Genomic DNA, 131,329 nt, shown 5'->3' on the forward strand with positions numbered 1-131,329 from the left:
AGGATTCCAAACGACCAGAATTGGATCTGGGAAAATGGGATTTGGAATAATGGATGTGGGAATGTACCAGAATCTGTTTAAACATCAGGCTGTATCGTCGAATTTTACGTAGGTAGCAGTGTTCAAAAGTTATGATGGGTAGTTGGAATGAGAGAAGGACTGTCCTCGATCATAACAAAACATCAGTTTCAATAAATTCATTTTAATGGATTTGGTTGCTTTTGAAAATTTTGCAATGCCCATGTGTATAATCAAATAATTCAGCACTCGTTTCACATTTTACTGACTTTTACACCATTTAACTTGCTCATAAATTAAACAACAGGTCATCTCGGCACGCATTATTTTTCAATTTTTTGAAAAAAAAAATCACTATAACACATGCCAGAAAACGATTTTTTACATGAAATAAAAAAGAGCTCGAGCGAAAACGTAATCGCAGTAAAAATCATACTTGGACAAGGTGATCATTGTTCGTAGCTCATGTTTGTGAAACACGAATTCGATTTTACGCACCCTACATTGCTCACATTGAAAATGGCGGTGAAAGTTTTTGGTGCAATTCTGATGTTTTCGTATATTCCTCTATGCATAATGTCTGACTGTGGTTACAAGAATATAACTGAAGATGAATTTGATACTTTCAAAGGGTAAGATACCAAAACTAATCACATACTTTTTATCCGGCCCGTGAAGAAATTCTTGACTTGAATTAACAGATTTTTTGTATTGTTTTTCTTTTCCTTTGGAAAATCTAAAATTCAATGAGAAAATTGAAGGAAAAAAAACATTTGAATAGAAATGTAATCACAGACAGGATATGACTAGATCAATACCATGGTGTTGCATTATAAAAAATTCAATCAACCTTCGTGACCTTTTTTTTTTTTTCAGAATAGACATCGAAGCGACTTGCAGAAGTGCTAACTCTATGAAAGAGGTGTGCACCAAGATTGCTAACACGTGCAGTTCATTAAAAAATAAACCACTTGAAAACGGATATCCAACTTGCACTGAGAAAAAGATTCAGTTACAAAAGGGCACTCAAGAACTAGCTTTTAGAAATGTTAAATTGCTCCTTTGTTCCTGGGAAGGAGATACTACTCCAAGCTACTTCGGCAAGGGTCAAGGTCCGAATCATGTGATGAATTACAATTGTGATCCTAGCAGTTGTCTTCCTTACAATGATTTAAAAGTCAAATAATTTTAGTTCATTTGTAAGCATAGTTTCGTATTGTTACTGCATTTAATACATAGTTCATAGCCCACTAATAAAAAAATTGCATGATTTCCGAACGATTTTTGTTAATACTGCAAATTTTCAAGTTACCTATAATTAGAGAACTGGGATGATCACACTGGCATCTACAAAAAAATGTTTCATACATTTTTTTCAAAATACAATTTAGATCTGGTGGCTAAGAAAGAATTTGCAAATTTCACTTAAATTACCAAAATTGATATTGGCACGCCTCAGTGGCTGATTGCTCTCAATTTTTTCGTAAGTTGCCTACCTAGCAAAATTTTAAGGTTCATGTCTCGATAGAAGCACATCTGTTTGGAAATGATTTCAAAAGGAAAAAATAAGGTAAGTTTTGATGTCAGAAATAAGAATATTTTTCTTCAACTTCAAAAGTCCTATTTGATGTCAAAAAAAATTAGAATTTTTTTTCAAGTTCATAAATGCCTAGCACAAGTATTAACTTACCACTTTTTCCATGTATAAAAGAGCCTGACATAAGCTAAGTAGAAGATACCATTAATACATACCTATATCAGAAATTGGTAAAAATCCTTCTGGAATGCAGAATTCAAACTTAATAAAGAGCAGTAGGTAAATCCAATTTTATTATTGGTAGATACGAGGTTAAAGTCTGAATTTATGTAACTAGTGACAAAGAAAAAATTAAAATTATTCGTTAGGTAGGTACAAGAAAAAAATATTTGCACACAATACATTCTTAATTAATTATCTTACTGTTGTTGTATCTAGATATTTACCTATATAGTACATAAATATGATCCAGGGAAAATTTTTTTGCGTGAAATTCTTTCCATAAAATTCCTTTCTATAAAAAATTTTCCCATAGGGAAAGTTTTCGTGAAATTTTTCTCAAATAAAATTCTACTTCAAAGTTTGAATATTGAAAATAAAGCTAAAAATTTTTGAAAATTTGACCATTTATGCAGGAAATTTGTTAGTCGTAGCAACCCAATCATTAGGTATACCTTCACTGTTGGAAAAACATACTACCTTCTTGAATTTTAGCACAAATTATGTTGTAGGTACAGGAATAATTTTATTGGTGAAAAGAATTTCAGGTGGAAATACTTCCCCTGGGAAGAATTTAGAGGTGAAGTTTCATGCTAAAAATTTTCCCCTGACCATAAATCCAACATGTCCACTCAAGCAAGCAGCCTGAGCGCATGGAGCCAGGGTTTGGAGAGAGCTCCCTACTTATACTCAAATTCGGTGAAAGGAAGGCAACTGGCAGGGTTACAATCGCAATTCATCAGACAATTCGCACATCTACCTCTCGTATACAAATATTCAACATATCCATTACATCCTGGCGGACCCCAGGCACAGAGGATGAATTTAACTTTTTCCAAAAGTATTCCTTTGCCATCTTTTTTTTTTACCTGCAAACTTGATTCGTGACATTTTGGATAACCATTTACAAAAGGTACACCGGCTTTTTCGAGGTTTCTTAACGTCCTAAGATGATTGCATACGTCTTCCATAGATGCTTTATCTTTACAAACTGCTGCAATATCTTTCCTGAAAAAGAAAAAAAAACATGAGGGTTGAAGAAATATTTTATTATTTAATATTAGGTAGGTACCTATTGGGATTAGTGGAATGTGTAACCAATATTGATGGTAAAATTTTGAAATTGTTTTGAATTAAAATCTTACCCTTTCATATTAGCAAATTCGTCTTCAGTTACATCAAAGTACTTCTTTGCCGCATTTACACACAGAAAAAGGCACGAAAACGTCAAACATAAACCGACGATTTTCACCACCATTTTAAATGCTTGAAAAGAAAATCGAATTTGAGTTTCACCGAGATGAGCTGCGATTGATCTCACTGTCCTTGCAGGTTACGATTTTTACTACGACAACGGTTTTAATTGAGCTCTGTTTTATCTCATTAGAAAATTGTTTTTCAAGCGTACGACGAGGACATTATAGTCAATTTTTTGAAAAATTGAAACCATTGTGTTCAGCAATAACAATTTATTTTAACATTTGAAAAATCAGTCGTTCAATTTAAGTTCCCTAATGGTACATATAAGATGTAAAGTGCTTAGTGAATTATTTGATTACACAGAGCACAGATGATTATAATTCTTCGTGTTTTTGCTCGCTATACTTGATAATAATTTGCCTCCATCATTAGCGCATTTAAAAGCCAGATTTAGTTTTGACTTTCAGAATTTTTCATAAGGTCGCCGTCGATAACTAGAGCAATTGTTTTGCTGTTTTGTGAGTGGGTAGATATTGACTTCTCATTAAATATTTGCTAAAACGACTGCTTTTTTATTGCTCAATCGAAAACCAATTTCACACTCGGGTATATCGATGTCGACCTCGTGAAAATTGTGGCAAACAAAGTAATGAAGAATTTATTATATCATCGGTGCTCATGTGCAATCAAATAGGTAGGTAATCCAGAATGCGTTTTAAAACAATAAACAATAAACATTTTACACCCTTAAATTGCATTAATTAAGTAAATACTCGTAACAGCTTCATCAGGAATAAAAAGTCATCACTTCACATATTGTTTTAGTTTTTTCAATGAAATAAAACAGAGCTTAGGTACCCAAGTGAAAACATTACCGCAGTATAAATCGTACTTAAGAAGATCGTTTCGTATAGCTTCATCTTTGTAAAACCCGAAATTTACTTTATTACACACGTTCAAAATGGCAGTGAAAGTTTTTGCCACATCTCTGATGTCTTCGTATCTTTTCCTAATATAGGATAACTGGAGATGAATATGATACTTTCAAAAGGTAAGATACTGTATATAACACTATACCTAATTTTTATCTAAACATTTTCTCCTTTTGGTGTCATTCTGTTACCTGCTCACGTTTATTTTGATAAATACATAATTCTTGACTCAATTTAACAGATTTCTTTTCTGTTTTTTTAACGAAAAAATTGACCAAAAAATGACCAAATTACCTGGTGTTAAAAATAAGATATTGAATTAACCTTCGTGATTTTTTTTTTTCAGGGTAGACGTTACAACGACTTGCGGGTGTGCTAAATCTATGCCAGATATGTGCACTTAAGATTGCAATTTCTCGTCATGATTCTCAAACTTAAGAGTCTAATTGCTCAGGATTATTGTAACTTGGTGAACATCTGTCTGCGACTTTTCAAAATAGATTGAGAGTAATTTCATAAATATTTTGTCAAAAGTTCTAAGTTGAGCTCTTTTTGAAAACTCAATTTTCAAAATCTCATCAAATTTTGATGCTATGATTGAAAATTTGAAAAAAAAACGGCAAGTATAGCGGTTTGTGATTGGATTTGCAAAACTTGGGAGGGAGGAGGGAGGTAGAAAGCCTAAAAATTTTGATCAAAATGTAAAAAAATGTCAAATATTGTGTGAAATATTACTTATTTCATAGGCTTTCTAGAGTGCTGAATATAAATCAAATCATATTTTTGATTTGTCTCCTCCAACGCTCTCGTCCAATGGTCCCTCAAATCTCAACATTAAAAAAATTGTGCGAAATATGGCTTATTAGGTTTTGCTTTCCGGAGTTCTGAATACACAAAATATCAGCTTGTTTTCTTGATTTGGACCCTCAAATGTGCTCATTGTGGTCTCAAAAATTTGCTGGAAATTGATAAAGATCATGTGGCATAAGCATACCTATGATTTTAAGTCGTGATAAGAAAATTTTGATCCAAAAAAGGGCCCATTCACAGAACAATTTTTTTCTTTTCAAAATACTTAGTTTTTTATTCATTTATTTTATAACCTAGGCTAAAATATGAAATTTGAGGGATTTCGACTCTTCAGCCCTTCTTCACCTCTCTTCTGCAACAAAAAGTGGTTTTCCACCCATTTTCATACTGCTTTTGATGAAGGCTAGTCTCAACGGAGAAATAGAAATGACTGAAATAAGGGTAAGCTAGAGTGGGGTAATTGCAAAGCAAAATTTGATTAGTGACACGTTGACAGGGCGCTGGGAGAAGATTATTGCACGGATGAAGCTGAAACTTGTACCACTTATACTTCAGGGAGTTCTCTGTCAATGGTAAAATTTTGGTATAATTTGGTCCACGAATTGTGGAGAAAATTGCAACAGACTTTTGCAGTAACCTCATGTTGGGATAAATCCAAAAGTGGGGGTTATTGTTTTTATTTTATTTTTTGCATTTTCAACACACTTATTGTATTCTATGTACGTGTCATTTGCTAACTTTTGATCTATTTGCCCATGCAAGAAAATCATAGATGAGTAGTACTATAGTACTACTTCAGTACTATTTCTGTAAAACTATTGAGTACTAATTCAGTACTGTAGAACTAAGTAGTACTTAGTATTACTTCAGTACTACTTCTGTATAACTATTCAGTAGTACTTCAGTATTGGGATACCAAGTAATGCGATAGTACTATTCCAGTACTACTTTAGGTAAGACTATTCAGTACTACTTCGTTATTGTGGTATCAAGTAGTACTATAGTACCATTCTAAATACTACTTTAGACAAATTTCTCATTTTATGGTCAATGTTCAAGCTTAAACTTATTTGTTAAAAATAGGTATGTGAGTTTGAATATCAATTATACCTGCCCAGCACACGTTTTTTCTGAAATTTAAAAAATTAAGTAGCTAATAAATACGGCAATTATTTCTATATGCTCGAAAAACAGCAAAAAAAAGCGCTCATAATAAGTGGTTACAATCTAAAAAAAAAAAAAAAAAACTCATTTCATTAATATTATTGTGCTAAGAAACCAAAAACAGCAGAAATAAGTGCTATAAAACTGCTCCATCATGGATAGGTATCAAAATGTAGGTATGTATTTTCAATGAGCTATCAAAAAACCTAAAAAAACGTAAATACATTAATTTTTTTTAAAACACAAATGCATCGATCATCGTTTTTAATTTTCATATTATAGGCTATAAAAAAACATTCATTTTTTTGTATTGACAATTTCAAAATTTTTGTTTTTTCCCATTTTTCAAACTGATTTTTGCTGTTTTTCCCCCACAAAAAAGCTGTAACGACCTGAAAAAACCTCAAAATCAACGTTTTTTAAACTAAAATAAGCATTTGCATTTGTTTATTCCAAAAATATGCAAAAATATGCGCTATAAAGTGTCATCATTTGTCTCAAAATTGCATGAAACTGACAAAACGTAAAGAAAATTGCTATCTGCGGTATTTGGTGCAGCAAAAAAAATTATGCGATATCATTAAAACAATTTCCTTATTAATAATGTACTGCAATTTTTTAAAAAATGAAAATATTTCAGAATAACAAGGATAATGTGCTTATATTGTTCAAAATGTGCTATATCCATTGAAGTCCCCGTAGTCTAGTGGTTAAGGTTACGCAGTTAGGAATGTAGGGTCGCAGGTTCGAATCTCAGGTTAGGTAGGAAATTTTCGTTAATGGAATTGGATGGTATATGAATTAATGATTCGATGGATAAAATGTAAAACGATTAGTAATAACATGAATTGTGCCATATGTACTCAATATTTTTAAAAATTAATTTAAAATTTTTTAAATGTAGTACTAGGTACAGTTCTTTTGAGTAGTACTGCAGTAATATGTCCTAGTAGTACTGCAGTAATACTTTTTCAGTAGTACTACAATAATACTTCTTAGTAGTACTGTCAGTAGAACTGAATTGCTCAATTTAGTACTACTGAAAGTAGTACTGCTTTTAGTATTACTTTAGTAGGTAGTACTATTTTTCTGCATGGGTGTGGTCTTGATTCGGTGTGTCGTTCAGCCCATCTGGGAAACTGTAGAAGAATTACTCGCGAACATGTCATCAAGTTTTTTTTGGCATTTCCCTGCTCCTCCTGCCAGTTGGATTCTAATTTGTCTTCGCCATTTCTTTCTGTAATCTTTCACCAGTCCAATGATTGCCTCTGCTCCTAGCTCCTTCAGAATGTCTTCATTGTTCATTCCTTTTCTCATCTCATCTAGTGTATCCTGCCGTGGCTCACGTGAATCTCATTTCTGCAGTGGTTCTCTGCTTTTTATATCCTTTCTCATAGCAGCATTGGTCTTGCCACTTGCTAGCGTATTGTAGATTCTTATTTGAGTGTCAGCGTAAACTTTTCTTGGAGGGATGGCTCGGTTTATCACTTCGCTTACTCTCAGGAATTTGTTGATCTTAAGTTGTGTGTCAATCTCTCCTTCATAAGACAGCTCACACCCAAGATATTCAAAGCTTCTGACTTGTTCTACTGGCAGTCCATTTACAATGATTTTACTGTGTACTGGCTCTTTCCCCTCAAAGACCATCACCTTTGTTTTGGACAAAGAGATTCTCATTCCGTATATATTTATCTGCTACTTTCTAAAGGTTGCACATCGCTCTCAGCGAGTCATCTTCATTGTCAGCAAAGACCACTTGATCATCAGCAAATAGTAGAGTATTGACATGGCTGCCATTGATGTCTAGCCTCTTTGGCTTGATTTTCAGTCATTCTTTAATGATGTCATCAAAGCAGATCCCCCGTGTAGGGAAGGGTTAAGAATATCCTTATGGTACCCTCTGCCTGTCGTAAAAGGCAACTAAAAGAGGACCGGGCAAGCGCGAAGGCCTAGATAGCAGCCCTATCACTGTGATATATCTGGCATGGCTGGTAACCAAGTCAGACGAAAATCAACCTTACTCAAAATACACAAATAACAGGAAACGGATGCAAGTGGTGAATTTAAAAGAAGACTGCTGGAATTCCTAAATAGGATGTACCAAGAAGAAATGAAACCTGAAGAATTCAAAACAGCAATTGTAATACAACTGTTCAAGAAAGGCTGAAAAACTAAGGAGGAATAAGTCTACTCAACACCTGCTACAAGATAAGTACTTATGCGAAAATACTGGCAAAACGACTGGCAGATCATGCAGAAGAAAAGTTGTCAGAAAGTCAAAACGGATTTAGGAAGGGAAGATCATGCACTGATGCAAGTTATACAGTAAAACTACTGATGGAAAAAAGGATTGAATACAACCTAGAAACACACATATGCTTTATAGACCCGAAAAAAACATATGATAGGGTCAGTAGAAAAAAGCTGTTTGAAGTGCTAAAAGATGAAGAGATAACATATAAAATGCGAAAGGTAATAAACAGCATATATAAGAACACTACAATAAGAGTACGAATTGGAAATAACCTATCAGAACAAGCAGAAATAAACAGAGGAGTTTGCCAGGGATGCCCACTGTCATGTGTTTTATTCAACATGTACATGGATCACATAGTAAAAGAATGGCAGAAAATGAAGCCAAAAGGAATCAAAACAGATGGAAGGCAGGAAATATCAACAGTACTATTCGCAGATGATCAAGCAGTACTAGCTGAAACAGAAGATGACCTACAGAGATCAATGTACAATCTAACAAAGACATCAGAAAAGTGTGATAATGAGAATATCATCAGAGAAAACAAAAACAATGGCCTTTAAGGAAATGAACCAGTAAGAAGCAAGATTGCAATTAATGGAAAAATCATTGAACAGGTCAATAATTTCAAATACCTGGGAAACACGATATCATACCAGGGAGAAGTAGATGTTGGTGGAAAGATTGCAAAGTTCCTGAGAGTCACAGGACTGATAAATAGGAGCCTGAGAAGCAGTAAGGTGCAAAAAGAAACAAGATTGAAGGTGTACAATACCCCAGCAGTACCAATGATGACTTTATGGAAGCGAGGTTGGGCACTGAAGAAATCTGATAAAAGAAGAATAACGGCAGCGGAGATGAAGTTCATGAGGAGAATGGCAGGGGTGACTCTCAGAGACAGAGTCCCATTTGAGAAAATATAACAGCAGATCTTGGAGTGAAGCTAGTCATGAAGAAGATAGAACAGTAGGGCTATAGGAAAGATTGGAGAAATCATGTCAAAAGGATGGAGGAAACAAGATCACCAAAACAGGTCCTCCAACATACACCAACAGGGAAGAGAATCAGAGGGAGACCAATGAGGAAACTCACTGATACCTTAGGCTCATCCTCAACAGGTTCCACACAGTAGCAGACAGGCCAACAGGCCTACCGCTTATAAGGAAACGACGACGATGGTGACGATCAAAGCAGATGTTGAACAAGCTACACAACATTGGACATCCTGGTCTTACTCCTATTCCTATTTTCTTTGCTTCCAACATGTTTCCAGATCTTACTCTTATTAAGTTATCCATATAGTCCTACTTGATTTCACCCCACAGGGATCAGGCTGCAGTTGTCATTAGAGGTAGTCTCTAAGTAGTAGTTTGGATCATCAAGAGGAGCTAGTCACCAAGGACAGATGAGAAGGTTAAGACACCAGGGAAATTCCATTTGTCCAAGTCATGCATGATGGTAACATGTTGCTGTTTGATTGATTGGAATCAATAAACATGGCTAAAGCAAAATTTTCCAGTTGGTGGAACAGGATAGAGGAATGGCAAGCTGTGGGTCAAGCCTTTATAAATACCACTCACAATTAATCATACCTACATAAGAACTGTAGAACACCAACAACTCATTCACTCCAGCCCTAGGGAAGCTAATACTTCAGAGTGAGAAAGCAAATATCAGCGCCCAAACTGGCAACTTCAGCTAAGGAAGTAAACCCCTACAGAAAATCATGGTGGGAGGCAACGAGAAATCACCACCATTAGATTCCCTAGAATTACATGTGATGGAAAGTCAATATATCAACCACCCTAAGTCTCCATCAGGCTGATCGTGATCCTGATCTGCCCAGTCAGCCAAATAGGGTGTAAAGAATATGTGAAGTCAAAACTAAGCAGAACAACATCAACATTGCAACCTGAAATGTAAGAATGCTGTATCAGATTGTAAAACTTGAAAATGTTGTTTTAGAAGCCAGGAAACTACAGATCAACATATTGGGAATAATCCAGACTACAAGACCCAATGGACTGGAAATGACAGAATTCGGGTACATGAAGATTACAAAGTGATTTTCACTGGAAAGGACAAACATGAACATGGTGTCAGTATACTGATACACACCAGAATCAGCGATAAAATCAGTGCTATACTTAATTCCGAAATCAGAGAGGATAATATTTGTGAGATTAGAAGTCAAGCCAAAATCAATTATGGTGAATAGACTCATCATTGTGCTTGGAAATCGAACGATGCATCCAAGTCTGAGGAAGAGAATTATGTGATGCTACATATGGACCATTCTGAAGTATTCCTGTGAAACATGGACTATGAGTGTAGAATGTGAAAATAAAATATTCGCTTCTGAGGTGTGGCGCTACTGAAGGCTACTGAAGATCTCATATGTAGATGGACTTCATTAGGTCATCACCAATGCAGAAGTCACAGCAAGAGTAGGGGAAGAACAGAAACTGAAAGTGCTAGCAGAGTATGTCAAGATCAGGAAAATGAAGTACATTTATATTGCACACAAAATATGAGAGAACAGTATTTTCATGCTAGCAGTACAGGAAAAAATTCAAGGGAAAAGGTCCACCGGATACTTATTTGTGAACAAATAATTTAAATCAGAGTTTTTGACGGCTACATTTTGGATGCAGGATCCAAGATATGTTCTGCACATGCATGAGTTTACTAGTGTTGCCCTCACAACAATTGTCGACGTCGACAATTAACATAGACTACGTTTTTTTCCAACATATGATGGAAAAGTGATCAATTAAATTATTTAGTAGGAATCTTCTGTCCTTACAAAAGCCAGGTAAATGAAAAGTTTTGAAATTTTCTCATTAGTTCTGATACCTTGACATGCCATCTTGACATGTAGATGTAAAATTCGATGCTCGAAATTTACATCTACAACTATGTCGACCAATTTTTCAGAATTAAAATTTCTGTTTTAGTGTTTGAAAGTTTAGTGAACATTCAAAAATATAATCTTGTCCAATGAGGAAAACAAATTTTTTAGGGCATTGATAAAATTATTCACTTTTCCACAGTTTGGAGTTGTAGATAATATGACGTTGATATTGTGGATGTATTTGTTGATGTCGAATTTCACATCAAAATTAATGTCGACATGAAAATAGATTAGTTTAGTACTCTTAGATAAAGTATTGCACCATCTTTGATATTAGGAATTTCTGTTCAACTTTTTGATTATACAGACTTTTCGCTTGTGCTTCTAAGTTAGAAGTGGACTTTGCAAAAATTAAACATTTTTAAACTCAAATTTCATATTTTTATAAAGCAGGAGGTCAACATGAATTTCAATGTGAATGTCGATCCATCCACATCTGTCACTTTTGGATGCCCCATGTCAATGTGAATTTCGACCCTGTGTTGAGCCAATTGTTGACACAAATGCAGATCAACATCAGTCGACAATTGCATCGACAATTAGCTCGACACAGGGTCGAAATTCACATCGACAAGGGGCATCCAAAAGTGACGGACGTGGATGGGTCGACATTCACATCAAAATTAGCATCATCATTGTTGTATGAGTGGCAAAGTTGTTGGGTTGTGTTACAAGTGATGTCAACCATGTTGCAACGCTGAACCACCTCTCTCACCATGAGTGTCGGACCCTGATTAATCAGCACACTGTAAACATTGAATTTGGCGCATGCGCACAAAGTTTCCTGGATTTTGCATTCAAAATGTAGCCGTCAACTTGAGGCAATTTTTCAGCGTTGAATTATTTGTCCATATATATACAGTAGTGGTGCAAAGCTACTGATATACAGCAATGTATGTATGTACAGTGGAAATCGCTTACAACGAGATTGAAGGGACCAGACATTTTGCTCGTTGTATCCGGTCTCTCGTTCTAAAAGGTATTACATTTATAACGAGTATCTTGCAATAACTGAGTATAAAGAGCTTCTCGTTATAAATGATACTCGTAACACATGTAGCAAAAAAAAATTGTCAATTTCATTACTATTTTCGACTTGTCAAGTCGATTGTAAACGGTTTCAACTCGTATTGAGCAGTTCTAGAGCCTTCAGCAGCTTTTCAAAAAGTTCTGTGCTTTAAAAAAATGCCACAAAATCTGTCTGAATTTCAAAATTTTATCAAATTAAGTTATAAAGCTGAAATTTGGGATTTAATGAATGTTTTCTGCATGAACACTCGTTATAAGCGGAAGAAAAAACAATAAAATGAACCAAATTTTAAGAATTTCAGCTCGTACTATCCGAATTTCTCGTTATAAATGAGCTCGTTCTAACAGGTACCATTTTGTACATGTTTAAATGGCGTTGTGCTCGGGACCGAGCATTTTGCTCGTTGTATCCGAAATCTCGTAGGTACTAACCGATCTCATTATAAGCGATTTCCACTGTATGTTGATTTAAGAAGATATTGATGTGCATCGATGTAACATTCCGATCATCAATTCATCTGCTCTGTTTTGTCAAGTCTGTGCAGTGTTCAAAATCTGAATGCCCAAATCCTTTGCCGCAAAAAACAGTGCACTTTTGAAACTCGTTTTTATTGTTAAAAACTTGTTGAAAAATTCTGTTTAGAAGCTGATATTTGATGAATACGTGTTAAAGTGTCAGTACCTCTTTTAATTTTGCTTTTATAATTATTTGTTTGGTGGCATTGCATTATTAAACATGTCGATCATTTTTCATGCTGCGGGGTAATTCCGATAGCCCCAGCAAAATTGTCCTGCAATGTTTTTTTCTCTGTTTTGATGTATTATAGTTTTAGGGGGTCGAAATTATCAAAGAAAATCCTCAAAACTGGGCATTTTTCTCTAGTTGGTCTAGTTTTCAAAAATTATGCCTCAAAAATGCATATTTGTAAAAAAAATTAAATTTTTGTTCTAATGATTCAATTTACATGAAATAAAAACCTAAATATGCAATAGATGGTATATTTCAACATTACTGGCTCGGAATTACCCTGGGAGAATTCCTTTCCTTATAAAACTCAGTATCGGAATTACCCCATTTTTAGGGTAATTCTGATAACTCAACCTTCCAAAATGTTTTTTCAATTATATGTATGAAGCCTTCACACAAATCACTCTTCAATATAGTCAATGTGTAGCTGAAGGACGCAGGAATAAAGTTGTTACATCATTTTTGCCCCAAAATGTACAGGAAATCCAAAAAATGAGAAATTGCTAAAATTTTGAATTTTGCCATCGGAATTACCCCACTTTACCTTACATCAATGTGTAAAATCTTCAACATATCGAAAATATTGATATGAAGTTCACATCGATAACTTTGCACCTCTAATATACGGCCGATGAGGAAATTGACAAGATGGAGAAGACGATCAGAGCTGCTGACAACAAACTTGCCAGCTATCTCTCCCTGCAAAACCCTGAAAGGCACTATCAAATACGCTAGAAACTAATTGATATAAACAGATAGAATCAGATGTATGCTATCTCCTGTAAGAAGGAGCTGTGACCATGACGACAGCGACTTGATTACAAGAAATAATCAGAATTTTTTCAAGTTCTTAAAAGCCTAGCAGTTAGTATCCAACCTACTATTTTCCCCATATTTTTAAGTCTGACATAAGCTATGTGGTAGGCCTACCATTAAAATATGTATCAGAAGTAATCGGTACCTAATCCTTCTGGAATAATGCGGAATTCAAACAAAATGCGGTAGGAAATTATGCAATTTTATTATTGTACCTACGATAAGAGGTCAGAGAATGAATTTATGTAAACTAGTGACGAGAATAAACTAAAATATTATTGGTTACAAGAAAAAATATTTGCAAACAATAGATTCTTAATTAATTATCATACTATTAACCTTAATACGATTCAAGGAAAATTTTTCGGGCGAAGTGCTTCCTACGAAATTTCTTTCCACTGAAACTTCTTCCAAAGGGAAAGTTTTCGAGAAATTTCTCTCAGATAAAATTCCCTTTCAAATTTTTAAAAACTTAATCCGGAACAGGTGTAAAAAATTCCGAAATATTGACCTTTTGAGCGGTAAAATTGTTACGAGTAGTTATATATAGTAAGTAACCCAATCAATAATCATTAAAAGAAAAAAAAATGAGCACAAATTATATTGTACAGGAATAATTTAATTGGAAAAAAATTTCACGTGGAAATACTTTCATTGGAAGAACCCTCGCTGGGAAGAATTTCGAGGTGAAGTTTCGTGCAAAGAATTTTCCTCAGAACCATAAATTATTCAACACGTCCACCCAAGCAAGCAGCCTGAGCGCATCGAGCCAGGGTTCGCAGCGAGCTCCCTACTTATACTCAAATTCGAGGTATGGAAGGCAACTGGCAGGGTTACAATCGAAACTCATAAGACAATTTGCACATCTACCCCTTCCGTACCAATATTCAGCACATGGACTCCAGGCGCAGATGAGGAATTTAACCTTTTCCAAAACTATTCCTGTGCCATCTTTTTTTTGTACCTGCATACTCGATTCGTGACATTTTGGATAACCATTTGCAAAAGGTACACCGTCTGCTGCGAGGTTTCTCAATTTCCTAAGATGACAGCATACGTCTTCCATAGATGCTTTATCTTTACAAACTGCTGCAATATCTTTTCTGAAAAAAAAAAAAAAACAAAAGATGAGAGGTTGAAGAAATATTTTACTATTTAATATTGGGTATGTAGGTACCTATGGGGATTAGTGGAATGTATATGTATCAATATTCATTGTGATTTTGTGAAATTCAGAAATTGTTTTGGTACAATATCAAATTGAGAAATTATTAAGTAGTGTGGCTATCTTACCCTTTCATATTATTAAATGCATCTTCAGTTATATCAATGTAAGCCTTCTCCGCCTTCACATCCAGAAAAAGGCACGAAAACATCAAACATAAAGCGATAATTTTTACCACCATTTTAAATGCTTGAAAAAAATCGAATTTGAGTTTCACCGAGATGAGCTGCGATTGATCTCACTGTCCTTGCAGGTTACGATTTTTACTACGACAACGGTTTTAATTGAGCTCTGTTTTATCTCATTAGAAAATTGTTTTTCAAGCGTACGACGAGGACATTATAGTCAATTTTTTGAAAAATTGAAACCATAGTGTTCAGCAATAACAATTTATTTTAACATTTGATAAAGCAGTCGTTCAATTTAAGTTCCCTAATGGTACATATAAGATGTAAAGTGCTTAGTGAATTATTTGATTACACAGAGCACAGATGATTATAATTCTTCGTGTTTTTGCTCGCTATACTTGATAATAATTTGCCTCCATCATTAGCGCATTTAAAAGCCAGATTTAGTTTTGACTTTCAGAATTTTTCATAAGGTCGCCGTCGATAACTAGAGCAATTGTTTTGCTGTTTTGTGAGTGGGTAGATATTGACTTCTCATTAAATATTTGCTAAAACGACTGCTTTTTTATATGTGTGGCAATGATAATTTATTTCAACACCTGATAAAGCAGTCGTTCAATTTACGTAAGTTGCCTAATGGTATAAAATGTAAAATGCGTGGTGAATTATTTGATTACACAGGGCACAGATGATTATAATTCTTCGTGTTTTTGTTCGCTACCTACACTCGGTAATAATTTTTCTCCATCATTAGCGCATTGGAAAGCTAGATTTAGTTTTGACTTTCAGAATTTTTCATAAGGTCGTCATCGATACCCAGAGCTGTTGTTTTCGTTTTTTCATGAGTACCTATAGATAGGTCGTTTTAATGTTCATGAAATGGAAATGTTGCCAAAAATCAAGTTATGCCTTTCAGATTTTCAAAAAAATGAGTTAAAATTTCACGAAAGATTCGAATATTTCAACAAAAATTTCACTTTGAGTAGTTTTCAATGATTTTGAGCTCAAAAGTGGGTCATGGTACTCTCGGGATTTTTCATTTTCGAAAAAGGTGTCAGGGACCTTTCAAAATGGGTTCAAATATTTCGACAGAGATTTTTTTCGAGCTCTTTTAGAGAACTCTGAGCTCAATAAATATTAATCTGCAAATCAAATATTTCGACGTTTCGAAGAATTTCAAGCCCAAAATTGGATTAAAATGGGAAATGTTTGAAAAATAGCATTATTCGATTTATCGAAATGAGTTGAAATTCTACAGGAAATTCGAATGTTTCGACGAGAATATTTTTAAAACATTTTTTGAAGAACTTCAAGCCCGAAATTGGATCATGGTTTTCGAGATTCTTGATGAAATATATCCTGCAATTTACCAAAATGCGTGAAATTAATTTCGCAAAAGATTGGAAGATTTTGAAGAAAATATTTTGCGAGCATTAATATTTTAAAAGCCCATGTTTTTCAAGTATTTTTTATGAACACTGGGCGTTAAACTGGGACATGATTTTCGGGATTTTTGAAAAAAACTCTCATGTGATGTACCAAAATGGATTAAAATTTCGTAACAAATTCGAAATGTTTTCAATTTTTGATTTCATTTCCAGAATTTTAGGTTTCGTCTCAATTTTTTGACTCTAATGAAAATATGAGCCCTGAGAGTAAAAGCAAATAAGGTGGAATTCTCCCTCAATAAGCTAAAAACATTGGAAAATCAATGCAAACAGAAAATCAAATGAGAGTTTTGAAAATGAAGTCAAAAGCTGAAAATAGAAGAAAAAAAAATTAAAATTAAAAACTGGAAAGAAAATCAAAAAATGAAAAATGAAAATAATTAGATCAAAAACTGAAAATAAAACAAACAAGTGAAAAAAAAGTGAACATAAGAACCGAAAAATCAGTAAAAAAAAATTTCAGCTTTGTTGTCTTTGTACGTAATATTGGTCATTGGTTTCTCATAATTGAAACACTAGTATAGGATACCTGCTTACATTTATGTTTATTTTCCACTCTGTTGCATATCAATACCTCCCAAACAATAAGGTTTACACCAAGGAGTTGCAGTATAATTACAAGGAATGTTAACGTTGAACAAAGATGATGGGAATCCGTTGATAATCAACGAGTCTCTTGAAATGATCTCATAATTCACATCGTGTATTCCGGATACATAATCAGAAACACCATTTGCAGAAATCAGTTGATTGAGACACCCTGAAAGATCTCTTTTTCGATGTGTTCTGTGGATATGTCTGGAACAGATAAATAAATACCTAAATACGTAATTTGATCTGTTGTGAAAAAAAAAACAGAAAGCCAACTTGATGATAAAGATCTACTAAAGAGTAAAAAAAATGAAGAATTTAAAGCTGATTTTTTTATAAAATATACCACAAGAGTTATATCTAGATCCCGAATTTCAGATAAGTACATACTTAAATGTATTATTTCGATCTGTGCTAAGATCAGTGGGACGATTCACTCGAATGGAGTTCTTTTTCAAACGAAGGGAAAAATTCTGATCTTCGAAACCCCAGCCCCAAAAATTATTTCCAAACCCATTGACTCGAATAAATTGTTGACTGATGAATATGAAACATTCGAAGAAAACATATTTAAAATTAACAAAATATATTTAATAGGTAAAGTGTTGAATTTTCCACAATTATATAGGTAGATTTACCTACTTTGATATGATTGCGATTCCACCGATATAAAGATCACGCATGTAATATTCTCCTAGAGGATGATAATCAGGATTTGCCACATGAAAAACATCATGTCCTGGGTATCCATATGAGAGATCATGATTCAGAGGCAGTAAATCGATATCGTGTAAAGCTATATAATCACAATCTGCATACTCTTTCGAAATGATTTTAAATCCGGCGTTATATGCGGAGCCTTTATTGAAACGATTTCCATCTGGTACCTTTTTAACAACAATTCAACGCAATAAATTAGTTAATACCTATTTAAAAATTATTTTAAAAAGGTTAGGTACCTACTTAAGATTTTAACTAGGAACCATTAAATTGCGGAAGAAAAAATTCTGAAATAATAATCAGGACTGTAAGTAGCCTTTTCCAGAAAGCCAAGATGGGAGAATATGTGACCCACCTTCACCTTCTATGACTGAGCTCCACATATATTATCAAAATGGAATATAAAATAGATTTACTCACATGATTGATTACCGCGATATGAAAATTAATCGACTGACGGTGTAAAAATGTACTCATATGAGGCACAAATTCAAGTAATTCTTCGAACACATCTCGAAATGGCACCAGAACACATAAAGTGTGATTTGGAGGTGGATTTTCATTGGTCACTTCAAGTTTCGATGCATCTAAATAGAAGTCACAATTTTACATTCACATTTTTAGTTTAAAAAACCGGACTATTCGATAAGAAGCACCGAATTTGTCAAATTGCTTAAAAGCAGCAGAAAAAATATCAAATTAGAAAATTCGATTTAATTTTGCTGAAGCTGGAAACTTTGAGAGGTTTTCCAGTACCTATTCACCTCTTTATACCTATGAGTACCTAACAAACTGAAGAAATAATTGAGTTAACTAACTTACCTAAGTATGCAGAATGCTTACTTTCTTTCGAAGGTAATAAACACAAAAAATAGATAACAAAACATGCTAAACACATACACAATAATAATCCACACGCTACTTTACTTTTCGAACAAATGTTTAATGTCACTTTAGAACGAGTCATTTAATTTAATACCAAGATTATCAAGTAGGCACCTATTTATACCTATTATGTAGGTATGAAAAATTGTATCCTACCTTCGAGCTGTATTATTTTGTACATGGCACTAGAAAATTCCACATACTACAATTTGCCATTTCTTTGCGGAAATTCCAACATTTATCAACATATTTTTAAACGGAATGTCGATTCGTTTGAAGTGTGATAATTCATCTACCCAGGTACCTACCTAATCTACGAAGATATGAATGTTTTTCAAAGAATTTGCGACAGGTGTGGAAAAAACTGTCACGTTATACCATCCTGTCGTCATTTTGCAAGAACTCGTCATAGCTGGCGAAAAATAAGAACAATTACACCGACCTACCCATAAACAAGTGGAAAATTTGCGAAAAATAATCCTTGGACTTAAGGATAATAAGGGCGGAATTTCACTAAATCATAACAGGAAATTTCACATTTTCAGCTAGGTAATGGCATGCCTGGTTCCTCTTTTTGACGCAAAGCCATATTACTGTGTTTTGCCAAGATTTTCACCTAATTAGTGATTTCTTCTCAATTCTGATATTAGTAATGATGGAGGATAGTAACAGTTTGAGTATATCGACTCATTAAAGCGATGGTTTTATAATGAGAGAATTTTTATGAGTTATTCTTCTTGGGTATTGCTACAAAATTCACAACGTTGTAGTTTTCAGGAAATTTTTGCTGATTGCATAATATTTTGTTTATATTTTTCAAATTCAAATCAAAAGCTACCTATTTCTTGTACATACATACTGAGGCATAATGTATTTAGATTAAGTCTGCTGGAACACCAGGTCCTCTCCCACAACTTTGTGATTTCTAATGTGCTTATTGTGACTCATTATAGGGTATTCAATGCAATCTCACCATTATCCAATTTTTGCAACATTGTTTGGGTGAAATTAAACGTCATCTATAAGTAGGTAATCATTTTATTGAATTCTTGCATTATCATTAGTTTGCATGGGTGAAAATTCAAGTCTACTACTAATATTTTTCAAACTAACTCCCTTTTAAATTCTATCGAAGCAGCATACCATCTTGCTGACAACATGGACTGATTTGAATAATTGCATTATGAATTCTCTCAATATTATTTCAGATCTACACATTGACTTTTGTGAGCTGAGACACTTCCCCATAACAATGGTTGATGTTGACATTTGCACCAGTTCATGTTGACAATTGCGTAGGTAGGTCGATGATGACACTTGTACTGGTTAATGTCGACATTTGCACTAGTCGATGTGAACGTTTGCACCAGTAGATGTCGTAATTTATGTTGGAGGATGTCGACATTTACGTCGGTTGATGTTGACATTTACATCGGTCGATGTTGACATTTACATCGGTCAATGTTGCATGCCACCTGATTCACGTAAGTGGCAATTCATTTTGCCACAACAAAAGGTGAACAAATGGCAAAAAAACTAGTGAAATGCAAAGTTCAGCCAATGAGCAAACAGCATTTGAATTTTGCCTGTTGAATTGCCACAATGGCAGCACAATGGCAAAAATTCCAGCCAATGAGTGAAGAGACCTGACAAGATGTCCAAAACTGAGAAAAAGTGAACAAATGGCAAAAAACTGGTATTTTTCTGACACTACGCAAATAAGGTTACATTGGTTGATGTCAACATTTACGTTGGTCGATGTCGATATTTACATCAGCAAATGTCGACATTTACATCGGCCAATGTTGAAAATTATGTCAGTTGATGTCAACTTTTACATCGGTGGTCGGTCAATGTCGACATTTACAGCGGGCAATGTCGACATTTACGTCGGGTGATGTCGACATTTACGTCGGGCGATGTCGACATTTACGTCGGGCGATGTCGACATTTACGTCGGGCAATGTCGACATTTTACGTCGGGCAATGTCGACATTTACGTCGGGCGTTCTTTCCCTCACAATAATGGCGGGAAAATGATCAATATTATTTAGGTATTTAGTAGGAATCTTCTGTATTGTTTCTGATAGGTGTCTCAACATGCCAACTCAACAAGTTGATGTATTAATTTAATGTTCGAAATTTACATCTATGTATGTACAATGTACAACTATGTCAGCCAATTTTTCAGAATCAAAATTTCTGTTTTGTTTAAAAGTTCAGTGCTTGAACATTTAAAAAATAAATATGATCTCGTTTGAAGAAGAAAATAAATTTTGTATGGCACTGATAAAATTATTAATTTTTCCATAGTTACAGTAGCAGTTGTTGATGATAATGTCTATGTAAAAGTTGATTGTCCTCAAATAGGTACATCAACACCAACCTCGACCAAATTTTTGTAGATTTACCAAATTTAGAAAACGACGTTGATATTGTGGAAGTACAGCAGGCTTCAGATTATCTGAACTAATTGGGGAATTTGGTTGTTCAGATAAAACAGATCACATATTTTTTTTTTTTTGTTGAAGTCTTGGTAGAAAATAATTTTCACACAGGAAGTGTTTTCCAAGGTGAAGAGTTTCGCGTGAAGAATTTCTCGGTTAACAAAAGTGCTACATATGCCCACCTAAGCGAGCAGAATGATCGGAACTTCCTAATATGCTTGTTCCATGACAGGCAGACAACTGGCAGGGTTGCAATCGACATTCATCCAATAATTTTTTGTTATGCTCTGCGCATAGTAATAGCCACAGCCAGGGCTTAAGAAAGACCACGCGCAGTTGAGGTATTTAAATTTCTTCAAAAGTGCTCCTGTGCCATCTCTTTTTTTTTATCTGAAGACTTGACGTATGGCATTTTGGATAACCTGCTTGGTAAGGTTTAGTTCCATCTGTGTGTCCACTCAGCTTACCAATATGATCGCACATGTCTTTCATAGCTTGTAGATTTCCGCAGCAAGCTGTAACATCGTAAGTACCTGAAAAAAAATCAAACTGGTTGATTACATAAATTTTTCATTTATTTTTTGCGTGATGTGTACACAAAATGCACCTGTTTTGCCATGCCATTTTGCTCTCACGCTCAATAAATTATCAAGATCAGAGAGGTCACAAATTTCAACATGCTGAGCACTGTGGTCGAGAGCCAAATGAGCCAATATGGGCCAGGGGGGAAATTATATGGTGGGTTTTTAAGAGGAAGAGGGAGAAGGTGGTTCCACTGAAAATTTGCCAACTGAAGTAGGGGGAAAATATCAATTTCGCGGATTGATTTGTTCACATGACTTACAAAACTTTTTCATTTTCTGTTTTGGATTTCTGGAGGCTCAAATGTGATTTTTTTTAAATTTTAACACAAGAAACAAATTGGCCCCAGCGAAGCAAGGGCAAAAGTTGTTGAAAATTTTATTTTGAGAGAACCAAAAACGATATTTTTTTATGCAAAAAGTTTATTTTTTGACTTTTAACATTGTAGAATTTGAAATATTTTTTAATGTTTATTTTTAAAAAAGTCAAGAGATGCAGGCTCAAGTGAGAGCGAAATCTCTTGAAAATTTGTATTTTGAGAAATGAAAAAACAGAAAATAGTAGGTAGATATATACTGAGACCAACTTACCCTTTCATACCCTTGGCATAATCGTCATCATAAATATCAAAGTACTCCAGTGACGATACGCATACAAAAAGGAACAAAAACATGAAAAATACGCTGATTACTTTCACCGTCATCTTGAACGTGTGTGAGAAAATCAAATTTGGATTTAACAGAAATTTGCTAGGAATGATCACCCTGACGAAGTGGGGGTTATGCCTTTTACTGTAATAATATTTTCAGTCAATCCTTTTTATTTCATTTAAAAAATTGTTTTTCTAGCATAGGTACATATTACAGTAATTTTTTTTTTAATTGAAAAACGACGTTTGTGACAATGGCTTTTTATTTTAACATCTGGTAAAGCTGTTGTTTGATTTTCCAATGTGAATGGTGTAAAATGTAAAATATACCTATTATGGTGAATTATTTGATTGCACAGAGCGCCAAATCCCACCACGTTGTTATATTATTTTGTCATGTTGGAATGCTGAATTTAGCTTCGATTATCAATATTTTACGAGTACCTATAATCATAAATTTATTGGTGGAATTTTCACGAATAAAATTTTCAAAACAATTCACAGAAAGAAACTAACGTTTCAAATGACGGCAAAAAAAAGTGGGCAGGTGGTGTTTTCGCTCCTCAGTTAGGAAAAGTATTTGATGGCAGTTCTGGAACAGCTCATGCAAAGCTCAAAATAATTTTGACCTCACTGATGAAGCCCATTTGAGACAGAGTGTATTTTACTTATCCACCGGATGTTTTAAAAACAGTAAAAATTCGTCTAATATGGAATAGAAACTCTCTCCCTTTCCACACTCCTTCTTCGGTATTTTCAAATTGCAAACATGACTTAAGGTAAATAGGCCTATTCGAAATCATAAGCAGAAAAAAAGGCAAATTTTCAAAAATGTGCCCAAAAATATTTTTTTGAGATTTTTGTCGAGAAAGCGAAACTTTTTCAGTCAGAAAACAACTTTTTCTGCTAGTTTTTGGCAAGAATCGATGCTTTAGAGTTACTTTTGGATAAACGTGGAGTTTTATTAGTCATTTTTCTGAAAAACGGTCGAAATTTCTTGTCAACTTTTGACAAAAAGCTACGCTTTTTTGCAATTTTTTTTTTTTTTAAATGCCACCCTTTTTCCCAATTTAAATTCAAACTCTTTGGTATTTTTTGCCAAATGAGCCAACATTTTCTTGACAAAAATTTTGGCCTCGTTTACATTTTTGTATTAAAAAATAGGACCTTTTGGAAATTATTGCAAAAAAAATATCGTTTTGTAGGTAATTTTTTTGTTGAGTAAGCGAAACTTTTTTGCAACTTGTTGGTAAAAACAAAACAAGATGTTTTGGTAAAGTTTTGCAAAAAAAAAATCGAGGCATTTGAGTAACTTTTGGAAAAAAAGTGGATTTTTTTTAGTATCTAATGTTGCAACAAAACGAGATTTTCATCAAAAATCAAAATTTCACAGTTTTAGCAAAAAGCATGACCTTTTTGGAAATTAGGGCATTGAGGAAAATACCAACACTTCTTCGCAATATTTTTTGAGAAAGCAACACTCTTTTTGCAAAGCTCCTTTGTTTAAAAAAACAAGCTCTTTTTGGGATTTTTTCCCAACTTTCCCTCAAGAATTTTGGAAATTATCATTTTTCCAGAAAAACGTTTCGCACTAAAATGAACAATTTTTTTCAAAGGTGGCTTTTTTTATTCAAAAAAAAAAGTCTTTTCCAAAAATTGGCACTTTTTTCTGAAAAATTCAAATGGTGTAATTTTTCTTACCTGGGTAAATATTGTAATATGTGATGCGATCTGGGATAGGGTACCCAAAGTCGGAAAAGTAAATTTCGTGCTACAGCAAAAAACAGTTGAGATATTGAGAAATGTCAATTTTCAGGTTACACTGAAAACTTGTTCTAGACACCGTTGGCTATCATCTAGCATAAAAATTACCTCTGAAAGAAATATTTTTCCCTATTAAATACCCAAACGAAGTTAAAAAAGAAAAGGTACCCAAAGTCGGCGTGTTGTTTCCCCCCGCTTGCGCTTCCACTACCATTCCGCTTGCTACTACCCAATCGATGTTCTTCTGTTCTTTCCTGTTAGTTATGTCAAATTCACAATAAAATTAGTTGTATACCATTAGAAAACGCATATTACATATCTTCCATGGTGGCTAGATGCCTGGAGAGCGGACTATCACGCCAGAGGTCGTGGGTTCAAGTCCTTCTCCGCGCAAAAATTTTTTTATAATTTTTTTCACTGATTTCTTTTTAAAGTCGTGAGTTTTTGTAAAATTTTAATTTTTTAAGCATTTTAATGTTTTTTTTTCAAATTTTCTGTACAAAAAATGTGTTTCCCTCAACATGATTCAACAAATAGTCAACAAATGTTGATACAATTTTTAAAATTTGATTGTCTATAATTTTGAAGTATCATATCAAAATTTCAGCCAATTTAGTGCAGTAGAAGTCGAGAAAATAATTTTTTTTCGAAATTTTGAATGAAAAACTTTAAACTTTGATTTTCTCAAAATTTTCTTTTTTTAAGCAGAAACTTCAACTGTTCATTGCTCAGCCGCAAAAAGGGCTAGACTTAATATCTTTTTTTTAAAAAAAAGCTGACATTTTAAGCTTTCAAATGACACAATAAAAACGAAAAAAAATTTTCCGACTTTGGGTACCCTATCCCAGATCGCATCACATATGTATCGCCAAAATTTGACAGAGGGCAGATTGGCCCCACTGCCGAAGGTAGTGCTGACATAACATATCCCTTATAGTAATGTAGGTAACGTGTATAAATATCTTAAAAGAAGTACCTAGGCTAAGTACACTACGTACTCGCGCATACAAGGCGGCACCCTTCTCGAAGAGAAAGGGTTCGCGAGCCACTAGGAAAGGGCTCGCGAGCCGTTGACAGTTATAGGTCGAGATAGGGATTCTTCGTGACATTTATAGTCTGAGATAGGATTTTTGGGCATAAATTAACAAAATCACATAAATTCTTCAAATTTATGTGTACTTAGCAATTACGCTATTGGTACCCCACTAATAAGGGTGGAGACTTGACCATCTCAAGTCTCTTTATAATACCGAACTTCTCGCCGAAATAGTGGAGAATTCAGAGTATTGTCTTCGAGTAATGTAGCCGAACCGCTGTTAAGTAAGACTTCGCGGTTCTTACTCTAAACTCTGAAAAATGTCTTGTTTCTTATTTCGATGTTTCGCGGTTGTCGGTTCGTATTCGAGACGTTGATAAAAATTATTCCATGGGATCTCCTTATTTGAGGAAATCATGGTAAAGTTCTTTTGTTTTCTCCATCTCGTTAGATGGTAAATAACCTGCGTGCGTAAATAGTATACCTTTTTGATATCTTGGGCTGCACCCAGGCACCACCAAGATAGGCAAAGAATTAAAGCGCACCTCTTTTAGTTAAGTTCCATCGAACGCCTTAGTTATTGGTTAGGCACCCGAAAGAGATGGAAAACGAGAACAGTTTGTAGTAAGTGGTGAGATATACTTATTCATTTAATTTAAGTTTAATATTTTTACCTTCGCATGGATTTTGAGCAAGGTGTCGTAAATCCATGAAGATTAATATTTATGTTGTTTTCTTGTGTAAATACTAGCAAAACTACTTATCTTCGCATATCCTATTCTCCACAGGTGTTTAGGGTAAAATCTCTAGTTAGATTGTCATTTTGATTTTTATGATCTACGCCAACACACGCATGGCGAGATCATCTCAAACTAAATTCATTCATTTCATACTTTCTACTAAAACTTAGAGAATATTACGTATGTTGATGAATTTGCGTGTAAAATGTAAATATACCTTGTAAATAGAGCAGACTGAGACTTATTTATTAGGTATTCTTTTTAAATGATGTATAGGACAGAATAGTCATTCTACGCCCTTCTGAGCTATCTAGGTATTGGCAAATATTCCCCGCCTAAGGAATATTTCTAATCTTCTCCCCAACGGGAGGAATTCTTCTCTGAACCACCTTTAGTAGGGAGGCCGTTCCGCCCTATATCAAATTATAGTTTTTTTTTTTGTTGAAAATCTGCATTTTTTTTCAAAATTGTTTCTAAATATAAACATTTTTATTGAAATTGACGTTCTCTCTATCTACATTTTTCCAACAAATTCAAGTTGTTATAACGTTTTTCTAAAATTTGATTTTTTTTACTAAAAAAAAAACTTTTTTTCCCCAAAAATTTACATTTTTCAATTCTAAAAAATTTTAAACGTCATTTTTTAAAAAATGATTTTTTTCACAAATTGAGATTTTTTTTCTAATTGCTTTCCTCAAAACGGTCGCTTTTTTACATTCTGATTCAACTATAGACACAATTTTTTCAAAAACTGTCATTTTCTTAAAAGTTACATGTTAGATAGGTACCTACCTATTCTTGTCAAAAAGTGAAATTTGTCAAAAATTGGCCTTTTTTCCTAAAAATTGTCATTTTCCCAAAAGTTACCTACCATTTCTAACAAATTTGACATTTTCTCTAAAAATTGACAAGTATTTTCTTCAGAAACTAAAATTTTTCAAAAATTTGATTCAGTTCTATTTTTAAAAATCGACAAAATTTTCAATTTGAAGAATGTATCTATTCATTTAATCCCCCCTCCCATCAAGAAAGTTCAGATTTTGAGATAAGTACCTGCTTACTTATTTCGTACAAAAGTTGGTCGAGAAATATCTTTATTGAATTATTTTTCAGGTGAACTTTCGGTATGAGCCACCTTGTTCAGATCATCTCTCATCTAGGTACCATGAAACTACAGCACACTCAATCTCAATCGTGGAAAAAGAACCTGCAGATAAATTCAACTGTGCAAGAAACGACTAGCGATGATAAAACAGCCGATAAGCAAGTTTATGTGTAGAAATTGAAAGGTTCAGTGCAGTGAATTGTGTTGCAGTGAGTTTGTATACCGTGAAGTTCTTTAGATAGACTGGTTCGGTTATCTTTTTTTATCTCGGTTCGTCGCAACACGAAAATATAATCTTTACTAATAATTAATATACGAGTACCTAATAAAGTGAACCAATCAATTAATCGTGATGCTGACTTCGAAACGTAAGCGTTGTATTGACGATTCAGACTCCGAGGATAACGTATCTCCTGCAAAGGTGCAGAAATCACACCATGATAATGATGTAGCTAAAGCCAAGTTAGCATTACGAGACCTAAGACGTATTAGTGTTTTAGAGATGACTAAATTGAACGTCATATGTAATGAATCGTCCGCCAAATTCATCAATGATACTATTCCACGAATGTAAGTTTTTCAGTGCTTTCTTTGTAGATAGGTAGGGACCTGTTTACTGTAGGTATTTGATGCAAATGGACGTAATCACGATGAATATTTCAGGCAAGCGGCCGGACCGGACGAATCGAGGCGTTTAATGAAAATATTAGACGAAGGTTTACTGGAGCTCGAACAAATACGTCAGAGTTCTGTACAAAAAATACTCAAAATTGAATCCGCAGAACGGGAACGATTAATGAAAATAATAGAATCGACACCAGCCATTGACTTCGAGGCCTTATACGAGGAAAAATGTACGTACTTGCGAACATTTCTTCAATCTTTCTATCTACGTACGATAGCATTTGTACAATTTTATGTGTTTTTGTACAGGCAAAGAGCTACTGAAGACGTGGAAATGGCCAGAAGAGGAACTGACGAATATTAAAAACCTGCCTGTTTGGACATCTGAACACGACGTAAAAATCAAGCTTAAATACATTTCAGGGGAGTTTGAAGAAAAAAAATCCCTTATAAGATGTTTCGAGTATAACGATAAAGTTTATTTGGCAAAACTGCCTCCTCAACCTTTCATTTGGAATGAAAAGAAACGCAAACCCAAGCAGCTGGTTCTGGTTGCAGATTACGATAAAGTTACAGGTACCAATCTAGACTGAATCTATGTACCTACCTAATGCTGAAATTTCGTATTACCTATCAAATTGCATAATTAAATTATTACGTTGATTATTTCAACAGAATATCTCGAAGACGTTACCAAAGGAGATAATAAAGTAAAGAAACCAGACCTGAAGATCGGAGATTATTTTACAACTATGGAGAAAGGAATGGAATGGAGATACGTGTGTCGTGTTCCATCTTGTATGCAAAATTACTCATCAGTCAAAGCAAGAGACGATCATGAAGCATTGCTCGATGAAGATGAGAATCCTCATTTCAGCTTTAAAATATGGTTCAACGAGGTGGATACAATTTTTAAGCATTATTTGCCGGTGAAATATGATATCGAAGAACAACAATAAGTTCGAGTAATTATATTAGTTCTTTTTTTGGGTATGTACAATTTCTAATATTTGCGAATTATTTATCGCAGTTAATCATTTTTTGAAAATTAATATTTATGGGAATTTGTTGAAAATTTTGAATGAATTTTGCGATCGTTCTTTTTTCGATACAATGACTATGCTTTTTCCAGTACAGTTGATTCGTAAATTTCGTTAAAATTTAATTTATGTATCGCGATTTATTTATTTATGATTTTTGAATTAATATTTGGGTAAATGTGCAACGATTTATTTGAATTTTGCGATCGTTTGGGTTTGGATGGGTTGTTACAGCTTATTTCTTTGTTACTTATTGTGAGATGTGTTATATGATTATTGATTGTTATACATTTTGAAATTGTTTGGATCGTTACCGTTTATTTTTGTTATACTTGTTTCAATGAAGTTAAATAAATAAAAGTTGAAGAAAAAATTCAAGAATTTTTTATTATATTTTCGATACAATTTTCCGACTCCGTTTCTCCTTTTTTAATACGTTTTATTAAATTATTCCATAACTTATACCGTGCTTCGTAAATTCTCCCTCGAACAATTTGTAGATTTCCATCGATGAATAAATACGAAGGATCTTTGTCGGTAAAAGGAGACCATTGAATATCGCCCAATTCTTTTCCATTAGGATTGCTGCAGACAAATGATAAAAAAATCACTCGTCAGTTAGATATCGATACTCGATAAGTACTTGTGAGAGATTAAGATTAGGTACGAGAGAAGGGGAAAATTGTGGTTTTCCTCCTGCCAATCACAAAACTATTTTTCGAAATGCGATTTCAAAATTCAATAGCGAATCGATAAAGGAACCCGAAATACATCACAAGCCAAAATATCAGGTCTGAAATTCATTTTTCGATTTTTGGCGCATTTTTCAAAAATTCAAATTTGGGCTAAAACTGAAAAAAAATCAAAATTTTACCAAAATGATCTAGGAAGCTGAAATTCAGTTTGTACCCTATTTTAGACCTCCTGAGTCGATTGGTGATGGTTTAAAATCGTTTTGAAGTTTCCAGCGGATTTTCAATTTTTTTTCCAAAATATTTAATTACTGGAGAAAATTTTGAATTTGAACCGGCACAAAAAATTTTGAAAAAAGAGCCCAACCCAACCAAATTGGGTCACAAAGATAACAGCTCCAAGTTAATGGATGCTAAATTTCATTTTCACCGTCGACCGTATATAATGGACGAATAATTCAACGGTGAAAAAAAGACAAAATGTGACGGCTAGATTTTGGATGCAGAATCCAGGAAACCTTCTGCTCATGCGCCAAACATGACGCTTACGGTGCTGGTGGAGAGAGAGACGGTTCACTGGTTCAACCCACGTTCAACCAGTAAACCGTCTCTCACACCACCAGCACCGTAAGCGTCATGTTTGGCGCATGAGCAGAAGGTTTCCTGGATTCTGCATCCAAAATCTAGCCGTCATTTCCTGCGATTTGAATTATTCGTCCATTACATACGGTCGACGATTTTCACCCTTGTTTCGAAACCTGGAAAATCCAAAAATTTTCTGGAGGCTCCAGAACGGTTTGAAACCATCACTAATCGATTCCGGAGGTCGAAAATAGAGTACAAACCAAATTTCAACTTTCTAGGTCAATTTGGTAAAATTTTGACTTTTTTTCATTTTTGACCCAAATTTAAATTTTTAAAAATTCGCAAAAAGTCGAAAAAAATAAAATTTTAATTGGTGATTTATTTTGAGGCCCTCTATCGATTCCCTTCTGTCCAGTTCAAAAGTACATTTGTGACGAACTCAACAGTGTCGAGCTCGAATATCCACTTTTTTTATCAGACCCCCTCCTCCCTCTTCCATCAAACGTGGTCAAAATTACAAAAATGTCAAACTCTGGAGTGGTTTTTAGAGGTGCTGATCATGAGTTCAAATACCCATGTACTAACTTACTTTTTCGATACGACTCCTCTGAGCCCCCCCCTTCCCCCTCCAAACGTGGTCAAAATTATTCAAAATTTAATTACATAGGTATTCGAGAATCGAGGGTGATGATTTCGATATCTGCTAACTTTTTAAATTCTACTTTTCAGGACCCCCCCTCCCCACCTTAAAAAAATGATCAAAATATTTCAAAAAATGCAAAATGATGTGTGATACATTGTTTGTTAATATTTCGACAGTGCTGAATTCGAATATCTATTTGAAGCATACGTTTCCAAAACGCACTAAGTCCAAAAAAATATTGATAGCTGGTTTTTTGATATGTTGTAGACAAGACCTTTGGGCACAACATATCAAAAAATCAGCCATTTTGGGTCACAACTTCATGCTAGATGGCCTTGCAACTTCAGAATCTTTGAAAATGGACTTAGTGCGTTTTGGAAACGTATGCTTCATTTACTTTATCAATTCGACTACTTTGAACCCCCCTCCCCCCATAAGGTCGTCAAATTCAAAATGTGTACCAAAATATTCAAAATCACATGTGACTCATCGTTTGTTAGGTTTTGGAAGGTGCTGAGTTCGAATATCCACATTATTTTTTGATTCGACTCCTCCCAACTCTATCCCTCCCCCTCCCAATCGTAATAAAAAATTCCAATAAAATTCAAAATGACTGAAGACACTTAGTTTGGCAGGTTTGCGAAAATGAGTTCGAATATTTGCTTACTTTTTCGATCCAATTCTTCTGAACGCCCTCCCCCCTTCCCCACCCAAAACGAGGTCAAAATTCAAAAAATTCAAAATGACGTGACACATCGTGTATTGGGTTTTCGAGAGGGCTGAGTTCAAATATCCATTTATTTTTCGAATGTAACCCCTCAGTATCCCCCCTCCTCATCTTATCACACCTTAATGATGAAAACAAAAGTCGTAAAAAATACAAAAATACAGCGTGAAAAGTCGATTCCCACTAATTTGAAGGATCTGATTTCGAAAGATTGTTTTTTTTTTCATACACGCCCCCTCGATGCCTTCCCAAAGGCTGCCCTTCTCAAATTTTGAAAAAAAAAATACTCCAACAATTCGACACGACCAGGCACAAAATCGATTTAATTGCTCAGTTAGAGCCCTCAGACTTAATTTCATCTCAATGGCCCACTCTACCAAGAATCCACATGACAGACCAAATTTTTGAGTTTTTTTTTTCAAAATTACGTCCAGTACAGAGGTACTGAGGGGTGGTATCCAAAAATTGACCAAATATTCGAATTCAGCACCCTCGAAAACCCAACAATCGGCGCGTCACACGATTTTGCCGAATTTTTGAACTTTGATCATATTAAAACTCGGGGGGGGGGAGGCTTCGAACGGTCAGATCGAAAAAATAACTAAATATTTGAACTCAGCACTTCAGAGTCATACGCAATCGATATGTCACTTCAATTTTATATTTTTTCAAATTTCTGTCAAAATGAACTTTTGTAACTCCCTTCGCCCCTCTATGGGTAAAATGTGTCTCTAATTCACGTAAATTGATTTCATAGTACGTATCTAATGAACGAAAAAAGTGATTATTATTAATTTTTCGGCGATTTCAACTCAAAATTAAAGGGTTAAAAGACGGTTCGAGATGTTATTTTGCCACACCGAATGAAAGAGGAGATGTTCAAATACGAGAATACAGAAAAATTTAATTTTTAACCAACGAACTTCGTTTCTACACAGTACTCTATATTTTTAATAAAATAATGATTAACGTACCCATTTTTGGCGAAATTGGTTATCATATGAGTTATGTAATGGATAACTTCTCTATCCGAGTCCGTCACCTTCAAAGGTGGTTTTTCATTTTTTTCGGTCAGGAATAATGAGAAATACGCGCTATCGTCACCGTGAGAGGCTCCTGTAAGTTATACGATATAAGAAAATTGTTCAAGAAATCGATTACTTGGAAAACTCGCAACATTCACTCACTTGTGTTCACTTCACCTCGTTGTTTTCCTAAATATTTAACGAAATAATTGTGTTGTAAATTGAGACTACCTTCGTAAGCGAAATAATACGCGTAGACAGGCGTTTTTGAAGGATTCGACGAGACTGAATTTAACCACTCGTTCCATTCGCAGTACCATAAATCGGTATACAACTGTAAAATATCCGTGAAAACATTATTAACGAGAGTTTTTCATTTTCGTGTAAATAAGGAGCAGATTCTACTTACATCGATAATTTGCCTCAGCATTGTGTAATCTACTCTTTTATTATTGAAATAGAAAGATTTGACTTGTTGACAAATATATTGGACCATTTCATCGTTCATATCGTACATCCACAAATTGCCTCTGATCACTTTGGCCAATTGTGTATTTAGTAACGGTATCAGGTTAACTGAAAATAGAGCAAAACTGTACAGTCATCTCAATAGGTTCATCGATTCCACTCGTAGAGTTTCTTAGATTAAAATTATACTCACTATAAAAAGCCACCAAGCCTTCGTCGGAGGTGACGCTGCAAATTAGTGGTTTCTGTGGCGCGTATTTGATCAGTTCTCTGGGTGATTTACTCATAAAAGCGCCTTGTTCGAAGATTTCGATCGTAGGTTGGAACATGCTTGTTTCAGATCTGCCTGCATTTTCCTGTGGAAAAAAATGATCAATAATCATCGTAATCAGTATTGAGAACTTAAAAGGTAATTTATTAATCACCTTTTGAACTTCTTTTCTTAATTCTATACAAGCTTCGACTAATTTTCTGGGATCTTGTTTCTTTAAGAATCTCAAAAGAGCGGTAGTACTGGAACCTTTGAAGCCTATCATACGAGCTAATCTGAACGATTTATCGATATTACTTTCTTGAAAACTCCAGACTGAATTTAATGCGAATCCGTCTTGCAAAACGACTCTATCAAATAAATCTGTAAAAATAGTAAAAATGTAAAATAATTTTACACGTGTTTATTTGGAAGAATTTAATTTTTTTTAAGTACTCGCCTTTAGACATAGGAGACATCATGTGTAGGTGAGCATCGCTGGCTCCTGAGCTGTTCCCATACAACGTGATGTTATTAGGATCGCCGCCGAAATAACGAATATTTTCTTTGACCCATTTCAAGGCGAGGCTTTGATCTTTCATGCCCATGTTTCCGGGACATTGGGGTAGATTCAAATTCAGATATCCTGTAAAATAAACAAGCTTCGAGGTTAAGGTAGGTGAAATTACACGAAAATAGTCTGATATGTGTTCGCTTGGGTCAAGGGCTTTTTATCGATAAACGCAGCGCAATATCAAGCCTTGAAATTTCCAGGTAGATATTCTATTCTAGGTAATATTTTTACGTGTATAGTAGATAAGTTTAACGAAATCGCAAAATATATCAAACATGTTAAATTTTTGATGCTCGACTTTTTTTATTCGGAGTTTATTTGAATATTTTGTGTTTGAAACCCCTTGAACCGGTTTCAATAATTAATGAACGAATAAAGTCTAAAAAAACTGATTTTTTTTGAAACTCTTGAAAAACTTAAGGTATACGATTCATAAGCTACAGGTTGAGGACTACTGAACCAGTTTCCAAAAAGAGAGCACATAAATCATCAATATTCAACACTTGATAAATGCTTAGCCATCTCATTTTCCCTGTACTTATCATCTCGTTCAAAAAATTGATTGACCCCATTTTGAGAACCACTGAATCAGTTCCCAAAACCCAATGAATACAAAAACGTTCATCGAAGCTTTTTCCACGGATTTTATTTGTGAAAATTTGGGAACCACTGAACCAGTTTCAAAAAACTAATGAGACAAACATTTTTATTCAGCCTATTTTTAAATAATCATTTCTGACAAATTTTGAAACCACTGAACCAGTTTTGAAAAATAAAGATAACAATTTGTGAATCACTGACACAGTTTCAAAAACTAATAAAAATAATAAGTTTCACCCAGCCATTTACTTTTTTTTTCACAGATCTATTTGTTATACAATTTGGATACCACTGAACCAATTTCAAACATTAATAAAAACAAGAATTTTCATTGGAATATTTTTCAAAGCTGAAAAATTGGGAACCACTGAATTAATTTCAAAACTGAAAGCTCACAATTTGAGAACCACTGAACCAGTTTCAAAAAATAACGCTTACATTTTGGGAAATTCTGAACTAGATTTTAAAAATGAAGCTTATAGGTTGGGATCCACTGAACCAGTTTAAAAAAATAAAGCCTGCAATTTGGAAATCACTGAACCAGTTTCAAAAACAAAAAATAACCCTTACAATTTGGGAAACCCTGAACCAGATTTTAAAAACAAAGCTTACAATTTGGAAACAACTGAACCAGTTTCAAAAATTCATTTGATTTTTACTTAAAGCTGAAAAAGTAGAAACCACTGAATTAATTTCAAAACTGAAAGCTCACAATTTGAGAACCACTGAACCAGTTTCAAAAAAATAACGCTTAAAATTTGAGAAATACTGAACCAGATTTTAAAAATGAAGCTTATAATTTGGGAATCACCGAACCAGTTTCAAAAAATAACGCCCGCAATTTGGGAATCACTAAACCAGTTTCAAAAAATCGCTTACAATTTGAGAAGCCCTGAAATAGTTTCAAAAAAAAGTAAGCTTACAATTTGGGAACCACTGAACCAGTTTCAAAAAGTAAAGCCCGCAATTTGGGAACCAGTAACCAGTTTTAAAAACGAATGAAAAGCATTCAGCTTTTTCCACAGATTCATTTGATACAATTTGAGAACATGGTAATTTTTCAAAGATCCATTTCTGACAATTGGAAACCACTGAACCAGTTTTAAAATAGCGAGCATAAAAAATCTCCGTTTGAGAACCACTCAACCAGTTTCAAAATCAAATAAATAGAATTAATCAGCTCTCAGAACCCGAAATTTTCAATTACCTACCTAATATTCATTTTTCTTCCTTCCCTTCTCTTATGTAGAAGTCTCTGACCCTCAGATTAGGAATCATTGAACCGGTTTCGAGATGAATGAACAGTGATCAATTTTCATCACCTTCAAACCGTCAATAAATCAATTTTTTCGTAGAATTTACTGGCAACTGTTTGAAAGTCACTCAAATGATTTTGCAACCAAATGAACAGATTTTTTGTGCATCAATTTTTGAAACTGGTTCAGTGGTTCTTATTTAATTCATTAATATCCAAAAAATGCTCGAAGCATACAGAAATATTTATATTTTTCAGATGTTTGAACAAATTCAAATACATTGTTTTGTTCGGAATAAAATTTTCATTATTTTCCTTCATTTATTTTGGAAACCGGTTCAATGCTTCCCAATTAAATATAAATAAATTCGAAAATACATTTTTGTATGAAGAATTGACGCAAATCAAAAATTTGGGGAACGTTACAAAAAGAATGTAAACGTAAGATTGAGTACTTTTCAAACATGAATGTTGATGATCGGTTCAGTGGTTCCTAACTCGGCCTCACAGTGTTCCAGACGAAAAAAGATCCCTTGGGGGTGTGAACAAATTTCAATCGAAACTAGGCCTACCAGAAAGGACGGAGGGGGGAATTGGAACTCAAAATTTAGAAAAATACAATACGAGTGTTAAAAATCTATCTCCTCTAAGAAGGTCAGTTTTAATTCTAAGATCAAACGGTTTTTAGAATCACAATTTAATATTTTCAAAATCCAGATAACAGATTGAGTGGTTCCCAAACCGGTCCTCACAGAATACCAATTTCAAAAAGGGGACGAGAGGATGGGGGCAGGACGAAGAACCATTCAATCAATCCTTCAATTAAAATACTCGAGTAAAAAAAGAGGGGAAAAAACGAACCTAAAATATGCAAACGATAATTGAACGTCACGTAGATGATATCTTGATCGATGAAGAAATCAGGATTTCCAAAACACTTCTTCGATGAACTACCCCAATAATGACCACCTTGATGGATCTGAACCACGACTGCTTTCGGAGTTGTGACTTTTCGAGGTGCCTGAAATATTCGTAAAGCTTTTTAAATCCAGAACTTGTCTGTATTCTGGCAAAATTACTCATTCCAGGAAAATACAATTAACTTACTTCGAGGGTGAACACATTTAAGTATAAACAATCTTCTGATCCCAACACGTCGTGAGTAAATAACGAGTATTGTACGCAGTCATCTTTTTCGTTCTTTGCGTTCAGTATTCCTGACCATCTGCCAATTGGTTGAGGAGGCTGAAAGCATCATCGAATACAATCAAATTCAAAAAACATACATCAATTAATTTGACCAAGAACTTGGAAAACACGACAGATTTCATTAAAAATCTAAGAATTTTGCGCAATAAAACGTACCTCACCTTGAAACGTAACGCTCCGACAGGTGGTCTCGCGTACGGAATGCCACAAAACTGAAAGTATTCTGTATGCGAATACTCAGACGTTGCTTTTCCGCCCATTAATTTGCCATTCGGTACAGTCACCAAGAAATCTTCGATATCGACCATAATGTAAAATTCAGTAGGAAAAATCACACTTCATTCTGTAAAAAAAAAAATACGAATTACGAACGTGACAATGGCTGCGACTCGGTTTCTTATCAACATTAATGACTTGACCAAGGTTCTCAGCGAGGGTACCAATTTCGCAATAATTTTGACAAAATAACGTTATGACGACCGAATTGTACATGAAGGAAGAGGGGAAATACAGGAAACACTCGTTGCCATCAATCAGCACCATATTACAACACAGAGCAGAGGGGGTGAGGGTGGAACGCTAAAAATTCATAAATGATCATTATTTGAACGACTGGTGGTTTTGTGAGACGTCAAAAGCAACTTCTTCGGACGTAAGTTTTACGAGGAAAAAAACACCGATAGCGGTTATCTAATTTCTACTTCCTTCGTTGAAATATTTACATAGGTACGTGACTCATTTCGATATTTTTTACGACCGGGGGCAATTCAGGCCTCTAAAGATAAATCAGTTACGCTTTAATGGCTTCAAAAATATATTTTACCGAAGGCGAATCGTTGAGAAATCCAAATCCATAACTCACGATCTGGATCATCCTGTTGACCAGCTAAGGCCTCTGAACCAAGTTCTAAAACATACAAACGACGAATTAAAATCAAGAAAATGGAGCATTTTCGTCTCTTAATATTAATAAATACTCGTTTATTATCTAGACAGGATTCAATTCAGTTCAAATCATTCATAACAAAACATACGGTGTACATATTGCAGCTTCACTTCAGTCATCGCAGATTCCACATTCAGTATTTCCATACGAATATCAAGCAACGAAAGATCGGAAAGTAGATGGATAGGTAATTAAATCTATTAAAATATAATCTAGAGAAAAATCAATCGTTCGATATAAACATAAAAACAGTCACAAAATTCATCAATCATTCACTCGTTTAAGCATATATAATGTATACAAATACCTCGATAATGAATCAAACAAATTCATCAATTAATTAGAACAACATCCACTCACTTAACGTAGATCACTCCTATGGTCATTACCACAGACACGAGAATTTGCCCCCAAAATTCATTCACCCATCATCACAACAATATTTTGATCAGCGAAGAAAAAATACACGTAGCAGAGTAAAGATTTTAATTCGGATGTTACCGATTTATTTACTTATTAAAAATAAAATAACATAATCATGCATTCATCAGCCTTCAGGCATCCACTTGCATCAGCATATTACAATCAAGGAGAGGAAAAAAAAGAGGAAAAAATTGAAATAAAAATTATCTATTAACATAAGCGTAGGTATTTTTCATCGAAGCGATAATAGTACAAATTTACTCTAGGTAATTAAAAACGTTAATTCGTATCTTAGAATATCTCGCATTTGGCATTTCCAAACAACACAGTCATTAAAATCATTCAGATTATAGACACAGATCAGCAGATCACACACGTGTACATGTATTTTTTTTTAAAAATCAATGCAGAGCGAGTCCGATAAAAAGAGAGAAAAAAAACAAAGAAACTAGAATAATGGTCATTAAAGGCGAAAAGAACTGTCCGCGTAGTGAAAATTTCTACACCTCGCATGAACATAATAATAAATAAATATACGTAAAAATAATATCGAAAAGGTAATAATAATAAAAAAAATGATACATACTTTTGCGAACGAATAAAAATTACCACACAACGTATGGATTTCGATACGTATTGCCTACATGTAGTTTTTCCTTCTGGTAAAATATCCATTAGCTGTGTTTCCAACCGGTTTATTAAAATTGCTAGCTGTTGGTCGGCTATTGGCGTAGCCGCTGTTCCACCAATTCTCACGGAATTGAGTACCGGTAGGGTAGCCAGTATTGTACTGACGAGATGGTGAACTACCGCTAGGTAAAGGTGTCGGGTAATTGGTGGTGATTGGTTGTTGGGGAGGAACTGGCGGTGGCTGTGTGGTCGAGTTATTGCTATTCATTAATTCCCAACTGGCTTGATTCAAGGCAGCTATCAAAGCTGGGTTTAGATTACCTGCAATTGTAGGTTACAGATTATTGAATTGAATTACGATAATTGTGCTGCGTTGATTTAGTAAACGTACCTAACGCGTTGAGCAATCCAGCGGTCATATTTTGTTGAGGATTTTGCTGGAAGTTTTGATTTTCGAAATTTGGACTACTCCAAGATTTATCTTTACGTACGTTTTTATTGGGAGGCGAATAAAAGCCTTCGTTGTTGAAACCGTCGGTCGAATTAGCTCTAGAGTTATTCTTCGGAGCTGCTCCTCCGATATGAACCGATACACCTTTAATAATATGATCTTCTCCTAATAAAGATTGAGCTACTTGTACGTCTAAGAATGTTACGAATGCGAATGCTCTAAATGGTTTAGGTATAAAGATATCGATAACTTCGCCAAATTTAGAGAAATACTGAAGTAAATCTTCAGCGGTAATATCTTCGGTTACTCGACCGACGAATATTTTCGAAGACGGTACCGATCCTTCCTACGAAACAGAAATACACCCTCGATATAAATCTCATTCGAGATAATATTATTCGTATTCAATCTACAAACGTACGAATACCTGAGAAATCGGAATTCTAACGGTGACCACTCGATTATCGATTTTATGTTTAGCCGAAAGTGCTCGTACTTGGGATTCGTAATTGGCGAAACGAATAAATCCGTATCCTTTGGACTGGCCAGTTTTCGAATCTTTTTTGATCTATTGAAACACGCACACGTTTTTAAAAAACACATCGATATTTTCTTTTCAAAAATGTGTAACAACTCACCATAGCCATCAACAACTCTCCAAACTGTTCGAAATAGGTTCTCAAACGATGTTCGGATAAATCCCAAGGTATCCCGAGAACGATTAAATCGGTACATTTCATACAATAAATACGTTTAGTCTTCGCTACCAGATTATCATTGTTATCGTCCGATTTTCTTTTGTTTTCTGTAACCGAAACAAAACCATTTCAATATCACAAACGACCACTCGACAAGACTTCAAAAACACTGAATGAATACCTTTCAGAAATACGCAATAATAGACCGTATCACCCCATGATTCTTCAGGAGGATGGAATTTTACATCGGCGAGTCGAACTCCTCGAAATGTGTTTGATTCGGTGCGGAATTTTAATCCGCTTGTACCCGGAAATTGAGCGGTTAGAGTGGATAGAAGTAACGTACCATCTTCCTCTAAAGGCAGTTCGATGGGTTCTTCGCCTTCATCTTCGGCTACTTTCAAGTAGCATCCCATTTCTGCGGACAATTTTATGATAAATCGAGTATTATGGTCGAAATTGCGGTGTATTAGATAATAATCGTGAAAGGGAGCTTACCGTTGATGCGATTTGGTGGATGATACTTGAATACCGAAGAGTGTAATTATGAACGCGAAAGGATTAAAACGACCTTATAATGAAATTATCGATAAAAAGAACGAATAAATAATTAATTTCTTTGATAGAAAATTAAAATAATTGCGATTTTCTTTCACTTTTCATCTTGTTTGCGACGGAAAAAAGAAAAACATAATAATAAAATTCAAAACATGGAGGAAAAACTTTTCGAGCAGCATTGTTGAAAGAAAGCAGTGATGCAGAATATATCAACACAAAATTACCTCAACATTAAAAAAAATATTTTTTCAAATTTTTAATTTTATTTTTTTAATTTGAAAAAAAATGAAATTTATCATAATTTTGTATTTTGTATCGCTTTAAGTATTCATTATTGGAAAATGAGAACAAATTTTAAAATTGAAAACGAAAATTTAAATTTTAGAAGAAATTTGAAAATTGACATTGCACAATTTATGAGCAAAAACACTGGCAATACTGCAAACATTTTTTTTTTGTTTTTTTTAAATCAATTTTAATTTTATTTTTTGCAGGGATATTTTTGATTTTTGATTTTGATCATTTGATGCTCAAAAATTTCACTTTCAATTCAAGTTCTCAACTCAAATCTCAGTCAAAAACTTTCGTTTGCGGTAGGTTGTGGTTTGTGGTTGTACATTGTAATAATGATGAGTGTATGAATATGAAATAATACAAAAAAAAATGCAAAGGTCGATCAAAAATGCTCTTTATAAAATGTTGAATTTTATCACATAGAAATTTTCGGCCACTCATTATACAAATTGAACGATTTCAATTCTTTGAGGAGAATAACACACTTACTCACTGAAACGCATTCAAAGGATTTGGAAAAATCATCATGATTGTCATGTTACTAATTAGATCAACTATTGTTCATCTATAGATACCTACCTGAAAGTATTCTGCAATTTGATGACTTCAACTTGAACTTCATTGAAACAGAATACGGATATCTGCCCAACCATGACGATGATGAAAAACGCTCTATTCTTATTCGTAGGCAAGTAAAACATTGTTATCAAACTCCCCTGATTTTGATTTTGTCACTTTTATTAATTTTCAGCAATGCTTGTTGATGAACGAACGAATAGGGTGTATAATTCCCATCAGTTTACAAGTAGAATTCGAAGAATTCGAATGTCGTGGTATGGATACTCACAGCTTATCTGTATTATGCAAATCGCATTCAAGTTCGATCCTGCAACTTCCTGATTACATCACTTACAATGTGCGAGTAAGTAAACACACCCATAATGATACAAAGTAAACGTAGATAGGTAATTATTACCTCTATGTATTATGAACCTACTTTTCCCATAGCTACTATTCATAGATGCAAGAAACGGAGGCACTTTAGCAATCACTGAAATCGATATATTTCGTCGTTTCAAATTATTAAAGACTTTGGAAATCACCGTCAGCAAAAGTTTGCATATTTCTGAAAAATTACTCGAATCGCATTCGAAAAGTCATCTGAGCGAAGAAATCTTCAAACTGCCTCATTTGGAATGTCTGTCAGTCGAATACGAAGAATTCAATAGACAAAATTACATGTGGAAATTACCTCCTAAGATGGTAAAATTTCGTTTATCGAATTCCGTGTTCGAGTATGATCTCAAAGATTGTGCTAGTTTAAGTGGATTACGTTTGGATCGAAATGAAATGAACAAATTGCCATCACTGCATGAAGACGCGGTGCCATTTTTCAGAAGATTGGAGTTGACGTCTAACCCTATGAGTAATTTGGTCGCTGATGATTTGGCAAGTTTTTGTAGGATAAATAAACTCGTTGTGAAGAAAGTTCCGATTAGCGGTTGCGAATGTAAAAGAACGAGACAGTTTCTTAAAGAGTGGAGTGCCAGTGCTGATGAAAAGAAGTATAAATTCAAATTTGATACTGATCTGGTTTGCGGTGATGATGGAAGTAGGTACCTATACGTACGTTGTTATGAATAAAGTACCTCATGATATGATATGGTATAATTAATTTACATTTGTATGTTTCGTAATTCTTTCCAACGTATTTTTTAAAATAATTTATTTTATACAAATAGATATTCTGATGATTCAATAACCTATTGTATGTTTCATTTTTGAATCTAGATTGCGATAAGTACACCACCGATGAAGCTAACCGTGTAAGGAAACGATGTCTGCAGAAAAGAAAACCTCATCATTCAGGAACTGTTTCCAAATTGCTTGAAAGAACAGTTCTCCATTGGATTGTTGCGTTGATTATGATGAGTTCGATGAGTTCCTTCGGATTATTGTTTATTTGATGATGGACTAGTAAAGCGTGTGGTACAAAATGGAGTCAATACCTAAAACTGTTGATGTATCAACTTACCTATTTCATTTTTCAAATGTTTAAAATTATCAAAGTTTTGAAGTTTAATTAAACGATTTCATAAACATCGACACCCGATTGATTGAATAGTTGAAATGTTCATAAAAATAAATTTGAAAAACACTTCAAACACCGAGAAAAACAAGTAATTTCTGGTTGTTGTTTGAAAAAAGCTGTTCATTTCAGTGGTCTTTGAATAAAATCGTTATCAAAAGTTTATCAATTTTGTATACCTAGATTATTTAATTTTTGTCAGATTTTGTCACACCTAGTGATATTTTTTCTTTTATAAAATAAAGAAAATAAAATGGAGTATTCAAATTAAATTGCTTAACTATGGAAAATCCCTGCTATATTATTTTTTGATAGGTATTTAATTTTTTGTACTACCTACATGATAGATGAAAAATGATGGATAATGCTTATAAATTCGCGAATATTCTTCATAGCTGTCGTTTTATTGCTTACTCGGTATTCTGTTGGTAAGTAGGTATTTTCGTGCTTATACTTTTTCAAGCCCTTTTTCGAGTATAAGTTCATCTGTTGAATCCAATATCAGTTTGCAGAAATTCAACAACACAACATGGCAAATTCAACTGTCGTACAACGAATGATGAAAATACAACTGTAATTTGTGAATCATATTCAAATACAAATTCTACTCTTCCGATCGATGATATTCCTCACAACACCACCGTAAGTAGACAAAAATTTCCTAAATAAATACCTACCATCATTTTTCATTCATTTCCAATATTAAATTTCATTAAGTACCTATTTATATTCAACAGTCACTAACAATCATCACATCTGGAAACAGTTCATTCGTTATAAACAGAGTCGATATCTTCCATCATTTTAAAGAATTGCAAAATTTAAACCTTAATCTCCAACGAAGCATGCAGATCACTCCAGAATTACTCGACTCGTCGCTGTTCGAATCTTTACAAAGAGAATTATTCGATGTACCCAACTTGAATAGTTTATCAGTCGAGTACGAAGAATTCAATCATAAAAATTATTCGTGGATGTTACCAGTAAATTTGACCAGATTATTTCTATCCAACGGAATTTTTGAGTTCGATCTTCGTAACTGTTCTCGTTTAGTTTCATTGCGATTAAATCGAAACAAGTTGAGTAAAATACCTTCGTTTCATCATCCTTTGCCTCCATTGAAAGTGTTGCATCTGAGGCTGAATCCTTTGAACGAATTTACGCTGAACGATGTAGTAGGTTTCTTCGAATTGGAATACTACGCGATGGACACAGCCAACATTACGAACTGCGAATGTAAAAAATTAAAGCAGTGGATAATGAAATCGCAGTCGTGGAGAAATTTCACATTTGAAGGAGATTTAAATTGCAACGACAGCATCGGTAGGTAAAGAGAAATTACCTATTCCTAGATTATTTTTCTATGCTTATATCTGTGTCAATTTATATTCAGATAGGTACTCTAACTGTACCTTCGATGAAATGCTGGAAACTGAAGACAACACGAGCTCTTTATACATTTCAAAAGCATTCGCATTAACAGGTGGGTTCACCGTAGCAATTGCTGCCGTATGCTTCCTAGTATGCTGTTGTTGCTTATGTATTATGACTTGCGCTGCGATTTCTAACTCATTTGGACAACAAGGATTCGGATTTTCTCCGTTCTCGCCATTTTCACCTTTTGGAATGGGAGGATTTGGATACGGTATGCCAGGAATGGGGTACGGTATGCCTGGAATGGGATACGGGATGCCAGGAATGGGATACGGGATGCCTGGGCCTGGAATAGGAATGGGTATGCCTGGGCCTGGACCTGAACCTAGGTACAATGATCGTGGTGGCGAGAGAATAGAAGATAGAGATCCCGGTTGGGGTGGTCGAGGCGGTGACGATCGCTACACAGGTGAATTTGATGCTCCAGATAATGCAGATAATGATGAAGTTTTCCAAGTAACAAGCTGCGATGCGAGTGTGTTATGAAGACGTATTGATTTTACCTTGAAATTTATTTAATATTGAAGGTTGGAGGATAAGCGACAGAGTCGGAGAATATTTTTGTAGGATGTTCAAGTTGAAACAGCACCTCCTTGTCACAAGTATACCTAAGACAAATTAGAGTGCATACGGTAAATTTTAGTTCGGCAATTTTTACTTTCTGTTCGATTGTAGGTAATTGGTCGAGTCTGTAAGAATTTGGAATTTAGATCTATGCAGGCCGGAGGGGAATTGTTGTTTCTCTGTTAGCGTTTAAGCGTTGTAAAAATGTAATCATCATTCTCATTCATGTGGTTTGTCTGTGCAAATAAAGTTATTATCCCTAGGATTATTAGTATTATATTCTTTCTTTATACGTTGTTAATTTGCAAGAGCTTACCGGTATATTTTAGCCACCCAACATGATAAATTTTTTTAAATTTTCGAAATTTTAGTTTTTTTTAATTTTCAAAATTTTTTATAATTTTGGTAAATTAGGTACTGGTAGTTTTGGTAAATTACTCGTGCCTTTGGTAAATTACTGGTACTTCTGAAGATGTCAACTAAATTTGGTTATTGTGACACTTTTCTGATTGCACAAAAAACAAACCCTTCAAATTTGTTCTGAAAAAGTTGTAAAAAAAAAAATGAAAAAAATTTTTAAATGAGAAAAATTGAAAAACCATAAAGGCAAAAAATAATGAGGTTCATTTTGTTCAAAAATGAAATAAGTGGACAAACAGGTTGGGAAAAGAACGCGGTTGGGAAAAGATATGAATTTTCTTTTCATAGTTTTCAAAATTTTAGTTTTCAAAGTTTTCAAATTTTTTCATAATTTTGGTTAGTGATGGCAACGATAGGTAGTTTTTACTATCGATAGTTTTTTCGAGTGAAAATTTCAGTAGTTTTTTACTATTGATAATTTTTTTGGTAGTAACAAAAACTAGTTTTTTCGATAGTTTTTCAATTTTCATTAAAAACTGATAGTGGATGTGATTTCACGAATTTGGAGGTTTATTATTAGGTTTTTTGTCTAAAAAAATCGAGGGACATCATAAAAATATATTGCTTCAGCTTTTGAGAGAAAAAAATAGAAACAACACTTTTTTTTATTGAAAAAATAAATAATAGACATCATTTTTTTTACAAAGATTTGGCTGAAAATTCAATAAAACATTGGATTTTCGATAGTTCGATAGTTCCAAAAACTAAGTTTTTTTGATACTTTAAAAAAAAACTATTGTACAAACTATCGATAGTTAAAAAAAACTATCGATTCGAACTATCGCCAATTTTGGTAAATTACTGACAGTTTTGGTAAATTAGGTGTACCTTTGGTACTTTTGAAAATATCATATACCAGAATTAATACATTTTCCAATATGTCAACTAATTTTGGTTATTGTGACTCTTTTCTGATTTCACAAGAAACGAATCCTTCAAATTTGTTTCGCACACGTTGAAAAAAAAATGAAACCCATAAAACCAACGTTTTGGTAAAATACGATTGATAAAAAAGCCCTGTCTGAAGAAGCTAGCTCTATGGCACACTAGCGCCCTCTTCAGGAGTGCCCTGTCCGAATGGAATGCCACGTTCACAGTTACCTACCATGGTGGACGCGTGTTGATTTTTGATAGGCTCAGAGGGTGACTATTTTTAATGGAAATGAATGAAGAGCCAATCAGAAATGGGATTTTAGTCACATGACATGAAATTCTTTCGAACTTCGAAGCGTTGTGCTTTGAACCTAATCATTGTGCTATGCGAAGTTTTTCAAGATTTGTGATTTGTTTGTGTTGTGTATGTTTAAAATTCAAATTTGATTTGTGGTGGTAATTTTATGAGCTCTGCTCTAAGTGATTCGCCTTCGCGTTGTGTTTGAAATTTGAATTCGATCTGTAATGACAGTTTTGTGAGCTACAAACGATTCACGTTGTTTGGAATTCGAATTTGATCTGTAGTAATAGTTTTGTGTTCACTTTTCATACCTAGGTAGGCTGTGCGTAGTAATAAAAACACTATTCCCTCTCCTTTTTTAAAAAAAAAGCTATTCGATTCAGCTTCAAGCAGTGATTCGCGATGTGCATTTGAAATTCGAATTCGAGTTGGAGTTGTTAAGTTGTGCACTCAGCACTGGTAATAGTTGATATGTGTTGATTTGTAGAAATAAATAATTACTTCTATCTTTTCTTTTCAACTTTTTATTATCGAAACATTTCAAACATCAAGTGATGACCACGTGTGCTTGAAAAGCTTCGGTAATGAATAGTTGAAAAGAAAATATGGAAGTACTTATTTCCATAGGTATTATTAGCTACAATAAAAGTATAGTAAAGCTGTCTCAGTTTGACTTATAATAACATTTACTAGAAGTATAATAAGACTTACTATAAATATAGTAGATTCAATTTACCATATAGCAGTTTGGTTACCATAATTGAAGAGCTCTATTCCAAAGTGGGTTAAGTCATTTTTTCCTCCAAAAAATGCGTTTAAAGTTTTTGATGCTGAAATTTGTTCTGTTTCTAAAGGTCGGTGCACCTTTCCTTTCTTTGGGTTTGGACGTAGAACAATTATTACTTGTAGAAAAATTTACTTTGAAAAATCGATCACTTAACCCACTTTTGAAGTGAAAAGCTCCGTAAAACGTGCCTTTTTTTGAAATGACTTAGGTAACCCACTTTGGAATAGAGCTCTTCATTTATAGTAAGTTTTGTTATTATAATTACCTGATAGTAACTTTTACTATAATAGCCCAGTCAAAGTACGATTTGACCCGGACATAATTTGGATCAAAGGTTTTTTTTTTGCGAATATTGTCTAGGATGGTGTAGTGAACAACATACTAAAAGCCCCGGCCCCTACCCCCAGAGCTAATCCCCCCACAGTGGATCAAAGCCCCCCAAAATCAGTTTTTTTTGTCAAAAAATTCTGAAATGTCAACTTTTGAGTGAAATGAGCACTGATCATTTAATCTACTCTCAAATACCTATATCAAATGAGCTATCAACCAACCTCAAAATGATGTGATTTTAATAAGTTCACAATTCACATTTCATGACTTTGGGACTTGGAACCTGTTCTAATCGATCAAATAAAGTCAAACTTGGGGAATGAGATTCTTTTGGGATCTAAAGTCGACCCCTAGAGTGGGGAGGGTCAAATTTGAAAATTACGGAAGGGTCATTTTTTTGAAGGGGCATAATATGGTCCCAAAGGAATGAAAATGGTCCAAAATCATATCATTGGTCAGTACTCCCATTGTGATCAACATAATATCCAAATTTCAGCTTCCCAGATCATCCCCACCCCATTTAAAGAGGAATTAAGATGGAAAACCCTTCATTTTACCCCTATTTTCGGTTTTTCCTCCTTAAAAGAAGTGGGGGTGATCTAGAAATCTGATATTTGGATATGTTGATCACAATGGGAGTACTGACCAATGATATGATTTTGGATCATTTTCATTCATTTGGGACCATATTATGCCCCTTCAAAAAAATGACCCTTCTGTAATTTTCAAATTTGACCCTCCCCACTCTAGGGGTCGACTTTAGATCCCAAAAGAATCTCATTCCCCAAGTTTGACTTTATTTGATCGATTAGAACAGGTTCCAAGTCCCAAAGTCATGGAATGTAAATTTATTAAAATCACATCACTTTGAGGGGTGGTAGCGCCACCCCCCCACAGTGGTCCCAAATGAAGAAGTAGCGGTCAAAATTCAAAAAATCCTCAGATTGAACAAGTCTCAAAAGTTGATTACAAATGGGGGGAAGGCGCCTAAAAGTGCGCAGTCTCCTAATAGTGCGCAGTGCCATATCTCGCGATTGGCGCCACTGAAAAATTCGTTAGTTGGCTCATTTGAAAGAGCGTGTCGTGACGATCATTTTGATGTATCATACATGCCATTTGGCTAAATTTTACGCGTGCAAAGTCAAAAAGTGTGAATTTTTGATTTCTGATATAATTTTTTTTTGTGAAAAGTTGAAAATTTGTTTTCATCTCGTCGGTTTGCGAAAATTTATGAGTCAGGTTATATTATATCATTTTGTTGGGAATTTTATCCTCTTTAATATGGTTGTAAGAGTTTGAAAATTCATCTTTTCGTTTTCTTGGGAATAATTTTTAAACAAAGAGAGGATATTTCTGAACTATGGGTTCCCAAGTAAAAGGCTAAAGGGTGTTAGTTTTCAGTGAAGAAACATTCCTAAGAGTGAAAGAATACTTGAACAATGGGCTTTCTTTGCAGAAATGAGCTCATATGTACATAACCCCTACTCATTGTAAAACATATTTTTGCAATTTTTGTCAAGTGCTCAATTTTTTATATCTGTTCTCAGTGTTCAAAGGCGCACATGGCTCCTAAAAGTGCGCATTTGACATTTTTTACTCAAGGTAGGATTTCTCAGTCAGTTTTCAATGAAAAATTTTGAAACTCTGGGATTATGTAGCTGAATGATAGAGCTACAACATATCCAAAAATCACGATCCTAGGTGACTTTGTGGCGGAATGACAGCGATTTTGGTACTAGGTGCGCACTAATAAGGCGCCTTCCCCCTATGTAGCGGTTTTCTACATTATATTCCACGATTTCCACGTCCCTTTTTGTGATTTCAAACACTTTTCCATAATTTTTCTTGCCTACAGAAATGAATGAATTGAGGTACCTCCAAATAGCCAAAAAAAACTACTAACTTCAAAATGCTGTAAAACATATCAATTTTAATTTTTTTCAAAACTTTATGCGTTTGTATCAAAATATGGACATTTTTGAATATAAAAATCGTTGATTCCATTTTTTCAAAAATATTTTAGTTTCTACCATGCTTATCACAAAAAAACTCATTTTTTTGCCATTTTTGGGGTAAAAGTTCTTCTTAAAAAAAACCAAGCTAGATCAGCGGGAAATATCACATCCCTGGGGTACTATGGCATGTAAAGAAAAACATCCTTGAAAAATTTCCTGCCCCAACCTGCCCCATTTGAAAAAATTGCTATGTAAAGTTGCATAAATGCTGTTTTTCTTATTTTTTTAAAAATCATTTTCAAGTAAAAAATTACTACGGGAATATGAATACTAAAATTGACTTAAGTGACCCAAAAAAAACATATTTCAATACCATCATGAATTTTTCAAAATTTCATGTTTTGGACCACCCCCTCCCCCCTTTGTGGGCTCGTTTTGAGGTTAGGGGTAAAATAAATGCCAAAATCCACTTCAGCAACATAAAAACCCCCATATCCTATAGCGATCTAAAAAAATACATTACTTCGATGCCCACCTCGAATTAATCGAAATTTCATGTTTTGCACTGCCCCCTCCCCCTTGAGGGTTCATTTTGAGGTTAGGGGTAAAATAAATGCTAAAATCGACTTCAGCGACCTAAAAAACCCCCATATCCAAAATTTTACGAATTTTGCTCCGAAATTCGATTTTGCACAACCCCTGCCCCCTTTTGAGGGCTCATTTTGAGGTTAGGGGTAAAATAAAGGCCAAAATCGACTTCAGTGACCAAAAAAACCCCCATATCCGAAATTTTACCGATTTTGCTTTAAAATTTGATTTTTGGCCGCTACTTCTTCATTTCGGACCACTGTGCCCCCCTTGGGGCTAGGGAGTTGGTTGATAGCTCATTTGATAGGTACATTGTAATACAATCTCACAGATATTATGTGCTTGGGTGAATAGATTTAACTTATCCACTTGGGGGTGAAGACAGGAAATACCACTTAGACGGAATAAATATACCACTACCCTACGTGGACTTACCTGTTATGCTCGGATTAGCTCAGGATACACGATATAAATGAAAGAGAATATTGCAGATATGACGTCAATAAACATGATGTTACGAATAAGAAGGTATTTATTAAAGGTAATTAACATGAAAACTCCCTTGAAGGGTATATTAACACCAAATACTCCCACGATGGGGTATATTAAACATTAACCGAACTCCCACGATGGGGTATATTAACAACACTCCCGCGAACGGGTAAATTAACTCATTAAAATATAATGAAGAATGGTAATTAAACCGAAGGCGGATGACGAGCTGTCCTTTGTCCTCTTGATCAGGGAGAACGAGCTTGGAGCTACACGTTGGTGTCTCTCCTAGCTATAAGAACGAACTGGCAATGTTCCCTGTCGCGTAGCTCGGACGGAGCTCCGCTTACGAGGACGGACGCAGTGTTACCACAGTAGTAGACCCTAATTGTACGTTGACACCAGGTTGGCCATATGCACTATCACAACATATTTGAGAGTAGATTAAATGATCAGTGCTCATTTTACTCAAAAGTTGACATTTTAGAATTTTTTGACAAAAAACTGATTTTGGGGGGCTTTGATCCACTGTGGGAGGATTAGCTTTGGGGGTAGGGGCGGGGGCTTTTAGTATGTTGTTTACCACACCATCCTAGACAATATTCGAAAAAAAAAAAACGTTGATCCCAATTATGTCTGGGTTATAATCACCCATTTTTTTCTGCTATTTGACTGGGCTATAAGTCAAAACTGGGACAGCTTTACGTACTACACTTTTATATTAGTTATGTACTTTTTACTATACAAATTTTTCTCAGTGCACATGTGTGAATTTTTTTCCAATTGATCGTTGAGGAGTAATTCCTCTGCGAGATACCAAGGGAGGCGTTTTTCTTGAAAAAAGAAATGGTTTTGATTTTGAAATATGGGGCGGATCGACTGGTGATGTCAGATTTCCGCAAAACTGCCATGAACGTGGTATTTGGATGCAGAAAAGGACCAGGGCCGCATTGAATCAATTCATTGATGACTTTTATGATAAATTTTTTGAATTCCTTGAAGAATAACGTAACATTTTCGAGAAGACTATTTTTTTAAAATTCAAGTTCATCGCTGTACTGAAAAAAGACGAAAAAATTAACAACTTCGGCAAAAAGTTTTACACCTCGAGGGGTTTTGGGTCAATTTGAACGAGACGAAAGTCTAAGTGATGTACTTACACTTGTACCTGGATGTAGAATCAAGCCCCATTCGTGCTCAAGCAATTTCAATAGAAATTTTGGCGATTGCTGAGTGCAGAAAGGGTCTAGCATAATTCCCATTTGTATAGGCAGCAACAGCGCCGGTGCACGTGAATATTTTTTTTCGAAACTGTACTAAAAATTGTGTCTTAGGGTTCTCTTTCAATGACCTAGTAAGCGTGTTTGCGAAAATTTTTTGATTTTTGAATAAATCAGTTTTTTGTTATTCCTAAAAACTGCGAAAACGGACTTACGCGCGGTTAGCCCCTTTCTGTTTTCACCGACTCAATTTCGGTTATGGGTTTACGGTTTCGATTACAGTGTTTGCCTCATTTTAGCAGTTGAAAATCATTTCGGGTAAAAATTACAAGTACCTACTTATAGTGTGTTTGTTTTTGGTTGTTCACAGATTCAAAAATGACGCAGCAAAGGCGGTATGGATGCCCTTGGGGAAAGTGCTCGTGCGCCGCAAAGGCCGAGCGCACTGAGTGCATGTGCGTAAGGTGCCCGTTCATCACCTACGCAATCGCGTTTTTGGAACAACACAAGAAAGAACAGGGTATCGAGGATGGGAAGTTCTCGCACCGGAAACGAAAGGGCAAAGGGAACGCGCACCTCCACCTGTGTCGCCGAGTTAGTCAAAAGACGAGGGTCAAAAAAATGCTGAAGTATGTATCTACTTACTTATTGGTGTAGTTTAGTAGGTAAAATGAGTATAGGTTAAAACCATTCAATTTTCGTTGCAAAACAATACCCACCAAAACAGCACTGCTCGGATAATTAAAAAAGCTCAAAATGGAATAAGCTATTTTGCAACTTTTTGATTTAAAAAAAAAGCAAGGCTCTCTAACAACTTCGGACAACAAATGTGAGGATTTTTGCAATTTCTGGCAAAAAACGAGCTTTTGAAAATTTCAACGAAAGCAATTTCTAGCAATAAAAAAGGCCACATTTGTGCAATTTTTAGAAAAACGTGAGATTTTTCAGAATTTTTTTTAAAAAAAACAGTTTTTTGAAGCAATTTTTGCCAGAAAACGAGACTCGAATTGAATTGAAACCTAAAACTGCAAATAATAAGATCTGAATGCGATTTAAACGTTTTTTTTGCTCCCCTGAAAAATTTACGTGGCATTTAAGCCAGACCATCGATATCTATATACAGTCGAATGACTGATGAGACAAAGTAGGGGAGAGGGAGTATATTTTGGACACTTTTCTTTGATTTGAAATTGCAAGCGATAGGAAACGCCTAGAAAGGTGGGGTTAGTCTCATTTGAAAGAGGATCTCAATGCGCACATTTTGACTTACTAGAAACATTTTCAAGTTGCAAACTGAACAAACCATTGGACTTTGAAAAAACACCTTTTTGGGTGGATGTGTTGGACAGCAGTGTGATGTTTTGGACAGGATAGGTGGATGTTTTGGACATGCTGAGAAAAGACGTTTTTTTGAACGTTTATTTTTGGAAATCCCAAGTTTCAATCCATTAGAAATCAGTTGTCAGTATCTGTCCACAATTTCACACAATTTCAGTAGACTCGGATTGTTTTTGATATTAGTGAGGCAATGTTGAAGAGTCGTCTTTTTTATGCCATATTTTTCAGCCAGTGCTGTGTCGTGTGAGTCTAAATAATTGCCTTAATTTATTAGGGTAGGCTAGATCTACGACATAATTTTCTATGAACTGGGCTTAAGTGATAAGAGTGGGGAAAAGTTGAACTACCGAACGTTAGGTAAGACCTACCTAACGTATTAGGTATCAATAGTAATTTGATGTTCAAAGTGTGTAGATTAATTTTTTCCGTTTTGTTACGCGATCGCGTGTTAATTAATCATTTTCTCTCTTTTCTTTTTAATAAAATGTTTTGAGTATGTTAATAAAATGACATAATTTCGTAATTGAATTTATTTTGAATTATCGATCATGATTTTGCGAGTTATTTTGAATGAATCGAATCAATTAACGACGGAAGAGTAAACCTGAGTCACGAGAGCCAGTAATGGCGGTGCTGAGGCACATGCCTAGGTAATGATGTGAATTTAGGTAGAATTTTCCAATGTAGGGCTCCAATATAGTCATGGTAATTGACTTCGTCTTAGTTTTTCGAAATTAAATTGTAAAGGAATTGTCAGGAATTTTTAAAACTAGGAATTAATTATATCAGGTATGATATTCATATAGTCCTTAGAAATTTATATAATCGAGTAAAACGATTCAATTTTTAATGTGTCTAACATGTTGGTAACTATTCTTCTTGAATAATCTGATATATCAAATAAGTAACTATCACCTAAAAGAGGTTACAATCTCACATGTTTCTTTTGGTCTTTGATAGGTATTTATATTTACCTATTTGTACATAGTCCCTTCTTACTAACCTTTTTCGATCTTAGAAAATAAATTACTCTCGATTAATTACATTTTAATTATCTGTGGTATAGGCAGGTTCCTTTATGTAACTTTTCCTGTATAAAATACCCACTTATCCTATTTGTATTTTCTATCTAAAATCCAGTACCTACCTATTTTGACACGCCAAGCTTCCCCAAAAAGAATTTCCTTATAAATTTATTTAAACCTATATGACAGCTGGCATGCTCGAATCGACATATTTTCAGGATGCAACTTCAAATCGTTCTTGATTAGCATTTATCATTCCAGACTCATTAGAAGTCTTTCCCGGATTTGTCGTATAAAACTGAGGCATTCTTACACCCAAACATAACAAATTAACACGAATTTATCGCAGTGTCCAAAACATCCCCACTAGGTATGCCATTTCTACTTAAACTGGCTGTGGGAAAAAAGTATCAGCTTTTCACAAAAAGGTAATTAGTGATAATTGACGAGAAGGAATGAGAGATTTCATTTTACTTGGTCTCTTGACGAAATTCCTCACGGTTATTTTTCAGGAGCTCAAAATGTGAGACGAAATTTTTTTCCAAAAACAGCACTTCAAAACAAAAGCTGAAATATTTTTATCACACGAGTTGGTATCCGGTAAATGTTATCAAATATCAGTTGTGGTACGACATTGCCACATAATAGTGAAAACCCTGTAAAAAAAAAACCAAACCAACTCGTCAAACCAGCAACTGTCCAAAACATCCTCCCTCTCCCCTAATAAGTGCTTTCGAAAGCTCAATTCTTCCTCTTTCCAGTAGTGTAATTACTTTTTTTAGTATTTGATGAGGTTATCGCGACGAAAAATTCATTTCCAGTAACGCATGTGGAAAAAACACATTTCAAAAATATTCGTACACATCCAAAAATGATTTTAAAAAAAGGGGCTTTAAACCCCGGCTTCCCAACGGATTTACACTGGTATGGTATCAACGGGTAGCTGGGACAATGACAAGTCGAATGACCACCGAGTTGACCCTTCTAGCATTTCGTGGGAGGGAGAAAAGTGTACCTGAAGTTGAAATACCTACTTTGTATATACGCTAAGTGCTCAAATTTTGGGATAGTTGAAAAAACAAAAATACCATCTTGTAGAGAAAAAAATTTCCAACAAGGTAGGTTTCATCATCATTTACCTATCTTCAGTCGTACAGGCGCCATTTACAAAATTACTGATGAAAAAAAGTACTGTACATTTTATTACGTTTTCTATTTTTAAGCGAGTTTTTCCCCTACAATTTCAAAGATACCAGGAAGGTGAGATGACCATCGTGTAGGAAATTCAATTTCCTTCAAAAAAGGTCCTCTGAACATATCGGGTATCTTCAAAATTGAAGGAGCAACAGCCTACGGAAGCTAGACTGATCTGAATGAAAGAATGAAAAGTCCTTTTTCAAATGAGAATACTTACCTGCTGCAGGTTTGACCTTTTTTTGTAAGAAATTAGTTTTTCTACAAAAAAGGTCAAACATGTTTAAACCTGCAGCAGGTATTCTCATTTGAAAAAGAGAAGAAAACCCAATATGACTTTTCTTTCTTTCATTACAAATATGTCTCGCTTCTTGAGGCCGGGCCGTTGCTCCTTCAATTTTGAAGATACCCGATATGTTCAGAGGACCTTTTTTGAAGGAAATTGAATTTCCTACACAATGGTCATCTCAAATTGAGCACTGTACGAATACCTATTTATGTTACCGACTTAGTTAGGTATTTCTATTTCATTGTTTTTTATGATGGCCTACCTTCAACTCGTATAACTAATTATGCATTGTAATTTTCCAGAACCATTAGAATCAAGAAAGTAGCTGCAGCGGCGGCGGCAGCTGCAGCGGAGGCAGAAGCAGCGGCAGCTGCAGCAGAGGCAGAAGCACCAGCAGCGGAGGCGGAGGCGCAGGCAGAAGCAGCGGCAGCGGCAGCTGCAGCAGAGGCAGAAGCAGCGGCAGCAGAGGCAGAAGCAGCAGCAGCGGAGGCGGAGGCAGAAGCAGCGGCAGCAGCAGCGGCAGCTGCAGCAGAGGCAGAAGCAGCTGCAGCGAAGGCAGAAGCAGCGGCAGCAGCTGCGGAGGAAGAAATCACATGGCTGAAAACATTGAGGTCCGAAATTTCTGTTTTGGTGGATAATCTATGAGGTTTGATATGGTTATTATTTTACAAGCTACTCCTATAAAGAACGCGCCATTTTCAGTTCATTGGTTTAAAAATTCCAAACAACCTACAATTAACCAATTTGAATCAAAAGAGATACCTAATTTCGTGAATATCGAATTGTTTCAGTAACCAGCGGGGAAGAAGACGTCAAAACCCAGAGACAGGAGATTGTTAAGTGTTTTTTTTGAGTTTGTGAAGATGGACCACCTGGAGAAAAAATTTGAAAAAAATACCGATTATAGACTTTATAGTACTTAATCATGCAGACATATTTTTGAAAGAATGAAAAAATGTTGTGTCCTTAAATTAGGTTCCGAGATATGGCGGTTTCGAATTTTTCCCGGGGGGAGAGGGGGCGAGAGGCCAAAAATTTTGTAAAAATTCACGTTGCTAGACTCATATCTCCTCTACGTATTTTAGGTCAATTCAAAAATTGTGATTCGAAACGCGTTGAAGTATGATTCCCCTTCCCCCAAAAAGGCGTTTTTTCGCCATTGTGGGCATAAGAGGCGGGAGGGATTGAGCTATTTTAAGCAATCTATATTATACTATTAGGTAGGTAATCGAAAAAACGATAGCATTAAAACTTATTTATTATGTCGAGTATGTACTGAAGAAATTTGGGTTTTTAATTGCTAATTACTAGTGATTACCTGTACTATACTTCAGATCAAACTGTTAGCAATAGCATTTAAGCGTTTTAAAAATAGGTAAATAATAATCGTCATTTGTGTTGTAAGTAGTATGTCTGTACAAATAAAGTTGTTATCCCTCAGATTATTAGTTTATGTTCTTTCTTAATACCTACGTTGTTAATTTGCAAGAGCTTACCCTGGTACAAAGTGATTAAATTCCTTTATGATACTGGAAATGGTTTGTTTCTGTTCATGAAATTTGAAAATCTCTTACCAATGATAAGATTGACGAATAGGGCAATCCGAAATATGCTCTCATTTGAGGTAAAATATTGAATAATGTATTAACTATATTCAATTTTCTGGAGTGAAACATTGTCAAAGTATTCGAATAGGTACCTGCCCTGAAAATATTTGAAAGTATTCGTATTCAAAATGGGTATTGTTTCGCTTGTCTTGACCAGCACATTACAAAGATGGTTATATCGTTGGGTTTTGTTTCCTAAAGGGTGCCCCCGGATAAGATAGGCAAAATGCCCTTAACCTCGGATTTTGATGAAACTCACAGGGTATGTTTAGTACTCCCAAAAAATAATTTTGGGCCCATAGCCCGCTCCCCACCCCACCCCTCTCAGTCAGGGGGCCAAAAAATGCGTTTTTCAAGGGAAAAATTCTGTATCAGCGCGTAATTAAGGGGCGAAAGTAGATTGACAAAATGACAATATAGGTATCGTTATCATAGGAATCGAAAATTGCTGAACACGAATATGAAGTTTGATTTGCAATTGGACCCTTCTAACGGTCACATATGATGATGAGAATGACTCAATCTCTTCGATAGCAAGATGCCAGCATCGAGCCTCGGAGATTGAGAAGCTCTCGTTACTATACAAAGTATCGCCGTCGGGTAAGTATGTAAGGCTAGGTGCGTGTATATGTCCCTGTCGTCGTGGGTGTAATTAGATGAATACATCTAATTACGTTTGTCGAGCCCATACACCTCGTGGAAACCCAGCTTTGGTCATGTTAAAATGTGTAAGGGTAAGGTAGCCTAATATGGACTGGTTCCTAATATGGACTGATGGCCGATCTCGGTGGTTATTAGCGCTACTTGGTGGGAACAAACTTAATCTGGTGTATTTTTCACAGAAAAACACAATGAGACCAAAATCAACTCTCTAAACCCAAAACTCAATTTTAGAGCGAAAAAACAAAATTGAGAACCTCAAAATTTTTTTCACATGTTTTGAAAATCCAGCTTCTCGAAAAATTTTCCGGGGACGCCCTATAATGTTTTTTTATTATTAGAAGTGGTGAAGTTTTCTGAATCAATCAAGACAATCTAGAAATTATTCAAGGTACATGTACTTATGATTTTTCAAAGTTCAAAGTTATAGGGTAGCCTAATATGGACTGGTGTACATTTGTTATGGGTTTAGTTAATTTCACGTTAAAACAGTCCATATTAGGGACCCAAAATTGACTTTTCAAATGTTGACTACTTTCAGGAAAAAATTAATTTGTCCCACTTAGAATTTACTCTTATTGTCTTGATTAAACATATTTCAACGGTGTTTCAGCAATTGAACGTATTTTTACGATATTTCAGCGCTTTTTTTTTTATTTTTTGAAACAGTCCATATTAGGAACCCAAAATTCAATTTTTGATTTTTGACACTTTTCAGAAAATGATATTTTTGACACACTTAAATTTCCATTTTCTTGAATGCTAATGAAATACCAACAAAAAGCCTACTCTTTTTTTTGTCTCTCAAAAAAGCCAACTGTTTTTGGTTTCTAGAGCACTTTTTTGCGTTTGGATGTTTTTTAAAAATAAAAAAATATTAAAAAAATTGTACAAATTTCAAAACGTTAGAAAAATACCTTACATTATTACTATAGTGGTATTACAACATGGTTTTATTTTTTAGGTAGTAAAACATTGTCAAAAGATGGTAAACCACTGGTAATCTTCTAGAAGAAAATTTCCGCTTCTACAATTTTGCTCATAACTATTTTTATCGTGGGATGTACTGTTCATCCAGAAAATCAACTTTGATGACAAAAAGCATGAATTCAACATGGTTGTTTTTGTTAAATTTACTAAATGGTAAACCAGTGGTAAACTTTCGCATTTACATTTTCTGGAAATTATGTACCAGTAGTAAATTTTACTTTTTGCATTTACTAGTGGTCTACCTTACCTACCACAATTCGATGGTATTTATCTAGAGTAAACCAGTTATATACCACATACTTTGTGGTAAACTTGTGGTATATGTCTGGTTTTTTCTACACAGGTGGTAAATTACGCGTAGACGCGTACGTTTAGTAAATTACTGGTAGTTTTGAAAATGTAATTCATGAGAATTGATACATTTTCCAATTTTTCAACTAAATTTGGTTATTGTGACACTTTTCTGATTGCACAAAAAACGAATCCTTCAAAGTTCAGCAAAAGTTTGAAAAAAATGAAATAAATTTTGGAACGAGAAAAATTGAAATACAAGAAAAGTAAAACGAAATGAAATCCATTTTGTGCAAATATGAGAAATAAGGTACCTATGTGGAAAAAAAGGTTGAGAAAAAATTAAAATTTTCTTTTTATAGTTTTCAAAATTTCTGCGCTTCAAAGTTTTCAAAATTTTTCATAATTTTGGTAAATTACTGGATTTACTGGTAGTTTTGAGTCTTCAAAATCCATCACGTAGGTAGTAGGTAGAGGTACCAACCACTTCGCCGTGTAAACACCGCCTAACGGTAGCGTGCCGCGGTCACCGTTTTGTACTCTTAATAGAGGTTGCAGTCGTGAGATTCCGACGGACTACCTTACTGGTACTTTTGAAAGTTTTGAAAATGTCCTGTACAAGAATTGATACATTTTCTGATTTTTCAACCAATTTTGGCTTTTGTGACACTTTCCTGATTTCACAAAAGACGAATCCCTCAAATTTGTTTCGTACAAGTTGAAAAAAAATGAAACTCATAAAACCAACGTTTTGGTAAATTACAATTGATAAGAAAAGCCCTGCGTCGAGGAAGCTACCACAAGGGCACACTAGCGCCCTCTTCAGGAGAGCCCGGCCCGAAGCCGAATGGAATGCCACGTTCAGCGTTACATACCATGATGGACGCGTACACGTGTTGCGGCCTTGTGCAGTGCACAACTGAAAAGATGCGTTGCCAATTCTCTGGTAGGCTGAAGTTTGCATGGCGTCATATGGGAAAAGTATATTTTTTCCTCATTTTTGTTTAATATACCCTTATACCGAAACTAAGCGAGCACATATAAGTGTTTTATTTGTGAAAAACAATCTACGTTTCATGCCCTACAATCACTGGCTCTAATCGAAACTTTTCCCTTCATGGGTCTATACTCTATAGATATGAAAATTCAAAGTTTGGTGTGAGTGAGTATTTTGCTTTCAAATTGGAATATAATGAAATTTTGAATGAGCACATGGGTGTTTGAGAATGGAAAAATGATCTGCAATTCATCCTCTACAATTTGAGCTGTCGTTTGACTCTGTAGCTTTTACTCGTCAAAAGTTATAAAAGTTCAAAGTTCGAGCTTTTACAACTATTTCAACTTCTAACCAGGTGAAGCTATGGAGTCTAAAAAAAGCTCAAATTGTAGGGAATGAATCGGAGATCACTTTCTATTCTCAAACAACCTTTTACTTGCTCAAAATTAAAATTGCATTCTATTCCGATTTAAAGATCAGGTATACATAACACTGATGACACATGTTGCCACATAATATGCGCTGAGGCCAGTGAGGCCTTCTGTTGGGGTGGTGTTGCCTGTATTTGTAGCTATTTGCTCTGTGTTCTGTGTGTCGGACATCTCTCTTCTTTGTGCCGTGTGCACTATGTGGATCATTTGTACTTACTTCATTTTGTTATTAGTAATTTTGTGTTAGTTCAACTTTTTCTTATATGTACAATGTACATAGTAATCCTTTAAACAGTGATATTTTTCATCAATCTGATACCTGAAGACAGATATCACATGTACATATAAGTGTATTGTGGAAGTGTACTTAACGGCCAACAGGTGAGTAATTTGAATGCACAATGCATACATATACTTATAACATAAGTAAGCATTTGCATATTATTCTGTTTGCTATATGCAATTGTGGTATTTTATTTGAACAGGACCAGGGACAAAACTATGGGGGTGGGAGTTGTCGATTCTTGAAGAATTCGGCAAATTTTCCAACTTTGCCAAAATGTGTCGACTGTGCTGGGACTCGACGAAGTGGATACATTTTTAAAATGCCTAGTCTTTTTGAGACTTTTGCCTACTTTTATGGAACTTATTGAATAGCACGTTTTTGAAATTTTTTGTCCTCGCTTCGCTCGGGCTAGATACAGTTGTTCAGTTTCTGAATTTCTGCACCTAGAAAATATCTGTTCTAGGATGTCGAATGTGATAAAGAAAATTGTCTTCTTGTATAATTTCCTAAAACTTCAACCCATGTCCCTTACTTCGCTCAGGAGTCAGATCCGTTAATTTTTCTTTTTCAAAATCGAAACTTTCTAAAAATCTATCATCAAACCACTATGTATATATGTATGACTAGAATAATTATTACCTTCTTTTGTGTGTTTTTTTCAGCTCATAAGAAAATACAATTCCGCCATAATGTGGAAGAAGGATATAATCCGAAATTTGGAATTAAATCAATCCATAGCATTGCCCTGCAGCAGTAAGGATACAATTCCCACAATGTGGAAGAAGGATAAAATACGAAATTGGAAATCGAATCAATCGCCGTTATTGCTCTGCAGCAATAAAGAAAATGTAGGAGAGCATAGCAATGCACTGATAAGAATTGAGCAAATAGAGGAACTGAACTTCGATTCTGTGGAGCATTCTGACACCAAACAAAATTACCAATTGCCGACGCTTCGCAAAACTCGGTCACAAACCAGACAAGGATCTTCAGATGCGCGTACGAGTACACCAAATACCACAAAACGTAAGTTTTAATTAGAATTTGTATTATCTACTGCTTATACTTATCAAGATAGCTGAAAGGGTATTCCTGGGTAAAATAGGTGAAATGCCCCTGTGCTCGTAGTCCGGCATATGACAATAGGAGTAATTGCACCCCCCCCCCGATCCTCCGGGACAACTTTTTTCTTAAAGGGGACATCCTATGGAACATTTTAAAGCAAACTTGCCAAAAAAAAAGTTGCCTTACTTACAAAATGGCGGCCATTTTGATTGACAGGTCAGCCGAAAACGCAGATTTTGCGTTTTAACATAGGACTTGCACGAACTTTTTCAAACTTTACAAAGGTAGGTCGAAAGATCATGCAAAAATTTATCACCTGTCAAAATTTCAAGTACTAAAGTGGGTTTTTCGATTTTTGGTGAATTTTTGAAAATCGAATTTAGGCCAAAAATGAGGAAAAAAATCAAAATTTTACCAAATTGACCAAGAAAGCTGAAATTTGAGATATACCCTATTTCCGACATGCCAAATCGATTGGAAACTGTTTCAAACCGTTTTGAGAAGTTCTGGAGCCTCCAGCAGATTTTTGAAACTCGAAATTCCCACAAAATTCCATCAAATTGGAGTTGTAAAGCTAAAATTTATTCTCAAAACTAATTTCTATACACTACGAAGTACTGCAGGTGAATTTAAAATCGTTTTGGATCCTCCAGCGACTTTTTGAAAATTCCTGAAGCCTCCAGCACATTTTTGAAACTTTAAATTTTCACAAAATTTCATCAAATGGAGATGGAAACCTGAAATTTTCTCTACACTCCAATTTTAACACCCTCTCAAAACGACTTCTGGTGGATTTCAAGTCATTTTAGAGCCTCCAACAACTTTTTTGAAAATTACTGGAGCCTCCAGTAGATTTTTGAAACTTGAAATTTCCCCAAAATTTCATCAAACTAAGATGGAGAGTCGAAATTCATTCTGTAAACTAATTTCAATACGCTACGAAGTTGACTGCTGGTGAATTTCAAGTCGTTTTGGAGCCTCCAGCAACTTTTTGAAAGGTTGTATGACCTTTTTTTGGAAAATTGAAATTTCCTAAGAGTAGCTGGAAGCTTCAAAACCATTTGAAACCACCATGTAGTCTGCAAAGTAAATTTCAGCTTGCTAACTCCATTTGATAAATTAATGTTGGGGAAATTTCAAGTTTCAAAAATCTACTGGAGGCTCAAGTAATTTTCAAAAAAGTCGCCGGAGGCCCTAAATGACTTGAACCCACCTGAAGTCGTCTTCAGAGGGTGTTAAAATTGGAGTGTAGACTGTAGAGTAAATTTCAGCTTTCCATCTCCATTTGATGAAATTTTGTGAAAATTGAAAATTTAAGGTTTCGAAATTTGCTGGAGGTTTCAGGAATTTTCAAAAAGTCGCTGGAGGATCCAAAACGATTTTAAATTCACCTGCAGTACTTCGTAGTGTATAGAAATTAGTTTTGAGAATAAATTTTAGCTTTACAACTCCAATTTGATGGAATTTTGTGGGAATTTCGAGTTTCAAAAATCTGCTGGAGGCTCCAGAACTTCTCAAAACGGTTTGAAACAGTTTCCAATCGATTTGGCATGTCGGAAATAGGGTATATCTCAAATTTCAGCTTTCTTGGTCAATTTGGTAAAATTTTGATTTTTTTCCTCATTTTTGGCCTAAATTCGATTTTCAAAAATTCACCAAAAATCGAAAAACCCACTTTAACACTTGAAATTTTGACAGGTGATAAATTTCTGCATAAAGTTTGAAAAAGTTCGTGCAAGTCCTATGTTAAAACGCGAAATCTGCGTTTTCGGCTGACCTGTCAATCAAAATAGCCGCCATTTTGTAAGTAAGGCCAACTTTTTTTTTTGGCAAGTTTGCTTTAAAATGTTCCTTAGGATGTCCCCTTTAAGAAAAAAGTTGTCCCGGAGGATCGGCGGGGGGGGTGCAATTACTCCTATTGTCATATGCCGGACTATCGGATTTCCAAAATTTCGATGAAATCTTGTCGGGTAACCTTTGAAAAAAATGTTGGAGCCGGAAACATTTTCCCCCACCCCACCTCCCTTGCTCACAATAGTGAAAAAACGTTTTTTACGGGGAAAAAAATCTTGCGTCAACGAGTGTGGAAAAAAATCTGCATTTTCCCTTCAGGTGAGCCACCTTCAAAAACTTGAGTGTTTTTTGTGTCACGGCACCACCCAAAAAAGCGATCTGTAATTTTGCATGCTGGCCTCCAAAAACAATAGAAAACCAACCAACTTCTTGATACTCCAATTTTGGGGTCATAGGCACCCCCTCTCCCAATTTTGGAGCGAAAATAGATTGACAATACATATGGGTATCGTTCTCATATGAATCGAACTCGCTCAACACGAATATAAAGTTTGATTTGCAGTTGGACCCTTCTAACGGTCACATTGATGGTGAGAGGGGTTGCCCAAAAATTAGATTTTTTGTGAAAAATGCTTCATTATAGCGCTACTTATGTTTTCTTGAATTACAAGAACGACAGTCCAAGTGATGTACATACTTACACTTACCTAGATTTAGAATCAAGCCCCATTCGTGCTCGAGCAATTTCAAGAGAAATTTTGGCGATTGCTGAGTGCAGAAAGGGTCCGTAAGTGCCATTTGTTTAGGCAGCAACAGCGCCGGCGCACGTGAATATTATTTTTCAAAACTGTGCTAAAAATTGTGTCTTTGTGTTCTCTTACAATGACCTAGTAAGCATGTTTACGAACAATTTTGATTTTCAAATAAATCAGTTTTTTGTTATTCCTGAAAACTGCGAAAACAGACTTTTACGCGTGGTTAGTCCCTTTCTGTTCTCACCGATTCAATTTTGGTTTTGGTTACACGGTTTCGATTACAGTTTTTGCCTCATTTTAGCAGTTGAAAGTCATTTCGGGTGAAAATTACAGGTACCTACTTATAGTGTGTTTGTTTTTGGTTGTTCATAGATTCAAAAATGACGCAGCCAAAGAGTTATGGATGCCATTGGGAATCGTGCCAGTTCCGCGCTCACGCCATCAAAGTTTTGATAAATCACAAGGCAGGACACGGCATCCAGCCGGACAGAAAGTTCGCCCATCGGAAACGGAAGAACAAGGCGAACGCGCATCTCTACCTGAGCCGCAAAGTCTCTCAACGAACGAGGGTGAAGAAAACGAAGGAGTATGTATCTACTTACTTATTGGTGTACCTAGTTTAGTAGGTAAATATCTGATTAGGTTAAAGTATAACCTTCAATTTTCGTTACAAAACTATACCAAAAAACTACTGTTCCGATAACTAAAAAAGCTCAAAGTGGAATAGGCTATTTTGCAACTTTTTGATGAAAAAAAAGCGAGGTTCTCATGTGAGGATTTTCGCGATTTCTGGCAAAAAGCGACTTTGGAAGATTTCAACTTTTAACAAAATAATGTTTTTTAGCAATTTTTAGCAAAAAAAAAAAAGGATCGCATTTGTGCAATTAATTAAAAAAAAGTGAGATTTTTCAGAATTTTATCCAAAAAAAAAAAAAAAAAAAAACAGTTTTGTGAAGCAATTTTTGCCAGAAAACGAGACTTGAATTGAATAGTTTCAGCGGAAGGCCCTCAAGGCCTATGTGGTGCACCCTCCGCGGCCTCCGCCTATGGTTTCTAACATGTTTCACGACGTTGTTTCGGGGGTAAAGTTTTACTGAGAGGGGGGAGGACTCATCAAATGCTCAGGGGGATCACAGCACCCCTGCCACGCCTTACCGTTGAGACCCCTAAAATATAATAATGAAATCTAAAACTGCAAATTATAAGATCTGAATGTGATTTAAATGTTTTTTTGCTCCCCTGAAAAATTGACCACTTTCGACTTACATTGCATTTAAGCCAGGCCATCGATATCTATATACTTAAGTTAGGTATTTCTATTTCATTGTTTTTTATGATAGCCTACCTTCAACTCGTATAACTTATGCATTGTAATTTTCCAGAACCATTAGAATCAGGCAAGCAGCGGCAGCAGCAGCAGCAGCAGCGGCGGCAGCAGCTGCAGCGGAGGCAGCTCGGCAGTTGCGGCGGAGGCAGCTACAGCGGAGGCAGCTACAGCGGAGGCAGCTACAGCGGAGGCAGCTACAGCGAAGGCAGCCGCAGCAGAGGCATCTACAGCGAAGGCAGCTGCAGCGGAGGCAGCTACAGCGGAGGCAGCCATAGAAGCCATGACCACATTGATGCCGCGGATCCATTTGTCCGGCTGCGCGGCCATTACCCATACAGACGCTGACACTTGCTCAGACAGCAATCTCTCACTCTCTGAGTGTCTTGCCAACACAAATTTCCAAACATCCCTTGTTTTGCAGGAGAAAAAATCCCACCTTTTACTGAAAATCTGTAGAGGGAGAATATAAAAAGTGATACATGTTTTGGACAAATACTACTTAGCCTCCGCATATTTGTCCTCAACCAATTAATATTCTGACTCACACTTACATGGAACATTGAGATATCAGCTCAATGGACCGTCCTAGTAACACACATGTTCACTGTTTCCTAAAGGCTAACAAGCAACAGCCATGTGAGACATCATAAGACCATTTGAGTGGGTTATGAATTAATATTCGCGTAAATAAAAGTCAATTTTGCAACAGATATAGCTGTATTGTATGAAAATTTAGAATTGATACAATTACAAAGGTATATCATGAAGCATAATACGAGGTTTTATAAAACAAATAGAAAGAAAAAAGGATTTGGGATAATTTAGGAAGAGTTTCAGATTCAGTGATTAGTACTGAGAGTAATTTGAATTCCTACCTTTGCAAAGGGTTGTTTCTGATTGTGTGCAAGTTTAATAGCTAGAAATACCCAATCTGTAAATATTCTACGTAGGTAACTATCCCTCTCTGAGAGACACGGAAATCCACATCATTTGAAATGTGATGGAAACGATAGTAAAGAGTGCACATCCGTGTAGTAGTGCACCCTGAGCTTTCAGCTACCAGCTAATCTAATTCCATAAATTTAATTCCTAAGAATGAAATGTAAAGAATTTGAATAAGAACTAGACTTGGCCCAGTTCCAACACTTAAGGCAAGGTAGAGACCAAGCTGAATAAGTTGGAACGACGTAGCTGAGAAGACTGAAGCTCGGGAGAAAAGCAAAGTAGTAGCTTGGGTATAAAAATCAGACAGGTCAGTGGCACAGATCGCGGCTTGGGCCGCGAATGGCTGTGATTGGCTGAAATAATCGTCGTAATAACGCCTCTATTTGAGAAAAAAAAATAGGCCGCGGATGTGAGCTTTCGAAGCGCTATTTGTGATGTCATAGTATTCAGATATTATTTTTCTCCCAGTAAGAAGGTAAAAAATTTACATTTTCTCCCACTACAAATCCCTAATTTTTTTTTATGTATATATCAAGTTTGATACCAAAGTCAGGGATATTAAAATTAACCGGTTTTTAACCTTAACCTTAATTCGGGAAATAACTGGAAAAAATGGTAAAAAATCGCCGAAAAAGTTCCCGTATTTAAATCTGAGTAACCTTAACCAATAACCTTAACCTTTATTCCAAAATTTGATTACCTTAACCGTAACCTTAACCTCAAAAATTGCGGTTAAAAACCGGTTACAATTACAAATTTTTTTCCATTTTTTTACACCTTCTGGTTTTTGTAGAGAAGTTGGTAGTGTTTTGTTTTTGTTTAAAATTTTATTCATTTTCACAAATTTCAACAGTTCTGACTTTTCAGCAAAGAGTTGATCAACTTCACTTGAATTTTGTAACTTTGAAGTAATCATTGGCGATTTTCACACCAATTTTGATGTTTTTTTGTACATTTTGTGCAGTTTTGCAAAATTTTTAGATTAATTTGCAACGATTATCAATGATCTGGAGTTTTTTTAATGTTTCAAGATATTTCATCAGATTTTGGTTGTTTCAATTTCATTTTAATAATATGTTGAGAAATTTTTCAAAGTTTTTCTCAATTTTGTCAAATTACTTGGCAAGAATAAAGATTTTTTCACATTTTTATCCAAAAAGTGAGATGATTTTGCAGCTTTATGGCAATAAATCAAGACTTTTTTGGAAATGTTGACATTAGAGTGAGAATGTGATAGGAACTTGACAGAGGTGCGCCGCGCTAGTGTCGCCTTGTTCATGATTGGCTGATGAAAGGTCCCAGTATAAACATTGGAATGTAATGTTGTAAAAATTGAAGGAAAATTGTTGAAAATTGCTGATAACAACGGGACCTTTCGTTAGTTCCGGTGTTTTTGACTACCATTTCCTATTGAAATTTTTAAATATTTTTTTGGGGAAAATCGAACCTTGCGTGAAAGAGCAACATTTTTGACTTAATTTTCAGTGAAAAAGTGAAACTTTTTAGAAATTTTTAACAGAAAAGTGAGACTTTTTGGTGTTTTTTCATATATTAGCCTTGAAAATTCCAAGTTTTAAAAATTTGACTCCATAAAAAAACCCATAACTGTAACCCAAATTGACCAAAAAAATTCCACGAAAAATCTGTAACCGTAACCATAATCTTTATTCATCTATCAATTTTTACCAAAACTGTAACCGAAATAATCAACATGAATAAAAAATATAACCTTTAACCGTAACCGTGACCAAAATTTTGTTCATTAAGGTTAACATCCCTGACCAAAGTACATGCTCTATAGGTCTTGGGTGCAGGCTGTTGGTTATGGGATGATGATACCTAGTACCTACAATAAACATTAGGATAACAATGGGTTTATGGCCATATCCCCTTCCCCTCAGAGATTTTGGTTCGGAAAGTCGCCTAAACACATGGAGGTTGAATAATACTTCAAAAATTCCGCAATAAATGAAGATACTTTTTTTTTAATATGAAAAAATACGAATCATATACCGATGGCTCGCCTTCTCCAGTTCTCGAACTTGTAGTGAAACGATATCTCAACTTCTCTCAAATAAAACTTGAAATTTTTCATTATCACATTTTTTGATTAAAAATTCCGTGTGCAATAAAATGCATTTTTATCCCTGAAAATGTTCAAAAATGCCAAAAATCATTAAATCCCTGACAAAAAAAATTCCTGAATTGTCCAAAGTTTTGAAAAATTCCTCTATTCAGGGATTAATCCCTGAGGTTGAGAGCACTGGTCATTGGGGGTTTTAGAATTCCTCTATTCAGGGATTAATCCCTGAGGTTGGGAGCACTGGTCATTGGGGGTTTTAGAAATGGGACGGTTGGGAGGTAAGTAAGTGAGTACCTAGATAATAATATCTACCTAATAAATGATCACAATATGTACCTGCATCGCCATCCGCATTTTAGCCACAAACAACAATACATCGCTGTGGACGATGTGCAAGCGACGCCAGCATCCACGACAAATTCCTAACCAACAAGGAGCACTCGCAGTGGTAACCTGGGCAGTGGGTCGTCGCAGATCTAGTACATACAGTATGTACTAGATCTGCGACGACCCACTGCCCAGCTTACCACTGCGAGTGCTCCTTGTTGGTTAGGAATTTGTCGTGGATGCTGGCGTCGACGATAAAAATTTTACTCCACAACCACACCCCCCCAATTTGTCTTACTTATCCTGAATCGCGACTCGCATCGTTAGTGTACGTTAGTGCATCAAATAATTTCCTTAGTGCACACACTCCCCATGAATTCAGCACTACTATCATAAAGTTCACCTCAAAATCCACCCCCACCAATGCACCCTGTATGCCTGTAAAATGTACTTTGTTCATTATGTCGAGTACTGCAGGAGAAATTTTGGGTTTTTAATTGCCAATTACTAGTAATTCTAATTACTCGTACCTGTACTAATATACTTCAGATCAAACTGTTAGAATTTAAGCGTTGTAAAAATACATAATAATTGTGATTTGTGTTGTATGTCTGTGTAAATAAAGTTGTTATCCCTAAGATTATTAGTTTATGTTCTTTCTTAATACCTAGGTACCTACGTTGTTAATTTGCAAGAGCTTACCCTGGTACAAAGTGATTAAATTATTCGTCTTATTTATTCCTTTATGTTACTGGAAATTGTTTGTTTCTGTTCATAAAATTTGAAAATCTCTTACCAATGATAAGATTGATGAATAGGGCAATCCAAAATATGCTCTCACTTGAGGTAAAACATTGAATATTATATTGAATATTCTGGAGTGAAATATTGTCAAAATATTCGAGTAGGTATACCTACCCTAAAAATATTCGAAAATATTTGTATTCAAAATGGGTACCTATTGTTTCACTTGTCTTGACCAGCACATTACAAATATGGTTATATCGTTGGGTTTTGTTTCCTTAAAGTTTCCAACATTTTTAAAATTTTGACTTTTTAATTTTTTTAAATTTTCAAGATTTTTATAATTTTGGTAAATTACTGATACTTCTGAGGATGTAATTTATGAGAACTGATACATTTTCCAATTTTTCAAATAATTTCAGATCCTTCAAATTTGTTTTGCACAAGTTGAAAAAAATGAAAGAAATTTTGAAACGAGAAAAATTGAAAAACAATTAAGGTAAAAAAATAATGAGGTCCATTTTCTTCAAATAGGTGTGAGAAATACTCGTATGTGGGAAAAACAGTTGAGGAAAAATTGAAATGTTCTTTTCATAGTTTTCAAAATATGACATCATTTTGTAGAGATTTTTGTGCTCTTTCCAGTGATATAAATTTTTTTGAAATCCTCACCGTTTTTCATCGAGTAAATTGTATTTTTGCGAGATGAAAAACTATGAGGATTTGCAAAAATTTTATACCACTGGAAAGCTGATAAAATTCTGCACAAAATGACGCCATAAAAACATAGGGTCCTCGATCTAGGTCAAAAGCTACTGCGAATCAAAGTCTAAAGTTGACAAAAAAGTGACCAATCAAGCTACCATTATCATGTTGTAATTTTTGGGAAAATTTAAAGCGCTGGAATGGCAAAATCGCATTCACATTCAAACTATCGAATGAATTTTTCAGATTTTGGTATCATTTTTATGGGCTCAAAAATTTCTACTGCACAGTACTTTCAAAAATTGATTTTATTCATTTTTTTTTTTCTTCAAAATAACAGCTATTTTGCATATTTTCAACGATTTTCATCTCGTAAAACTGCAATTTACTCGATGAAAAACTATGAGGATTTCAAGAAATTTTATATCATTGGAAAACTGATAAAATTCTGCACAAAATGTCGGTGTCCTTGATCTGGTTTTAAAGTTCTCAGGCATCAAAGTATAATGTTTACAAAAAGTGACCCAATTCAAGCTACTTACCTTTTTCATCTCGTAAAATCGTACATTTCTCGATGAAAAATTATGAGGATTTTAAAAAATTTTATATCATTGGAAAGCTGATAAAATTCTGCACAAAATGACGCCATAAAAACATAGGGTCCTCGATCCAGATCAAAAGCTACGGCGAGTCAAAGTCTAAGGTTGACAAAAAAATGATCTGAAGTAAGCTACCTGTTTCAGCTCGTAAATTCGCAATTTTCTCCATCAAGAATTTTGAGGATTTGAAAAATTTTTATATCATTGGAAAGAGCACAAAATTCTCTACACAATGGTACCATAACATAGTAGGGACCTCGATCTGGTTAAAAAAATGTGGCGTGTCCTAGAATAATTTATTCAAAATTAGCCGTATTTTCCAAATAACCCTTTAAATGTTATGAAAAATGATGTGTGAATAATGTGAATAAATATCTACGCGAATGATGGTTATAAATGTATTGATGCTTTATTACTTAATACATCTAGAACAGATGCGTACATTAAAATAGGTAGTCTTCAAAATCCATCGCGTATATAGATAGTAGGTAGAGGTACCAACCACTTCGCCGTGTAAACGCCGCCTAACGGTAGCTGCCGCGGTCACCCTTTTGTTGTCTTTTTAGAGGTTGCAGTCGTGAGATTCCGACGGACTACCTTACTGGTACTTTTGAAAGTTTTGCAAATGTCCTGTACAAGAATTGATACATTTTCCGATTTTTCAACTAATTTTGGCTATTGTAACACTTTTCTGATTTCACAGAAACGAGTTCTTCAAATTTGTTTCGCACAAGTTGAAAAAAAAAATGAAATTCAATTCATAAAACCAACGTTTTGGTAAAATACGATTGATGGGCACACTAGCGCCCTCTTCAGGAGAGCCCGGTCCAAATGGAGTGCCACGTTCAAGGTTACCTACCATGGTGGACGCGTACGCGTGTTGATTTTCGATAGGCCCAGAGGTTAACTATTTCTAATTGTTCAAATGAATGAATAGCGAATCAGAAATGATATTTTAGTCACATGACATGAAATTCTTTCCAACTTTGAAGCATTGTAATTTGAACGTATTTCGCGTTTGGTACTGTTGTTAGTGTCCTATTAGTAGATGTGTTCAGTATCTGTATCTATGTACTTATTCTGTCCGTTTTTGTGCTACGACTTTGTATTAGTGTCCATAACTCGGTGATGTAAGTATTTACGTGACTCACTTCTATAATATCTTGTACCTACCTAATATTGTAGAAAATTGCAAAAATTCGCAGCAAATTGAACAAAATTATTTTGTAATTTGGTCTAATTTTATTTTACAGTGAGAATTTATGATCTACTGTGTGTACCTACACTTGTGTTGCTTGAGATAAAGAAAATACGCATCGAAGGATTCCATATACAGTGGTGCACTCGGGTAAGTCAGAACGGGGTTTTCACTATTTCAACTTTGATCAGCTGTTACTCTCCTACTAATGAACCAATATGGCTCAAACTCATTATGTAGGTTCCCATAAGAGTTCTTCACCTATGCTAAAAATTTGAGCGCGATTGTCAGAGTAGCTTTCGCTCAGTGGAATGAAATGTAAATTGTTCTGACTTACCCCGATTTGGGGCAAGTTAGAACATCTACAAAATTAATTGGTGGTGAATAATGATTAGGATTCGACCCTCATCGATATGCAATATGTCGAATAATATGTTTTCGAGGTCGTAGAATCTGAATCCGGAGTTAATTTTTTGTAGGAGGGGGGTGAGGTGTGGGGAGGGGGAACATTTCTCATTTTTATTTTTTCTTACATTATTGTGTAACATGTCGAATAATATGTTTTCGAGGTCGTAAAATTCGAATCCGGAGTTATTTTTTTTGTAGGAGTGGGGAGTGAGGCAAGGGGAGAGTGGAAATGTCAAATTTTGCCTATATTATTGTGTACTAATATATGTATGTCGATATAATTGGAATCTTGAGTTAGTATTTACTTTTTATTAACTCTTGAGAACCTAGTCGAAATTTCCCCAAATGTTGATAAATCTTGTTGAAGTGCTTGAAAATTGTGTATAGGTAGTTAGGTACATTGTTCAAAGTACATCCGGGTCATTCCATGTCAATTTGACCAAAAAAACGTGATTTTGAAAGTCATGTCTTTTGATTTCGCTCAAATTTTTTACGATATCTACCCACCCAGTAGATAAGAAACCCGCAATCAGTTTAGTCGCAGCCCCCTCAAGGGTGGGTGGGGGGCTTCCATTATTTTCACATTGTCTCAAGGTACTCAACTTCAGCAGCGCATTCCTCAAAAACTATGATACTTTGATCAAAACTGATTCCACAGTTCAAATGGGTATTGAATTTCGAACTTTTTAAGCATTTTGAAATTTTCAAAATTTGAACGTTGAACTTTCAAATTGAAAGTTTAAATTTCAAAATGGCGCTGTAAGTGAGAGCTACCATTTAAAATTCTGAAAAAATTTCCATATATGTACCTTTCGATGCTTTTTTGAAATATTCAAGTTTCGAGATGGGATCTCTTAATGGAGGGGGAGCACCACCAACCCCAATTTGGGGCAAAACTTTCGAAAAAAAATCTGGGGCATGTGATGTATCGAATTGTATGTTTTTGGTAACGCTGAACACGAATATGCCGTTAGATTTTTGATTAGATACCATCCACGGCCCCCAGCACCTCCCCAAATGGGGTAAAAGTTTAAAATAGGGTTTCTTTCGTGCGACACATCAAATAGTAGATATCTATCTACGGCCTACAACTAATTTTTTGGATTCTTACCAATTGGGAGAGGTTCTGGGAGCCAGGGGTGAGGTCAATTTGAAAAACTACGGCTATATTCGTGTTCAACGATATCGAAAACATACTATTTCATGTGTCACACGCGATTGAAATCCTTTTTTTTTTTTTAGTTTACCCCCCTTGGGGAGGTGCTGGGGGCCGTGAATGGGTCCAAATTTTTTTCTTTCTCAGAATTTACATACATTTTAAAAAATAATAATTTTCCGTCTTGACTAAGCGCATTTTTTGAAGAAATTGGATGTATTGGACATTTGAAATCAACTAATAGACTTAACAAGGGAGCTACCCAAGGTCTGACACGCGGATCGAAAAAATTTTTTGAACAGGCGGATAGAGTATCAAAAAATATGTTATGAGCCAAAATTTTAGCTGCTGAAGTTGACGGGGGGAGAAACCACGGGGGTTTGAATATCGAAAAATCACAAAAATACGCGAAAATACCTATACCTATGCTGAAAAAAGTATAAAAGTTGAAATCATTCGGCACACTGTTCGCTTCAGCAGCTAATTTTTTGGCCACGATCTACCATCGATATATAACGACTTATGGTGGACAAGTCGCCGCGATCTGCATATCAGACCTTGGGGGTGAATTTTCCCCCACCCCCTAATTTTGGGCGAAACTTTCGAAAGGAAATCTGGGGCATGTGCTATATCAAATTGTATGTTTTTGGTGACGCTGAATACGAATATGACGTCAGATTTTTGATTGGACCCCATCCACGGCCCCCAGCATCTCCCCAAAGGGGGTAGAAGTTCGTAAAAGTGTGTTGTTTGTGCGACACATGAAATAGTATGTTTTCTGTGACGCTGAATACGAATTTGACGTCAGATTTTTGATTGGACCCCATCCACGGCCCCCAGCACCTCCCCAAAGGGGATAAAGTACCTCTTAAACAAGTAAAAGTATCATCCCTTGGGTATCACAAGCGAATCCAGGCGGCTTGTCCACCCTTGGACATCATATATCGACGACGATGGTTCATGGTAAAAAAAAAAAATAGCTGCAAAGCAAATATGGTGGCGAGTTATTTTGATTTTCCATTTTTTAAATTCTTTTTATTAGGTAAGTGAAAAATTTATCCTCAAGGTGTTACACACGGATGGCAGCGACTTGTCCAATCAAAAATCTGACGCCATATTCGTATTCAGCGTCACCAAAAACATACTATTTCATGTGTCGCACAAACAAAACACTTTTACGAACTTCTACCCCCTTTGGGGAGGTGCTGGGGGCCGTGGATGAGGTCCAATCAAAAATCTGACGTCATATTCGTATTCAGCGTCACCAAAAACATACAATTTGATATATCACATGCCCCAGATTTCCTTTCGAAAGTTTCGCCCAAAATTAGGGGGTGGGGGAAAATTCACCCCCAAGGTCTGACACGCAGATCGCGGCGACTTGTCCACCATAAGTCGTCATATATCGATGGTAGATCGTGGCCAAAAAATTAGCTGCTGAAGCAAACAGAATGCCGAATGATTTCAATTTTTATACTTTTTTCAGCATACCTATTTTTGCGTATTTTTGTGATTTTTCGATATTCAAACCCCCGTGGTTTCTCCCCCTGTCAACTTCAGCAGCTAAAATTTTGGCTCATAACATATATTTTGATACTCTATCCGCCTGTGAAAAAATTTTTTCGATCCGCGGGTCAGACCTTGGGTAGCTCCCTTGTAAGCTTTCATCTCTTACAAGAAGTGTTCAACCATTTCAATGAGTTTTTGTGAGTTTTTGGAATCAAATCTTTTCCAAATTATCGTACAAATCACGTTTTCAATGTATTTTCCGGTTTTTCCCACTCAACTTCAAAATTAATACCTTCTTGGCGGTTTTTTAGAAACAGAAATAATGAGAATATAAAATGCTAAAAAAAATCCATTTTTCGTTTTTTGGCGGGGGAGGGGGATTTTTTCATAAAAATGGCTCTATTTCCTAAACTGAAATCCACAAAGTGGCAAGTGGGCCCTTTCCATAAGGATTAAGGACGTACACATTATTTTAACTCGAATAATACAAACATACATAGATTAGGTACCTATTGAAATACAAACAATACTGAAAATAGTTGTATTCACCTATTCTCGTTACAAATTTTGAGAAATTCAAACCAAACAACAATGACATAAACTTTCTTGATCAAGTTAATTGTATTTAAGTAATAAACACAAATAAAATGAAAATTCACTTTTTTGTGGTTTAAAAAATTAAAATATCGATGAAATGATGATGCCTGAAAGTTTAAATTTTTAAATTTTGAATAACATGAAAAATTTTGTTCAGGAAAGTTTAAAAAGGTACCTACCTATAATTAAGCTTCTTTTCTGACAGTTTTTTAAATCAAAAAAATGTCTTAAATTTCCTATGTGATACATCCCAAAAATATTTTCAAAAAATGAAAAACTGCTTTGAGAATTTTTTAATCTATTTTTAGAATTTAAACATTGAAAAATATTGATTTTCTGCCTCTATTACCACATGTGTCTAGTTGATCATCATTTTTATGGGATTTGATCCATTCTGAATTTGATAAGATCCCCGTGGGTCCTGAGTAATGGCTGCTTGTTATATGTATAAGAAATAAAATTCTAGCTGAGCTGAAATAATAATCTTATTCTTAGCAGCCCATTAATTCCATTGTTACAATTCTAGGTTTCATTGAGGCTGAACATCGAACGTCAGAAACGAAAAATGAACGAAGTAATTTCTGATTTGTATGATATTGCTCATCCGACTCCGACTCCAGTATCATTGAAAAAACTTTCAGCGATCGCCGTTAGCTTGGAAATATGGCGACGTGAAGTGAATGAACACCGCAAAAATCAGACATTGGCAAGGTTTGCACCACGCAGATTAGATATTCCGTGGAAAACTGTACTGCCTGGTTTACCATCAGTGATTTATGATATCATCTATGAATATGTTAAAAGTTTTGGGTATTCATTGGATCACTGGATTTATCATTGTGGCATTATTGAGTCTGATGAGGGCCATCAGATGAATGTTCTACAAGACTTCGATGATTTTGTGTGTGACTGCGACGGCGATATACATTACATTAGGACAGCCGAACCTGTGATGCGGTGTCATAGAGTCAGCGATGTTATGAAATTCAACATCGCCTGTGCGTTTTGTTTGGAAGACTACATCAGGCGAATGTGGCCGTTAGTTTCAACGAAACTCAACGTAGATAGTATTGATTTCAAAGAAAACCCGGATATGTATTACTGGATTTGTCGTCTAACGAATACGTTGGATAAGATTAAACTATCTGAGGGAAATGTTACTGTCGCTGAAGAAATGTTAGATTGTCATTGTGGTTGTAGTCGTTGTTGTAGTATGCCTTCATTGGAGTATTTTTGGAATGCCATGTCTCGCGAATCACAAATACGAAAGGCTTCGAAGATTTTCAATATTGGTGGTATGAAAACTTTTATTACAACCATTTTACCAATACTGGATAATCAACTCCTGAACGAATTGCTCAATGAGCGCGGTTGTGATTTAATGCGTGACATGATGATGCCATATTATTTGTTGGGAGGGAAACCGATCGATGTAGAGCTCGTTCTACGAACTTGGTTTCATATTAGAAACATTATGAATGGAAGCAATTTTAAACTTCTGGTTGCGGGTATGTTAAAAAATCAGTGCCGCAAAATGAAAGAGGACTGCAAGGATAACCCCACTGACCAATACCACTACCTCAGAAGCACTGATAACCACACGTATTTGTGCTTCGAAATATGGACCCATTCTCCGCCGAACTTGAAATCATCCGTAATTGAAGATATTTTACAAGTTACCGCGTTGTTAAAAGATGGCCCTCATAATCCTGAGCGCGCTACTGGCGATTTTCACTCAATACATGTAAACGTCGAGCTGTTATTACTTATTCTACGATGTGCATCTGTCGAAAAAAGAAGCTCGTTTTGGCACAATTACTGGCTTCTTTTAATCACAGCAGCACGAGCCGAGGAATTGCGACGAATAATGGATCTATGCTTTGAAACAAAGGAACACGAGATTGCTGAATTTAAAGAAATCATGGCCAGAAACGAAAGTGTACGTCGATTGTGTGTGGATTTATTGCGCGAGGGCGAGTATTTCGACCATTTGAACGAACTTGTGAGTTTCATACGACCTGAAATGCATAACGCGAGAATCTTCAAGCACCAAATTCTTCGATCTCTTTTTTTCGGTACATACGCTCGATTCAAACTCGAGATCATAATGCGTCATCCTGAAAAATTCATCGATTTCGTCTCCGATGCTAATACCGCTGAGTTATCAGTCGAATTCGAAAATCAACTAATGTCTTCTTCATCGTCATTTCTGAACAGATTATGGCATCTCATTTGTAATGAACAAGTTTCCGCGGAAACTCTCATCAAATTTATTAACGCCATTGTCTCAGATGAAGAAACTGTTTCTCGGATCAAAATGTATATAACTGATTCGTTGAAAAAGCACGTGACTGCTACTCGTCGTTTTCGTCGTCCTCGTAACCAAGACCGAGACATAATCAGTAAGACTGATTTTACAGCGATTTTAAAATGGTGTTTGGGCAGCAACGAAGAAGTTGAAAAGTTTAAACTTACTTGCGCATAGTGTTGCGAAATGATTCTGAAAATTGTGTTATAAAGTTTTTATTTCATGTTTTCTTTCTTGTTCGAATGAGTTCAGATAGAATTTTTTATATGATGAATATTTAATAGATTTTGTATCCTTGAATTTCGGTTTTTTTTTTTTTTTTTTGTCAAAAATGCCTATAGGCAGGTATCGCTTATTTGCCCAAAATTCCTGCTTTTTCCGAGGCGAAAATTGCCGATACAATTGCTTAAACTTCGAAAAAAGGATAGCAGCAAAACCGAAAGAGCATGCAAAAATTCATCAGCAGTCAAAATTTCAAGTGCAAAAGTGTATTTTTCTATTTTTGGTAAATTTTTGAAAATTAAATTTAGTTCAAACATGAGAAAAAAAATCAAAATTTTACCAAATTGAGTTTGAAGAATGAAATTTGGAATATCCTATTTTCGACCTGCCAAATCGATTAGAAACTATTTCAAACCATTTAAAGCTGCAGTTCTGGAGCCTCCAGCAGATTTTTGAAACTTGAAATTTCCAAAAAATTTCATCAAAAGCAGTTGGAAAGCTAAAATTCATTCTGTAAACTAATTTCAATACGCTAGGGAGTCGACTGAAAGTAGATTTCAAGTCGTTTTGGAGCCTCCAGAGACTTTTTGGAAATTACTGGAGCCTCCAGCAGATATTTCAATGATCGAAATTTCCATAAAAATTTACCAAACAAGAGTTGGAAATCAAAAATTCACCCTGTACTCCAATTTCAATGCGCTATCAAGTCGACTGCAGGTTGGTTCAAGTTATTCTGGAGCCTCCAGCAACTTTTTGAAAATTCCTAGAGCCTCCAACAGATTTTAGAATTTTAAATTTTCATAAAAACCCGTTGCAAAGATAAAATTTACTCCGTAATCTTATTTCAATTGGCTATGAATTCGACTACTCGTAGATTTCGAGTCGTTTTGGAGCCTCCAGCGACTTTTTGGAAATTACCGGAGCCTCCAGCAGATTTTTTAATGTTCTAAATTTCCATAAAATTTTACCAAACAGAGACTCTCCATTTTTGACATTACTCTGAGGTGGATCGCAGGCAGTTCCAATCCGTTTTGGAGCCTCCAGCAGATTTTTAGAAACTTCTATTTTTCAAAAAATGCCACAAAATCTATCCGAATCAACTTTCGGCTTTTAAACTCCATTTGATGAAATTTTGTAGAAATTGCAAGTTTCAAAAATTTACTGGAGGCTCCAGTAATTACCAAAAACTCGCTGAAGGCTACAAAACGGCTTGAAATCTACTTACAGTCGACTTTATAGGGTATTAAAATTAGTTTACAGAATGAATTTCCGCTTTCCAACTTCATTTGATGAAATTTGGTGAGAATTGCAAGTTTCAAAAATATGCTGGAGGCTCCAGAACTGCTCAAAACGGGTTAAAATCGTTTCCAATCGATTTGGCAGGTCGAAAAAAGAGTATATCCAAATTTCAGCTTTATAGCTCAATTTGGTAAAATTTTGATTTTTTTCCCTCATTTTTGGCCTAAATTTAATTTTCAAAAATTTACCAAAAATTGAAAAATATATTTCAACTGAATTGGTTACGCTTGTAGGAAATTTGGCGTAGAATAATTTTAGTTCCATCACTTTTTTCCCTCCGACCCTTCATTTCGGCGATATAGCCGAATAAAGTAGATTGACAAAGGTTAATGACCTCTTGCGGGGATTGCAGACAAGTTGCGGTGTGCAACTTTGGTCAAAATGTTTTCGAGTCTATTGTGAATCAAATTCACGTTTTGAATTGTCAATTTTCATTTTTAAAACAATTTTCATAAAATTGACAACTTTACCCCCTCCTTAGTAAGGGTGAAATTGCCATTTTGAAAAAAGCTAAGCTGGTCATGCTGATAGGAAATTTTGCGTAGAACAATTCTTGTTCGAACATTTTCCCTCTCGGACCCTTCATTTCGGCGATACAGCCGAAAAACCTGTATCGGCAAGCGTTTAAGCGTTGTAAAAAAAATATATGTAGGTACTCGTATAATCGTCATTCGTGTTGTATGTTTGTACAAATAAAGTTATTATCCCTGAGATTATTAGTTTCACGTTCTTTCTTAATACGTTGCTAATTCGCAAGAGCTTACCCTGGTGCAAAGTGATTAATTATTCGTCTTATTAATTCCCTTATGTTAGGTAGGTACTGGAAATGGTTTGTTTCTGTTCTAGGAATTTGAAAATCTCTTACCAATGATAAGATCGATGATTAGGGCAATCCGAAATATATGCTCTCATGTGAGGTAAAATATTCAATATTATATTCAATTTTCTGGAGTGAAATATTGTCAAAATATAATCGAAATCAAAATGGTTATCGTTTCACTCGCCCTGACCAGCACATTACAAAAATGGCTGGGTATATCGTTGGGTTTTGTTTCCTAAATTACACACACTATTCGCATGGTATAGAATAAAATGTTTGAATTAAAATTCTATTTTAGTCGTCAAAAAAAGGAACAAAATCGACGCTTAATCTATAATTTAATCTTCATCATCATTCCATCAATCATTAATACATTATCATAATTGTCAAAAATTGCCATGTTTTCAATTTTCGTCTTCAAATGTACTGTGAAAATGACGTTTATATACTGTGTTTGCGATTCTCAAAATGCAAAAATTTCCAAAATATTCGATAAATGTTGAAATACGTGGTATTTAAACGAAAATATTCTAATACCAATCAGAAATGTGAAAATATGCATTTCAAGGCAGAATACTTATTCGATAATATTAATAGAAATGAAGTTGGGCTCATTTGAAGTTACAAAAAAATATTCAATAAAATAATTATATGTATTGGGTTGCCCTATTGATGAATGTGATTTCTAGGGCTAGGATTTTTATGATAATGCTTTTTTTTTGTAGCAACACCCTATACGGCATAAATATATTTTCTTTGCGTTTCATTCCATTCTGAGGCGAATGGTGAAAGTTGATAGTGCTTTTTTTTGCTTTTTTTGGGTGTAAATGCTTTAAAATGCTTATTTTGGGCAAAAAAGGCGGAAATTTTGCTTTTTTGGGGCTTTTTTTCGTCGTTAGCGCTTTTTTTGGTAAAAAATTGGTAAAATGAAGAAATAAGTTCCAAAAATACAAAAATTTATCAACTTTTTGCACATTTTTGAAAAAAAAATAGTTGTTAAAAAAAGACGAGTTCAAAAAAACAAGGGAAGAAAAACTGAAAAATAACAGATTCAGTTTTCATTTTTCTATTTTTATTTTATTTTATTTTTTATTAAATTTTTAGTTTCAGTTTTTTTTCTTTTTTTCTCCTTTTCCTCTTTTAGTTCATTTTGGTTCAAGTTGTACATATATTTAAAGGAGGTATCTTGCTCGGTTTGAAAAAACCTTCATTTCGATACGTAACATGGTAGGATTTGATAGCGCTTGTTTTTGCTTTTTTCTTACATTTTTATTGCTTTTTTATAGCGCTTAAAACGTGTTTGATAGCGCTTAAAAATCCTAGCCCTAGTGATTTCCATTCCCATCTTTCACATCAGATAATCTACAATTGTTTTAATAGATACCTGTTTCTATGTTTCTTATAAAACATATTAATCTAAAATTAATAATAATAAATTTTAAACAAATAATTAAATAAAAATTGAAAAATGAAAAAGTTTGAAAAGGCAACACTGATTTTACATACAAGATTTTTTGTTTTCTTCGTCTGTGGTCGCATTGTTTGCCAGTTGCTTCGCGTGTTTCCTGGAAGTGAGACATCCTTGTGTTTCTTTTGTGTTTTTCCTTGTATTTGCGCGATTTTATGTTAAATTCAGCATTATTTTAATTGAAATACACGATAATTGATGTTATTAATAATGTGCATTGTCGTGTCGTAGTTAATTTTCACGTGAAACTACGGTTAAATACTAAATTCGGTAGTGGTAGTGCGGGCTATTCTTTTCACTTCACTCGCCATCTTGTTCTCTACGAGTAGAAAATTCTCAACATCATCTTTCGAGCTTACTTTCGAGGTAATTGACCGTGGTTTATTGTTTATTCTACTCTGGATAGCTGAATGTTTGCGTCGTTAGAATGATTCTCCATATTGTTACGAATCGGTTTCTTTCCTGGAAATATTCAACTGCCTCAGCCTCTTCGTGTTGGGTTCGTTTATTCGTACAGAGGCATAGGGTAGTAAACAAAGTGTAGTGTAGTGAATTTGCGCGTACAAGTGTTGATTTTTTATGTTCATTGTCAGCTGCTGTCGTATTCGACGAATTAATGTGTGTCGGTGTTTCTTTGCAACTGTTCGTTGTTCTTCTCATCAGAAATAAGTATATCGAAATGTGTTTCACTAACCGAACACCTTCGACTTCGGCTCCTGGAAATGGCATCATTCTGTTTTTGCTCGTACTTTATTCAATTCTCTGAGTTCCGTGATCAAAATGGGTAAGTTTTTTGAATAATTTTTTATTAGTTTTCTGTTATGTGTGTTTCTGTATTGCGAACTTCGCTCATGAATGCGATTTTTTGTTACCTACACTGCTGGCCTGCTTGAGAGGGGGGAATGACCGGAACTTCTTCCCAATTTTCAATAATATTCCATTCATTTGAAGCTTTTTCGTGAATTCTACGCATTTTAGCTTGATTTTATCTCATTTCTATGATCGAGTATGGAGTATTACATGAAATTTTTCGCGATTTTCATTATTTTATGTCAAGTTTTCTGATGTATGCGAACTTTGAATGAGTTTTTGATTTTTTTAGTCGAACTTAATAATAATACATATTTCATCAATTTCTTCATAGTTTTCAACGGTATTATACACTATACAGGGTGCCCAGAAATATCGTGAACCCCTAAAAAAGTTTTCTTCTAAATGTTTCAGTTGGTCACACTGAATGATAATAATGATGGCACATGATTGGTTGTTAGACTGAGGTGATAACATTCCACCAATCATATGCATCTACTTCACGTTGCCAACCTATATTTTTAAAAAACTTTCTTTGGGGTTACCGATATTTCTGGGCACCCTGTATATTACATTTATGCACTTTTTCCCAATTTCTCGTCAATTTAGTACAATTTTTCGTGATTTTTATCTATTTTTGTGTATTTCCTCGAATTTCTGTTCATGTGTGGTTTGAATGCAGTGTTGAGTTGATTTAGTGGTTTATTTTATCATTTTCTTATTAAATTATTGAGTTATTAAGTAACGAACTGTACGACTGTACGACAGTCACCAGAGTACATTTACGTTTACCCCATGGCAGGTAAGTACATAAATACAAAGTTGTCCTTCGAATTAGATCAGTTTGTTTTATTTTTATTTTATTGGGATGAATTCTAGTTTCTTTCTTAATTCTATTGAGTTTCATAGCTGAATTGAATGGCACTCAATGAAAAAAAAAAAGATAATAATTTCCCCAAAGTTGTCGTTTTTAATGCTTTTGAAGTTTTGATGCGAATTTAACAAATTCCACACTCAATTTTTAAAGCAATATCAATCTGTAATAGATTTCAATTCTCCAAAAATTTATTCTGTCATTTCGAATTCGTTTTTTATCAGGGTGTCCACAAGCCTGGAAAACCTGGCAAATGTCAGGGAATTTCGAAATTTTCAGCATTTTTTACTCAGAAGTCAGGGAATTTTGTGAAAGGTTACTTCAAACAGATTTTTCCATTTCTCATAATGAAAAAATTTACCTTTGCTTTGCTCATGCAATTTTTTCGCAGGTCGCTTTTGTCAAAAATTGCCAAATTCTCAAAAGTCTTGCTTTTTGCAAAAATTGTTGAAGTCTCGCATTTTGTCAACTTATGAGTTACGAGTATCATTAAACAATTTCGCTTGTTAGCAAATTTTCTAAGATGATTCGTTTTTTTTTTTTTTGCTAGAAATGGCTAACAAGAGAACCTCTTGAGATGTCACACTCCGATTTGAACGGGACTGCGATTTTTGGAAAGAGCATAGTCTAAAACCCCTAGAACCAAATTTTCAGCTGCCCAAGTCTCCATTTTTCGATTTTTGGCGAATTTTTGAAAATTCAAAATTGACTGTTTTTGGCGATTTATGCTTTTTTTTTAAAGTACGTACTTGATCAATAAAAATGGTCAAAATAAGTCCCAAAACAAATATTAATTACCCAAATCCAAATTTCACCATTTCCAGCCATTCTGGAGCCTCCAGCGCGATTTTTCAATTTCTCCAGAATTTTGAATTTGCTCCAAAAGGCGTGAATATGAAGTTGGGCAGCTAAAAATCGAGTTGTATATTACACTCGACCTGGTTAACGAGTTTATCCACATTTAAGCCGATTTTGAGAGTGACACCTCCAGAGTGGTTTTTTGAGGTGTTAATCTCGCTCAAAAACGGCTGGAAATGGTAGAATTTGCACTTCGGGGGTTAATTCTTGAAGAAATACGGCGATTTGCACAAATTTCGAAAATTTCCTCACAAACGGTTATCTTTTGATTTTTCAATTATGAAAAAAGCTGGTCTAAAATCTTCTTTTGAAGTGTCACTCTCAAAATCGGCTCAAATGTGGATGAACTCGTTAAACAGGTCGAGTGTAGTATACAACTCGATTTTTAGCTGCCCAACTTCATACTAGTATTAACGCCATCTGGAGCAAATTCAAAATTCGAGAGGTTCCCTTGTAAAAAGCCTTGTCTTTTACTGAAATTACTGTTGAAGTTTCGTTTTCTGTCAAAAACAGCAAACAGTCTTGACTTTAACGTAAATTTGTGAAGAATTTTCTTCTTTTTTTTGGCGAAAAATTGCCAAAAATTGTGAAGTTTTTTGCATCCGAAAACATCTTGCTTTCTTCTAGCAATAGTTCTAATGTGACGTTTTTTCGCCAGAAAGTGCTAAAAAAAACGTTTCTTCAGCTGCAATTGTCAAAAGTCTCGTCATTTCAGCCAGAAATCGCGAAAATTCTCAATTTTTGGCTCGAAATTGCCAAAAAAATCGTGTTTTTTTTCTCAATTATAAAGTTGCAAAATATTTGTGGTTCAACTTTTTTGACCAAAATTGGCAAAAGGACTGTTTTAGCAGTAATTTTCAAAATGTCCTGCTTTTTGCTGAAATTAAACACGTTTCTATCGAGGTTCATTTTTAGATTTTGATTAAAAACGAGAAGTTCTGGTTTTTTGGTAATTTTTTTCTGTATTAAAACGTATTGCCCATATTTTGTCACTTTTTTGGTTACTTTTTGGATACTTTGTTGAGCTTTTTAGATCACCGAAGTCACTTTTTTTCGAAAAAAGATGAGTACGAGCTCTGGAATTTCAAAAAACTATTGATTAAATTCAAAAAATGTTGACATTAAAAAAATCTATTTCTTTATGAAGTCATTGAAGTCGTTCTATTTTTCGAAACTCCAAAGGGGAGGGGTCCCATTAAAAAAATTTCCCACCAAGTTCAAGCAAGGGCCACCCTATTGAGAACACAATCGTGCTTGGAAAAAAGAGCACAACTGAGTAGACCTATTAACGGTATTCGGAGCCCATGATGTTCGAATATATTTGACCCCCCCCCCCTGATCGCATGTGTAATTCATTTTTGTAGATTCTGGAAAATTTTAGAAAATTGGTTTGGAAAACCTGAAAAAGCCAGGGAAAATTATTTTCAGAGACGAGTGGACACCCTGTGATCAAATTAACGTGACTCTTGAAACCGAAAAATTTTTAACCTCGAGTTCGTAATGTTTTTTCAAATTTTAATCAGGGTTTAATTTTTTTGAAATCGCGATTTTTAGAAGGTTGGTTTGGAAAGAATTTTTTTTTGAAATTATTCCATAATTTATGGTGACAATGATGTTAAATGGCAAATTGGCCAAATTCCAATTATTTATGGCTGCCAACGTTTGAGAAATTGAAAAAACTTCCATCATAATGTGTGACCTACGTTGAAAAAAAATTCGTCTCGAAAGTGATAACAACTATTTTTGAATTTTTTTGCGATCGAATAATTGCCTTAATGAAAATTTGCGTGTATCTGATCACCAGTTAGTTGAAACATATTGCTCTGAATTTCCGTTTTCGACTCTTTTATTTAATATTACCTATTGATTTTTTTTAGCTCACATGATCATATTCATGAATTCATTGTCTGTCGTGGATTTTCACTGTTATATGCCAGTATCAAAAAAAGGTTTTGAAACTGTAGTATGCAATGTACCAGAGCGTTTGATCGACTCCGAAAATTTCAATGAGACGTTGATGAGGCTTCCCAGAAATATTTCCAACTTGACCAAGGTGAATTGCAACATAAGTGTTCCAAGTATCTTGATTTTTGAGAAAATTCATTTTTTCTTGCGTGACAAAGAAAGGGAAAAACCAGCAAAAAATTCTGAATTTCTTATCTCTCGTTTATCATTTTTCCCTCTCTCTTCTCCAGCATTTGGATATCCACGCTCATGTAGGAAACAGAAGCTCAATCGGGATACGTTTACCAATCGAAGTAGACTGTATTGACATGTTCTTACGTATGCCCTCGCTGAACTTCCTTCTCATTATGGGCAGAAATTTCTCAATATCCGAAGAACTACGCAGCAGCCCCGATCAAATGGATCTCCTGCAAAAAAATTTATTCAATTTAACCAACTTGAAAGTACTCGCAGTTTCCATGAACGAATCCCGTGAAACCAACTTGACCATCGGTGCAACCAACTCAACCATTGGTGAAACCAACTTAACCATCGGTCAGTTACTAATACTCGAAATTTTTGACAAATTTTAGCATCGTTCGTGAACTAAGACTAGTTTTTCAGAAACGAATACTACTGAAATTCGGTGGATTTTGCCTAAAAGTTTGAAAAGATTGGCTGTGGAAACCGTCATAGAAGAGTACGACCTTCGTGGATGTCCTAAATTGGAAAAATTATCAGTTCGGTTCGGTAATTTGAGTACACTGCCTCCTTTGTACGTTCCTGTCCCTCCTATCAAAGTGTTACGGTTTGTTGGATGTCCTTTGAATAATTTAACCGTCAATGATATTGCTGGGTTTTGTCAATTGGAGAAACTTATTATCAATACGTCGTTGCCAGATGCACCGTATAATATCAGTATTGGAAAATGCCAGTGTATTCAATTACACCAGTGGATAAATAGATTGGTGAGCTGGAGAGTTTTGGAGTTCGATGGTAGTTTACCGTGTGCTGCTGATGAGAATAGCACCAGTGAGTACCTCCTACCCTTCAGTTTACAGAAAAGACTTGGATATGAGAAAACTGAGCCGAATGGCAATTGATAAAATTCAATTTTATTATAGTGGAATCGTGTCCAAAGAGTAATCTAGATGAGGCAATGCGTCTCAGGAAACGATGCCTGGAAAAAATAGGTCCTCATAGGGCTGCTATTCTTTACCTTGCTGCAGCTATTGTGATGCTGCCTGTGGTTTTTGTGTGTGTGGCTAATATTCGCTCTTACTGGAAAATACACGCCAAACCACCGGTTACTACTGTGAAACCTACGAGTTCAATGACTGAATCGGAAACAGAAACAGATTCCTCGATGTAATATTTTCGAATATTTTAGTAGTTCGTGGGTTGGATAAATTGCAATGTTTTTTAGTTGGATTTTATTTTTTTTAGATATGAAGAGTAATATGTTTGTCAACTCCGGTTGTGAGTTCGTTTTGAGAAGATTGGATTACGTAGATTATTGATTTTATGTGGTGATCAGCGGAGTATCTTGTGTTCCTGCTTTTGAATTTTAATTTGCTGAACGAAATTTTCAATCTGTTCTCGTCGGAGTCTTAGAGCAAAATGAATAATAATTGAATCTCGTTGACCAAAAATTAGTAAAGTAATTCACGAAGAAAGATTGGTCAGAGAACGCGTAGTTCTAAAAACATAGAAATTTTATTGGTCGAACTTTTTGTTAGATTTTTAATTATTTATCCTTCTTGGCATTAAAGTTTGAAAAAACGAACCTAGAAAGACATTTTTTATGAAGAAGGATAAAGAGACTCGTCTGTCTGGCCTCTCAAGGTCGTCTGTCCACCTGTTATTCCTGTCAAGGTCACTGACCTACCTGTCTAATCTCTCGAGGTTGTTTGCTTGCCTGTCTGGCTTCCCGAAGTCGTTTGTCTGTCTACCTTTTTGGGTTTTCGAGATCATTGAACCGTTATGGATTTCCAAGGTCATCTGTCTGCATGTCTGGCATCTTGAGGTCATTGACCCATCTATTTAGCCTCTTAAGGTCGTTGATCTAGCTGTCTAGCCTCCAATACAGGGATGCTACGCGGTTACTTTTTAAGTAACCAAGTTACTAAAAGTTACTAATAGTAACTTTTGGTTACTTTTTAAAAATTTTGGTTACTAAAAGTTACTTTTTCCGTGTTTTTTCACAAATATCCTTTTTTTTCTTCAAAATTTTACCCAGAACTCTTTTTCTTTTCATAAAAAATGATGTTGTTTTACCTCTCAGGAATTGTGAATTTTCGAAAGCTTTTGCCCTCGCTTCGCTCGGGCTTTTCTTCATATTTCTATAAATATACACATAATAATTTCCTGAAAAATTAAAAATTTTAAAGCCAAGAAAATCAACTTTTTACTTACATCATCAGGAATGACGTTGTTTTACGTCTCATATCATCAATTTTCGCAGCTTTCGCCCTCGCTTCGCTCGGGCTTTTACTCATATTTTACAACTATCAAATGGGTACCTAGGTACATATATGTAATTTTCTGAAAACTTTTAAAATTTGAAGCTTTTGAAGCCACGAAAATCAACTTCTTGCTTAAAAAATGAGGTTGTTTTATGTTTCGAATCATAAATTTTTCGCAGCTTTCGCCCTCGCTTCGCTCGGGCAGATAAGAATTCTACTGCTACAATTTTCAAACATTTCCTAAAATGGAAAAATCAACTCGACAAATTCCAAAAACATAATCTCATCAAGTCATCAATATCTGACCAATTATTTGAAAAAATCTTGTTGTTGGGTGGGGGGGGGGGTGTGGTGGTAGAGTAATCGCTTCATCACACCTCTGAAAATAAAATGTAGTAGTTTTTTATGGATCAGAGTTTTTCGGTGATCTCACCTATATTTTTTGCATTGGAAATTTTTTTGGTCACTTTTTTGGTTACTTTTTGGTTACTTTTTGGTTACTTTTTCCAGCTTTTTTGGTTACTAAAGTTACTTTTTTTGAGAAAAATTTGAGTAGCATCCCTGCCAATAGGTTGGCTGCCAGTATGTCTTGACTTCCCAAGGTCGTCTGCATGTCTTTTTGTCTGACATACTAAGGTCATTGACCCGTCTGTCGGCTTCTCAAGGTCACCTGTCGGGCCTTTCGAGGTTACTGACCTACCTGTCTAGCACCTCAAGGTTTTCTGCGTGTCTGCTCTTGCTTCTCAACGTCGTCTATCTGATCTCTCAAGTTCATTGACCCATGTATCTGAACTCTCAAAGGTCTCTTCAGGGCACTGGCCAGCCTCTCATGTTTGGCTTCCCAAAACTTCGAAAATCAGTTGAAAATTTTTGTGATTTAAAGACTATGCAAATTCCAAAAATCAATTTTGAATTTCATAATTTGGAGACCAAGTAAACTTCAGAAATCAGTTCGAAATTTTGTAACTTGTAGGCCATGCAAACTCCGAAAATAGATTTCTTTTTTCATATATAGTGTGGAGTCCAGGCAAATTTCGAAAAAAGATTTGATATTTTGTAATTTGGAGATCATGCAAGCTACAGAGATTAATTTAAAATTTTATAATTTGAAGGTCATGCAAATCGACAAAAATGAAATGAAAACGCAATGTAAAAACAGTAAAAAAATTCTTTAAAATACTGAAAATTACCCAGAAATGGCAAAATTTTACTGAAATCCCATCACTATTTTGGTGATTTACTGCAGTGTTTTTATTGCTTTTATTTTTAGTTTGAAGGGATTTGAAATTTTTTGGCAATTTTTGTACAATTTTTGCAAATTTTATCGAAATTTCATCATTTTAAAATAATTTTTATCTACTTTTTTATGCATTTTTTAAAATCATTTTTACTGAAATTCTGCCATGTTTAGTTTATGAAATATCATATAATTGATTTCAACTTTTTTGTTGGTGTTTTAAAAAATATTTTTTTGCAATTTTTGCTTAATTTTTTTGTCTTTTTCTTTAGTGTTTTTAAGGACATATTACTGCAATTTTTATTGAAATTCTGTCATGTTTTATTGGTGTTCTGTGATTTTATTTTTTTTTCTGGTGTTTTCTCAGGGAAAAATGATTGAATGTGATCAGGTTTGATCAGATCCGGACATTTCATGGATGCAATTTGTCTGGGCAAGATTTGATCAGAAGTGGTTAGATCAAAGTTTTGATCAGATTAGATCTGTTCAGAACTGATCAGATGTAATATGGGAGACCTGATCCGCGGACCTGACTAGATCTAAAAATAGATCTCTAATCAGATCCGGACATTCTTCGTATCCATTTAGATCTAACCAGATCGGATCCCACCAAAGCTAAAGTACAGAGTGATTAGAAGTTACTGGAGAAAACTAAAAAAATCGCTGAAGGCTCCAGAATGGCCCAAAACCAGTACTTGTTTTGAATGTTGATGTGTATGAGTTGAATTGATGAAATTATTCGTGTTGGTTCAGTTTTCTAAAAAAATTTAATTTCATCAAAAAGTTCGAAAATTTTCGAAAATTTGCCAAAAATTCATGAAATGAACGAGTTTGAAAGGTTCCCTTGTTAAGAAGTTATTGTGTTGTTGAGTCACAGATTTTTCAACCTTGAAAATATGAAAAATGGGATCCTACTTCCTCGATTTTTTGACGTACCTATTTTCTCGTTGTGCTGAACGATATTATGAAAATGAGAGGCTTCATGGAAAAGGGGCCTTAGTCTTTTTTTCACCGATTTTTACAAGTTTAAATTGACTTGAAAATTTTTCTACAAGCAAACATTTTCCAATTTGTTTTTGTTTTTCATGGAAGAACACTTCGATATCACTGAATATGGTGAAATTAATAATAAAAAAAAAAAAAATCCTAATACATTCAAAATCGTAAAAGAAAAAAAATTGACCAAGGACCCTTTTCCATGGAACCCCTTCAAATGAATGTTTTAATGACTTGGCTGTTCGTGGGGTTGAAAATGGTATGGTTTACCCACAGGGTCTATTGATTAGAAAAATGAAGTACGAATTTATTGAAAATATCAAAACTTAATTAGGTATATAAATTATTATTCTACTTTAATGTAACAAAAAATCAATTAATAAAGCACAAACATGACAAAACCCACAAAAAATCTCATCCTATACAAATTCCATCATCAGACCCTGACACCACATTCTTTCAACGAAAGACGATTCGACAATATTTCAATCCAATACCCATCCGGATCTTTAATAAAAGCGATTCCCTTCAATTCACCATCATTAGGTTTCTTCACAAACTCCACGTTGTATTTTTCAAATCTCTCGCAAGCTTCTTCAACATTAGGAACCACTATTCCAATATGTCCATAACCTCGAGGATCCGAATTACCATTATGGTAAGTTACATTACTCGCGGTATTCTCAGTTCCCCAGTTATGAGTTAATTCCAAAACGCCTTTTTTGGACAACATCCAATTCATTTCTTGATCCATGTCTCCTCTGTTGATTTCATCATCGGGCTCGTATCCGAGAAAATATAATGTGAATTTCATTTTTGGAAAATCTACTTTTGTGAGTAAATTCATGCCTAGTACTTGGCCGTAGAATTTCAGGCTTTTTTCAGGGTCTTTGATTCTGTACATGGTTTGTTGGAAGTAGAATCCGGATGTGGATGAATCGTTCGAGGTTGTGAGTGCTTTGGCTTCGTCGTAAGTGAGCGGTGGCGACGAATCTGGGGGTTGGATTTGAAAAAATACGTGAAAAATGGGCGAAAAGAAACATACATATGTGAAAGTGGGGGGTGGGGTTTATTTTGAGTCGTGATTATTTACAGCTCAAGACGTGATGTTCGGAAAAAGTATGTGGACTGAAAATTAGACATGAAATTGAAGAACTATAATATTGTTGACATACCTGAAGATAATACACTGCTTGTAATACTGCTGAAAAGGCATAGTAAAACACACTCAACAATCATTTTGATGGAATATGTAATCACAGAAATGGGAAAGTTCAACTAAAAATTACTTAAGGCAGCTCATCTGTCCGATTCGCAACTTGAAGTAATGCAGAGATTAAGTTCCTTATCGACAGAATTTAATTAGTGGAGATATGTTATGTAAAACTTACGAGATCGGCATTGGGTAGAGATCTCTTCCCTTCTCCTCCTTCAAACAATTTTTTCAATCAATTTTCGTCGATGATAACGTTTTGTTCATAATAAATACGAAAAAAAATCAACTATCCCATTTTAATATAAAATAACCAACACGTCAAACATCAGACTTCAAATTTCTACATAATTATCAAGTATCCAGTAAAAATCTTTAAAATTATAATCGAAAACACGTCGTTTGGATCCATTGAACAATTATTATTCCAAAAAATAAGCAAACAAACGTCTAAAAATGTTGCAAAAAATCTCCTCTCAGTTCACTTTTCCGCAAACATTTGTTCGAATGAGTCTACATGGTGAATTTATCACGTCTCTAGATCCGAAATGAATTCAAGCCAACCTTTGGATTTAATCATTCCAATTTTCAAGTTGAGAAGTTGGCTCACTATCTACGAATATGTAGCTCGAACACCATATTTCATCATCACAATACAGATTTCTTTTCAACAACTTCTGAAACAATCAATACGTCATTGATAATTTTCCCGAAAAAATTGAAAATTCGTCATTAAATGTTTACTCACTGAATGTAGTACGTTTAGGTCGCATTCTGAAACAATGAATACCATAGGACGTTATCAGCACTGCGATCACAATAACCATCAACACGAACACTATTAAATTTTTTATCAGACTTCTGGGCACAACACCATAATGACTCCATAAACACATTTCTCTTTTTTTCCACGCGTCGTCCAACGTGTAATTATCGCAATCGTTAGCTTCATAAACAAAAAACATAATTACATAAAATAATTCGAAACAGAAACAGTGGATGATTCAATAATTTGATAGGTATACATACGATCGTCAATAGGGCAAATCAAATTGACATCCGAAGCAACCGCGTATTCACCAGCGTATCCATCACCATTCGGCAAATCCAACCCGGAGATGAATTCTTTCAACCGATTACATTCGCATCTCCTTTTATGATCGTCTTCAGAAGCATACATAACCAACTCCAAACGTCGAAGTGTACACAGAGGCGCGATATCGTCCACTGTGAAGTCATCTAAGGAAGTTTCCAACGTCAAAGATAACACTCTTAACGGGGGAGGGGGATTAGGCAACGTTGGCATTTTTTTCAACTTGTTGTTATTGAAGATGAGGGTTTCGAGGACAGAGCAAGAGTTTAGGTCGAATTCCAGCACACTGTGGTGTAAATGTAACTCTTTCAAGTTCGGAGGCAATACCCAAGAGTTATTGACATCGTTGAATTCTTCGTAGTGGATAATCAAAGTTTCCAATTTGGGCAAGTGAAATAAGTATTTTCGTAACTGATCGCGAGTATCTGGTTTTTGCAGCTTTTCATCTACGTGGAAACTTTTCCCAGTGCGAATATCTAGTACGGATAGGTTTTCAAAACGAGCGAACGTGTCGATACTGTTGATGGCGAAGGATGATTTGAGGAATGCTTCTACGTTTAGCTCCTGTGAATAAAAAAATGAGATAGGTGTAGTGATTTTAAAATGCAGGTGGTTTTTCTGGTGGTTTCCAAATTCACCAAATAATGCAGCAACTCGAGCATATCCGCTAGATTATTTTGTTCTTAATTTCAAATTTGAAATTATAAGGTGTTCGATTGTTGGGTTGGTCTTAATAAAAGAATTGAATTTCGATACAGATTTTCTGAGTTCTGACAAAATTTTAAAACTGAAAAGCAGAATTTTTTCAAGATCACATTTACCTACTGAGTCATTCCACCGATCTTTTAATGGTGGGAGAGCACCCCCTCGCCCAAATTTGGGCGAAACTTTCAAAAAGAAATGTGGGGCATGTGATATATTGAATTGAATGTTTTTAGTGACGCTAAACACGAATATGACGTCAGATTTATAATTGGACCCCATCCATAGCCCCCAGCAGCTCCCTAAAGGGGGTAAAAGTAAAAATAAATGGTTTTATTCGTGTGACACATGAAATAGTATGTTTTCGATATCGCTGAACACGAATATAGCCTTAGTTTTTCAAATTGGCCTCACCCGTGGCCCCCAGAACCTCCCAAAATAGGTAAAAGTCCAACCAAGGGCCGCGGATGAGGTCCAATCAAAAATCTGACGTCATATTCGTGTTCAGCGTCATCAAAAACATACCATTCGATATATCATATGCCCCAGATTTTTTTTGAAAGTTTTGCTCAAATTTAGGGGAGGGGGGCACCTCTCTAAATGGGGTAAAAGTTCAAAAAAGTGTTTTATTCGTGCGACACATGAAATATCATGTTTTTGATTACGCTGAACACGAATATGACGTCAGATTTTTAATTGGACCCCATCCACGGTCCAGCACCTCCCTAAAAAAAGTAAAAGTAAAAAAAAATGGTTTTATTCGTCTGACACATGAAATAGTATGTTTTCGATATCGCTGAACACGAATATAGCCTTAGTTTTTCAAACTGACCTCACCCGTGGCCCCCAGAACCTCCCGACATAGGTAAAAGTCCAACTGAGGGCTGTGGATGAGGTCCAATCAAAAATCTAACGTCATATTCGTGTTCAGCGTCATCAAAAACATACCATTCGATATATCACATGTCCCAGATTTTTTTTTCAAAATTTTGTTCAAATTTAGGGGAAGGGGTAGCACCTCCCTTAATGGGGTAAAAGTTCAAAAAAGTGTTTTGTTCGTTGAAAATTGAAAATACAAAAAACATATAATTTTTTGAGAACACACTGCTCAGAAATTTGAGTTATTGCACTTCGAAGCAAAAAAGAACACATGACATAATAATCGCAACACTCACTTGCACATTTCTACCAATGGAATTAGGAAGTGTTAGTATTTCACCATCACCAAAACAGTCCGTTTGTGGTCTGCCTAAAACGTTTAAATTTTGGCAAATGAATTCTTTATAAACTACTCCAAAACTCGAATGAATCGTTATAAATTCTGAAAAATAATGAATTTTAATTTTAACAGCACGTAGATTGTAAAAAAAAAAGAAGAAGCTTATTTTCAAAATACAATATAGGTATATTCGAACTTACCTAACAAACATATTATCAAAGATAACTTCTTCATTACACATAACGATAAAAACTTGGGCATAACAAAAATATTATACTAACGCTTGGGCCCATTTACATTAATATTCAAGAGGTAAAATTACTTCATACTAAAATGCACATTGATGCACATACTTTTTCATTGGCTCGTTTTCAAAAAAATTTCTGTATCAACGTTAACGCAGTCGTATGAACTGATTAGACTTACACGCAGCCAATGATTTCATTTTGTTCGTCGCAACCAAGGTCGAACTTATCATAACGAGTGATATGACAAACCTCGCGAAATTAAAAAAAAAAAAAGCGAACGTGATTTTGGGAAGCTTGCGATATAAAACTTTGCGATTCGATTTGGTGGAGATAACATTTTTTGAAAAATCTCGAATACTCAAAAAATAAAAACCTACATAATAAAGTCTGTTTCAAACAGGTACCGAAGGGTAGTCCACTCCTTTTACGTCGTAAAATTCGGCTAAATATCGCGGCGAACTTCCGCATGAAATTAACATATTTTTACGCTTCGAGACCTCTTGATCCCATTATCAGTGTTGAAAAAACAGATCAAAAATTTCGTGTTAAAAATTTCCAATATGCAACACAAACAAGGCGGCTATATAATGCAGATCGGTGGGCCATGAAGGGTTACGAGTTCGCCGCGGAAATAGCAAGAGAGTTTCAAGTCCAAGTGTAAAATCAGTGGGATGTACAATATGAATCATTAAAATGATGATTTAGATAACTAATACTGTAGTATGTTTCAAAAACCATGATTTATTATTTCACTCAAATGTCGAAAAATTGTAGTATTTTTAAATATTCTAGTAAAAAATAAAGAAGACTGATTAGAAAAATTTGAACTTTTTGATTGAAAAATATTACGTGATTCAATTTTTATACGTATAGTACGAGTATGTCGTCTTCAGGCGATTATGACGTACTGAGATGGATAAATACGCGTAACAGGTTTTCGAGAGAAACGCGAATCTGTTATTACGTATCTAATTCTAGACCAACTGCCTAATTTAAATACGTAATCGTAATTAATGGCTCGAAGATAACACTCCAGAGTCGAAATACATTTGGTCTAATTATAATTTTTTAATTATTAATCAAAGAGTTTAAACAACCTCCTTCCATCTGGTCAGTAGGTAACTCATACTGCTCATTAGTTGGTATGTTTGCCTACCTTTTGGATGGAAGAAACAAAGTTTCGTTCACGAGAAAAAATATTTTCTCGATCTTTCTTGTCATAATTTCAAACTTGCGTTACTCGAAATCTAATAATGTATTTTGTCTAGAATTTTTCTACGTGGATGATCATCGTGATGGAAACTCAGGGATAGCCATAAAAAATTGATAAAAATAAATAAATAAAAAAACATGATTAAAAGTTTATGATTTTTACCATGTTTTAAAAATCTCGAAGAGGTTTTCTGCTCATGTAATACGGTTATCAATGTTTCTTAGAGAAAAAATTAAATGCAAAAAATCATTTGGAAAAACTCAAAAAAAATTCTAAGTACTTATCTTTCGAATTGTTTAAAATTTGTAATTTTTTAGCTAATCAAGATTCAAGACAAAGAAATCAGCGTAACGCCACTGAAAAGTCCGATTTTTTTTCAAGAAACATTGTAAAAAATAACACTGGAAAGGAAAACTTTTTGACATTTTCAAGAAAAATAGTACAATATTGAAATTTTGAAGAAATTTTTCTACCAATGGACCTATATTTTTTTATATGGTCCTCCCTGATAAAATGATCACGGTGATCATTCAAATACTAGAAAAATTCTAAACAAAACGAGCAACTTTTTACCTCTCGTAGTTTTTGAATAAAGAAAATACGCCATTTAACGGGGGGGGGGGAGAGAGAATAAGGGGTTTAAATTCAAACTTAGGAAGAATTTCAAAACGATTATCAGAATGTTCCGATGTTCAAATGAGCTAATTTCGATTCGCATTTCCATTTTCCCCTCACATCCGAAATTTCTCTTCAGATAGTGAAGAGAAAGAGGGAGTTCAAATCTAAGATCGAGTCAGATCCAATCAGGTCTCCCATATTCAATCCGATCAGTTCTGAACAGATCTAATCCGATCAAAACGTTGATATAAGTACTTCTGATCAGATCTTGCCTGGACAAATTGCATTCATGCAATGTCCAGATTTGATTAAATCTGATCAGATCCAATAACTTTTCCCTGGGGAAACACTTGGAAAAATAAATTAAAATCACACAACATCAATAAAACATGGCGGAATTTCCAAGGATTAACTGATTTTTCATGTTGAAAGAGCTTGTTGGCTGTTTGTTGGGACCAGAAATTTGCAGATTTTGCATAAGTATCAACAGCTTCGTTTCCAGTGATTCCAATGTGGCTGGGAACATACCTAGTGAATAATTAAGTGGGATTTTTGTAGCTCAAATAGTTTTTAAAGAATATTTTGAACTATAGGGTGATCAGAAAATAGGTTTTGTGTAGAAATCAATGAACTTAAGGAATCACTCTGGATCAAAAAATGTTAGTTATTTGGTTCAGAGGTGAGTATATCACAGAGGCAATGATAAATAGCAGTGAGTTCAGCAGAGTAAATAGATGAACAGTTTGAGAGTTTGAAATTTGAAATTTCACCATTTATAGAGTATTAAGCATATCCAGAATGATGATTTGGTGTTTTTGATCCATCTGTGAAACAGAGGTTGAATTCATAATATGTAGTTTGATATGTAGAAGTTCCAAATAGTTCTTTCTAATTACTAATGGGGAATGACTTTTCTTTGAATAATTATTCGAATAGTAGTCAATTTGGGAAGGTTTAAGCAGCCGTGGAGGGTAGGATATTGATTTTTGAACGAGAGTTTTGGGGTCTATTTGAAGATTGGTTAATGTTCTAATAAAATCAGAGATAGGTCCTTCTAAATGTTCAAAAAGCTGAGGATTGGGTAGGTGAATTGAATATTGGAGTGGGTGAGAGTGATTTGTTGAAGCTGTTGTGATGAATTTATATGTTATTAAAGTTCTTCTGAAGTCTGGGGGTAATTCTGCTGCTTCACAGTACATACTATCAATTGGAGAAGAATATAGAGCTCCTATTCAAATCCTTAGGACTGAGTTTTGTATTTTTTTTTTTGATATTAGAAGTTTTATTAGAGATATCTATAAAACATGGACTTCCATATTCAAATTTTACTACGAATTAAAGATTTATATAGGTGGAGTAATAATTTACGAGAGGGATTATATTTAGGATTCTTGATTATCTTCAAAAGATTTAGACGTTTCATGAGGTTCAATTTGGTTTTTAAAAAATGAGGGGTTCAGGTAAGCTTTTTATCAAAAGTTAGTCCTAGAAATTTAGTGGTGGATTTGAACTCTAGTGGGAGACCTTTAAAATTGAATATGGGTTCTGGAGAAATCTTATTTTTTCATGTAAAAAGCATACAATGTGTTTTTGACTCTGAGAAAGTAAGACCATTAGAATTTGCCCACATTTCAATTTGATCAAGGGCTTCTTGAATTATCTGAATTGAAAGTTGGATATTATTTGAACGAAAGGAGATGTTTATGTCATCTGCAAAGATTCTCAAGGAGATAGGTCGTGAAATAACATCAGAAATGTCATCAATGAGAAGGATGAATAAAACTGTGCTTAGAACAGAACCTTGAGGTACTCCATTTTCCAGTTCAAATAATTCAGAGTATGTGTTGTTGAGTCTAACTCTAAAGGTACAGTTGGTTAAGAAGTTTCAAATGAAGTAAGCCAGATGTCATTTTAGACCAATGTTGTGAAGTTTTTGAAGAATTTTGTAACGCCAGGCTTTATCAAATGCATTTAAAATTCAAAAAAATATTTTTAAAAACACTAAAAAAACGTCTCATTCTTCGAAAAGAATTTTGTACTTATAAAACTTTCTAAACAAAAATTTCAAATTGCCTCACTTTTTTGCTAAAAAATCGTTAAGAGGCCTCACTTTTCCCCAAAAATTAGCAGAAGTCTCGTTTTTCTGCAGGAAATTACCAAAAAGCCTTGCTTTTTTCTATACCTAAACTCGTCAAAATTTTTCATGTTTTTAAGAACTGCTAGAATTTTTTTTCTCAAAAAATTTTGCTTTTTTTACAGAATTGCCAAAGTTTTGCTATTTACCGAAAATTACTCGAAGCCCTCGATTTTTTACCAATTTTACCAAAAAATTGCTAATAAAAATTTCTTTTTAGCTGAAAATTTCGATAGTTTTACTTTTTTGCCTTCTGCTAGAATTGTCAACGTCTCCCGTTCTGCCAAAAATGTAAGAGACTCTTTTTTCCAAAAGTTGCCCAATTGTCAAAAAGTCTTTCATTTGGCTAAAATTGACAGTCTCTTTTGTCAGAAATCGCCTAAAATTCTTGCAATTTTCAGCTTCAAAAATAGTCGTACCAAAAATTTACGAAATTATTATACTTATTTTTTATTTAAAATTTTTAAACTTTTTACTTTTTGTCGAGAGAGTGATGAAAACCCACCATCTTTATGCCTGTTTGAGATCATTTCATTAGAATTTTTCGCGCTCGAATAAAATTTTGATTTATCATATCTTAAACAAAACTAGTCAATTTAGCTCCATCTAGCTCATTTTCCAATCAGCTCCAAAATTGATACCCCGAACCCTCATTCTGCAGCAGATCAATCGTCGTGCAAAATAAATCCATTGATTGGGAAACATTATTCAGAATTAAAATTATATCACTGTACATTTCGAAGTAATCTTTCTTTACAAAACAAACCAAAAAAAAAGAACTCGTATCATTAATATTTTTTAAAAACAACGAGCAAACAAAATAACAATTTTTTCTTCTTCGCTAAAATCTTGAAGACGCGTTAAGCAGAGAAATTCAGAGGAGTTTCTCCCGATTGACGAAATACATATCTAACTCACGAGACGAATCAACACCAAAATGGATAAATAAATGGCGCATTCGTAGCTGTTGGATCATTTCGAAACTTCGGTAATCGTTGATTGAATCCTGTCTTGTTTTTAATGCGACGCTTCAACATTCTCTTCTTCCACAACAGCCTCATCTTTGTCCTCGGCTGGATCCGGTTCTTTTTCAGTTACCGTTTTTTGTGTTGTCGTTGGATCTAAAATACAGATAAGAAATGTTGAACTGAAATTTACAGATGTGAATTCCAGATTGGAGTCGAATATCCACCCCCCTCTTCTTCCCACGGTTGTAAGCTTAAAAAATTAGTACGGCCAAAAACGGATTACTTACGCGTTTCAGGGTCGTCTTCACTCCAATAAAACTTGATACCAATAATGAGGATGATAACGATGAAAATCACGACTACCAGGATGTACAGAAAAACATGTTGCCACTCGAAGATGTCAATAAACTCATCTCTTTTACGATAGCATTCGTTGTACGCTTCGATCGCTTCACTACTCGCGGGATATTTGTCTTTTTCACAAGTTATTTCTGTAAACGAGAAACGGTAATTTCGAATAAGAAAAGAAAACACCGTCATGCATAGAACCAGTGCAAAAAATGTCGACATTAGGTGCATATATCTTTAAGACACCTACCACACTTCAAAGCAGACTCTATTCTATATTCGTCACACCATACTCTGACAAAACAGCAAGAATTTGCGTATTTTTCGCCAGACGCGAACTTGTCCAAGTACAAGTTAGTCAATGAACAAAATCTCCCCAAATCAACGATGTCCAACTCTTTAATATTGTTCTCATTCAGATAAATGATAGCTAACGGCGCGTTTCTATTTAAATTCGGAAGCTTTTCGAGATTATTATTATTTAATGAGATTTCCCACAAAATGCCTAAATTCGAAAAATCATAACCAGTTATTCCCGTTATACTGTCTGCAATTAATATAGTTATGCTTGAAGGGAATTTCGGCGCATCTATCAAAGTACTGCCACTTATGTCTAATACTTCGAGTTTCACTAACGGCGTTAAAAAGTCTTGCGAAACTGTTATAGGTTTCAAATCTTTCATGATTAGCTCTTCTAGACGAGTATACTCGCTTAAATCGTCATTCTTAAGCGTTACGAAATTATTCGATGATATGTTCATTATCTGTAAAAGTGTACGAATTTGAGAAAACTACCCAAGTAATGAGTATTTTTATCGGTGATTGGTCTACGATTACCGTAATTTCAGCTCCTAATCCTCGACGAACTGATGTTAATTGTAGATTAGAACAATCGGCGTATGTTTGATTATCTGCCAGTTTACTCACTGTACAATTGGCCTCTTCGCAAACGACATTACTGAACTGGTTTTTCATCACTTGCATAACAGTGAAGCCTTTGATAACAGAAAATTCGAGATTAAACGACATTCGAGTATTTTAGACGAATAGAAATCGAAGGCAAATTTATAATCGCTTCGAACCACAATAACGAGTTAGTAATTGTTTCAATACAAAAGGTTTGATATTATTATGTACCTGCGAACCATTTTACGACATTGAACATTCTGTCGGGATATTAGTCATTATTTATAATCTGGCCACAGTCTCTGAGAAATAATCCGAACGATGTAGGTATTTGAGCATAACATTTTTTTATCATTATTTTCATTATTTTCGTCGTATAAGAGTAGATAACACATTTGAAAATCCCAAACTGTGCATTTGTAACAAGCAGCCATTTATTTCTATAGTCTGTTCACCAAAAGAAGGGACCGAGTCTAAACGGAAAGTTTTGTATTTTCGGCCAAATATTTGCGTCGCAATTTTCACTGAAAACTGAGGGTGCGCTTACTTTCAAGTACAAAACACATTACATGTTACGTAAATCGAATAAGTATGTAGAATGAAGTACAAATTCTGATCTGGAATGAAATGAAATATTGATTAGAGGTATATGGTTGAAATGAAATAGGAACATGGACGTGAAAATGAAATTCAGTATTGAAAATTTGAATACTCCTTTGCTGTTTATTGTAAGTGTACCTCGAATTCTCAATGATGGTCTCGATCACTCGCAAATATTTGGCCGCAAACAGAAACTTTTCTGTTCAACTCGGTCCCTTCTTTTGGTAAACAGACTATACTCGTGAAGAAAATTTGCATGATTTTTAAACCCCCCCACCCCCCACCCACAGACACACTCTTGCATAATGGCTAGAAAGAATTTTTCAGTTGTTGAAAGCAAAGAAAGATAAGCGATTTTGATTTTTGCTAAAAATTTCTACTTTCTAGAAATTGAAAAGTTTTTTGCTATTCTACTTTACGTAAAGCTGTTAAAAGTCACCGAACAGTATCGTTAAATTTATATTCCTAAAAAATGCAAAAAAAAAAAAAAAGTCTTACTATTCGAAATTGAAATAAGAAACTACGAAAAAATGTATTTTTTTGCCAATAATTTCCAAAATTGGTTTATTGCTTTTTGCTTATAGCATATTGCAATATTTTTATATTTTTTGAAAAAACTACCATTTTTCAGCAAAACGACTGAAGACTTTTCACTCTTTTTTTCAAATCATCCAAAATCCTCGTTTTTTGCCAAAATTTCCAAAAATTTTGTCTCTTTGCTTAAATTGGGAAGATCTTGCTTCTTTTCAAAACGTGTATAAAATTCTCGTTTATTCCTAACTAAATTGCCTAGAGTAAAACGGGGTCAAGTGGACCGCAGGTCAAGTGGAACGATGACAATAAATCGAAAACTAAAAACTCAAATTGCATTTCTGTGAGCTCAATATACTCTAACTAATGTTATCCATGATCGGCGAAGTTGGCAGCACTGTATAGTTATTTGTGTTCATGTAATGACAGACATGTGAATTTTTATAGTCGAAAAAATCAAGTGCTGCATTTTGAAGCCGTTGAAAAAGGTAGAAATTTTTGTTCAAATTTCAATCTGAATATCAATAAATAACGAGTAACTAATCTACTTTCACATACACTAATCAACTTTGAGTAATAAAGAAATAGAATCGAGATATTAATGATGAAAAAAAAAATTGTGTTTGGGGTCAAGTGGAACAAAATTGGTGGGGTCAAGTGGAACTTGTATTTTTACATGGTAATTGTGTTCTGAATTAATGATAGGATGCCGCGAGTCAAAGAAAGAGCCAACTGATCGTGAAAAACATTCACAAGAAATGACCAAGGAGGCAATTCGAAGAATTGTAGAGGAAAATTCGTCTTATCAAAATGTATCTATCAAATTTGGTATATTATTCGGGGTAGATATCCCAAACCCACCCAGAATGATTACATTTGCCATTTATGTATGCAAATAACTTGTATGAACTATAAACTTGATTTTTGTAAAAAAAAAATTCCCAATCATTTCCTTATGGAAAATAACACGTACCACTTGACCTGACCCACTGTTCCACTTGACCTGCCCGTCAGGTCAAGTGGAACGAAATTTTCACTTTTTTAAAAATGAAATTTCTCGGAAATTTCTCAATCAAAATTCAAAATTTGGGTGGCAAATAAAAGCTAAAACTTGGTTCTTTGAAATGAGCCCACAACCAACTCCCTATCTTTAATACGACGCTCGCAATCTTGAATTTAAAAAAATCGTTCCACTTGACCCCAGCTTACCCCTAAAAATGACGTTTTTTTTTCAAAAAATTCCAAAAAGTTCAACTTTTTTGTCAATAAGTTGTTCAAGTCTCTCTTTTTTGCAAAAATTTGGAAAAAAGCACTTCTTTTGGTTGAAAATGTCAGTTTCGTTTTTTTTTTAATGGTAGTCTCGCTTCAAGAAGGTAATTCAACCAACTTCATTTTTTAAACGAAACATACCTTATGGTACACAACTTACTAGTCGAAATTCAACACAGTGACATTTATTATAAAGTTGAAGATCACCATCAGCAGCCTACCACTGATTAGTCGAGGTCCTTGGTCCATTTATTGAGTTTTGTTTGGTTCCACAAAATATCCATTGAAAGTGATAGATTGGTTGATACGAGTGCCAAGTTGCAACAAACACGTCGATATTTGGTCATTAAAAATAACGACAAACAGAGCAACGAAAAGTGTATAATTTATTAATTATTACAAAACAACACGAACTCTGAGTCAAATCAAGTTGAATAAAATCATCACGATAAAAAAAAATACAAATAATGCAACAAGTAGAGCAACTTTTGAAAATAATTCAAACTCGTATATAATTAAAATTTCACATTAAATTTAACACGGATCAAATACGTATTGCTACCTTAAGCAAGAAAAAAAATTATTGAGTAAAAAAAAGAAAAGGCAAGATTTTTGTGCTTGCCAATAGTAAGCAGGAAGCACGTAATTGCCCTAAAATTTCCATTCATTTTTAAACTAAAAAGAAGAGATATGGTAGCCAAACAAGACAGCAAACAAAAGGAGACAGGCATAAGCACATCCCCTCACGATTTTATGGTTCCAAATCAGAGTATAAATTTGGAAAAAATACTAAAAAATTCAATGAGCCTCAAGTGCAACGTTAATATTTCTCAGTGCTTGGATTCACTAAAAAAAACACAAATTTTTGAGAAAACAAACAAAAATATTCAAAGAATTGTATAAAAAAATTCAGTAACATAAAAACAGGCAGTTTCCAACACACGAGAACATTTATCATTGATAAATAAAGGCAGATCTCAAAAAAAAACAACGGAACTCAAACTTCGCTCCATCAGAGTATCTACTGGCAAGAAAAAGGCGAGAAATTCGCATAGGTGGCAAGAAATTCAGTCAAAAAATAGTACAGAAATTCCTTCGAAAAGCAAGAAAATTTCCAAGAATTCACATCAAAAATCTCTGAAAATTTGAAGTTATCCCACCAAAATTTCAAGTTTTTATTTTGTTAAAATTGATATTGTTCTACTTTTCGAATTAAAAATTTTCCAAAAATTTTGCCCTCGCTTCGCTCAGGCCATTCAAGAATTACTGTTTTCAAAAATTTTAAGAATTCAAAAATTAAATAGGAAATTTTCGAATTCCAGGTGATACCCAAACCATATTTTGAAAAGTGCAAATTTTTCATTTTCTGAACAGAACGACCAACTTTTCAAAATTGTTGATATTATTGTGCTCCGATGAAAACGTAAAATAAAGCATACAAAATGGTCGTTTTTTCGTTTTTCACGTCAATTTTTTCAACAAATTTTCGATTTTTCGCTCTCACTTCGCTCGAGCAGTAATTTTACCTTCAGTTCAATAAAATGATCATTCATTGTGAAGAATTTTCTGAAAACAATCTAAAATGTCGATTTTTCGTGTCTAAAATTCTGATTTTGCTCTCCCTTCAATCACAAATAAAAATATAAGCGCTTTCATGGTTTGATCCTGTAATTGTATATGTCACTGGTATTCAGCACGTTATAACTTTGATTTTTGTTGGAAAAATAACAATTTTTTGTTGGAAAAATGACATCATACACCCTCTCCCCCAAATAACATGACTTCGATCCGCATTCGAGTTTACTTTTTATTTTGTTACTGTTATCATCATAGAATTGAATTCACTTCAGTAGACTTGTCTCAACGTTTGTTTTTATTACTATATTTTTTCATTTGAGAAATTAATTCACTTCTCTGCTTTGAAGAATAAATTTTTGAGAAATTTTGTTGTGATGGGAGGGGGGGAGAGGGGTAAGAAATTTCATTTTTTGAAGCAAGAAAAAAGCAAGAAAAAAACGAGAAATTCGCTTTTTTGATTTTAGTAGACACTCTGTCCATGAAATTTTTCTCATCCGTTTTGAAACTAAAATTCCACAAGACAGGCTATAGGCAAACATAAAAAACTAATTAATTGAGATTAAAATTGGAAGGAGACAGACGACCTTGGGAAGCATACTGACGGGTCAATGGCCTTGAGAGGCTAGACAGACGGGTGAAGACCTTAATAAGCCAGATATAGACAGACAACCATAAGAGGCTAGCCATGCAGGTCAAAGACCTTGGGAGTTCAGACATACGGGTGAATCAGACAACCTCGAAAGGCCAGATAGGAATGCAGATAATCTTGAGAGCCCTGACATAAGGGTCAATGACCTTGAGAAAACTTTTTTCTAAGACTTATACTTTTGTTCAATTTTTAAAAAATGGCGAGAAATTCTTAAAATTATACCGGATTTTTAAGAACTTTGGTCAAAATCCAGATGAATTCTCAAAATTCACTATCAGGTACTTAAATTCTTGACACGAAGTAAAAAACATCTATGTTTTGAAATTTTCCTGCAGAAGAGACTACCTTCATTTTTTGGTAAAAATTGTGACGTTCCTTTTTGGAAAGAAAAAAATCAAAGTCTACTTCTTTCAAAAAATTTAACAATTCAAAAGTCTTACTTTCGTGTCTGAAATTTTCAATAATCACCAAGAGGTGTAGGTACTAAGTACTTGTATGTTATTTTACCGAAAAAATGTCTCAAAATATCTCACTTTTTGAGAAAAATTGTGTAAGTCCGAGTACAATGTAATTTTTTTTGGCAAATAATTCACCAAAATTGCTACTTTTTACCGAAATTGTCAAATTTCTGCTTTTTAGCAAAATTGATAAAGATTTTCACTTTTTTTTCAAACTATCCAAAACCTTTGCGTTTTTACCAGAAATTACTAAAAAAAAACGGTCACTTCTTTGCTAATAATTCCTAAAAAGTCCTGCTTTAGCCCAAGTTGATTCGCACCAAAATAATGTTGTTATGAAAAATATCGCCAGCTTCAGCTTAATCCTTTATGTACCCAAGGCAAATTTATAAAAAACATTTTTAAAATAAGCATTAATTATTGTCAAAATTGTATGAGGCCCTACTATATTATTCTGTGTAGAATCAGCTGTGAAGGAAGGAAAGGAAGGATATTTCAAATTGTACGGACCGATTTATCTTTGCTCAAAATCTCCTGTACTCGTAGGTAGAGGTAGGTAACTATGTTGTTGCGTGTGTGTCTTGTGAGAATGAAACGTTAAAACTGACGCAGACTATTCATAGAAATACTCATGTACTGGTAAATGCAAATGAATGTCATTGTTATCTGCAGGATTACCTATGCAAAGATAAAGTTTCAATATGTACTTAGTTTGTCGCAGATTTTGGGAATGCTATCGAATTCATCGATACATTCCAACGCTTCTGATACTGCTTCGACTTTCTCTTCTTCCACAACAGCCTTATCCTTGTCTTTAACTGGATCCAGTTCTTTTTCAGAATCGGTTTTATGTGTGGATAGATCTGAATGCAGATCTGGTTTTTTTACAGGAGCTGCAGTTTTCTGTGTCGTTAGATCTAAATGCAGATAAGAAACGTTGAAATTAAATTATAGAGATATATGAATAATTATGAGATGGAAGTCGAATATTCTACCCACCCCCTGTTTTCCCTCGGTTATTAGCTTGCCAATTACTGAAAACACAAGTAATGAGTATTTTTATAGATGATTGGTCTAACGATTACCTACCTCAATTTCCGCTCCTAATCCTCGAGGAACACGGCGGGCATCTCGCCCAACGCATTCGGCGTATAACTTGTTTTCTTCTGTGCGAATGATTGTGCAAGGGCGATCCAGATCCCAAATTCCTCGGTGACCGTCCCGGGGCCATTTGGCGGACTCTTCACAAACAACATTAATAAACTGGTTTTGCATCACTTGTGTAACAATCAAGCCTTTGAAAAAAGAACACTAGAGATCAAACGACATAATTTTATAGACAAATAGAAATCGAAGGCAAATTTTTTATCGCTTCAAAGTTCAAACCGCAGTACCTGATGCGCTAGTAATTGTAATTACCTATTTTATTAAAAAAGTGTGATATAAGTACCTGCCAACCATTTCACCGCATTAAACATTCTGTTGCGAATATAGTCGTTAGGTATTTGTGTAGGTATAATCTCGCCACAGTGTTCTGAGAAATAGTCCAAACAATGTATTTCAGCGTAACAATTTTTTATCATTATATTCTTATCATTTTTATTGTTTGCCGTCAAGTTAGTATTTATTTACCTAGGAAATTTGATAATCCTAAACCGTGCATTCGTAATAAGCAGCCATTCATTTCTAAAAAAATTTAATTTGACTATGTCAGGGTGTCTACCAGGTAGTGAAAGTAGTGAAAGTAGTGAAAAGGTAGTGATTTTGAAAGTCGGTAGTGAAAGTAGTGAAAAAGTAGTGATTTTCAGCCATTTTGCTTAAAAGGTAGTGAAAAATGAAAAAAAGTGGAAAATCTGATTTTCCACACAAGAAAAATTTTCTTAAAAATGGCTCACTTGTTGACTTTTTTAGAACTTGAATTACGTATTTTTGAAAAATTTTCCCCTCGCTTCGCTCGGGCTATTTTTTGCTTTTCTTTTTCAGTATAAAAAACTTATTGTTCTTACTTCATATTCAAGAAATGTTCGAAGTTTCAATCAGAAAAATGCTTCCTTACCTCCATAAAAAAACTTTTTTTTAGTACTTCTTGAAACATGAATTTTTGAAAGCGTTCTTGGCCTAGCTTCATTTGGGCTCGTTTGCTTTTTTTCAAGTTTTATTCATTTACTTTTTTTAAAAATTAATCATTCAAATTTTTTGAAGCAAAAATAATGAACTTCTTCATTCATTGCCCAAGAAAGCAACGTTTTTATACCCCTCGAAGTACTAATTTCGATAGCTTTTTCGAAAAATTGGTATATTTTTTTTCCAAATGTTGTTCAAACTTTGAAATTTTTTGTTTTGAAAAAGTTCTTTATTCGCCCAATTTCGTTACAGTAACAATAAGCACCTTAAAAAGGTGAAAATAAAATAAAAACTTGAAATGACAAAATTGTATTTTCGACATCCCTTTGCTTGAAAAAATTCTTGGGATGTTTGAAGACATTGGAAAAGCGAAAAATTTTAATGTGAAATTTTGCCTCGTCTACCCTCCTCCTCTTGAAAAATCCCAAGTGTTCAAAAAATGTCGTGCTAATGTCCTGCTTTTTTATTTTGAAATTTTATTGGACAAGACACCCTGAAAAATCACTGCTGAATAAAATGAAAAAAAAACTTCATCTTTCATCTCTGAAACAACTTTATTCTCGAAATATGTAGTTGATTTGATAATTTTTTCGAGTTCGCTCATTTTGTATTTTTAACATGTAACGCGAGAAATTGTATTAACAACTTGAAAAAATGTTGCAATGGTTATAAAATCGTTGAATTGATTTCAAATTGATGAAAACGTGTACTTACTGCAATGTAAAAAATTACAAAGTTCAAACCAAAAACAAAAAATGAAAAATCGTTCTTGTCTGGGGGGGGGGGGGGGGTAAAAATATTTTGGAAGACAGTAATTTTTTTTTGAAAGGTAGTGAAAAGGTAGTGATTTTCGGCCAAAAAATTCCGGTAGACACCCTGTATGTTTTTTTTCTTTTTTTTTTTCGAAAATACTTCGTTCAACTTGTTTCAACTTTGTTTCAGTGAGATACATAATACATACGATGTATGATGTTTGGCAAGTACTTAATTCATTTACTTAATTAAAAATATTGTTCTCGTTTTTAAATTCGTAAGATTTTCGTTGCTTTTTGGGCACTGTTCACTTTACTCATCAAACATCTAAAAATGAAACACAGATCAATTGGATCGATTGAAATAACGTTAATCAGGCGTCACTCCATCATGATGCAGTGACTGATGAGTGATGATGCTTTTTGCCAAAAATTCAAAAATTTGTCACAAATTCTCATTTTCTGTAAAAAGTGTCGATTAGACTCACTTTACTTTTTGTCAAAATTCCAACTTCTGTAGCAATTGAAAAGTCAATTTTACTTCTGCATTAAGTAAATTTATACCGATTTATACATTCTACAATATAAGAGGATAAAAAATTTCAACTCAAGTGGCCCATCTCACCATATTGACTGTAATTTGTGATTCTATTTTCGTTAAGTAACTATTCTGAATATGTGCCCTAATCTTAAGTTTTCATATTTTTAGTTCTCTTTTGAATAACCCGTAATCAGCGAGCCTCTAGCCTAAGACGCTGAACATGGCTCATGAAATGAATAATAATAATGAAAAAATTGTAAAAAATCATCGAAGAGTGACGTGCAAGCCTAAAAAATGTAAAAAAAAGTCTCACTGTTCAAAAGAGAAACTTTGAAAAATATGTTTACCAAAAAGCTGGACTTTTTCTAAATTGGCAAAAATCGAAGATTTTGGATAAAAGGTGGAAAATCTCTAGCCGTTTTGCTAAAAAGTGGTAGTTTTTTTAAAACGGCAAAATTTATTGGCAATGTTAGCAAAAATCCAGATTCGTAAATTCTTGAAGTTTACAATCAGGTACTCAATTCTTGACATGACATAAAAAACACAGGTATCCATGATTCAAAATTTTCCTTGCAGATGAGGATCCTGATTGTACCTTCATTTTTTATCAAAAATATGTACTTACTTAAGTATGTTATTTTGGTCAACGATTTCCAAAAATTTTTATTTGCCGCTTTTTGCTTGAATTGTCAAATTTTCACTTTTTGAAGAAGTTCTCGATTTTTAACATAATTGCTAAGGATTTTCACTTTTTTTTTTCAAATTATCCGAAACCTTTGCATGTTTTCCAGAATCGACTTTTACTAAAATTATAAACATTCTGCTTTTCGCTAAAAATTGTGAAAAACTCTTGTTTTTAAAAAATTACTATAGAAAGATGTCGTTTTTTTTTACGAAAATTAACAAAACGTCTGGCTTCTTTTTAAAAATTGTCTGCCAGCTTTTGGAAGTTTGGGGAATTTCTTTAATTAAAAATAAAATAAAAATTATTGAGAAACCATGTTTTTTAGAAATTTTTAGCAAGCTTGCTTAATTTTATCAAAATTTGACGTTTTTCCTTGAAATTCTCAACGTTTTCACTTTGTTGCCAAAAATTTCCAAAAAGTCTTGCTTGTTCATCAAAAAGTTAGGTAAAAAAGAACATTTCAGTTTCTAATTTTACGTTTTTTTGGTGCATTTTTTCTACTTTTGCCCTCGCTCCGCTTGGGCCAATTTGGTTTTCTTGTGCTGAGTTTCAATTATTTCCCTTGAATTTTTTTGAAGGAACCCCTCATTTGATTTTTTTGTCAAAATTTGTACAAAATATAACTGTAAAGTCGATGTACTAACCATAATCGAATTGATGATGTTCTGTCGTGTATGAAATGATTTTGGCGTGAATACTGCTTATCTCGTTTTTAAATGGTAGGTTGTCGTTCATTCATCTTTTATGAAAGTAAAAATTCACGCCTTCTGGAGCAAATTCAAAATTCTGGAGAAATTGAAAAATCGCGCTGGAGGCTCCAGGATGGCTGGAAATTGTGAAATTTGGATTTGAGGGGGTAGTTTTGGACAAAATACAGCCTTTCGCGTGAATTTCAAAAATTTCCATCACACAAACAGGAAACTTTTGATTTTTTGGATTTTTTAATAATTTTGAAAAAAGCTGGTCAGAAAGTCACTTTTTAGGTGTCACTCTCAAAATCGGGTCAAATGTGGATAAACTCGTTAAACAGGTCGATTGTAATACACAACTCGATTTTTAGCTGCTCAACTGCATATTCACGCCTTCTGGAGCAAATTCAAAATTCTGGAGAAATTGAAAAATCCTGCTGGAGGCTCCAGAATGGCTGGAAATGGTAAAAATTGGATTTGGGTAATCTATATATTAAAATTATGACCGGATTCTTGTGACAGCGAGATCTCAGGAACGGCTGAACCGATTTTGATCGACGAAGTCTCAAAAAAAAGCTTTTGACCCGTAGATGTGCAGGTTTTAATCAAAAGTTCAAAAAGTTGCGCCGTAAAGCTCAAAAAAGCTCAATAATTGATTTTTGTCCATACGTAGCGCATTCGACGTATACACAGTAGTACGTATATTATACCTTGAAAGAGCATCTAAAAAAGTCAAATGTTGAAGAAAAAAGTTCACAAAAAAGTTGTGCCTTAAAAGCTCAAAAAAGCTCAATAATTGATTTTTGTCTATACGTAGCCAACTTGAGGTATACAGAGAAGTACGTATATTATACCTTGAAAGAGCATCAAAAGAAGTCAAATGTCGAAGAAAAAAGTTCATAAAAAAGTTGCGCCATAAAGCTCAAAAAAGCTCAATAATTGATTTTAGCCTATACCTAGCGCATTCGATGTATACACAGTAGTACATATATTATACCTTGAAAGAGCATAAAAAAAAGTTGAATGTCAAAGAAAAAGCTTACAAAAATTTTTTGTCATAAGCTCAGAAAAGCTCAACAATTGGTTCTATATCTATTCTATATATTAAGATTATGACCGGATTCTTGTGACAGCGAGATCTCAGGAACGGCTGAACCGATTTTGATCGACGAAGTCTCAAAAAAAAGCTTTTAACCCGTAGATGTGCAGGTTTTAATCAAAAGTTCAAAAAGTTGCGCCGTAAAGCTCAAAAAAGCTCAATAATTGATTTTTGTCCATACGTAGCGCATTCGACGTATACACAGTAAGTAGTACGTATATTATACCTTGAAAGAGCATCTAAAAAAGTCAAATGTTGAAGAAAAAAGTTCACAAAAAATTTGTGCTTTAAAACTCAAAAAAAGCTCAATATCTATATATTAATAGCAAGGTGTTTTTTTTGTGATCGTTCATTTGGAAGAACCGCCGAACCGATTTTGTTCGACGATGTCTCAAAAATAAGCTTTTGACCCGTAGATGTGCAGGTTTTGGTCAAAAGTTCAAAAAGTTTTGAAAAAAGCTTTCAAAAGATTCAAAAAGCTCAAAAATTGATACAGTATAAACAAGCGTGACGATGTATACGCGAAAGTACGTATGGTCCACCTAGAAAGAGCTTGCCAAAAAATACTTTTTGACCATATTTGGTAAGTTTTATAAAAAGCTTAAAGCTCGAAAAAGTTGAAAAAGCTTTGTACATGACGTAAACAATTAGAATTCTTCAATACCCCATAAACATTTTAAATTACTTAAGAGGTCTACCCAGAAAGTGCTTGCCAAAAACTACTTTTTGGCCATATTCGTAAAGTTTTGAAAAAAGCTTAAAGCTCAAAAAAGCTCAAATGTCAAATTTTCCTTATATTATATTGTGTAATAAAATGTCAAATTTTCCTTATATTATATTGTGTAATATGTCAATTGATATGTTTTCGAGGTCGTACAGTTCGAATCTGGAGTCAGTTTTTTGGTGGGTTTGTGGTATCAAAACTTTGGAAAGTTCTGATTAAAGCTTTGAAAAGCTTCAAAAAGCTCAAAAAGTTCAGGGCAGTATAAATGACTGTGTCGATGTATACGCGCAAGTACGTATAGTGTACCTATAAAGAGCTTGCCAAAAAATGCTTTTTGACCATATTTGTAGAATTTTGGAAAAAGTTCAAAGCTCGAAAAAGTTCAAAAAACGTTATACATGACATAAACAATTACAATTTTTCAGTACCCAATAACTATTTTAATGTATGTATGGCCTACCTAGAATGTGCTTGCCAAAAATACTTTTTGACCATATTCGTAAAGTTTTGAAAAAAAGCTTAAAGTTCAAAAAAGCTCAAATGTCAAATGTTTCTTATATTATTGTGTGATATGTCGATTGATATGTTTTCGAGGTCGTAGAGTTCGAATCTGGAGTTATTTTTTTGGTGAGGTTGTGGGGTGAGTCATGGAGGAGCTTAAAGCTTTAAAAAGTTCAAAAAGCGTCATACTTCATAAGAACAATTAAAATTCTCCAGTGTCCAATGAATATTTTAAGTATGTATAGTCTCCCTAAAAAGAGCTCCCCAAAAAATACTTTTTGACCATATTCGCAAAATTCTGAAGGAAGCTTAAAGCTGAAAAAAGTTCAAAAAGCTTCAGATATGATGTAAAAATTAGAATACTCCAGTACCCAATGAATATTTTAAAGTATGTATAGTCTACCTATATCGAGCTCGCCAAAAAATACTTTTTGACCATATTCGTGAAATTTTGAAGAAAGCTTAAAGCTGAAAATTTTTTAGAAAGCTTCAGATATGACATAAAAAATTAGTATTCTCCAGTACCGAACCAATTTAGAGTACTCATAGTCTACTCAGAAAAAGCTTGCCATAAAATACATTTTGACACATTCGCAGTTTTGAAGAAAGCTTAAATGAAATCCTAAAGCTTAAAAAACATGAAAAAGCTTCATACAATCAGTATTCTCTACTACTCAATAATATTTTAATTTAAAAATAGCGTTTAAACTTTAGTGGTGATGGTTTTTATCAAAAGTTGAAAAGTTTCTGAAGGGAGCTTTAAAAAGTTTTTAAATAGCTCAAAACAGAAAAACAACGGTGTTGATGTACACATGAAAAAGTGCTATTTTTAGCACATTGGGTATCAAAATTAATCCTGGAACCATGGTTTCATTTTTTTGAGTTCTGGAGTGGTTATATCTAGCATCTCACTTTTTCATCAACTTATGCAAGTTTCGGACTATTTGGGAAAATCTCTACTGTTATATGTAGGAGTTTAGATTTTTCAACTGAGGGGTTGAATTTTTTTTATGAGTCCTTGACAAAATTAGAATCACGTTTTAAGGAAATTCCTAATTGCATTTTTGACTCGGAAATCTTGGAATATTTCTAAAATTGTGTCAAGTAAGTATTTTATTGAAGTATTCTCCAGTACCGAACCAATATTTAGAGTACTCATAGTTTGCTTAGAAAAAGCTTGCCATAAAATACATTTTGACACATTCACAGTTTTGAAGAAAGCTTAAAAAAGTTCCAGGTCAAAGTTAAGTGAAACTTTGACATTTTTAGTTATGTGGTATTAGATCCTATCCGATGTGTTAGTTTCATTTCAACTGTAGGAAAAAAACAAGTATTTTTGGAATTTTTCAGCAACTTCTGCTAAAAAAGTGATAAGTAGGTAGCCTAATTCGCAATTTTGCCTAAAACTTTAAATTTTTGCCAACTTTAAATGAAACCATGACTTTTCAGGCAATTGTTATAAGAAAGCTGATACTTTTTTTCAATTTTTGTAGAAAAGTAGGACATTATTTTAATGAATGATAAAGCGATGACAGAGTGATGCTTTTCAGGATATTTTAGAGAACAATTTACGCTTTGGGTTATTTTTGATGAAAAAGTAAGAATTATTGGAATTTTTGCTTTGAAACAATTTTTTTTTTCTGTCAATTATTAAAACAGCCATAAACTTTCACAATTTCCGGCAAAAAGCAACAATAACAATGTTCGCAAAAAGCACGACTTTTTGGGAATTACAGGCGAAAAAAGAAACTTTCAAAATTTTCAAAATGAACAATTCACGTCTAGAAGAGGAGCGCAGTATGCGCGAAAAACGGGTTATCTAGTTAATATTAGTTTTGGGACTTATTTTGACTATTTTTATTGATAAAGTACGTAGGTACGTACATATTAAAAAAAGCATATATAATCGCCAAAAACAGTCAATTTTAAATTTTCAAAAATAAGCCAAAAATCGAAAAATGAACTTGGACTGCTGAAAATTTGGTTTTGGGGGTTTGTTTTTGCCTGAAATATTTGGTTGCTTCGAATGTTTTGATAACGTAAACAATCGAAAGTATTTTGTAAACAATCAGAAATTTTAATCAATCAAAACAATCGAAAGTAGCCCAAGTTGATTCGCACCAAAAGGAGTAATGTTGTTATGAAAAATATCGCCAGCTTCTGCTTGATCGTATGTAAGTCAAGTTTATTAAAAACATGTCTTATCACAGACATTGGACATTTTTAAAAATTGGCATTGATTATTGTCCAGATTGTACGCTATTCCATGCAGAATCAGCTGTGAAAGAAGGATATTTCAATTGCACAGACCGATTCATCTTTACGCAAGATCCCCTGTACTATGCTGTTGCGTGTGTGTCTTTTGAGAATAAGACGTTGGCACTTCCGCATACTATTCCTGGAAATATTCACGTACTGGTAAATGCAAAAGAATGAATGTCAGTGTTATCAGTAGGATAGAATTACAGTTACCTATGTAAAGATCGAGTTTAAATGTTAATAATAGTATGTATTATTTTGTAGCAGATTGTGGACATGTTTTCGAATTCTTACGGTGCTTTGATGATCGAAAACATCGATACATTCCAACGTTTCTCGAACTTGATTTCAATCGGAATGACAATGGGGAAAGGATTTGAAATTGCTGACCATCTACTCGAACCTAGCCAACTGAAGGTATTGAAAAACGAGTTATTCAATGTGCCGAGTTTAACGTATTTGAACATTCTTTACGTAGAATTCAATTCGAAAAACCGTAATTGGATATTACCCGCATCTTTGCAAAATTTACGGATACTGAATTCGGTTATTGAATACGACCTGACGAAATGTACTCAATTGGAAACGTTGCAGCTGACTCATAATAAATTAATGAAAATGCCTATCTTATCGAATCCGCCTCCACCGTTGAAGGAATTGAATTTGAGGAATAATCCTTTGCAAGAGTTCACGTTGAATGATATAGCCGGTTATTGCGATCTACGAAGCCTTAGCTTGGATCAGGGGAATATGAGTTTTTGCGAATGCTTCAGACTGATTCAATGGATAAGGAAGAACTTGAAGGAAGTTGACGGGTTTAAATTCAATGGCGCATTGGAATGTGAGCATGGTGAAGGTGAGTGGATTGAGACGAAATGTGCAATGGAAGTAGCTGCATTTCTGGTAAAATTATCCAATACTTTTGACCATTCTTTTGTAGGTCTTGATTGCTCAATTTATACTTTGCAAGAAGCTGATATCTTGAGACAAAAATGTGTCCAAAGAAAAGTTTGGAATGTGATTCTTTGGTTGACTGCTATATTTGCCGCTATCGCGGTCATGATTTTGGCGTGCTTTTTCATCAATTACAAGCTCATCGAGACGAGGATGAAGGAAATGGGTCGATCTGGTGAAGAATGATCTCTTGGACGCTGTATCAAGAGTGGAGAAGATCGAAGAAAACTTATGGTATTTTGAAAGTGTCAATGGCTGGCCCATGATATCTCGATTGATCGAGAAAGAATCGATTAATTTTTATGAATTGCTGAATAACGTTGGAAAATTTTTTTAAATAAATTAATTTTTATGAAACTGGTTTTCCTACTCAATTGGTCGTTATAAAGTAGTCTGAAGACTGAATCCAGACTAAGTAAGGTTATAGAACCTGCTTTATAAATAATTTTAAAAAATGGCAAAATTATTTGAAAAACGTGATTAAGCAAGGGCATTACGATTCCTGATTGTTCGAGACAATTTCTCCGGTAATATTTGGCCTTCAACTAGAAACAGGAAGATGGAAAAAATTCATTCTTACGATTTTAAAATTGATTGTGTGTGTGAATCCATTTTCAAGTTATCATTTTAAACATTTTACAAGTTCTTCGTGTAATTGAGAGAGATAAGAATAAAAATTTCGTCATGAGGAGGAACCTTTATCCGATTATTGGTGAGCTTATTTATGTGTGAATGGTTTTTCAACTTTTTTTATGACACTTATGCTGACGTGAGATCATTCAGTTTTTGTTCTGTTTTGTACGTTCAGATCATCTACTGCGGAGAATACGAATATTTTCAATTGTGATATCATCTCAACAAATTATTTCGACAAAGAAACAGTTTATTGCCGATTGCCTAAAAATGATTCATTGTTGACATTACCCGAAAATATTACCAAAAATATCGAGGTTAGTAGCCTGCAATGCATTTAGACTCGTTCTTGTTTATTTGTGAAAATAGCCTCATCGCCTTTCGTTATTTGTAATTTTTTAAATGAAATTCTTGAAGTAGACATCTTCCTTTTTGTATCTGCTAACCTATGTTTCAGTACTTGAGCGTGATGGGAACAAACGAATCAACACTATGGATCGATAAAACCGACGTATTCAATAATTTCTCATTTTTACTGGGATTGGATATAAGAGTAGACAAAGGTTTTGAAATCAACGACGACGTATTCAATTCGGTGAACACTCTAGAAAAGCTGAGAAACGAATTATTCGCCATTCCAAAGCTGAAAATCTTGATGATAACATTTCGGAAATCTTTCAATTCCAAAACAAATTTTTGGGTGTTACCCGCTTCTTTGGAAGAATTCACGTTGGTCAATTCTAAGATGGATTTTGATTATAAATCGTGCGCTGGTCTACGTAAATTGAACCTTACCAAAAATGAATTAGAGAAAATGCCCAACGACGAGGATTTCCTGCATTTAAGGTCGTTGGATTTATCATTCAACCCTCTGAGCGAATTCACCGTCGAGCAAATTGCCAGATATTGTAGTCTGAACTATTTGGCAATTCGACAATCCAATATTTCTGCTTGCGAATGTGCAAGACTGTACGAATTTATTGAATTGTTGCGCAATAATACCATGAATTTCAAATTTGATGGTAGTTTGCCTTGTAATGGTACTAAAATTGCTAGTAAGTGAATTACGAATGGTGTACTTGATGTGATTTTTTCTATACGGAGTATGTTTTGGTTTCTCGAATAACGATTGGATTTTTTCAGGTGAGAATTGTACAGAGTCCAGCTTGACTAGAGCTCTAAACTTGCGAAGGAAATGCGTAGTCTCGTTAATGAGACCTATAGCTGTTGTTTTAGCTTATGTGGCTATTATTACGTTGTTTTTGGTGGCCTTTATCGGAGGATGTTGCGTTATTTTGGTTAAGAATGTGACGACGATTAAAATTGACTAGTGACTTTTTTTGTTTTGTTTGAAATGATACCCAGATGAGCATTTTTTTGCTGGTATTTTTCAACATTGTTCGAAAAAATGGAACAAGCATTTGAGAAATTTTCATTTCAAAAAAATTGAATGTTTCATTTTTATATGTACGTAAAGATGTAATTTTGACATTTCAGAACTTGTCCTCATTGCTGTTGGATTACCAAAATCATCAGAAAATCTAGGCTGAGAAGAGATGGGTTAGAATGTTTGAGAGTCAGTTATGTAGATTATTGTAATTTCATCCGTGTGGCACAATCTCCCCTCCTTGTTTTCTCTGTTTTTCCTAAAAATTCCAAAATCCAACTGACTTTCCCTTTAAAATCAAAAATGAAGTTGGCTCCTTTGATTTCACCAAATTTTTTTCGCCAAGCTGTCGAATTTTAATGCAAACTGATTGTGCTTGAAATTGAATATTTTTGCGAGAGTTGAAAGATGAATTCAAAATCAGTGTGTTAGAATTTGGAAGACTCAAAATCGAACTTTGAATGTCAAAGCTTCCTATGAACTAAACTATTCACAATCAGTACAAAAATTTGAAAAATTTTGAGATAGACTTTCTAATATGCAATTAGGTTAGATGTTCTCAAATTTTTCAGAATCAAAATTTAAATTTTTGGGGCAGTTGTGAGAATTTTGACAAAAAGGCATTTGTGAAATCCTCAAAGACAACTTTTCAAAAGTTTAGATTTTAGCAAATAACATTAGAAGATAAACAAAAATTTTCCAAAAAATATACACCCCAGCTTTGCTTGTGCAGAAGCATGTTTTCCCTGCATCAAAAATAATTTTCAGTTGAAAACAAATGTGTAGGAAAAGTGAGAAAGAGTGAACAAATCTGAAACACGAAAAACTGATATTAGAAACGTATTTTCAGTACTTCACCCTCCTTCCCCTCCCCTCCCCTCCGCAAAAAATTGTCAAAATACTCAATCACATTGAAAAAAACGAAAAATTAACGTGTGAACCTTTTTTGAAAGTCTCTCAAATCATGACCCAATTTTGGGGCTAGAAATTTTTCAAAAATTTTTCAAAAATGTCCAAAATACATTTTTGATCATTCATTTTGATGGGTCTCATGTCACTTTGCCAAAAATCTTAAAAATCACGACCCGATTTTGGACTTGAAATTGTTCAAAAATTCTCAGAAAACGTTTCCGTTGAAATATTTTTAATTCTCGCAAGCCTCAATAGACGTAATACAAATGAATTTTTTGGTCAAAAAAATTGCATGAAATTTCATTTTTTTAGTCACATAATTAAACTGAATTTTTCTGTCCCAAAAATTCCCTGAAATTGCATTTTTTTAGTCACTAAAATAGCGTTGTTTGGTAACAAAAATTGTAGGTATTTATTTGCATTTTTCTGTCACAAAACTTGAATTTTTCGTTTTTTGGTTACAAGAATGCATTTTTTGGTTGGTCACAAAAATTGTATAAAATTGCATTTTTTGGTCACATGAATTGAATTTTTTCGTCACAAGAGTTGCATTTTTTCGTCAGAAAATTGCATATTTTGGTCACAAAAATTGCATAAAATTGCATTATTTGGTCATAATACTTGTATTTTTGGTCATAAAAATTGCATGAAACTGCATTGTTTGGGTCACAAAAATTGGATGAAATTGCATTTTTTGGTCACAAAAATGCCATAAAATTGCATTCCTTGGACACATGAATTGAATTTTTCTGCCACCAAAATTGCATAAAATAGCATTTTTTTGGTCACAAGAATTGCATATTTTGGTCATAAAAATTGTATAAAATTGCATTTTTTGGTCACATAATTATATTGAATTTCTCTTGTCACAAAAATTGCATGAAATTGCATTTTTTTTTGCTTACTAAAACAACGTTTTTTTGGTCACAGAAATTGTATAAAATTGCATTTTTTGGTCAGAATTGTATTTTTTCGTCAGAAAATTGCATATTTTGGTCACAAAAATTGCATGAAACAGCATTTCTTGGGTGACAAAAATTGGATGAAATTAATTTTTTGGTCACACGAATTGAATTTTTTAGTCACAAGAATTGCATTTTCTTGTCAGAAAATTGCATATTTTGGTTACAAAAATTTCATGAAACTGCATTTCTTGGGTCACAAAAATTGGATGAAATTGCATTTTTCGGTGACAAAAATTCCATGAAATTGCATTCCTTGGTCACATTAATTGAATTTTTCTGCCACAAAAATTGTATAAAATTGCATTTTTTTTGGTCACAATAATTGCATTTTTTGTCACTAAAATAGCAGGTAAAGGATGAACCAAAACTAAGGAGTCCAATAATTGAAAAAGAAAAAACTCTCCTTTTTTTCAAGCTTTATATTGCAAAGATCAGGCAAGATGAAAAATTGTGCTTTTTGAAAAGATCTTTGCAATATAAAGCTTAAAAATAAGGAGAGAGTTTTTTCTTTTCCAACTAAAATATCATTTTTTGGTTACAAAATTGCATAAAATTGCATTTCTTGGGTCACAAATATTGCAGTTTTTGGTCACAAAAATGACATATTTTGGTTTAAAAAAATTGCATGAAATTGCATTTTTTTTGTTCACAAAAATGTGTCTCCGAGATGATAACCTCTGCGTAACGGTTTTTGTGCTAAATTTACCCTAAAATCACACTTAAAGTGCACTAGCCTCCCATTGTTCAAGTTTTAAATTATACGAAAAAGGTAATCTGGGGGCTTTGGGGCTCAGAAGAAAAATCTTCTGTTCCTCTTAGACCTGTTCTCCCTTTTTTGAGTTCGAAATTAGAGATAAAATGCAAAATTCTGAACTATGTTTTCAGTAGATGTATTCTTTTTACTCAAATTTTGCCAGATTTTCGAAGATCTGGATTTTGCAGATTCAGAATCCACGAGAATCTACTGAAGTAGTTGCTTTTGAAAAAATGAATTTTTGATTTTACTTTTGAAAAAAGATTTCTGAAGTTTTGAAACTTGGTGAATGGAATCTAAAAAGAGTTTTTGTCCAAAATCCAGAGTCTTGAAAATTTACCAAAATCCGTATAAAAAAATACATCTGATATTGTAAGCTTATGATAGCTCGATTATTAATTATCAAATTTTGTATAAAAATAGCCTCGTCGACCCTCCTTTCTCTCCACACAAAAATTACAAATACAAAAAAAACTCTAAATAATTAACAATCAACTTTCGCGTATATTTTTAAAATCATAAAAAAAAATAGCAAGCAAGACATTGACAAAGAAGAAAAAAACATACACGAACGAAATTAGCTCGACTCTACCTTGTTAAGATACCGCAGAAGCCATGCGCAACAACTTATAGTTATCAGCAATACTAAACTAGCAATTAGTAAGATTTTTAAGACTAGAGATATCAATTTTGAAGCAACGTTATCTAGACACGAGTCTCTTTTCTTTTTCACATCCGGCCAACTACTCAGAGGTGTACAGTTTTTAGCTGAAAATATCGACAATTAAAATATCACACATCGAGAAGTAAAAGGTATCATACTGCACAAGATTAACTTGTGGGAATTGCATTATGAAAATTTCATCAGACAATTTACTCACCGGTAGTATGTTTACACGTATACTGAACGATTAAATGTTTATGTCTCTTCATTTCGTCGAATAATTTTCTAATATGTTTACATTCGCAATCGTTGATTTGAGCATCTCGCAAGTTGAGCGTTTCGAGACTGCAAAAGCTGGCTAGATCCAGAGCAGTCAATTGTTTCAGAGTGTTTTTACTCAGATCCAACTCACCCATGAAATTCAAGCCGTTATTTTCGGGTATCTTATCCAACGAAGCGTTGATCAGCGACAACGAGTACAAATTATTGCACGTCTTGAGATCGAAATCCAGAACCGAATTTCTCGAGTACAAATGCTTCAAATCGGCTGTCAATTTCCACAGACGAGACGCGTTATTATACTCTGTCAGATAAGTAACGCGAAGTATTTGCAAATTGGGCACCGTGAATAAATCCTGTTTCAATTTCTCGATATTACTCGGATTCGAGATATGCCAGACTTTAGTCGTGTTAATATGCAATACGTCCAAATTAGATAATTTTTTAAATACATCCGGTTGTGTTATGGACCACGTAGTATTGTCTTCCGCTTTTATGGTTAAAAACTGCGAAAATGAAAAAAATGTATTATAATTTTACTGCCTCGTAAAAAGATGCAGGGTAACTGTTTTGTTATCACACCAACCTCCACATCTTTCGGAGTACTCTCGGGTAATGTAAAAATACCATCGGTTGCTGTTGGCTTACACGTGTAAGAATACGACTGTTTACCATCTTTATCGCATTTGAAATCACTTCCTGTCACCGTCGAATTTCCCCAAAACGATAGAACATAAGCTGAGGAACAATTCAATCTTAAATATCGTTGAAAAGAACAGAGTACCTAATTAGGCGTTTGAAAACCTGCACCCGCAGGTATGTAAATCACACTCACATATAATTACGAATGGGCGCACATTTATGCCCATGTTAGAGAAATATTCATCGTCAGATTTCTGACTGAGCGAAGAGAGTAGAGGAAAAAAGAAAAATGAAGAATTTTCAGAATATACTCTTCCTAAAAAGAAAACTTTGAAAAAAATTACTTCGTGTGTAAATATTTTTGTCACTTACAAAATTGGTAATAATAATTTGAATAATTTTCAAGTAAACACGTAAAATTACCATCGTATATGGCGAAAAAATCGATAATAAACAGAGTATAAAAAGCACTCACGAGCATTTTGACTGATAAGTGAATTATTGACAATCGAATAAATATGAAGAAGAGTGATTGCTCGGTGACCGAATGTTTTCAAAATTATTGAGAATTTCATGAATTTTTGAATACATTTGGCTGCTGTCGAAAAAATTATAACCAACTGTCAACAAATGTTTGAAAATTTATTTTTTTTGAGAGAGAGAATGAGTGAATTAATAAAAAAAAAATGTGCGAGAAAAAAGCCGACACATCGTTTAAAAATATCAACATTTTTTTTTGAAAAATGCAAATTTCGTTTCTCTTGACATATCAAGACCGAGTTTAAAAATCTCTGTAACCAAATAAAGTTAATCTGTCCAAGTGTCCAAATTGGTAATTCGATTTATCTGGTAAATTCTTAAAATTTAAAATAGCCTATTTTTCCTCTGATTGAAAATTCACAATTTGCATAATGTAATGTTATGTTTTATAAATGAAATACTTACTTTTCTTGTTTCCAACGAAACCGAATTTCACCGTTTTCATACGAGAAATTTTTCCTGATGTTTCAATTCTTTAGGAATAAGAATAGGAATGTTTGTTATAGAGCACTAAAAAAAAGTGAAAAATTGTAAAATTCTAAAAAAAATTGACGGAAAATTTCAAATTTTAATATAAAAAACTAGGACGTGTTTTCAGTTTTAAAAAAATTTTGAGCAAAAAATCGAGTTTTTTTTGGACAATTTTGACGAAAAAAGCATAGAGAAATTACCCTGTAATGAAATTTTGGAGATCTACGTATGGGGGAAAATGTTCACTAAAAGACCTTGGAAGGTCCGACACCAGAATTGAGAAACCATACTGACTGGACAAGTGAACATTGACCTTAGGAAGCCAGACAGGCTAACAGATGACCTTGGGCAGCTAGATATAAGTGAACTAGTGACCTTGAGAACCCAGATGCCTGGGTCAATGACCTTAAGAGCCCAAACCGGCCATTTTAGGAAGTCTTACTAAACAGCCATTGACCTTAAGAGGTCAAACATGACTAAATACAACCTTGTAAGGCCAGACAGACGACCTTGGGAATGTTATGGTGAAGGGTCATTGACCTTCAGAGGTCAGATATGATTAAAGAGTACATTGTGATGTCAGACAGACGACCCCGGGAATGTTATAGTGAAATGTCATTGACCTTCAGATGTCAGACAGAATTAAAGATGACCCTGTGAGGCCAGATAGACGGGTCAATGACCTTAAGAGGCCAGACAGACGACATTATGTGAAGTTACAGTGAAGGTTCATTGACCTTGAGAGGTCAGACAGGAATATAGACGACCTTGAAAGTCCCGTATTTAACAGATGATGAAAATAGTGGAAGTTGTGAAAAAGTAGTGATTTTGAAAGTTGGTAGTGAAAGTAGTAAAAATGTTGTGATTTTTGGCTGTTGTAAAGTAATGGAAATTTGGAAAATACTCGTGTAATTTCAACTTTAAATGGAACTTAACTTATGGACTTTCAAAACACTTTCGCTCGATGTTCGTGGTTGCTTTGAAATTGAAAAATGTCAAATCAATCTTTCAAAGGTGAGTTCTGTGAATGTCAGGAAAAATTTTGGAAAAATCTGGTGGCTGGGGGGGGGGCTAAAATTTCCTGGAAATGTTTTTAAACTATAGTGAAAAAGTAGTGAAAAATAAGCGATTTTCGCTTGAAAAATTCTGTTGGATACCGTTGGCTAGACAGACAGGTCAATGACCTCGAGACCTTATTGTTATTTGGAAAAAACCCAGATGAATTGTCGAAATTTAGAATAGAGGGTGCCTAAGTATAATTCTAGACATGAAATGATTGAAAATTTCCCTTGCAGAAGAACTTCACCCCTATTTTTAAAAAACTTTCGTCCTTTTTAAACAACAAAACATCGAAAACTAATCAAAATACTCTATTTTAAGTGTCCATTACTTTATTCTTTTTCAAATTTGAAAATACGAAAATACGTATTCGGTCACCGAACTATTGTTATTTTTACGAACTCCTCAAATTGATCTATCATGATCTGCTTTTGGTTTGTGAGGGTCGAGTAAGTGCCTTCTCATTGCGAAGTACATAGATTTACTTTTTACATTAAGTGTGCTGTGATAATATGATACGTAGTCAATTGACTGATCGACTGTTTGTGTTTGTTTTTTTGTTTCAGGTGAGTTCAATTTTTTTCTCATTAGAATAGAACAAAGAGAAAAGTAAGTATGTAGGTAGAGGTACATCTACATTGGTTAAATATGTACCTACTCCTATAATAAGTCCTATAATGCAAAATGTCTTGAATGTCCCGTTCAAAAAGAAAAGAGGATCACAGGAAAAAATATCGAATAAGTACAAATTATTTCAATCAGCTCGAGCTAAACAAAGGCTAAAACGATGGATTTTTGTAAAATCATTCTTGAATTCATATTTTTGAAGAAAAAAAAAGCAAATTGATTCGAGTACTTGAAGCGACTATGCTCTTTCCAAAAATCGCAGCCTCGTGGTCAGACCCTTCAGTTCAATACTTATTTCCTTGCAATTTTCGGTCTGAAGCATTTTTGGCCTTGTGGCTGGAGTGAAGCAGGAATCCTTACTCCCCTACTATTTCTAAACAAAATGATCGATTTATGTAGCGTAAAATATTCAACAAAATTTTATTCAATAACAATACCATTGTAACAACATTCATTCGACAATTTTCAGTCAGTTGATGTCTTCTCTTCATTTGCAATTTCATCGTCGGGTGTGGCTTCTTCTTCTCCGGTTTCTTCTTTAACTGGCTTTTGGACCTCTACATGACCGTCCACGTATTCTATTGAACCAACAAAACAACATAAATTTTACTGGGTACATTTTCACATTTCTAAAACGGACGAAATAAAAAAAAAAATGGAATTGCAATTTTCCTTACTTATTCCTTCTACCTCTTCTTGCTTGATCAGTTTCTGGTGCAAATAAGTAGCCAAACCAAGTACCAAGAGCAGAAGCAAAACTGCACCAGCGATAATAAGATAGAGCGTCGTGTGTGAATCTTTTGCCAAACATGCATCGCGATTTTTAATACTCGCTTGGGAAAATTCCAACGAACATTTATTATCAGGTTTACAATTTGGCGGATGCGTCACTTTAATGTTATACTTTTTTGTCCATTCCATTAACTGAAGGCATTTACAATTATCGTTTCCCAGCGACATTTCATGCGTGCTGATTTCTTCAATATGACAGTACTTTGCGAATTCGTCCAACTGGAAGTTAGTCATATTCACGTGATCGAGTACTACCAGCTTGATCGGTGCTAAATCATGCAGTTTGGGAAAATTTTCCAATCTTTTACAACGCGCTACAACCAGTATTTGTAACAAATGTAAGTGCTCCAAATTGAGTGCACTTATACTGAGGCGAGTGTAGTCCAAGATTCGTACGGATTTGGGTATTTTGAATTCTGTATCATCTATTATGCCCGATTCGGAAAGATTCAAGTATTGTAAATTTGTTAGCATTTCGAAAATATCAGTCCCTACATCAAAATTAAAGCTGATTATTATCATGTGTAAATCCGTCAGATCTGGGTAATCTTTGAACATTGTTTTATTGAATTTATCATCAAACGTCAATTTTCCCATATACAGACACTATAAAATTACAAATTATAGATTCGGTTAATCATTTAATGAGTATAAAAATAAATTAAATAGGAATAATCTTACTCTGAGGGTTGCTCCTAAGCCAACTGGCACTGATTTTACTTTAGGTTGAGTGGTTCCCGGCACTACCAAGCTACAATCCATGCATTTCGTGTCTCTGATCGTTCTCTCTGTGCAATCTTTTTTTTCAATTGTATACACTTCACCATCTTTAATGAACGCATAATTTCCAAATTCAAATAGCACGAGTACTAACCAACCTGTCAACATGAGCGAAAATCAGTGATTGCTGGTAGAAGTAAGATATGTTCATTAAATAGACTGCTGAGCTTTATGCTACGAGGATTAAGATAAATTCGATTGTTGATAAAAATCAAAAAGTTGAGCTATTATCATCCTTTTCTTCGAAAAGTGCACCAAATAGATAAAGATGATGTATGAAATACATATGCCAAAAATATTGCAGAACACTTACATTTTTTCCAAATAATGCCAGTACGTAACATACTTCGATATCCTTTCCCTTGAAACGATTTTCATTTCAATAAACCACTTGTAGGTAGTGTTTATATGGACGAGAATTTGAAAATTATACATCGAAGTGATATTTTTCTTTTCAATTTCGACAATTTTCTGTCGGAATAAACCCTTTTTTTTTGGATTCGCTGATAAGCTTTGCTCGTGCTTTGCTTGTATTCCATTCCTTATTTTTACTAATCGCTGGTTGCCTACCGCGTTTAGATTTTTTGATTTTATTTAGGTATTTCTTGAATTTTCGAGATATTTTATTTTTTTTGATAGTTTTTAGATAATTTATGAATGCTATGAATTATTCCTTGCCACATGCTTGCCACTTTCATAAATTCCAATTATTCATATACTCGTATGTACTTGTACAATATATTATGCAATTTTTTCTAATTTTACTCGTTTTTACTCATTTTTTCTGGGATTTCATCAATTTTTGGTATCTATTAATCGTGATTTTTATATCGATTTAAAAAAATTTTATGGCTTCTTTTGGTACCTACCTACCAAGTTTTCTATTTTAACATTTCATTGTATTTTAATGCTATTTCTTCAAGTTTTCATTATTATCTATATGAAACACATTTTTTTTCTGTTTGTATTTTAGGAATTATTTGAGAGATGTTTGAGTTTTGTAATTTAACGTCAGTTTTCTGTGATTTTCAAGTTTTTCTTCACTTTTTAAAAAATTCAATTTTGTACATTTTTTATTGATTTTTACTCATTTTCTAGGGCACTTCGAAGTTTTATATGGGGTTTTTTGTAATTCTTTCTCTCAAAGTTTCATTGACCTTTGATGATATTTCATCAATTTTTCGTCATTTATAACTCTGGTTATCGTAGGAAATAGAATGATTAGGGTAGAAGGGGAAACGTATAAGTACTTTCATCTTGGGTGGTTTAGATAATACAGTGGCGTCGCGATAAGTGAAACCTCGATATGTGAAAAAACTCAATAAGTGAAATAAAAACCTCCTTCCCTTCACCTTGGACCAATTTTACATGTAAATCAACCTCAATAAGTGAAAAAGGGCTACCTCGTTAACTGAAACTAGGATTTATCCCAAAATTATCGAGTTTACCTCTACAAGTGAAAAATGTTATCTGCGTTTTACCTCTATAAGTGAAAATACCTCTTTAACTGAAAGGTACTGACTCGTTCAGCCTCTATAAGTGAAAAAGAGCCTCAATGTTTTGCTAAAGTTAAATCGTTTCCATGGATTATGTGTCAAACAAGAAGATAAGGATGACCTGTGAGCTGTTTAAAGACTGACTGATCAAACTAAATTCGAAATTGATCACTGAAAATCGGAAAATTTTATTGTTCAATTCATGTTTTTCGTTTTTTTTATCCGAACTTCGATAAGTGAAAATTAACTAAAAAAAACTCCCTAACTGAAACCTTCGTATGTGAAAAACTCGATAAGTGAAACAAAAATTTTCTTCCCCTGAATTTTCACTTATCGCGACGCCACTGTAAATATCCCTTTAGCGCAGGCCGCGGACACACCCATCGTCGCGAGTTACCGAGAAAATCTCGGTGAACCGCGACGTATTTGGGCTGATGAGGTAAAAACTGGGCCACTTGAAAAATTTCTGAATGAATGTTTATGCTAAGTGTCCTACATTTTAAGAAATGGGAGAAAAAAATGGTCCGATTAATTGAAGAGCCCAAAATCAGGGCCGCTAAAATGGGATATCTGGGTGGGCCGCTAAATTTTCTGTGTTTTTGGGTCTGGCTGTTAATAAATAAGATAGGTACCAAAGAAGGTACACATTACATTCGTTTGTATAGGATCATTGTCCAATACTCAAGATAAAATGACATCATCAATTAACTATGTATGATTAGGTTATAATTAATTAGTGGAGACACCATCCTGTAAGCAACTACTTAATAATAGTGGCTGTTGGTGGCTGCTTCACTTTAAAAAGGTCCCATAAACACACTCACCCTTCGTAGATACCATGGCTTACCCCAAAGTGGCTACATAAGGTAAAATGAAAACCAAACCTTAGCTCATCCTATCCTCTTTCTTGATAATCTTGATAATTCCAACTTAATTGATTAAATAAAACACATAGGCACTAAAGCCCGGAATGATGTTGTTAGTGATGTAGTTATAACTGCTATTGCATTGCTTAAAAGCGATACCTGTTGGTAATTGGTATCACAAAATGAAACCCAAACCTGTTAGTTGTTACAATCACTTTTTATAAAATGATTATCTCTGTATCACTTTCACATTGCTTAGCATCGCCAACAAAATCCTGATCTGTTGTATGATAGCATGAATGGTTGTGCACACTTCTGATAAGTGCTGTGTCCCTCCCTTCCATACTGACCTATGGCAATTGTACTGACATTCTAATGGTATGCAGCCTAATATGAGCATGGTATATGTATGTATGTGTGAATTATTATCCAAAAGCAATAGCGATAGCAATACTGAAAGCAATACTAACAACATTGCTTCAAATAAACTTGTTAGAAAGTGATGTGAATAATTTGCTGATGAGAAAAACCTGTTACTAACAATATCCTTAAAAACTTCCAAGTGATGTCGTTGTAACAACTAACAACATCATTCTGGGCTTTAACAAGCACCAAGTGAGAGTTGGGCAAATTGATAAATAATACAGCATGAGGTAAGCCTATGCAGTATATACATATTACAGCTGAAAATGGTTACACATGCCTCTAACCAGTATCTGGTGAAAATACTGGCTAAACCCGCTAGTGGCGGGTATCGAGTTGATTTGGTTGTAGATAGTAGCGTATAGCGAGCACAACCTGATTGATTTTGAACTTAGTCTGCGCACGTACCCCAAAACTTGATAATCCGTAAGTGGGAGGAGTTATGCTTCGACACATGTCGTTCTTATGTGTGATTGACGTTTGACAGTGTTTAATGACAATGATCACGTCATGCCAGTACACCGGCAACGCATTCAACTCGCTACAAGTTATAATGTGAACCAGTGTGAAATTTTTTCAACTCGCTACCAGGTACTAGCAAAAAGCGAGAAATTTACAGTATGGGTACAGTAGTTAT

The 131,329-nt window shown here is 34.4% G+C and overlaps 11 protein-coding genes and 1 long non-coding RNA gene across 19 annotated transcripts; 6 read left to right on the forward strand and 6 right to left on the reverse strand.

Moving 5' to 3' along the window:
* Positions 1-13,822: 13,822 nt before the first annotated feature.
* LOC135844086 (xylosylprotein 4-beta-galactosyltransferase-like) lies at positions 13,823-18,872 on the reverse strand. Of its 4 annotated transcripts, XR_010558445.1 has the most exons (7): positions 18,576-18,870; positions 18,174-18,340; positions 17,676-17,920; positions 17,424-17,570; positions 16,980-17,240; positions 14,935-16,751; positions 13,823-14,744 (listed from the first exon to the last, which is right to left on the reverse strand). XR_010558445.1 is itself a non-coding variant. In XM_065362193.1 (6 exons), exons 1-5 carry the CDS (start codon positions 18,718-18,720, stop codon positions 16,988-16,990), a joined length of 957 nt encoding a protein of 318 aa, XP_065218265.1. In that variant the 5' UTR covers positions 18,721-18,870; the 3' UTR covers positions 13,823-14,744; positions 16,980-16,987. The 4 variants fall into 4 exon arrangements, 1 of the variants encoding a protein (XP_065218265.1); XR_010558446.1 differs by having other exon boundaries at positions 14,935-17,240; positions 18,597-18,872; XR_010558444.1 differs by having other exon boundaries at positions 14,935-17,240.
* An 8,116-nt stretch (positions 18,873-26,988) lies between these two features.
* LOC135842400 (uncharacterized) lies at positions 26,989-28,959 on the forward strand. Its single transcript, XM_065359847.1, has 4 exons — positions 26,989-27,531; positions 27,625-27,815; positions 27,895-28,161; positions 28,261-28,959. The coding sequence occupies exons 1-4, from the start codon at positions 27,314-27,316 to the stop codon at positions 28,542-28,544; spliced, it is 960 nt and encodes a 319-aa protein (XP_065215919.1). The 5' UTR covers positions 26,989-27,313; the 3' UTR covers positions 28,545-28,959.
* A 34-nt stretch (positions 28,960-28,993) lies between these two features.
* Positions 28,994-38,663, reverse strand: LOC135842398 (esterase FE4-like). 3 transcript variants are annotated; one of them, XM_065359845.1, is made up of 13 exons: positions 37,688-37,796; positions 37,477-37,560; positions 37,073-37,232; positions 36,815-36,996; positions 36,552-36,689; positions 36,306-36,465; positions 33,476-33,661; positions 33,191-33,399; positions 32,959-33,121; positions 32,707-32,873; positions 32,460-32,631; positions 32,247-32,388; positions 28,994-29,210 (listed from the first exon to the last, which is right to left on the reverse strand). In XM_065359845.1, the coding sequence occupies exons 4-13, from the start codon at positions 36,959-36,961 to the stop codon at positions 29,000-29,002; spliced, it is 1,695 nt and encodes a 564-aa protein (XP_065215917.1). In that variant the 5' UTR covers positions 36,962-36,996; positions 37,073-37,232; positions 37,477-37,560; positions 37,688-37,796; the 3' UTR covers positions 28,994-28,999. The 3 variants fall into 3 exon arrangements, with proteins under 3 accessions (XP_065215917.1, XP_065215916.1, XP_065215915.1); XM_065359844.1 differs by lacking the exons at positions 37,073-37,232; positions 37,688-37,796 and adding an exon at positions 38,609-38,663; XM_065359843.1 differs by lacking the exon at positions 37,073-37,232.
* LOC135842399 (TAR DNA-binding protein 43-like) lies at positions 38,069-40,489 on the reverse strand. The gene is made up of 6 exons (XM_065359846.1): positions 40,300-40,489; positions 39,983-40,219; positions 39,742-39,908; positions 39,531-39,671; positions 39,044-39,449; positions 38,069-38,973 (listed from the first exon to the last, which is right to left on the reverse strand). Exons 2-6 carry the CDS (start codon positions 40,215-40,217, stop codon positions 38,663-38,665), a joined length of 1,260 nt encoding a protein of 419 aa, XP_065215918.1. The 5' UTR covers positions 40,218-40,219; positions 40,300-40,489; the 3' UTR covers positions 38,069-38,662.
* Positions 40,490-41,304: 815 nt separating this feature from the next.
* On the forward strand, positions 41,305-42,798 carry LOC135845109 (uncharacterized). The gene is made up of 4 exons (XM_065363574.1): positions 41,305-41,345; positions 41,452-41,575; positions 41,662-42,265; positions 42,445-42,798. Exons 1-4 carry the CDS (start codon positions 41,305-41,307, stop codon positions 42,618-42,620), a joined length of 945 nt encoding a protein of 314 aa, XP_065219646.1. The 3' UTR covers positions 42,621-42,798.
* Positions 42,799-43,485: 687 nt separating this feature from the next.
* On the forward strand, positions 43,486-45,008 carry LOC135844632 (uncharacterized). Its single transcript, XM_065362878.1, has 2 exons — positions 43,486-44,065; positions 44,136-45,008. The coding sequence occupies exons 1-2, from the start codon at positions 43,588-43,590 to the stop codon at positions 44,660-44,662; spliced, it is 1,005 nt and encodes a 334-aa protein (XP_065218950.1). The 5' UTR covers positions 43,486-43,587; the 3' UTR covers positions 44,663-45,008.
* Positions 45,009-46,317: 1,309 nt separating this feature from the next.
* LOC135843840 (tol-Pal system protein TolA) lies at positions 46,318-56,988 on the forward strand. 2 transcript variants are annotated; one of them, XM_065361870.1, is made up of 4 exons: positions 46,318-46,793; positions 52,077-52,335; positions 55,855-56,198; positions 56,344-56,988. In XM_065361870.1, exons 2-3 carry the CDS (start codon positions 52,085-52,087, stop codon positions 56,195-56,197), a joined length of 594 nt encoding a protein of 197 aa, XP_065217942.1. In that variant the 5' UTR covers positions 46,318-46,793; positions 52,077-52,084; the 3' UTR covers position 56,198; positions 56,344-56,988. The 2 variants fall into 2 exon arrangements, with proteins under 2 accessions (XP_065217942.1, XP_065217943.1); XM_065361871.1 differs by having other exon boundaries at positions 46,318-46,649.
* Positions 56,989-60,638: 3,650 nt separating this feature from the next.
* LOC135844895 (uncharacterized) lies at positions 60,639-66,444 on the forward strand. Its single transcript, XR_010558664.1, has 4 exons — positions 60,639-60,909; positions 61,477-61,840; positions 64,801-65,014; positions 65,811-66,444. It is a non-coding gene; the product is annotated as an uncharacterized LOC135844895 (long non-coding RNA).
* A 25,165-nt stretch (positions 66,445-91,609) lies between these two features.
* On the reverse strand, positions 91,610-92,759 carry LOC135843156 (lactoylglutathione lyase-like). The gene is made up of 2 exons (XM_065360927.1): positions 92,503-92,759; positions 91,610-92,320 (listed from the first exon to the last, which is right to left on the reverse strand). Exons 1-2 carry the CDS (start codon positions 92,564-92,566, stop codon positions 91,764-91,766), a joined length of 621 nt encoding a protein of 206 aa, XP_065216999.1. The 5' UTR covers positions 92,567-92,759; the 3' UTR covers positions 91,610-91,763.
* A 62-nt stretch (positions 92,760-92,821) lies between these two features.
* Positions 92,822-96,245, reverse strand: LOC135843155 (uncharacterized). 2 transcript variants are annotated; one of them, XM_065360926.1, is made up of 5 exons: positions 95,755-96,245; positions 95,511-95,656; positions 93,570-94,197; positions 93,289-93,486; positions 92,822-93,214 (listed from the first exon to the last, which is right to left on the reverse strand). In XM_065360926.1, exons 1-5 carry the CDS (start codon positions 95,813-95,815, stop codon positions 93,189-93,191), a joined length of 1,059 nt encoding a protein of 352 aa, XP_065216998.1. In that variant the 5' UTR covers positions 95,816-96,245; the 3' UTR covers positions 92,822-93,188. The 2 variants fall into 2 exon arrangements, with proteins under 2 accessions (XP_065216998.1, XP_065216997.1); XM_065360925.1 differs by having other exon boundaries at positions 92,822-93,217; positions 95,755-96,244.
* Positions 96,246-100,504: 4,259 nt separating this feature from the next.
* On the reverse strand, positions 100,505-102,398 carry LOC135844221 (uncharacterized). Its single transcript, XM_065362369.1, has 5 exons — positions 102,221-102,398; positions 101,921-102,078; positions 101,334-101,847; positions 101,023-101,226; positions 100,505-100,888 (listed from the first exon to the last, which is right to left on the reverse strand). The coding sequence occupies exons 1-5, from the start codon at positions 102,246-102,248 to the stop codon at positions 100,785-100,787; spliced, it is 1,008 nt and encodes a 335-aa protein (XP_065218441.1). The 5' UTR covers positions 102,249-102,398; the 3' UTR covers positions 100,505-100,784.
* Positions 102,399-116,724: 14,326 nt separating this feature from the next.
* On the forward strand, positions 116,725-117,791 carry LOC135845399 (uncharacterized). The gene is made up of 2 exons (XM_065363912.1): positions 116,725-117,304; positions 117,389-117,791. Exons 1-2 carry the CDS (start codon positions 116,725-116,727, stop codon positions 117,586-117,588), a joined length of 780 nt encoding a protein of 259 aa, XP_065219984.1. The 3' UTR covers positions 117,589-117,791.
* The last annotated feature ends 13,538 nt before the right edge of the window (positions 117,792-131,329 follow it).

This window comes from Planococcus citri, chromosome 4 (assembly GCF_950023065.1).
Source record: "Planococcus citri chromosome 4, ihPlaCitr1.1, whole genome shotgun sequence".
Taxonomy (NCBI): domain Eukaryota; kingdom Metazoa; phylum Arthropoda; class Insecta; order Hemiptera; family Pseudococcidae; genus Planococcus; species Planococcus citri.

What these genes read in the sequence shown, in the direction of transcription:
- LOC135844086 (XM_065362193.1), bottom strand. Translation starts at nt 18,720, where the DNA reads ATGACTCGTTCTAAAGTGACATTAAACATTTGTTCGAAAAGTAAAGTA. An exon ending in ATATCGCGGTAATCAATCAT is followed by an intron (nt 17,921 to 18,173) that starts GTGAGTAAATCT and finishes GTTGTTAAAAAG; the next exon opens with GTACCAGATGGAAATCGTTT. An exon ending in GATCGAAATAATACATTTAA is followed by an intron (nt 17,241 to 17,423) that starts GTATGTACTTAT and finishes TATCTGTTCCAG; the next exon opens with ACATATCCACAGAACACATC.
- LOC135842400 (XM_065359847.1), top strand. Translation starts at nt 27,314, where the DNA reads ATGCTGACTTCGAAACGTAAGCGTTGTATTGACGATTCAGACTCCGAG. An exon ending in GGCCTTATACGAGGAAAAAT is followed by an intron (nt 27,816 to 27,894) that starts GTACGTACTTGC and finishes GTTTTTGTACAG; the next exon opens with GCAAAGAGCTACTGAAGACG. An exon ending in AGATTACGATAAAGTTACAG is followed by an intron (nt 28,162 to 28,260) that starts GTACCAATCTAG and finishes TTATTTCAACAG; the next exon opens with AATATCTCGAAGACGTTACC.
- LOC135842398 (XM_065359844.1), bottom strand. Translation starts at nt 36,961, where the DNA reads ATGGTCGATATCGAAGATTTCTTGGTGACTGTACCGAATGGCAAATTA. An exon ending in TAAATGTGTTCACCCTCGAA is followed by an intron (nt 36,466 to 36,551) that starts GTAAGTTAATTG and finishes CGAATATTTCAG; the next exon opens with GCACCTCGAAAAGTCACAAC. An exon ending in GATGTCTCCTATGTCTAAAG is followed by an intron (nt 33,400 to 33,475) that starts GCGAGTACTTAA and finishes CTATTTTTACAG; the next exon opens with ATTTATTTGATAGAGTCGTT.
- LOC135842399 (XM_065359846.1), bottom strand. Translation starts at nt 40,217, where the DNA reads ATGGGATGCTACTTGAAAGTAGCCGAAGATGAAGGCGAAGAACCCATC. An exon ending in TTATTGCGTATTTCTGAAAG is followed by an intron (nt 39,909 to 39,982) that starts GTATTCATTCAG and finishes TTTCGGTTACAG; the next exon opens with AAAACAAAAGAAAATCGGAC. An exon ending in GAGAGTTGTTGATGGCTATG is followed by an intron (nt 39,672 to 39,741) that starts GTGAGTTGTTAC and finishes GTGTTTCAATAG; the next exon opens with ATCAAAAAAGATTCGAAAAC.
- LOC135845109 (XM_065363574.1), top strand. Translation starts at nt 41,305, where the DNA reads ATGACGATGATGAAAAACGCTCTATTCTTATTCGTAGGCAA. An exon ending in CTATTCTTATTCGTAGGCAA is followed by an intron (nt 41,346 to 41,451) that starts GTAAAACATTGT and finishes AATTCCCATCAG; the next exon opens with TTTACAAGTAGAATTCGAAG. An exon ending in GGTTTGCGGTGATGATGGAA is followed by an intron (nt 42,266 to 42,444) that starts GTAGGTACCTAT and finishes TTTTGAATCTAG; the next exon opens with ATTGCGATAAGTACACCACC.
- LOC135844632 (XM_065362878.1), top strand. Translation starts at nt 43,588, where the DNA reads ATGCAGATCACTCCAGAATTACTCGACTCGTCGCTGTTCGAATCTTTA. An exon ending in AAATTGCAACGACAGCATCG is followed by an intron (nt 44,066 to 44,135) that starts GTAGGTAAAGAG and finishes ATTTATATTCAG; the next exon opens with ATAGGTACTCTAACTGTACC.
- LOC135843840 (XM_065361870.1), top strand. Translation starts at nt 52,085, where the DNA reads ATGACGCAGCAAAGGCGGTATGGATGCCCTTGGGGAAAGTGCTCGTGC. An exon ending in AGGGTCAAAAAAATGCTGAA is followed by an intron (nt 52,336 to 55,854) that starts GTATGTATCTAC and finishes GTAATTTTCCAG; the next exon opens with AACCATTAGAATCAAGAAAG.
- LOC135843156 (XM_065360927.1), bottom strand. Translation starts at nt 92,566, where the DNA reads ATGATTGTTGAGTGTGTTTTACTATGCCTTTTCAGCAGTATTACAAGC. An exon ending in AAGCAGTGTATTATCTTCAG is followed by an intron (nt 92,321 to 92,502) that starts GTATGTCAACAA and finishes TCCAACCCCCAG; the next exon opens with ATTCGTCGCCACCGCTCACT.
- LOC135843155 (XM_065360925.1), bottom strand. Translation starts at nt 95,815, where the DNA reads ATGCCCAAGTTTTTATCGTTATGTGTAATGAAGAAGTTATCTTTGATA. An exon ending in GATTTGCCCTATTGACGATC is followed by an intron (nt 93,487 to 93,569) that starts GTATGTATACCT and finishes TTGTTTATGAAG; the next exon opens with CTAACGATTGCGATAATTAC. An exon ending in ACCTAAACGTACTACATTCA is followed by an intron (nt 93,218 to 93,288) that starts GTGAGTAAACAT and finishes TGATTGTTTCAG; the next exon opens with AAGTTGTTGAAAAGAAATCT.
- LOC135844221 (XM_065362369.1), bottom strand. Translation starts at nt 102,248, where the DNA reads ATGTTCAATGTCGTAAAATGGTTCGCAG. An exon ending in TGTCGTAAAATGGTTCGCAG is followed by an intron (nt 102,079 to 102,220) that starts GTACATAATAAT and finishes CTGTTATCAAAG; the next exon opens with GCTTCACTGTTATGCAAGTG. An exon ending in GATTAGGAGCTGAAATTACG is followed by an intron (nt 101,848 to 101,920) that starts GTAATCGTAGAC and finishes ACACTTTTACAG; the next exon opens with ATAATGAACATATCATCGAA.
- LOC135845399 (XM_065363912.1), top strand. Translation starts at nt 116,725, where the DNA reads ATGTTTTCGAATTCTTACGGTGCTTTGATGATCGAAAACATCGATACA. An exon ending in GGAATGTGAGCATGGTGAAG is followed by an intron (nt 117,305 to 117,388) that starts GTGAGTGGATTG and finishes ATTCTTTTGTAG; the next exon opens with GTCTTGATTGCTCAATTTAT.